This window comes from Capra hircus, chromosome 3 (genome assembly GCF_001704415.2).
Source record: "Capra hircus breed San Clemente chromosome 3, ASM170441v1, whole genome shotgun sequence".
Classification (NCBI taxonomy): domain Eukaryota; kingdom Metazoa; phylum Chordata; class Mammalia; order Artiodactyla; family Bovidae; genus Capra; species Capra hircus.
In genome coordinates, this window is record NC_030810.1 from 108,777,304 (window position 1) to 108,905,555 (window position 128,252).

The following is a 128,252-nucleotide window of genomic DNA, read 5'->3' on the forward strand; positions in this document are numbered from 1 at the left end:
GTCCATCACCAACTCCTGGAGTTCACTCAGACTCACATCCATCAAGTCCGTGATGTCATCCAGCCATCTCATCCTCAGTCGTCCCCTTCTCCTCCTGCCCCCAATCCCTCCCAGCATCAGAGTCTTTTCCAGTGAGTCAACTCTTCACATGAGGTGACCAGAGTACTGGAGTTTCAGCTTTAGCATCATTCCTTCCAAAGAACACCCAGGGCTGATCTCCTTCAAAATGGACTGGTTGGATCTCCTTGCAGTCCAAGGGACTCTCGAGAGTCTTCTCCAACACCACAGTTCAAAAGCATCAGTTCTTTGGCGCTCAGCCTTCTTCACAGTCCAACTCTCACATCCATACATGACCACAGGGAAAACCATAGCCTTGACTAGACGGACCTTAGTTGGCAAAGTAATGTCTCTGCTTTTGAATATGCTATCTAGGTTGGTCATAACTTTTCTTCTAAGGAGCAAGCGTCTTTTAATTTCATGGCTGCAATCACCATCTGCTATGATTTTGGAGCCCAAAGAAATGAAGTCTGACACTGTTCCCACTGTTCCCCCATCTATTTCCCATGAAGTGATGGGACCAGATGCCATGATTTTCATTTTCTGAATGTTGAGCTTTAAGCCAACTTTTTCACTCTCCTCTTTCACTTTCATCAAGAGGCTTTTTTGTTCCTTTTCACTTTCTGCCATAAGGGTGGTGTCATCTGCATATCTGCAGTTATTGATATTTCTCCCAGAAATCTTGATTCCAGCTTGCATTTCTTCTAGTCCAGCGTTTCTCATGATGTACCCTGCATAGAAGTTAAATAAGCAGGGTGACAGTATACAGCCTTGACATACTCCTTTTCCTATTTGAAACTAGTCTGTTGTTCCATGTCTAGTTCTCACTATTGCTTCTTGACCTGCATACAGATTTCTCAAGAGGCAGGTTACGTGGTCTGGTATTCCCATCTCTTTCAGAAATTCCAGTTTATTGTGATCCACACAGTCAAAGGCTTTGGCATAGTCAATAAAGCAGAAATAGATGTTTTTCTGGAACTCTCTTGCTTTTCCCATGATCCAGCGGATATTGGCCATTTGATCTCTGGTTCCTCTGCCTTTTCTAAAACCAGCTTGAACATCAGGGAGTTCACGATTCATGTATTGCTGAAGCCTGGTAAGAAATGTAAAAGTCTAATGGAAACTCTGATTTCATAAAACTGTTAGCAAAAAGCGTTAATTACAGGGAACTGGGTACACTGATGAATGTGACTGTAATTTTTTGGTTTTGTCTGAAGAATTACTGGTTTTTAATCTATGTTTTCCAGATATAGGGTGACTTTTCCCCTTAAGCTAATTATGATGTATAGCAACTTAGTAGATAATACTTTTGTAAGTAAAATTGAAACATTTATCTTCTTGCTGTATCTGATCTCTCCAGAAGTTGAAAACTCAGAGGTTCCAAACAGTCTTATCAAATAAATAAAGAAGGTCACTACTAGACTGGCGATATTTTGGGGACTTCAAAAGGAGAAATTTATCTAAATCTGTAAGGCAAAATCTGTGACAAGCCCTTGGTTTGTATTTCTTGGCCCTGAGAGGCCTTTTAAAAGTTCAATCTGAGATTCTTTATGAAAAATTCTAACACAGCCCGTTTAAAAGAACCTATATGATCAGTATAAGTAACCAGGCCAACCTTATTGAAATCAGACTTAATTTTCAAACAAATTAACCTAAATTTGGCTATATTTGGTAAAAATGAGGATGATTTCAGACAGAAAAGATAATGTTTCAATTTATATATAATTCTGATTCTGTTAATGGAGGTGTGTATTAACTAAAGTCCCAGACAGCCCCTTGTTTCCATGCTACATAATTGCAAAATTTAATTGAATTGTTAAAAGGATATTCTAAAGTTGTTTCTGAAGAATATAGTACCCTATGTTAGCATGAAACAGTTACAAACCCAGACCTTTGCTCCTAACTCCATAGAAATGGAATAATATCTGACAGTTCACCCCAACACAAAAATAGTCAAATTTCTGAAAACTAAAGCTAAGGGGGGTGGGGCGGGACTCGAAACCACTGAGAAAAATAAATGACAACCTACTTAGAGAGAAATATAATTTGAAGAACAAAGACGTTTCATTGGAAACAGAAGAAGGAATGTTGCAGAGAAATGAACATCTTTGCTAGCTAATGGGCAGCAAGCATTTTTAAAATTTCATAAAGTTCCTAATGGAAAAAACAAAACAAAAGAAATTTCCCAGAGTAATCATCTTCAGCTTAATATCACATAACTGGCCAAAAAGCAGCTGCAAATGATCTAACACTAATTATTTTATTTCAAGCTTTTACTTTTCAAGTTTTTAATTTACCTTTTATTGAAATAATGAGGAAACATTGATTTATAACATGTAAATTTCATGTGCACAGCATTATACGCTCACTTCAATATACACTATAGCATGGTAGCCATTAAAATTTTAGTTTCTGTCTATTATTACATAACTGGACCATTTACCCATTTCTCCCTCCTCCCAGTTGCTTCCCTTCTAATAACCACTGCCCTGTTTTGCATATCTATGTGTTTATTTTTGTTTGAGTTGGTTTTGTTCAAAGATTTGTTTGCTTGTTTGCTTTATATTCCACATTGCAAACTTTTAAAATGAGAAAGAATACCAACTCACAATTAAGACACAACTGAGGATATAATATAATGGGAAATATCAAGCCACCTATGCAAACAGCTGACTCATTTGAAAAGACCCTGATTTTGGGAAAAATTGAGGGCAGGAGGAGAAGTGAACGATAGAGAATGAGATGGTTGAATGGCATCAGTGACTCAGTGGACCTGGGTTTTGGTGAACTCTGGCAACTGGTGATGGATAGGGAAGCCTGGCGTGCTGCGGTTCATGGGGTCGCAAAGAGTCAGACATGACTGAAAGACTGAACTGAACGGAACTGAACTGACAGATATGCAAATGATACCACTGTACTGACAGAAAGTGAAGAGGAACTAAAGAGTCTCTTGATGAGGGTGAAAGAGGAGAGTGAAAAAGCTGGCTTAAACTCAGCATTCAAAAAACTAAAATCATGGCATCTGGTACCATCACTTCATGGCAAATAGACAGGGAAAAGTAGAAATAAGGATGGATTTATTTTCTTGGGCTCCAAAATCACTGCAGACAGTGACTATAGCCACAAGATTAAAAAACACTTGTTCCTAGGAAGAAAAGTTATGACAAAACTAGACAATGTATTAAAAAGCAGAGACATCATTTTGCTAACAGAGATCCATATAGCCAAAATTATGTTTTTTCAGTGGTCATATACATATGTAAGAGTTGAATAATGAAGAAGGCTGAGTGCTGAAGAACTGATATTTTTAAATTGTGGTGCTGGAGAAGAATCTTGGGAGTCCCTTGGACTATAAAGAGATCAAACCAATCAATCCTAAAGGAAATCAGCCCTTAATATTCATTAGTAAGATGGATGCTGACCAAGAACTTCCAGATGTTCAAGTTGGATTTAGAAAATGATTGAATTTTTTAGAAAAGGTTGGATTTAGGAAACAAGAAATCAAATTGCCAACATCCATTGGATCATAGAAAAAGAAAGAGAATTCCAGAAAAAAACATCTACTTCTAATTCACTGACTATGATAAAGTTTTTGACTGTGTGCATCACAACAAACTGTGGAAGATTCTTGAAGAGATGGGAATAACAGACCACCTTACCTACCTCCTAAGAAATCCGTATGCAGGTCAAGAAGCAACAGTTAGGACTGGACATAGAACAACAGACTGGTTCAAAATGGGAAAGGAGTATGTCAAGGCTATATATTCTCACCTTGCATATGTAACTTATATGCAGAGTACATTGTGTGAAATGCCAGACTGGATGAAGCTCAAGCTGAATAAGATTGCAAGGAGAAATATCAGTAACCTCAGATATGCAGATGATACCACCCTTATGGCAGAAAGTGAAGAGAAACTAAAGAGCCTCTTGATAAAAGTGAAAGGGGAGAGTGAAAAAGCTGACTTACAACTCAACATTCAAAAAACCATGATCATGGCATCTGGTCCTGTCACTTCATGCCTGATCAATGGAGAAACAATGGAAACAGTAGCAGACTTTATTTTCTTGGGCTTCCAAATCACTACAGATGGTGACTGCAGCCATGAAATTAAAAGACATTTTCTCTTGGAAGAAAAACTATGACAAACCTAGACAGCATACTAAAAAAACAGAGACATTACTTTGCTTAAAAGGTCCATCTAGTCAAAGCTATGGTTTTTTCCAGTAGTCATGTATGGATGTGAGAGTTGGACCATAAAGAAAGCTGAGGGCCAAATAATTGATGTTTTTGAACTGTGGTCTTGAAGAAGACTCTTGAGAGTCCCTTGGACAGCAAGGTGATCAAACCAGTCAATCCAGAAGGAAAGTAGTCCTAAATATTCATTTGAAGGACTGATGCTGAAGCTGAAGCTCCAATACTTTGTCCACTTGATGTAAAGAACTGACTCATTAGAAAAGACCCTGATGCTGGGAAAAATTGAAGATAGGAGGAGAAGGTGAGGACAGAAGATGAGATAGTTAGATAGCATCACTAACTCAATGGACATTAATTTGGGCAAACTCTAGGAGATAGTGAAGGACAGAGGGACCTGGATTTCCATTGGATTGGAAAGAGCTGGACCCAACTTAGTGACTGAACAACAATTTAAGATGTACAACTTGATGATTCGCTGTATGTATACATTGTGAAATAATCATTAAAATCAAACTTATTAACATATCCATCATTTCATGAAATTGCAATTTTTTGGTGCATGTGGTGAGAAAACTTATGATATACCCTGCTAACAAGTTTCATATATACAGTTCAGTATTTTCACCTATAGTCACCATTCGATACATTAGATCTCCAGAAATGATTCATCTTGTATAACTGAAACACCTTTGACCAAACATCTCCCCATTTCTCCCTCCCCACAGTGCCTGGTAACCACCATGCTATTCTGCTTCTATGAATTTGATTATTTTTGATTCCACATATAAATGAGATCATATTTTTTTCTGTGACTTAAAAGTCATAATAGCTACAATGAAAAAATTCATGAAATAGGCTCCAAGAGCATTGATGAAGAATGCTCTTGGAATTGATGAAGAAAAGATTAGTTAATTGGAAGGTAAATCAACAGAAGTAACTCAATCTGAAGAGGAAAATAATAGAGATGAACAATTTCTTTTTTTTTTTTTTTGACTTCTGAAGCTTTTTATTCTAGTCTTTCTCTTTTCTTTAATATAGTTACATCTCCTCTAACAGTGTACCTGCTATCTTTTAAAACAGGAGGAAAAAGAGTCAAAGAGCCATTCCATGCTAATCAACCTTCCCCCTGAATTAAAAAACACACAAAACAAAAACAGGTTAAAGGAAGCTGTCTCTTTCCCATGACAGCCCAGAATAAGCCAAATAAACCTTTAAAAGGGCTATGGGGGAAAGCTTGCCAGTCCTCCCGGGGCACCCTTTGCGGAGAGCTCAGATCTCTGGATCATGCTGGAGAAGGAAAGTGGCTCACAGGACGGTTTTGAGGAGAAGGGGGCTTGTAGCCCAGACACCCCTCTCCAGGGACATTTGCAGGGCTCCTCTGTACCCCAAATGGGCGATCCCTGGGCCAGCCCACAGGCAGCCTCTGGGGCCTGTACCCACCTGGTCACAGCCCGCATCCACCAGCTCCTGCAGCATCTGTCTGTTCACTTCTGTGGCGGCTGAGGTGCCCGACTCCTTAGCAAAGGGGAGCAAGGAGTATCTGATCTTCTGCAGGGCTTTCTGGGACGGCCCAAACTTCGGGGCACTCCTCATCTGCTGCTGCCAAGCAGTGTCCTTGCCCCCCAGGACCTTGCCCCTAGGACCTTGGCGTCCAGGGCGGCGTCACTGCCCGGCCCCACAGGCGGCTGCTTCAGCCCCTAAAGGATCTCCTGCAGCCGCTGCCGGCTGTTCCCCGAGTATGTGGTGGCAGGGAAGGTCTTCGGCCTCACGGTCAGCCCAGGTTCCTCTGACCATAAATAGAATCTTCTTAAAGCGTTTTATTGTTTAAGGGACAAGACCAACAGTATAAGTTACCTGTAAACACGCTTTCACAACAGTTTCCTTTTTTGAAAGTGCCCTTTCCTTCCAATTTTGTAGTTCCTGCAGAGAACCAAACATTTTCCAGGGTCTTCATTTTGAAGATCATCTCCACCTCGCGCCGTCTACGCGGTCCGCGGCCGCCTGGCCCGCGGCTCCGGGGCCTCGCTGGGGACGCCGGGCCCGGGGGCGGCCAGCGGGTGGGGACACGGGGCGCCGGCGGACTGGCGGGCGTGCAGCCCCATCTTCCGGCGCGAGCGAGATGACCAATTTCTTTGAAATTTTTGAGACTATCAATTGACCCAACATATGTGTAATTGGAATAATAGAAAGAAATAAAAAGATAAAAAGAAAGAATGTATTTAAATAAATGATAGCTAGAAACTTCTCAAATTTGGTAGAAGACAATGACTTACAATCTCCAGATGTTCAACAAACCATAAGTAAGAAAAGTAAGAAAAGCAGGAAAAGCCCACAGAAGCATATTGTAATTGTTGATAGCTGAAGGTAAAGAGAAAATATTGAAACAGGAGAAATTTGACATATTACATAGAGCAAAATATGCATTATTTGCAACATTTTCATCAGAAACTAGGGAAGACAGATACACTAAATGCCATGGGAAATGAAAAAAAAAATCTATTGATCAAAAATTATTTATCCAGTAAAGGAATTTTTGACAAATAAAGACAAAAAAAAAAAAGTCGTAAAGACCTGCATTTTCAGGTAAAAGCAGAGACAATTTGTTGCTGGCAAAGATGCAGTATAAGAGTCCTTCAGGCTCAAGAAAAATGAAACTCATCATAACTTGGATATACAGAAAAGAATGGAGTACTGAAAATGGTAAATGTATGGTTAAATACAAAGGATTATATACATTAATATAATTTTCCTTTTAATTTCCTTAACAAGGCATATGCATGTTTGAAAATTATAGCAATGGATTAATGGAATTAAATAAATGGAACTCTGTGTGTGCCGGTGTGTGTGTATGTTAGTAATTCAGTCATGTCCAACTCTTACGACCCCATAGACAATATCCTGTCTATCTCCTCTCTCCATGGAATTCTTCAGGCAAGAACACTGGAGTGGATGGACATTCCTTTCTCCAGGGGATCTTCCTGACCCAGGGATTGAACCCAGGCCTCCCGAATTACAGGCAAATTCTTTAACTTCTGAGCCACCAGGGAAGCCCAAATGGAATTGTGCCATTGCAAATTTACTATATTTTTCTTGAAGTTATTTGTTATTAAGTTTAAATAGATTAAGTTTTAAAATGCAGGCTATAATCTCTAGACTAACAAATAAAAATAGGAAGGAAAACTGCTATAAAGTCAATAGTTACACTAATGCCATCCTAGTTTTCACATTTCATCTTTTAGATCCTCCTCCAAGGAGCGGTGGCTGCGTGGGCACAGGAGGGCCTAGAAGAGCTATTCCAGGTTCAAGGTTAGGAGGGGTTGCAGTGGGAGATACCCCTCATCCAAGGTAAGGAGCAGAGGCTGCACTTTGCTGGAGCAGCCATGAAGAGATACCCCACATCCAAGGTAAGAGAAACCCAAGTAAGACGGTAGGTGTTGCAAGAGAGCATCACCGGGCAGACACACTGAAACCATAATCACAGAAAACTAGTCAATCTAATCACACTAGGACTACAGCCTTGTCTAACTCAATGAAACTAAGCCATGCCCATGGAGCCACCCAAGACGGGTGGGTCATGGTGGAGAGGTCTGACAGAATGTGGTCCACTGGAGAAGGGAATGGCAAACCACTTCAGACTTCTTGCCTTGAGAACGCCATGAACAGTATGAAAAGGCAAAATGATAGGATACTGAAAGAGGAATTCCACAGGCCAGTAGGGGCCCAATATGCTACCTGAGTTCGGTGGAGAAATAACTCCAGAAAGAATGAAGGGATGGAGCCAAAGCAAAAACAATACCCAGTTGTGGATGTGACTGGTGATAGAAGCAAGGCCCAATGCTGTGAAGAGCAATATTGCATAGAAATCTGGAATGTCAGGTACATGAATCAAGGCAAATTGGAAGTGGTCAAACAGGAGATGGCAAGAGAGAACGTCGACATTCTAGGAATCAGCAAACTAAAACGGACTGGAACGGGTGAATTTAATTCGGATGACCATTATACCTATTACTGAGGGCAGGAATCCCTTAGAAGAAATGGAGTAGCCAACATGGTCAACAAAAGGTTCCGAACTGCAATACTTGGATGCAATCTCAAAAACGACAGTATGATCTCTGTTCGTCTCCAAGGCAAACCATTCAATATCACAGTTATCCAAGTCTATGCCCCAACCAGTAATGCTGAAGAAGTTGAAGTTGAACAGTTCTATGAAGACCTACAAGACCTTCTAGAACTAACACTCCAAAAAGATATCCTTTTCATTATAGGGGACTGGAATGCAAAAGTAGGAAGTCAAGAAACACCTGGAGTAACAGGCAAATTTGGCCTTGGAATACAGAATGAAGCAGGGCAAAGACTAATAGAGTTTTGCCAAGAATGTGCACTGGTCATAGCAAACTCCCTCTTCCAACAACACAAGAGAAGACTCTACATATGGACATCATCAGATAGTCAACACCAAAATCAGATTGATTATATTCTTTGCAGCCAAAGATGAAGAAGCTCTATACTGGCAACAAAAACAAGACAAGGGGCTGACTGTGGTTCAGATCATGAACTCCTTATTGGGGAAAACCACTAGACCATTCAGGTATGACCTAAATCAAATCCCTTATATTTATACAGTGGAAGTGAGAAATAGATTGAAGGGACTAGATCTGACAGATAGAGTGCCTGATGAACTATGGAATGAGGTTTGTGACATTGTACAGGAGACAGGGATCAAGACCATTCCTATGGAAAAGAAATGCAGAAAAGCAAAATGGCTGTCTGAGGAGGCCTTACAAATAACTGTGAAAAGAAGAGAAGTGAAAAGCAAAGGAGAAAAGGAAAGATATACGCATCTGAATGCAGAGTTCCAAAGAATAGCAAGAAGAGATAAGAAAGCATTCTTTAGCGATCAATGCAAAGAAATAGAGGCAAACAACAGAATGGGAAAGACTAGAGATCTCTTCAAGAAAATTAGAGATACCAAAGGAACATTTCATGCAAAGATGGGCTTGATAAGGGACAGAAATGGTCTGGACCTAACAGAAGCAGAAGATATTAAAAAGAGGTGGCAAGACTATACAGAAGAGCTGTACAAAAAAGATCTTCATGACCAAGAAAATCACGCTGGTGTAATCACTCACCTAGAGCCAGGCATCCTGGAATATGAAGTCAAGTGGGCCTTAGAAAGCATCACTATGAACAAAGCTAGTGGAGGTGATGGAATTCCAGTTGAGCTAATTCAAATCCTGAAAGATGATGCTGTGAAAGTGCTGCACTCAATATGCCAACAAATTTGGAAAACTCAGCAGTGGCCACAGGACTGGAAAAGGTCAGTTTTCATTCCAATCCCAAAGAAAGGCAATGCCAAAGAAAGCTCAAACTACCACACAATTGCACTCATCTCACATGCTAGTAAAGTAATGCTCAAAATTCTCCAAGCCAGGTTTCAACAGTATGTGAACCGTGAACTTCCAGATGTTCAAGCTCGTTTTAGAAAATGCAGAGGAACCAGAGATCAAATTGCCAACATCTGCTGAATCATGGAAAAGGCAAGAGAGTTCCAGAAAAACATCTATTTCATCTTTATTGACTATGTCAAAGCCTTTGAATGTGTGGATCACAATAAACTGTGGAAAATTCTGAAAGAGATGGGAATACCAGACCACCTGACCTGCCTCTTGAGAAACCTATATGCAGGTCAGGAAGCAACAGTTAGAACTGGACATGGAACAACAGACTGGTTCCAAATAGGAAAAGGAGTACGTCAAGGCTGTATATTGTCACCCTGCTTATTTAACTTCTATGCAGAGTACATCATGAGAAACACTGGGCTGGAAGAAGCACAAGCTGGAATCAAGATTGCCAGAAGAAATATCAGTAACCTCAGATATGCAGATGACTCCACCCTTATGGCAGAAAGTGAAGAGGAACTAAAAATCCTCTTGATGAAAGTGAAAGTGCAGAGTGAAAAAGTTGGCTTAAAGCTCAACATTCAGAAAACAAAGATCATGTCATCTAGTCCCATCACTTCATGGGAAACAGATGGGGAAACAGTGGAAACAGTGTCAGACTTTAGTTTTTTGGGCTCCAAAATCACTGCAGATGATGACTGCAGCCATGAAATTAAAAGACACTTACTCCTTGGGAGGAAATTTATGACCAACTTAGATAGCATATTCAAAAGCATAGACATTACTTTGCTGACTAAGGTCCATCTAGTCAAGGCTATGGTTTTTCCAGTGGTCATGTATGGATGTGAGAGTTGGACTTTGAAGAGAGCTGAGCGCCAAAGAATTGATGCTTTTGAACTGTGGTGTTGGAGAAGACTCTTGAGAGTCCCTTGGACTGCAAGGAGATCCAACCAGTCCATTCTGAAGGAGAACAGCCCTGGGATTTCTTTGGAAGGAATGATGTGAAAGCTTAAACTCGAGTACTTTGGCCACCTCATGCGAAGAGTTGATTCATTGGAAAAGACTCTGATGCTGGGAGGGATTGGGAGCAGAAGGAGGAGGGGATGACAGAGGACGAGATGGCTAGATGGCATTACTGACTCAATGGATATGAGTTTGAGTGAACTCCGGAAGTTGGTGATGGACAGGGAGACCTGGCAATTCATGGATTGCAAAGAGTCGGACATGACTGAATGAGTGAACTGAACTGTTGTTTCATGTCCAGTCCTTACTGTTGCTTCCTGACCTGCATACAGGTTTCTGAAGAGGCAGGTCAGGTGATCTGGTATTCCCATCTCTTTCAGAATTTTATGTGACTTCAAATTTAAAGAACATCAGAAATGGTCATCTAAAACTTTTAAGACAACAGTAATGGAAGGTGAATACCTGTTTTCTTTCTATACTCCTTATAGTGTGAATTTAATAGCATATTAAGTTCTGTAATTTTGGGCTGGTCACTTAAACTCCTATCAGGCTCACTTTCTTCTTCAATTAAATGCAACTTTTGCCATTTCTTTCTAAGTCCTTCTAAGTTTTAAAATAGATTTAACCTATATCATGTTTAACATGTTATATCATGTTTAACACAAAATAGATGTACAAATTATTGTTTGAATCACAATCCTAGTATCCCTTTGTTCACATTTCCTTTTTCTGCTTTTCCCAGAAGAATATTTCTAGTTAATGACAAGCACAAATTGCTTGCTAAAACAGCACCCACTGGTACTGTGGAATCTTCAGAGAGAGAAGCTGTTTTCATGGAAACAGATTCACTCCTGGGAACAGGGGTTTGGAAGATTCCCTGATATCACTTGGGAACATCACTTTGGCTCAGAATAGGAGTTTCTAAGCTGGATCTCAGGTCCTTTCTCCTACAGACAGGTCTACTGGGGGTCAGATTAGTACATGGCTGCTTAAAGGCAGGAGTTGCCCTCACTGTCAGCTGCTTCAGGTGAGTAGGGAATCCTCCTTTGTCTAATCTCTTCGAGACAGTGGAGCCTGACAGCTGATCATTGGGCTGAAAGATGTGCAACTTGCCCTGATTTTTCCTTCAATGCTTTGCATAGACTCACATGAACAAGGGCTTGCAGGAGGGTTTTTATAGATATAAGAGATTATTGTTGAGAAAACTGTTTCTTATTTTGTATCATGTGACAGTGTCCCACAGTGACTAAGAAGAGTCATCATTGTGTGGGGGAAATAGTGTTTGATTAGAACACAAGGCGCTTTTTCTCTAGTCTTGGCTTATTATAACTTCAAGGAAGTCACTCCACCCTCTTGGCTCTGTCACAGTCTCTAAAATAAGGTCCATCAAGCTACCAAACTTCAAGTTCTAACAGGCAACATGATGTGTCCACATGTGTATTGTGTGGTATTGTGTGTATAATGTCGGTATCAATATATGTGTGGTGTGCATATCTACATATATATGTGCTGACTGAATATATGTTAATTTACAATGTGTGTTCATTTCCAATGTGTGTGCATGTTTGATATTAATGATAAATGTGCAGTGCATAGTTTTGAACATGTAAAATGTGCACAATTATGTGAGTGCTTTGCATGTGATATGCATGTATATAAATGTATGCATATATGTAGTCACATATGTGTGTGTATATTGTGTATCTTTGCATTCACATATGCACATCTATATATGTGAGAATAGATTCACAAAGTATCTTTCTGAAGTTTATTACTGTCTAAATCTTTTTAGTTACCACAGGTGCAAAAAAATCAGGATCCACCTCCTCTTGGCTTTAGAAGAAACTAGACATCTACTGGTAAAGTGGAAGGAATCAAGTCTATCAGGATGTCACTGAGGATGGAGCAGACCAATGCAACCTTCCAGAGGGGCTTTGTCCTCCTAGCCTTCTCCAGCTTTGGGGAGCTGCAACTCTTGCTCTTTCCATTGTTCCTCTCCTTGTATCTTGTCACCTTGACCAGCAATGTCTTCATTATTATAGTCATCAGGCTGGACAGCCATCTGCACACCCCCATGTACCTCTTCCTTTCCTTCTTAGCTTTCTCTGAGACCTGCTATACTTTGGGCATCATCCCTAGAATGCTTTCTGGCCTTGTCAGGGGTGGGCAGGGCATCTCCTATGTGGGCTGTGCTGTCCAAATGTTCTTCTCTGCTTCATGGGCCTGTAGCAACTGCTTTCTTCTGGCTGCCATGGGCTTTGACAGATATGTGGCCATCTGTGCCCCACTACACTATGCCAACCGCATGAATCTTACTCTCTGTGCCCAGCTTGTTGGCACCTCATTTCTGAGTGGATACCTCTTTGGTCTGGGAATGACACTGGTCATTTTCCACCTCCCATTCTGCAGCTCCCATGAGATCCAGCACTTTTTTTGTGACACCCCGCCAGTGCTGAGCCTGGCCTGTGGAGATACAGGCCTGAGTGAGCTGGGAATCCTGATCCTCAGCCTGCTGGTTCTCCTGCTCTCCTTCTGCCTCATCTCGACCTCTTACACCTACATCCTGGCAGCGATCCTGAGGATCTCCTCCACTGAGGGGCGGAAGAAGGCCTTCTCCACCTGTGCCTCGCACCTCACAGTGGTCATTGTTCACTACGGCTGTGCCTCCTTCATGTACTTGAGACCCAAAGCCAGTTACTCTCTTGAGCGGGATCAGCTTATTGCTGTCACCTATACTGTGGTGACTCCTCTCCTCAATCCCATCATTTATAGCCTAAGAAATAGGGCTGTGCAGACAGCCCTGAGAAATGCTTTCCAAGGGGGATTACTGGGTAAAGGATGAAGGCTACCCGATAGGACAGTCTCCTTTGTGTAGGCTGGACAAACACTAGAAACCGAGGCCAGTGAGCCACATGTTAGTCTTAGGCCAAACCTACCTATCCCAATTCCCTGAGAGAGCCCCATCCTGTCTCTTACAGGTTCCCCAGGGCTGCTGGGGAAATGCCGAGCTAGGGATTCCTGCTCTGGTTACTGTACTTAACTCACAACGAGCTGAGAGTCTGAATTTTCATTTCCAGCCTCCCATATGTCAGCAGTAGTTCCTGAAACTCAGTTCATTAAGAATTTTCTAACTGAGCTAAACAAGATGAAGGGAGTTTCAAGCATCCAAATTCAAAGCAGCTGGGGTCCTTCCAGGGATACTATAGAGAGTTCTAAAATCATTATATAATTAGACTACCCCACCAATAATGTTCTTCCAAGATCTGAAACTTAGTGACTATCAGGTTAGCAAATCAGTTTGAATGCTTTGCTAAATGAAAAGGTCAGTTTTTTGTGTGTGTCTCCCACTAGATGTCTTCAATCTTTTTATGTAGTTGTTGTTGTTGTTGTTTTTCATCTCTGGCTCATTATTTCTTTGCCCTCCTCTATTTAACTAGCTCTCCTAGTTGGTTGGATTCTATTTACTTCCTATTTTCCTTGGTAATTGCTATTCTTCTCTAAATGACCTCCTAATCTTGGGTATATGGACCTCTTCACTTGGGTCACTACTTAGCATGTATACTATCCTTTAAAATCTGTTCTGGAGCTCTCTATCCTGTTTATTTTACTTTCCAACCTCAATATGCATGGTACCAGACATTTCTAGGGATAAGTAAGTGAAAGTCACTCAGTCATGTCCAACTCTTTGCAACCCCATGGATTGTAGCCTGCCAGGCTCCTCTGTCCATGGAACTCTTCAGTCAAGAATACAGTGGGTAGCTGTTCCCTTTTCCAGGGGATCTTCCCAATCCAAGGATTAAACCCAGGCCTCCTGCATCACAAGACGATTCTGTAAAGGTGGAATTAATTCACACAGTTGTCAAGTAGGTGTTCAAATACAGGCTCTGCCACTTACAGTGTGACCCTGGGTAAGTTACTTAATCTTTCTAAGCTTCAAAATCCTCACCTGTCAAGCAGTTTTATTAATAACTTCATAGTTTTGCATTGCTGACTGCTGCTGCTACTGCTGCTAAGTCACTTCAGTCGTGTCCGACTCTGTGTGACCCCATAGATGGCAGCCCACCAGGCTCCCCTGTCCCTGGGATTCTCCAGGCAAGAACACTGGAGTGGGTTGCCATGTCCTTCTCCAATGCATGAAAGTGAAGAGTGAAAGTGAAGTCACTCAGTCGTGTCTGACTCTTAGCGACCCCATGGACTGCAGCCTACCAGGCTCCTCCACCCATGGGATTTTCCAGGCAAGAGTACTGAAGTGGGTCGCCACTAGAGTCATGAATATAAATTATTTAGTACAATACTAGATCATATTAATAATCATCTTCTAACAAATGTTAGCTGCTATAATTAATAATGTGCTAAGCAAATTGATACTGGCTTTTAATTTAGGGAGAGGTTATTCTCAATGGAAGAACATAGGAGGCTTCATGTCAAAGGTAATACTTGAACTCATTCCCAAAGAGTGAGCAAATTTTGAATGCAGCAAGTGGAAATAACTACATATATTCTAAGAAGATAGAAGTGAATAACTAAAGTCTTAGTGGCAAGACAATCCACTCCTGTTACAGAGTACAGTGAGTTGTCCCAAGGGACAAAAATATCTCACAAATGATGGGTGAAGTTAGCTAGGGTTAAGACTTCTTTGTGCATGGCATTGTGAATACCTTGCTTCAGACTTGATGCTTTGGGCAGTAAACTTTTGAGCAGAGAGTGGAGTTGAATCTGGAAAGTGATTTAAGAAGATTAATCCAGTAACAAAAAGTGAAGTGTGACCCCATGGACTATAGCCTACCAGGCTGCTCTGTGCATGGGATTTTCCAGGCAATTGTACTGAGGTAGGTTACCATTTCCTTCTCCAGGGGATCTTCCCAACCCAGGGATCGAACCTGGGTCTCCTGCATTGCAGGCAGATGCTTTACCAACTGAGCTGTCAGGGAAGCTCCAATCTAGTAACAGAGAAGATGATAAATCTCAGTAGGCAGAAAACAGAGGCAAGGAAATAAATAAGAAATCCATTGACATTGTTCTATAGGTGAAAGAATTTGAATAAAGATAGAAGCATTGGGAACTGACAGATATTGTAGACATAAGAGATTTTGAAAATGTAGGATTCATATGTTGCATCAGTAAGTTAGAAGTGAGACAAGACTTAGAGAGAAGAATGTATATTACGGGAATGTTTTGCAGATAGGGATCCATATTTTTCTATGCTCTAGATGAAAAAACGTCCTCTAGTGAGAATTCAGTGGAAATCAAATCTGGGAGAAAGAAAGCTAGTCCAAAAGAAGAGAACAAGTTGTAGAGAATTAGAGTGAAAGGCTTGAGTAGAAAGAACTTGAGTCAGGGAAGAAAAGCCATGTATGAACTCTAAACTCCTTTTCAGTGAGTCTGGAAGTAACCTCCTCATTGCACTGAGGCTGTTTGAGCAGATTCATTTCCAAAGTGTATGCAGTTCATCTAGAATAACATTCCCTAAATGTAAACTCAGCAGCAATGTGTAGAGATGTTCTAAAAATTGCTAAGTATTACTCTGAGGTCTGGGCTTTCCTGGTGACTCAGATCGTAAAGAATATACCTGCAATGCAAGAGACACAGGTTTGATCCTTGGAGAGGGGAATGGCTACCCACTTCTGTATTCTTGCCTGGAGAATTCCATGGACAGAGGAGCCTGGAAGACTGTAGTCCTTTGGGTTGCAAAGAGTCAGGAAAGACTGAACCACAAACACTTTCACTTTCACTCAAAGGTCCATCTACCTTCTAAATGTAGTAGTCTTAAGTATGAAAGGGTATAAAAATCACCTGAGGGATCATCCAGTATACATTCCTGGGAACCATCTCCATAGATCCTGACACAATTGCTCTGGGGTGGCAGGCAGAAATAATCTACAAAACTCTTTCGGTGATTCAAATTTCCTTTCTTGACTACAAATACAGCCATATGCTTAAACAAGTCTTCCTGCCAGGTACATGCACACATAGCAAAGCAGAAGTCCCCTTGATATGAACATGACCACATATGCTCTTAAAAAAAAAAAAAAAAAAAAAAAACTCATGTCTTTTTAAAGAGACAATTAATTCCATAAGTTTCTGGACTCATTTTGCTTGAGTTTAAAGCATAGTTTTGCCACTTCTTAAATGATCTAGAGGAAGTTTATTAATATTTCTTGGCCTCTATTATCAATGCAAAAATGGAATTTTAGCAGTATCTATTTTGTAGGGCTTTTGGTGATGATTAAGATAGAATATTTAGAACAGAGTCTGCCATACATGAAAGACCCAACATGACCATCTATTACTATTTGAAGTTTCTAGGCAGTATTGCTTTAGGCTGACACATTTATCACCTAGTTTATGCTGGCAGGAGTTAGTGCCAAGTATCTTGAATATCATGATATAACCAGACAAGAGTGAATGCTGTTACCTGGCACAGTGCCTGGCTGGAGAAGGTAGGAAGATGGACTTAGATCCATCTGAGAGGAATAGGTGCTGGAAAATGGGTCAGGCTCTAGGGAAAAAGAATCAGATGACTTCAAGGCAAAAATCTGGCATCAGGGAGGCCCATAAAATGTTAAAGAGAAAATTCAGTTAGGAGTGAATTTTGGGGACCCAACCAAGTGGTAGTAATCATGAAAGAAAAATCAAGAGTGTAGACTGTGTCTCAGAGGCAGGCTCCACTCTATAAATTATAAAAAAGAGAATTACCAAAAGTAGAGCAGGGATTCTAGATTAAGATAAGTAAACAGAAGATCTAGAAATGATGACTATATAATATGTGGAGCTTAACCCTGCGATCAAGAGGGAAATTTGATACAAGTTCTAATTTTTGTAATATTATAAGCTGAATATTTATATTTATAATTAAGTTATGCATGATAATTCCCATATTGTCATTTTTGGCTTGAGTGCACATGTGGTCAGAATCTGATTTCAGAAGATGCTGTGTGTAACTCTAACAGTACCATCTTTTTAAGGCATTTTTTTAATTGATTCTTTAGATAAATACTATCTTCTTTAGTCTCTATATTATTGCACAATGCTGGCTGGATGAAGCACAAGTTAGAATCCAGATTGCCGGGAGAAATATCAATAACCTCAGATATGAAGATGACACCACCCTTATGGCAGAAAGTGAAGAGGAACTAAAGAGCCTCTTGATGAAAGTGAAAGAAGAGAGTAAAAAAGCTGGCTTAAAACTCAGCATTCAAAAAACTAAGATCATGGCATCTGGTTCCATCACTTCATGGCAAATAGATGGGGAAACAGTGGAAACCATAGCAGACTTTATTTTCTTGGGCTTCCAAATCACTGCAGATGGTGACTGAAGCCATAAAAACCAATACAATATTGTAAAGTAATTAACCTCCAATTAAAATAAATAAATTTATATTAAAATAAATAAAATAAATAAAAGATATTTGCTCCTTGGAAGAAACGCTATGACCACCTAGATAGCATATTAAAAAGCAAAGACATTACTTTGGTAACTAAGGTCCATTTAGTCAAAGCTATGGTTTTTTCCATTAGTCATGTATGGATGTGAAAGTTGAACCATAAAGAAATCTGAGGGCCAAAGAATTGAAGCTTTTAAACTCTGGTATTGGAGAAGACCCTTGAGAGTCCCTTGGACTCCAAGGAGATTGAACCAGTCTGTCTAAAGGAAATCAATCCTGAATATTCATTGGAAGGACTGATGCTGAAGCTGAAACTACAATACTTTGGCCACCTGATGAGAAGAACCGACTCATTGGAAAAGACCCTGATGCTGGGAAAGATTGAAGGCAGGAGGAGAAGGGACAACAGAGGATGAGATGGTTGGATGGCATCAGTGACTCAATGGACATGAATTTGAGCAAACTCCAGGTGTTGGTGATGGACAGGGACACCTGGCATGCTGTAGTCCATGTGGTCACAAAAAGTTGGTCACACAAAAAGAGTTTGGTCACAAAAAGTTGAGTGCCTGAACTAACTTTTGTTGATTCTTTAGATAAATACTATTTTTTTTAGCCTCTATATTGTTAATCTCCTTTTCTGAGGTGTTACTAATGGTCCTTTGCCTTTAAAGACTCATCACATGCCTAACAATCTGATTTAGGACTTCCAAATTTTTGGCAGGGATCAAGGGGAGAATGGAACCATATGCACCTTTGCCTTTGGTTATTACAAACAAGCACTTTTTAAAAAGATTTTCCAGGCTCAATAAGTGTGATATTAAATGATAATTTTTGATGGCCTAATCAAGATTGTCGGGAGAAATATCAATAACTCAGATATGCAGATGACACCACCCTTATGGCAGAAAGTGAAGTGGAACTAAAAAGCCTCTTGATGCAAGTGAAAGAGGAGAGTGAAAAAGTTGGCTTGAAGCTCAACATTCAGAAAACAAAGATCATGGCATCTGGTCCCATCACTTCATGGGAAATAGAAGGAGAAACAGTGGAAACACTGTCAGACTTTTTTGGGGGGGCTCCAAAATCACTACAGATGGTGACTGCAGCCATGAAATTAAAAGACACTTACTCCTTGGAAGAAAAGTTATGGCCAACCTAGATAGCATATTCAAAAGCAGAGACATTGCCAACAAAGGTCCGTCCAGTCAAGGCTATGGTTTTTCCAGTAGTCATGTATGGATGTGAGAGTTGGACTATGAAGAAAGCTGAGTGCTGAAGAATTTATGCTTTTGAACTGTGGTGTTTGAGAAGACTCTTGAGAGTCCTTTGGACTGCAAGGAGGTCCAACCAGTCCATTCTAAAGGAGATCAGCCCTGGGATTTCTTTGGAAGGAATGATGCTAAAGCTGAAACTCCAGTACTTTGGCCACCTCATGCAAAGAGTTGACTCATTGGAAAGGACTCTGATGCTGGGAGGGATTGGAGGCAGGAGGAAAAGGGGATGACAGAGGATGAGACGGCTGGATGGCATCACTGATTAAATGGATGTGAGTCTGAGTGAACTCCGGGAGTTGGTGATGGACAGGAAGGCCTGGCGTGCTGTGATTCATGGATCGCAAAGAGTCGGACACGACTGAGCGACTGAACTGAACAGGCTATGAATTTTTTCAACTATTATGATATTTTTCAGCTCATAATTTGGTAACACAATTTAGACATTTATGAACATTTTTTGAAATGTTTTATTATTTTTCATAATATGTAATTATTTACGCAAAAATCAGAAAAAAAAACTATACATTATTAGCAGCAAAGATATCTTTTGAGTCTTAACTAGAATTTCTTTAAATGGCTCCTGTGACAGGATTTATCCGTTAGCAAGGACTAATATCTGTGCAAAGAATAAGACTGAGACGAAATGGTTATCAAATGACCATATACATGGACTGGGAGGCAGAAACTGTTTGTTCAGGATACACAAACAGCTAGGCTGTTTCATTTCATGCTGAGCAAAGAAATAAGTCTACTCACAAGCAAATGGCACGATACTTTTTTACAAGTCAGGACAGAATGTCAGCATTCGAACCAGTTCAGATCAAACCTGGCCTGAAAATCATTTGGAAATAGCACCACCTCTTGTGTATTTTTTCTTAATCTTATTAAAAAGAAAATTTCTACTAACTCTTACACTAATAGATAAAAGCAAATGAAAACAAAAATTCATTTTGAAAAATATTTGGCTGCATTGGGTCTTAGTTGTGGCATGTGGGATTTTTGTTGCATCATGCAGTATGCTTCTTTGTGGCATTCCAGCTCTCTAGCTATGGTGCAGGCTTAGTTACTCCAACGCATGTGGGATCCTAGTTCCCCCACCAGAGATGAACCCACATCGCCTGCATTGTGAGGAGAATTCTTAATCACTGAACTACCAGAGAAGTCCCAAAGATTATTTTTTATCACATTAAAATTTTGAAGAAAATTCAGGAACGTAGAGGACAAAAGGAAGATCTTCTATGCTCCTATTTGGCTGTTCCCAGAGTAATAACATTCATCTTAATGGGGAAGTATGAAAAATGGACCGATTAAGAAGAAAATGAGTGCTATGCTGGTCTTTCCTATATGGTTCCATTTTATAGATGAAAATATCAGGGTTTCCAGAATATCAAATATCTCCATTTTCCAATGCAGAATTTAATCAAATTTCAAGCTCAAGAAACACTTTGTAAATTATCTTGAATCTCATATATCTACTTTACCAAGGCCCTAATTTACAGTATATTTTGCTGCCTATATTTAGATGATAGTACAATTGAAATATAGAAACTTAACTGAATCAGGAACATTTTATTTCACATTGTCCTTTCAAAAGTAAGAACTGCAAAAAAAATGCTTTAAAAAAAGGAAATACTTTTTATTCTATAATCAGAACAAAATAAAGTAATATTACATAGAACCCAACAAATGAAAAATAGAAACTTTGTTTAACACCCTTCTTCAGTAATAGTTGCATATAAGATAAACCCATGGCCTCCTCTCCTCCAATGTCATTAATGCCTTTATCTCTCAAGCTCAAGATTTCTTTTTTCAGGTCCTACAATAAATGTAAAACACACACACACACACACACACACACAAAACTATCTTCCCATTTTCTGTATCTGCCTATCTCCTTCATCCCCCAATACTTCCCACAACATCAAGATTCTCTGACCCAGAAAAAGCTGCCTCTCAGTTGCCAAAGTAAGAACTGATGAAGCCAACGTAATCATAGCCAGCAGGTTGGCTTCGACCCCGGGGATCCACATATTGCTGCATACGTGAGGCACAGAATGACACTTGTTCTGGGGTTAGGGCCTGAAACATAAAAAAAAAAAAAAAAAAAAAAATTACCGTGATAGAAATTCAGAATAGCTGGCTCCTTTGGGCTTCTAATATGCCCTAAACTCAGAAAGTAGAGAGGTCTGGGCAAAAGCAGCAGGTCCTGGGCCTATCATGTGCTTTACTTACAGAAAGAAATCTATAATTTCTAACGAATAGGACCAACTCATCTTTTTAACTCAGTTCTTATCCAAAGAATCCCATTTCCTTCTGATTTCACTGTTTACCCCATTCTTTAAATTTGGCTTATTAAATAAACAGAATAAAGAAATAGTCTTAAAACCAAGTAGCATGTTTGGGATTGATGATGAAATAATTAGATATTGACTATAGGTTTTTGAGTTGGGTCAAAACAACATGAGGTAGTGACCAAAGCAAATGATAACCAGTGCATGACAATATCTGAGAAAACATGGGGAAGAGGAAAGTAGTTGCCTGTAGTAACTAGGGAGCCAGACCTGAGATGAACAAAATCTAGATGATGATGAGAGTGCAGTGAGAGTAGATACAAATGGGAATCTGACCTGCTTCATGTCCTCTTTCGTAATATAGGCTTTGCCCTCTGCCAGGGCTTGGAAAGAATCTTCTAGTTCATCACTGGATCTGATGTTCTCTGACTCCTTGTCAGTCAAGAAGTCGATGTACTCGTCTTTTGAGATATAGCCCTTTCTGTTGGAGAAATAGATCAGAAACTGTCCCCTCTCAAGACAGAGAGGAAGACAGGCCCCTTTCTCACTCTACTCAGTGTCTCAGAGACAGAGATAAGATGAACCCTCTAAGTACATGTTCCATCTCAGCTCTCTGAGACAATGGGATATGACCTTTATTTGATCCCCATCCTCATACCCTTAAGCCAAATAGACAGTTTCTTAAGTTCCAGTCACTGTTTCCACATGAGTAATTCAGCCTGACTTCCTAAGTAGAATTTGGGAATTTTCCACTAGCACTGTCTCTAAGTATCTCAAGCTCTTCAAACTGAGCTGAAGACCTCTATTACTGGTCTTGTTTGGTCTTTAGTATTCTAAAAGGATGCCAAAAGCTGCCCAGTTCACTTAGGGTAGTCTTTATCTTCCTACTCTCAAGATAAATTAATTTTATATTTCATAGATCATTTTACTTTCTGCTTTGCCCCCCTCACCCAAGACCTATTCCCTGCTATGGTCTGGGCTTTGATCTTCCTCCTACCTCCCTGGATCAACAGCATCCAGGAATTTCTCAAACTTGGGCTCAGGTTCACCCTCCTCCACCATGGGCAAGTAGTAATTGAGCCCTCTCAGGCAGGACCGGAAATCTTTGTGACTCAAGCGACCTGTCAAATTCTCATCAAAGTGCCTAAAGAACAAAAAATATTTAATCAGGTTCAGCAAGAATCAGATAAAACCACACCAAGGGAAAAAAAAAATAGTTATTTGGAACTTCATTCTGAATTGCCTGCAAAACAATCAGCTATGAAGCTATACGCACCTAAAGGTTGTTTCAAATTCTTGTCGTGTCTCTTCACTGAGACCAGTGATGTCTCTGAAAGAAAAACAAAAATTAACCCACGAAATAAAACAGAGAAATATAAATAGACATGCCATAATAGTCATAGAGGAATTTTACTATTAGGCTAGTCAAGTCACCTAGTTCAGGGGCTGGCAAACTGTGGTCCATGGGCAAGGTCCAGGAGGTCACTCACTTTTGTACAGTCAATGAACTGAGAATAGTTTTTACATGATTGAAAATAATAAAAAAGAATATTTCCTTAAACCGTAAAAATTGTGAAAAATTCAAATCTTAGCAACCATAAATAAAATTTCCCTGGAATATGTTTATGCTTATTCATTTATGAATTATCAATAGCTGTTTTCACAACAGCAGAACTGAGTAACAGCACAGCAGTTAAAAAAAAGGCTATATGGCTCACAAATTCTACAATATTATCAGGATCTTTACAGAAAAGTTTGTCTAAATAACTAATGCTGCCAAAATATTTTATTTAGAAAAAAATTATCTTCTGCTCTATACTTTGAATATTTCTTTCACTCCAGACATTTTAATGGGAATTTTACAAAAGGGAATGCTCTCTGAAGAGGTCATATAAGATGGTGCATAGACTCTGAGAAATGGAAGGTAAGTAGACCCAGGAGGATGATAGTACTGTCTTACAGTTTATAGTGGACTCATATTTTTGTTTTAAAAAACCATTCTCTGGGTCAGCAAAGAGAGAAAACTGGTTCTGGAGTTAATAAGTGCACTATCAGTGAAGCAGCCATTGTATCCAGCACCCCAAAAGTTTAGCCTTGGAACTAAGTTTCTAGTACCTAACACCACCCACATCCTTGCCTAGCCTTGACCACAAATTCTCAATACCTGGCTTGGATTTGTTGTTCTAAACTGTGTTGCCTTCGCATCCCAAGCTGGTAGAGCTGGTCCCACTGCTGAGCCAGCCCAATGGTGCTGTATTTAAGGTCCAGGACCAGAGCCTCTTCTAAGCTTTCTCCCAGGTCCTCAATCTTGGTCAGTTGATGCTTCTTTGCCTGGATTTCCTTTTGCTTCCTCTGGAAAAAGACAAAGAAGAGAAACAGTTACCTGGGGTACCAGGTCCAAATCTAGGAATAATATGGAAGGTAAGAAGCTGATAAGTTTATATTTCCCTTCATTGCTCCTTTTCAATTATCTTCAGGAATTTTCCTGTCCTTTGTAAAAATTGAACTACTCAAGAAAACCATCTCAATTCTCCATTCCTCATTTATAAAACGGTGGGAAGTTTAAGTGATATGACCTCTGTCATTCTGGTAACCTGTACTATATAAATCTAAGGGTTAGCAGTCATACACTGTAGACAGAGAAGGGTAGGACTTCTAGGATCCATGCATCATCAGCTCCCAGTGATCTGCATCATGAATGACTTGCATTATTGATTGCAGTTTATTTCTGAGGCCCACTTACACTTCCCAGTGTTCACACGTCAGTCTCCTTCACTGGCTTGGACAGACTTCTACAAGATACTTCTGTCAGGCACATTAAATGCCAAATATCGGCATTTAGGTCATGCTTTTCAACAGGGAAATATCTTTCCCAAGAAAGTGAAACATGAAATTGCTCAGTAGTGTCCAACTCTTTGCGACCCCATGGACAGTAGCCTACCAGGCTCCTTCAACCATGAGATTTTCCAGGCAAGAATACTGGAGTAGGTTGCCATTTCCTTCTCCAGGAGATCTTCCCGACCCTGGGATTGAACCCAGGTCTCCCACATTGTAGGCAAACACTTTATCGTCTGAGCCACCAGGGAAATCCTAAAGAAGGGAGAAGTGAATTGGTCATGATGATGGGGGTAGGTGTGAAAGGTGTGAAAATATATTAGATATTACAGTGGTTTGTGGGTCTCCAAAAATCAATCCTACCTGGCAACATCTTTTTAGCATTAAGTTCTCTCCTTGGGGATAAATTAGATTTAATTAATTAAATATTTTTTCTTGTCGGGAAGCAATAATAAAGATAAGGTGAAAGTTAAAAATACTATTCTAGCCACTTCTTCACCCAATTGTTGAGACAATTTATATTCAATTTTATTTTCTTACCACATCAAAACATAAATTTGTCAATGTTACAAGTTGTAGGCTATAAGCTTTTGTATTTGTTCCCTTACTTAATAACTACAGTAAATCTATATTATAGATATTATTGACTCCATTGTGTAGATACAGAAATTAAAATTGAGATTTAAGCAAACTGACATCCATGTGCATAAAGTGATGCCCAATGGTTAGAATGCAAATTGTTGGCAAGATTGACAACAGAGCCTTAGGCATTTGACTTTTGGGCCAGGGGATTTACCTAAAGGAATCACCGGTTTCCTTTAAGTAGTTCTTGAACTCCTGCAAATTCCAGCAATATTTAGAACTAATAAATAAACATTACTTACTTTATTTGCTTCCAGCTGGGATTCTAGTGTTCCTGTTTCTTTTAGCAAAGATCTATTTAAGAACCAGAGGAAAACATTACTTATAATATCACAAGTCAGTATGTTACACAAATAGACCAACCCAAATCTCCTATACTCCTATAAGTTCTTCCAAGATATGGCCTTTCTGAAATGAATTTTCACAATGCCAATTTTTCATGAAATTAGACCCTCTCTGTTGAGTTGGTAACCTTGCTGGACAGATGAAAAGCAAAGTAAGGTTCCTCTATGCTTACAAGAGAGCTTCCATACTCTCCTAGTTCTTATTTTCAAATATACCCTTAACCTAGTGTAAGCAAGACTCCACCAAGTGGGTGATAGGGCCAGAATGATATACATGGTTCTTCTTATCCCACGTTTTATTTAAGGGCCTTCTTACCCCACATATATTTAATTTATCAGATTTGCAGTGGGATGAAGATACTTTAATACTAAGGCCTCCTTAATTAATTCTTTCAGAATGATATAGCAAAACAAACAGGATAACATAAAATACTGACCCATCCAGAAAATAGTCCCTGGATATGTAGGTCCAGCACAGGAATCAGGAGAGAGAAAAGGAAAATAATGTTAACAAGGATTATTTCAATAATCTTCTTTCTTCAGATGTGTGATACATTCTAAATTCTTTATACCTAAAGGATGAATCCGTTCAACCCACTGTCCTCAAAGTGTCCCCCAATCTGAGAAACCCAGAGCCTTCTGTGCAACTCATTGCTTTAGGATGAAGAGCTCAGGGGTCAGGCGACATGCTCAGTATTGGGCCCCTGCTTCCAGAGATGAGAGACCAAAGCCAGAGGCAGAGGAGGGTGAGCTGTGTGTCCTTTGTCTTCAGTAAGATGTTTTTTTTTAAAGCCATGATACAGGATTTCTTCCTGTTCCTTCTTTGATTTATCCTTGTCACTGAGCTCATAGGAACAGAAGCATGAATTATCTAAACTGACACTTTAAACTCTCAAAACTCCACAATTCTGATACACCTGCTGAATACAGTCTACCAACTTTGACCACTTATTCATTTATTATACCCTTCAAATCTTTTTTCCAGGTCATTTGCCCCAGAAGATGTAACAAACGTTATCTTCATAGAGAATTTTGCATTTAATAAAAGCAATTAGCATATATTTATGTCACTTGATTCTTCTGACAGTTTTAGTGGTCAAGCAATATAATAGTTTCCTATGAAGTATTCACAGTATACTCTGGTTGTACCAATAAATACATATGTGACCTTGAGCAAGTCAATTTATCTACTGAACTTCTTTCCACATTTAGAAACAGAAGTAATAACATCAGTGTTGTACACTCTTCAAGGTTATTCTGAAAGTTAAGTGATATAATGGATTATAAAATTACAGTGTAAAGTGCAAAGGGGAAGGCAAATGTAAGTAAATGTTATTATTTTGGGCCTGTAACTATAGGCAAGAGGAAAGAAAGTGAGACTTTCAAATACTGAATAAAGAATGAGCAATGAGATGAAATTCTCATTTCTCAATTTTGCAATGCCTGATTTAGAATACAGTCAATTCCAGATAAAAAGCACAGACAGGATATGGCAATTTTAGGACAACAGAAGTACTCTAAGAATTACCCCTGCCCTCAGCTATGCATTCCATCCCCAGAGTGGAATGTGTGGCATAAGGGTCATGAGTTTGGGGGCATCACAGCACACCTGGTCTCCAAGATCCAGTTAAGGAAGGCACTGGCATTCTGTTCAAATTCCTGGCACATCTCAAAGTTCTTGATCTGTCTTGCCTCTTCCTTTTCCAACTCCTGCTCTCTTTCCTAAAATCCCAAATCACAGATAGTAGTGTGCACATTGAAGACTTTTTCTTGCAATAAAGTAACTGGTTCCTAGGCTCATCTGCACATCTCCCCTCTTCCAAATTTCACCTGCCTTCCAATGGCATTGCCTGTGTGCTCAAATTTCTTCCAGTCTACCTCTTCTCATCTTAGAAATATGAAAGAAGCTTATCCAGCTTTTCAGAAGTACTTGCAGATGTTACCAAGCCCAGTAAAAAACAAGCTAGTAATAAAGGCAAGTCTTTCCTCATCTCAGTATTTTCCCAGTTGAAATTTCATTTAAATGAAAAGATAATAGGAGTTTACATCTAAAATTGGTGAGTTTATAGTGAAATTTTTCTTTGCAAACTTGTATTTTCCATAGCTTCAGTAATGAGCATTACTATAGACAGACAAAAATTACACACAAGCACATTAAAAAGGCACTTTTGGAAGTTTGTATAAAATAGAAAATGCTTTTGAGCATATAGACCACAAAGATATATACAAGCCTCATGAACTTTTCATAACACATTTTTAGAGCCATCTTCTGGAGCTTATGTTTGCTTCTCTGAATCACCAGTTAACACTCAGACACTTGAGACTGTCTAAACTATAGGGCATAGGGCTCTGCCTATCATGAACGTATTTCCAATTTTTTTCTTAGATTGACTCAGTTCATGACTGCTGTCCCAATATAATTATTAACAGTGTTCCTTTCTCTCTCAAAGTCCCCAAATCCAGAAAATAAATCAAATGATCATGTTCACTATAGCTAAAGGAAGTATCTTCTCTGCCCCAACCTACCTTGATGATATCAAATAGGTGGTTCCAGACTCTCTCTAGCACCTCCACTGTTAACCAGGTATAGGGGCTAGAGAGCACATTTAGGGCCTTAATCTGCTGGTCTAGCTCTCGCAAATCATTGAAGTCTGCGCGGGCCTTTGTCAAGGAGGCCAAGAAGGCCTCATGGTCCTTCTGCAGCTTCCGGATTGCATCCAGGGAGACACAGCGTACGGGCTCTGACAGGTCTTCCTCCGCCTTCTCACACCAGTTGTTGAAAGCTGAGGCCTTGTGTGCAAATTCCATGAATAGAACCTCAGTCTATAAAGAAAAAAGACAATTCCATCTTTTCCAATAAAGTTCATCAGCAGAAAAGAAAACAGGATTAAAAAATGACTGTCTTCAAATATTTTCAGTACCAACACGCTAAGAGGGCAGAACTAAAACCAATGGAGACCATGCAATCGGATGGGTGGCCGTGTGAGTTCAAGGTGCAAGCCCTGATCCAAGCATTTTCTCTTTTCTTCCAACATTTACAAATGAAGTTGGGTAATTTCTAGGATTATTTTAACCATACGATTCCCAAAGTGACAAGGGTAGTTTTCAATGATAAGATTTCATGATTTCTTGTTCTGATGTCTGTGTTCCATGACTAATTGGCACGTAGTATAACATGCATGAATTAAGTTTAAGTGAATGAATGGATGGATAATTAGATTTAAAAAGATCATTTGTGGGATAGGCATTTCTTCTTTCTCTGATCTGCAGCCCTCAATGCTTTGATTTTTTTTGTGTGTATACTGAGTTGTCTTCCTACCTTCCTCTATACCTTGTTCAGAGCTCATCTCATGCCTAAATTCCCTGCTTAAATCCATTTCTTAGCCTCTAACCTATATCTTTAGCCATGCAATACTCTCTGGAGTATTCTGAATGACTGTGAATTTCTAAATAAGAGAAATAGTATGGATTTTTTCCAAACAGAAGGTAATAAAAAGTTTTAGACTTAAAACATATCATATATTTTGTGTCAGCCGATTGTACTTTCAAAGAGATTTTGTTATACAGATATGAGAATCAGTTTTCATCTCAAAATGGGTTAAGAGGAAAAAAACTGACCCAAATGGAAGGGAGATTGCAAAGGTATTGTATACCATTACGTTGTCACTGTCATTTCAGCAATCTATACACCCAAATAGACCAACACAGAAAAAAACTATTACTGCCCCTACCTTGGAAGGACATGGAAACCTATAAATAATGTCATATATTTTCATAATATTATGTATCAACTGAATATTTTACAGAGATTTTATAATCATAAAATAATATGTGATTGTCCATTAATTGCTTTAATTTTGCACTTAAGATTAGTTTCTGTAAGTTATATGTCCCTCAGTACAGTTAAAATTAAGAGTCTGACTTTTATTTGTGTTTCCTGATTCCTTTAACTCTCTGCTTAAACTTGTTGCCAGGTACAATATCTTATGGTTTAGAAGTACTCAGTATTTTCACTGACCATCTTGACTTCCTTTTACTATTAACAATTTTATCATCAACATCAAATATCTTAGCAGTCACCAAAAGAAAGAACATTTTAATAGCTATATCTATATAGAACATAGCGGTTTATATTGCATTTTCAGGTCCATTATCTCTTTTGATAGTAATCAAGATTCATCAAGATATGATGGTGATATCACCCTATTTTCTAAATAGAGAAATCATATCAAGATATGACAGCGATATCACTCTATTTTCTAAATAGAGAAATCAATGTTCAGAGGTGTTAAGCAACATATATAAGATCCGCAGCTAGAAAAGATGAGAACACAAATTTTACTTTTCTAATATTCCTTTTATTTGAGTTAGAAAAAAACACAAGAGCAATCTTGACTCCTATATGCCAGTATTAGTTCTGCCTTAAATTAAGATCTTCTAGTCCTTGTCTCATCTACTTGTTTCCAGTATATGTGTCTGACTTCCATCATAAGTCAGCTGAATCAATCAGTTAAAAAAAAAAATCAATCTAAAAATGAATTACTTCATGTTTATAAGAATGTCTTCCTGATTCTTTGCAATATACTCACTTAATTGTCTATAGTATTCAAACATGGTTTCCAGTATCTATTTCTGGATATAGATATTCAAGGTCAGGTGTTGGCACATCATTTTTTTTTTTTTTTTCACCTCCAGTAGGGGCCGTTGTTTCTCTAGCAATTCCTGTCTATGGACTTCAGAGGCTTGCAGCAGCTGTTCCCAGCGCCTCAGCAAGGCAGCATGGCGCTCCTTAATGGCTTTTGTCTGGCTGTGCTCAGCAGCCACAAGCTGATCCTTCAGGTCAGTTATCTCAGACAGTCTATCTTGCTGGAAGCTCTGCAGACTGGCATGCAGTGTGTCCTGAGAAAGACCCATAGAGAAGGTGTGAACAGAAAATAATGCAGATTCTAAGGGGTCACTCACACCTGGGTTCCACCACATTGGACCTATGCAAGAGTTTAGAGTAGTGGACAATTTTTCCAAAAAGGAAATTTGACTTAGAGACTTTCGTAAACATTTGGAGTTGGAATTATGATTAAATTCCAGTGTTTTAAAACTGGGTTTTTAGATTAGGTGCAAAATTAATATTAAGGGAGATTGGGAGCATGATGTGATATTTCAAATCTTCCAAATCAAAATGAAATCCTTCTTAAGGCTCACTTTCTAAGAATCTTTTATATCACTTATTAGATTTTGCATTCTAATTAGTATTAACAGACATGCGCTACTAGAAATTGTGAAAGTATGCAAACTAACAAAAGACCTTTTACAGGTGACAGTGTGTGTGTGTATGTGTAAATGATATCAAAATCACAAAATTCAGGATGTTCCAATTCGTTTTAACAGGGTGGTGTGTATTTGACAAATCCTCCCTTTGAGAACAATTTTAACCACTGGATAAAAGCACAAAAAATCAGCTGTTTAAAAGGGATCAGGATGCAACTCAAATAGCTATAACTTGAAGTATCAAAATTACAGGGAGAAGGGAATAGGAGCTAAATAAGAGTAATACTCTCTGTCACTTTTTCCTTTGAATTATAAACTGTGCAGGGTGAAGTTACAGAGAAAGCACCTGCTCAGAGCTTTTGATCATCACATTAGAGCTAAAAGGACAGAAACTAGAATTCTGGGAAACTGAAGCATTCACTATTTGAGGAAACCATGAAAAGGGAGCTACAGAAAAGGAGGCTCAATAATCTCCTCGTATGTCCAAATTAGGGCATTTACGGATTCCTGAATACAAGTTGTAGAAGTCAAGCAGAAAACAGTAGCTAAGAATCTAAAGTATAAACAATCTAAAGAAACTAAAATCTAAGAATTTTTTGCAGTCACACAGTGTTGAGATCAGGACACATCAAATAGGAGCAGACTTATTGAAAGAGGTTAAGTCTGTAAAGGTTCTATGTTTAAGAACAAACTGAAAAATGGCTAGTCTTCAGAAAAATTGAAATCATGTCTTTAATCATTAACCAAGAAAGTAGGGGTTGAATAGAGCATGAGATGGGAGAGAAGTATTAAATTATAGATTTAAATAAAAACTCATGAATTAATTACTTTAAATGTAAATGGATTCACTACTCCATGAAAATCATCAAAGTAGATAATAAATCAACACTCAACTATATGATATTTATAAAAGATACATCTAAGATGTATTGACACTCTACACTTCTATGTTCATTGCAGCATTATTTACAATAGTCAAGATATGGAAACAAACAGCCTGTTAAAAGAACAATGGATAAAGAAGATAGGTGATATACATATATGGAATACTATTCAGTCACGAGGAAGAAGGAACCCTGCTGTTTGCAACAACTTGGATGAAACTTGAGACCATTATGCTAAGTGCAATGTCAGACACAGAAAGACAAATACTTTATAATGTTATTTATATGTTGAATCTAAAAAAGCCAAACAGAATATATTGGAGGTGAGGGAAATGGGGAGAAATTGGTGAAAGGGCAAAAACTTCTATTTATAAGATTAACAAGTTCTGGAGATCTAATATACAGCATGGTAATTATAGTTAATATTCCTATATTATATACTTTAAAGTACATAAGTTTTAAAAGTCTTACCTGTTCTCACCTTAAAAAAAATGATTATTATGTCACAGAATGAAAGTGATAGTTAATGCTATAGTGATAATCATGTTGCAACTTATGAATGTACAAAATAAAAACTATAAAGACATAGAAATGTTTTTAAAAGAAATGGAAATAGATGTACATTGCAAACAGTAAACAAAAGAAAATTGGTGTATTATACTAATATGTGAAAAAAGAAACATTAATTTAATAAGTGTTTAAAAAGATGTATTAGAGAGAAACTTTTCATAATTAAAAGAATTAATTGATTTCATAATTCTAAATGTCAACACAACTTTTAATCTAGCTTTAAAATATATAAAACTGAAATATTTTTTAAAAAACATGAGCAATAGACTCTGATAGGTAATGCAAATCATTGCAAAATCACATTCTTTTCAATTGGACAAAGTCTATTCACCAAAACAGGTCATTTGTTGGATAGAAAGCAACCTCCTAAAGTAACATAGAGTGTGTTTTTAAAATAAAGTTGAATAAACTAGATATAAATGTCAAAAAAATATAATTAGAAAATTCCCAAGTGTTTAGAAATTGAACAATGCACTACAGAATGAATAATGAGTCAATTAAGAAATTATGCAAGAAATAACAGAATATTTTAAATTAGATGATAACAAAAATAACATGAAATCTGTGAAATGCAGCTAAGGATTTATTTAGAGGAAAATGTATAGTCTCAAATCAATATACTAGAAAAGAAGAATGGCTAAGTATTTAACAACATCAATATCTATCTTAATTTTTTTTAAATCAAGTAATCTCAAAGAAAGTTAAAAAATTATAAAGATAAAAAAGATATTAATGGAATATAGTACAAAGATAATACAGAGAAAAATTAAATGGTCAAGAGTTGGTTCTCTAATAAAAATGAGCACTTACTGGCAAGACTGTTGAAGGAATAAGAACTAGCAAGTTATCTCTATCACAAAGGGGACAATTTTACAGGTCCTATAGATAATAAAACCACAACATTTGGGAATGGAATAACCCTATATGTGAAGCTTCTGTGTGATGTGGGTCTTGGATTTCACGGGCATTTATGAACAAGGCAACCTGCTCTCACTTGTTTTGCCAGGAGAGTGGAGAGGGCAGTGAGGTCTGCATCATTGCTATTGGTCTTCAAGTTTGCTTCTTTCTCAGCTGAAAAACAAAGGTAATTCATAAGAAGAGAGAGTTGGTTTTATATCAGGCTTGGCAAAGAAGAAAGGCCTATTTACTATTGGCCACAAGAGAGCCTCTTGACTCTCCAAGTAGATGATTCATTAGAATATGGGAGTGGGAGCCAGTAAACTATTTTTCTAGATGTATACAGGATAAACTGACTGAAACAGAGCTAGAACCAAGAGAACTTATGGATGTTTAATTGAACAACAGAAATCTTCAGCTTAGACATAAATTATAAGTAAATCAAACACAGAGCTTATTTTCTAAAATGTTTGCCATGACTCTATATTTCTGAATATCACATGGAAATCACCAATTTCCAAAAAAAAGATGTTCTCTGGGATTATTAGTTATTCTCTCAGCATATGTCTCTATAAGTTTGTGTGTGTGCATGCGTGGGTATTTTTGCACACATGTGACTTTAACTGTAATTGTGTTCAGACAGGATAGGAGTGGGTGGTGAAGGGGCCATCTTTCTTCCCATGTTGAGCAACACAGCCTTGGGATCCATTCAATAAACTGAATTATCAGCATTTCCTCAAACCCAGAGGCCATTGTCCTCAAATGAGTGCATGCTAAGTCATTTCAGTTGTATCTGACTCTTTGCAACCCTATGGAATGTAGACTGCCAGGCTCCTCTGTCCATGGGATTCTTCAGACAAGAACACTGAAGTGGCTTGCCATGCTCTCCTCCAGGGGATCTTCCCAACCCAGGGATTGAACTTGCATCTCTTATGTCTCCTGCATTGGCAGGTGTGCTCTTTACCACTAGCACCACCTGGGAAGCCTCTGGTCCTCACACATCATACCTATCCAGGCCTCAACCACATCAGCCTTCCAGTTGAACTGCTGAAAGTCATAATCATCTTCCAGTTGTGACTTCCAAACAGCCAATGACTTGGCCAGAGAAGGAATCTTTTCATTTAGAGCCTGTATCTTGTTAGAAATCTTCTCTTTATGTTGACTTTCCCCCTGTATCACCGAGGTTGAAAGGAGGAGAGATAGATATATTGATGAATGTCCAGAGCCTGAAGAGTGAAATCCTTTGCACTAAAAACCTTTCATCTCTCTCCTTCCAAATATATAGCTACTCTTTTCTAAGTCCAGTGAAATTATTCTATTATTCATCTATAATAGAATATCTATTACCCAGATGATATTGTCCAGCATTTGGACAGTCTCCTGTTTGTCCATGTAAGTGTGATCTTCTTAGTTGGCATAAGCATCTCAAAGGTACAGAATCATCTGTTTAGGATTCTTTGTACAGCCTTTAGATTATTGAGGTTCTATTAAAACTAGCATTTAAACAAAAGAATGGTTCTCAAATTACAAAGAGATTTCATTGGAGGCCTCATATCTAGAGGTCAAAGAAATTTCTTCACATTCTTACAGTACTCTATGACCAAAGCAAGTCATGTGTACAATATTTTTAAATGTCATATTCTGCATAGAGTATGAGTCAATGAATGATTTTTAAATATCTAAAAAGTATACCTATAAGACCTTGAAAAAAAGCATCCAGAAAACAGCAATAAGTAAATAGATAATTGTTTGCTGAAACAGTAACAAAAAGGCAGCTTAGAAGAGATTACCAAGGTTGTGCATGATTTTAGCAATGTTCATGATTCCATATTTGTTCCAATCCCTTTTTGAAGATCCTTTTTTTGACTTGGAATCCCTGGAGTATATCTCACCTTACTCAGGATGTCTTCTCCTTGAGCACACACATTTTGCACTCGAATCTCATGGACAGCAAAGTCATTCTCCAAAGCTTCAAGCTTCTTTTGTAAGCTCTGTGTGAATGAGTCAGTGAGAATCAAAACTTCCAAAATTAGCAATCTATCCCACTCACATTCTGATTCCTTTTGATGCCATTCACCAGCAATGATTCAACTAAGCTGGCAGAGTATATGAGTGTTCACTTATTCCTGAATAGCTCCAGTAAATTTCTCTTCCCAAATTCCTCACTTCCCAGAAAGGCAGTCTTACCGAAGAGCCAAATGAATACATGTGACATTATTTATAACTAACCATGTAACTTGAGACTTCTGGATTTGGGAGTGAGTATTGATCAAGCTAATACAAAAGGATTTCTCCATGTTGAAATGTATGTATAATAATTCTTGGAAACATTCCATCTAGCAGAAAAATATTTAGTATCAAAAATATCCTATGCTAAGAACTAACCTGAAAGTTTCTTCTTCTACCAGAAGAAATATTCTAATTTTGCAGGTAAAAATGTTGACTACTTAAGAAAATATTCAAATTAAACAGAAGAAAATTGATCCATTCTGCCAGTTCCTCACCTGAGTAGCAGCCAAAGTGTCTCCAGAATCCCCTCGGGCAACCAGAGCTTCCTTTTCACTGATCCAAGCTTCCTCCTCCTCAGCATTCTCCATGAATTCCAAGTATTCTAGGGATTCTCCCAATTGAATCCCTCTGTAACAGGAAAGTAATCCCCACCCCAAATAAGAAAAAAAAAAAAAAAAACAGTGAGCAATGGAAGTATAGCAAAGTGGCACAATCTTATAAGATTTTAAGATTTTGGCTGTATGGGTGTAAGGGAGAAAAATACTCCATTATTTTATTACTAAGCATTGTACATAATGTTAAAACTGGGGAGATGCAGAAAGTAAAACAGACATGTGGGAGATAATGTGGTATAAAGGATAACATATGCAGGGCAACAATGATGAAAGACAGCTGCAAGTAATTGTAAGCACACCTCTAGAGAAACAGTATCATAAAGACATAGAAACAGTGTCATTTCCTCCTGGGGTACATAGAGGAAGCGTCATGCAAGACTTGGCATTTGAGCAGGGACTTAGAAGCTAGAAGAGATTGGTAGCTAGGGAGAGATGCTGAGCAGGCACTTAAGTATCTTCTCAATACCTACCCAATACCTGCAATCCAACAAGAGAATTCAGCCTCCTATCCTCAACTCACCGAGCCTTGGTCAACTCTTTGAGCTGGTCCCAGTGTTGAACAAGCAGATCAAGCCTGTCTTGGATCTCCTCTCGCCCCACAGTGGCCTTGTCTCCCAGTGTTTCAGCCATATCCAGCACATTCTGAACAACACACATCCTCCATGTCATATTTCCCCACAGCATCTCCCCATTTATCCACATTTCCTAGAAAAGTATCTAGCCCTTCCTACACTCTGGCTCATTTATAAACTGGATGTACTCAAGGCAGTCCTGACAATCCTGGGAGAATGAAGAAAGCTGCAGTAAGATCTAACATGCTAAACTTCATCAAGGATTCAGACAAATACCTTGGCATTTGCACTAGACTACTTTCCACGATCTGACTGATGGTCACAGGGTGACCCTGCTGCCAAGCCAACACTCAGGGTTGCCCTCTTTCCACATGGCTCAGCTCAGGTACAGCTTTTCCAGATGTCTCACCCTGCATCCTAATTGTCAAAAACTGTGCCCTGGACTGTCAAAGGTGCTCCTTCCAGGGAAGAACTGGGTTTCTGCAGAGATTCTTCTATTCATAGAAGGCACAATATGGAGGAGAATGCTTGTGAACTCTACAGCCAACTATGTGACCTTGGCACTCTGCCTTCACATTTTGTAGCCTCAACCTATTAGGTTAGTGCAAAAGTAATTTCTGTTTTTCACTGTTGAATTTTGCCATTTGATATTGGAATACATTCTTAAATAAATGTAGTTAAGTTATACATCACTTTAATACACAATTTTTGCTTTGTGATTTTTTTCTAATAAATTATTACTTGCTATTTATTTTACATGCATTTTAGACTATGGAAATTAAGTTAGACAAAAAGCAAATTTGAGCAATTTTCTTATTCGAGTTCGAAATGGGTCAAAAATCAGCAGACAACTTGCAACACGAACAATGCATTTGGCCCAGGAACTGCTAATGAACATACAGTGCAATGGGAGTTAAGTAGTTTTAAAAAGGAGGCTAGAGCCTTGAAGATGAGGAGCACAGTGGCTGGCTATCAGAAGTTGACAATGACTAACTGAGAGGATCATGGAAGTTGATCCTCTTACTACACAAGAAGTTGCCCAAGAATTCAACGTCAACCATTCTATGGTCATTTGACATTTGAAGCAAATTGGAAAAGTGAAAAAGCTTGATAAGCAAGTGCCTAATGAATTGACTGCAAAAAAAAAAAAAAAAAAAAGAATCATCATTTTGAAATGTCATCTTCTCTTATTCTATGCAACAACAATGAGCTATTTCTCAAATGGATTGTGATGTGTGATGAAAAGTGGATTTTATATGACAACCAACAATGACCAGCTCTGTGGTTGAACTGAGAAGAAGCTCCAAAGCACTTCCCACAGCCATATTTTAAGCCATGGTCACTGTTTGGTAGTCTGCTACTGTTCTGATCCACTACAGTTTTCTGAATCTCCGTGAAACCATTACATCTGAGAAGTATGCTCAACAAATCAATGAGATGCACTGGAAACAGCAATGCCTGCAGCTGGCACTGGTCAACAGAAAGGGCCCAGTTCTTCTCCTCAACAATGCCCAACCACATGTCACACAACCAACACTTCAAAATTTGGACTAAATGGGCTACAAATTTTGCCTTTGTAGCCCAATCATATCTGCTATATCTACCTGACTTCTTACCAACTGACTACCTACCACTCCTTCAAACACCTTAACAACTTTTTGCAGGGAAAATGCATCACAACCAGCAGGAGGAAGAAAATGCTTTCCAAGAGTTCACTGAATTCCAAAGCATGGGTTTTTATGCAACAGGAATATACAAAATTATTTCTTACTGGCAAAAATGTGTTGATTGTAATGTTTTCTATTTTGACTAATAAAGATGTGTTTGAGGCTAGTTATAAGGATTTAAAATTCAGGGTCTGAAACCATAAATCTTTTGCACCAACCTAATATTTATCCTAACATTCATCCTTCATTTATCCATAACATGAAGTGCTACTATTATATTATCTCTGTCTTTTCAGGTTTCATATTCCTACCTGGATGGCAGATTCATGTGCCACCAGCTCCCCTTCTAGGCGTCTGTGCTTCTTCAGCAAATTCTGAACCCCCTGCAGATCCCTCCCATAGTCCTGGGATCTCACTCGTACCAACTTCTCCCTGAGACCAAAGAAGAAAACTTTTAGACTTTAGACATCTGAGGACATCCTAAAAAGATGGTTTTCTAAGCATATGTGTTTGGCTGGGGGTATGGTGGGGGTAAATTCTGGAACACTCTGGTGTCAGTAATCACAAAGTTAGTAAGTGACAGAGCCTTTCAGCAAAATATTGGACTTAGAGCAACAGAAATTAAAACAATGTACTGGAACAGCCTTCTCATTCCTTTCTTTGCCTGTCTACATGTGTATCTTCTTCTCTTTTCTCAGGAACTCACTGTTATTTCTCTTTCAAAAAATGTGAAAAGCATATATGTCTGTATATATGTAATATGCTTATACGACCCTCTATTAATGTCAATAATTACATATATGGTATGCATGCCTGCTCAGTAGTGTCCAACTCTTTGTGACCCTGTGGACTGCAGCCTGCTAGGCTTCTCTGTGCATGGGATTCTCCAGGCAACATTACCAGAGTGGGTTGCCGTTTCCTTCTCTAGGGGATATTCCTGACCCAGGAATTGAACAGGGATCTCCTGCAACTCCCTTCATTGGCAGGTGGATTCTTTTATCACTGAGCCTCAGGGGAAGCCCATATCAATAATTAATTAAGGTAAAACAGACATAAAAACTGACATCACAGCAGTCATGGCAGTTGGATTTGCTCTGTGTATAAAATCATCGCTTTGAAGCATGGTGAAAGACTAGGTAGAAAATATCTTACTATTTCTTTTATTGGGATATAGTTTTACAATATCTTACTATTTCCAAAAAGTTAAAAATGTCCTGCTTGGTGCCCCACGTGCATTCCTTTCCTCTGATTCACTGATAATGAACAAGAATCAGCAGTTTTATGGAAAAGGAACATGATGAGACAGGGTAGAAATAAGACAAACTATTTGATTTGGTAAGATTTTCCCACCTCTATTTTTACAAACAGTAGAATCAGCAAGATCAGTGAAAAGAAATAGAGGGAAAAATAGAATGGGAAAGACTATAGAGATCTCTTCAAGAAAATTAGAGATACCAAGGGAACATTTCATGCAAAAATGGGATCAATAAAGGTCAGAAAGAGTATGGACCTAACAGAAGCAGAAGAGGTTAAGAAGAGGTGGCAAGAATACATGGAAGAACTGTACAAAAAAGATCTTCATGACCCAGATAATCACAATGGTGTGATCACTCACCTAGATGTCTAGAGCCAGATACCCTAAAATGTGAAGTCAAGTGGGCCTTAGAAAGCATCACTACAAACAAAGCTAGTGGAGGTGATGGAATTCCAGTTGAGCTATTTCAAATCCTGAAAGATGATGTTGTGAAAGTGCTGCACTCAATATGACAGCAAATTTGGAAAATTCAGCAGTAGCCACAGGACTGGAAAAGGTCAGTTTTCATTACAATCCCAAAGAAAGGCAATGCCAATGAATGCTCAAACTATCGCACAGTTGCACTCATCTCACATGCTAGTAAAGTAATGCTCCAAATTCTCCAAGCCAGACTTCAGCAATACATGAACCATGAACTTCCTGATGTTTAAGCTGGTTTTAGAAAAGGCAGAAGAACCAGAGATCAAATGGCCAACATCCGTTAGATCATCAAAACAGCAAGAGAGTTCCAGAAAAATATCTATTTCTGCTTTATTGACTACTCCAAAACCTTTGACTGTGTGGATCACAATAAACTGTGGAAAAATCTGAAAGAGATGGGAATACCAGACCATGTGACCTGCCTCTTGAGAAACCTGTATGCAGGTCAGGAAGCAACAGTTAGAACTGGACATGGAACAACAGACTGGTTCCAAATAGGAAAAGGAGTGAGTCAAGGCTGTTGTATTGTCACCCTGCTTATTTAACTTATATACAGAGTACATCATGAGAAACACTGGGCTGAATGAAGCACAAGCTGGAATCAAGATTGCCAGGAGAAATCTCAATAACCTCAGATATGCAGATGACAGCACCCCTATGGCAGAAAGTGAAGAAGAAGTACAGAGCCTCTTGATGAAAGTGAAAGAGGAGAGTGAAAAAGTTGGTTTAAAGCTCAACATTCAGGAAATTAAGATCATGGCATCTTGTCCCATCACTTCATGGGAAATAGATGGGGAATCAGTGGCAGACATTTTTTGAGCTCCAAAATCACTGCAAGTTAAATTAAACTGCAGCCATTAAATTAAAAGATACTTACTTCTTGGGAGGAAAGTTATGACCAACCTAGACAGCATATTAAAAAGCAGAGACATTACTTTTCCAGCAAAGGTCCATCTAGTCAAGGCTATGGTTTTTCCAGTAGTCATGTATGGATGTGAGAGTTGGACTGTGAAGAAAGCTGCGTGCCAAAGAATTGATGCTTTTGAACTGTAGTGCTGGAGAAGACTCTTGAGCATTCCTTGGACTGCAAGATGATCCAACCAGTCCATCCTAAAGGGAATCAGTCCTGAATATTCACTGAAAGGACTGATGTTGAAGCTGAAACTCCAATAGTTTGGCCACCTGATGTGAAGAACTGACTCATTGGAAAAGACCCTGATGCTGGGAAAGATTGAAAGCAGGAGGAGAAGGGGACGCCAGAGGATGAGATAGTCAGATGGCATCGCCGACTCACTGAACATGAGTTTGAGTAAATTCTAGGAGTCGGTGATGGACAGGGAGGCTTGGCATGCTGTGGTCCATGGGTCACAAAGAGGCAGACACGACTGAGCGACTGAACTGAACTGAAGAATCAGCGATAATACCATAGCAAGTGCTATGTAGGCTTCTCTGGTGGCTCAGTCGGTAAAGAATCTGCCTGCAATGGCAGAGACCCTGGAGATGGATATGATCCCCTGGAAGATCATATCCCCTGGATATGATCAATGGAAGATCCCCTGGAGAAGGGATAGGCTATCCACTCCAGCATTCTTGGGCTTCCCTGGTGGCTCAGATGGTAAAGAATCTGCCTGCAATGTGGGATACATGGTTTCTATCCCTGGGTTGGGAAGATCCCCTGGGGAGGGCATGCAATCCACTCCCATATTATTGCCTGGAGAATCCCCATGGGCAGAGGAGCCTGGCGGGCTACAGTCCACAGGGTCGTAAAGAGTCTGTCATGACTAAGCACAAAGCACAGGTACTATGTAACATTTTCTGCCAGTGTCAAGTTCAGTCGCATATTAGATAATGCAAGACACAGAAAGAATCACGATAATGACCTGTCCAATAAGCCGTAAATGCTCAGTTATCTAATTCAGAATGGGCATTACACATTCTATGAACTATCTGGTTTCCCAGGTGGCCATAGTGGTAAAAAACCCACCTGCCAATGCAGGAGACATAAGAGACATGGGTTTGATCCCTGGGTCAGGAAGATCCCCTGCAAAAGGAAATAGCAGACTCCGGCATTCTTGTCTGGAGAATCTCATGGTCAGAGGACTTAACACATATGAACTATCTAAAAACAAACATATGTGTGTTAGTCACTCAGTCGTGTCCTACTCTTTGCAATCCCATGGACTGTAGCCCACCAGGCTCCTCTGTCATGGAATTCTCTAGGCAAGAATACTGGAGTGGGTTGCCATTTCCTTCTCCAGAAGATCTTTCTGATCCAGGGATCAAACCCCAGTGTCCTGCATCGCAGGCAGATTCTTTACCATTTGAGCTATGGGAAGTCTAAAAAACAAACATATACAGCTCCTTAATTTTCTTCCCAGAATGTAGGTGAACTTCTCTTCACTCCCTCCATGTCTGTCTCCTTCTGTGTACACATAGTGAAAAAAACTGATAAAAATAAAACCAATGTTCATTTTACTTATTTCATTTCAGCATCAAGTAAGAACATGTTTGGTGGATTATCTATTTTCCTGGATTATCCATGCAATGTGAGCTGTCAGTACATACTCTATCCAGAACTCTTCATCATCTAGGTCCTGGAAGAACTGGAACAAGGCGTACGCCTCTTTCAGTTTCTCATGATGCTCAGCCGCCAGTTCCTTGACATTCAGGAAGCGCTCGTTGACATTATCCATTTTCTCCATGATCTGATCAGTATTGAAAGTCCCACTGGAGATCAGATCTTTAGCCAATGTGTTCAGGTCCTGGAGTGCATCCTAAAAAGCCCAAGTGTCATCAATGATTAGTGTAGTATAGGTATTAAGTAGACCTTTAAACACTGCTGGTTCAAGTTCAAAGACTGGGGAAAATAGATCATTTTTGAATATAATGAATTTGACCTTATGCTCTTTTAACTCAGTTTGGATAAGGGCAAGAATACGGACATTATAGATAGCATGGCTGCTTTGTTGGAACTATGTATTTGGCCTTCTGATGTTTTCCCTTGTGTTTTCTTCCTCTCCCCATATGGAAAATAAGACCTTGGTGAACAAGCACTGTGTTTCCCAACAGAGTATCTTTTACAGTGCTAAATATGACACAGACTGAGTGACTGAAATATTCAAGAAGATTCTCTTTTGGCAACATTCTCAGGCCAGTCACTTTCAGAACACAGCCAGCCTCTTCTGTGTCTATTTGCATTCCAAGTCTGCCCCCTAGTGATGTTCAAGAGAATATCATCAAGTCCTGAAACTAAGAAAACTTTGACATCATGTTCTTTCTGTGTCTGTGTTACCAAATAAAACTGATAATATAAAATCCATCAACGTGAAATTAACACCTCTCTGAATGTTTATCATAGCTCACAGGACACATCTCTGCTTGACATTAGGATACAACTGAAATGCTCCATAGAACTTTCACAATGTATGTATAGTTCAGCTGCCTTGCACATGTTCCCATCTGATTTTTTTTAGTAGTTCTGAAAAATAAACTTTTATTTTCTTTAAAATGCCAGATCAACTATTTCAGCTTTGGAAGAGAGTGAGTTTATATTCATAGTTAAAAGGTAAACAAGATCATTTTTAGGATCTACTTCTTGGAATCTGACTCCAGTATTCTTGCCTGGAGAATTCCATGGAGAAAAGAGCCTGGTAGGCTACAGTCCATGGGGTCATAAAGAGTTAGACATGACTGAGTGACTAACACTTTAACTTTCACATTTTATTGGAATATTAGAATCTATGATTTAATGATAATAAAGTTAACAACTCTGAAGGCTATAGATTTGACCTGATTATAATGACTGCTTGTTGAGAACACTAAGCTCAGGTTTGCAAAGCTGTTTTCTCAAATGGACTCCTGAGACAGGGAAGTGAAAAGTCAGCAACATTTCCGTTCTGGCCAGAAGAGTCCAATTCTAATATTACTTACCTGTCTGGCCAACATCTCTCTTTCCAGTAGCTGATGCTTCTTGAGCAAGTTTCCTGCTGAAGCCAGATCCCTGGCCTGATCCTTCATGGTCAGCAGTGTCTCTGCCTGGAAATGGAAAGGTAATCAATACAGTTGCCAGATGAAAACTGTCTTTAAAGAGAACAAGGTTCTCAACCATGTCCCCAAACTTTTCCCAAGAAAAGTCAAGGAAATTGCTCATGCAAAGTCTATTTATCTGCCAAGAATTTATTAAACTCCCATGCCCACACCATTTCCAGGTATAAATACCTCTGAGAGCCAGAACTCAAAGTCCCGGATGCCTGTGTTGAATCTCTGCTGGCGACTAGCTTCATCGAGCTTCTGTCCTTTGTCAGTTGTTCTTGCAAGCAAGTATTTCCAGTTTTTCTCCAACTCTTCTATTTGATCCTGTGTGTGTTAGTCACTAAGTCATGTCTGATTCTTTGCAGACCCCATGAACTGTGGCCCACCAGGCTCCTCTGTCCATGGGATTTCCCAGGCAACAATACTGGAGTAAATTGCCATGCCCTCCTCCAGGGGATCTTCCCAACCCCAGGGTTCAAATCCAGGTCTCCTGAATTGCTGACAGATTCTGTATCGTCTGGTCCACCAGGGAAGCCCTACTTGATCATACCTCCCTCTCTGGAATTTAGGGGTCATTATGGTATTTAGGGTCCTGTGACAACTTGAAAGGATGATGTAGGGAGGCTTTGGAGTTTGGGTCTAGCCAAAATCTTCCAGTAGTTGAAGGTCATATATTTTAAATCATAATTGTTAACACTGGTTTAAATCTGGGAAAGCAACAGTAGGTGTTTGCAGAAATTTTGAAGAGTTCTGGACTGATTACAGAAGCTGATTGCCTAAATGCCAAAGCTCTTGGTGGTAGGGACAGAAAATATAAGCAAGCATGATAACACATAGGAATTAAGTCTAAAGCTATCTTGGAGGTCAAGATGCTGAGTATGATGGGAGTGATAAGGTCTGAAAGTGCAAGTCTCTCAGCCGTGTCCAACTCTTTGTGACTCCAGTCCATGGAACTCTCCAGGCCAGAATACTGGAGTGAATAGCCTATCCCCTCTCCAGGGGATCTTCCCGACCCAGGGATCCAACCCAGGTGTCTCGCATTGCAGGTGGATTCTTTACCAGCTGAGCCACTAGAATACTGGAGTGGGTAGCCTATCCCTTCTCCAGAAGATTGTCCCAACCCAGAAATTGAACTGGGGTCTCGTGCATTGCAGATGGAGTCTTTACCAACTGAGCTATGAGGGAATCCCAAAGCAACATATTTTCCTCCCCTTTTATTAAAAAAAAAAAAAAAGAAAAAAAGGGAAGACCATTAAAAGAATAAATATATTCTATATTCCTACACATGGAAACACCAGAAGGATATAAAAGATTTCTCTTCCTATGATAGCCCAAAGCCCATCGTAAGCAGAACCCACCTTCACAGACTCTTCATTACCATCACATGCCCTCCGCTCAACCAGAGCGTACCCCAAGAAGATGACTCCTTCCACTTGCTCAGCTCGGCTATTGACCTCATCTTCAAAGGTCTTGTGCTTCAGATATTTTCTCTGAAGGGAAAGCAGAACCTAAATTACCATCTAATTTAGAAAGTAAGATGAGATAAATTCTGTTTAAAAGGAGAAATTAAGGATTCCTAATTCATTCTGAATTAATTATTGGGAAGCACTCCCTCCACGTTAGACTCAGAAATCCCTGAAGGCAAGGACGGCAGTCTGAACAGTAAGGAAGTTTTCCACATTAGAAAGTGATCGTTCATTCATCAATCTGAGTATGTTGAAGTTTTCCAAGATTCTTATTTTGAATTTACCTGGATATTGGTGGGATCTTTGTAGGATTCATCACAGGCTATGGGCAGCATCTCACTGATCCATTCTTCTTGGTCCTTGAGGTCATGGTAGAATTGTTTTAGGTCAGCATAGTCTCCAAGTTTCATCCGCTCAGCAATCAGTTGTTCTTTGAGAATATTCCATCTGAAAGTTGGGACTAGATTATTCTCTGCCCTCTATCTTTCCACCAAGCCTTGATGCCATATCCATGAATCTCCCTATTTGCTTATCTGCACTTTATCTTCTCATTCTCATTATTTATACACTTATATGTCATATATCAGAGAAGGCAATGGCACCCCACTCCAGTACTCTTGCCTGGAGAATCCCATGGACGGAGGAGCCTGGTATGGGCTTCCCAGTGGCACTAGTGGTAAAGAACCTGCCTACCAATGCAGGAGATGTAAGCGATGAGAGTTAGATACCTGGGTCAAGAAGATTCCCTAAAGGGGTCATGGCAACCCACACTCGTATTGTTGCCTGGAGAATCCCATGAACAGAGGAGCCTGGTGGGCTATAGACCACAGGGTTGTGAAGAGTCAGACATGACTGAAGCAGCTTAGAAGAGCACAGCACAGAAATGAAAACTCAAAGTATTATCAGCATCCTCAGTGCTAGCAAAGTAGTCACTTTTCTATATCTTCCCGAGTGAGTAAGTGAGTGAATGTCACTCAGTTGTATCCGACTCTATGCAACCCCATGGACTATACAGTCCATGGAATTCTCCAGGCCAGAATACTGGAGTGGGTAGCCTTTCTCTTCTCCAGGGTATCTTCTCCAGTGGGATCTAACCCAGATCTCCTGCACTGTAGGCAGATTTTTTTTTTTTTTTAACCAGCTGAGCCACAAGGAAAGCCCCTATATCTTCCTATAGCTCACAAAACAACTGCTCAATACTGACCTGTCTAGTATCCGTTGGTTCCGAGCAGCAATCTCTTCCTTGGCATAGTGGTCTTCAGCTATGAGTTGTTCAGCAAAAAGATCTAGTTCAGTGATTCTATTTTCCTAGATAAAGGAAAGAGAAAAAGCCTAGATACCCAAAAATTAGGCTCTTGGTGCAATCTCAGACTTCCTCCTAGAAAAGGAGAGATATATCCTTTGTGGCTTCACAAAGAGGAACAAAACCAAAGCCAAAAGGTAAATGCCTTATAGCGAGGTGGCTTTTAACTCAACAAGAAGAAAAACATCAATAGTGATATTGAGGTGGACTACATGTGTGGTGCTGATTTCTCTATAGAACAGACACTTCCCTTGGTCATTGTAGAAAGTGATTCCTGCACTGAATGGTGTGTTGGGTAGCATATAAAATAGCTTCTGCACCTTGGCTAAGACTAAGCCACTATGTTCCCCGCCTACCTCAGAGTTTATGTAAAAAGCAAATGGGAATTAAAATACATGCAAATCATAAAACCACATACATGTGCAGGATTTCTGTCATTATTACTAATAGTTATTATTGGAATTCTTGTATTAGCTGTTATTACCTGGTCAGTAATTGCTTTGTCCAAATCATCACGTTTCTTCATCAAGGCCTCCAGACTGTCTAAGGACCCCTTATCATCCGACCTTAGATAATTCTCACGTGCCACCATCCAGCTCTCAGCCTGATCACAGTTCCCTCGGAACAACTATGGGGGTTAAAATTAAATGTACATGGTATGTTCATTCCAGGAAGACAGAGGAAATGATCTCCCACCTCTCCCATGATACTGATAATAGGGACCCTGTGAAGGATGCCAATATTCTTTCAAGAAACATTCATACAATAAATCTTGGCCATATTGGACCTTTTACTCTTCTCTGAAAACGTGTTTTATGTTTTCATACAAGCTTTCCTCCATTCTTGCAGTACTATTCTCCATATCCTAGACATGGTGAATGGGCTTCCCATGTGGCACAGTAGTAAAGAATCCACCAGCCAGTGCAGGAGATGCAAAAGATGTGGGTTTCATCCCCGGGTCAAGAAGATCCCCTGGAGAAGGGAATGGCAACCTGCTCCGCTATGCTTGCCTCGACAATTCCATGGACAGAGGAGCCCGATGAGTTACAGTCCACGGGGTCAAAAAAGAGTTGGACACGCTGAGCTACTGAGCGTGCATACACACACACACACACACACACACACACACACACACACTTAGTAAAAACTGGCTGCTTTTCAGAACAGCATGTGACACTTGCACTGCCTTCCCTCAGGAGCGCTAATCACTCCCTCTGCTATAATCTCAAAACATTCACATATTTTATCAGTAATTATTTTATATATTAGAATGATCTGCCTCAGTTCAGTTCAGTCGCTCAGTCGTGTCCGACTCTGTGACCCCATGAATCACAGCACGCCAGGCCTCCCTGTCCATCACCAGCTCCTGTAGTTCACTCAAACTCATATGCATCGAGTCGGTGATGCCATCCAGCCATCTCATCCTCTGTCGTCCCCTTCTCCTCTTGCTCCCAACCCCTCCAAGCATCAGGGTTTTTTCCAATGATCTGCCTACAAGTCTAATTTCACTACTTTTAGAAAATAGACACTATCTTACTAATATTTGTGTTCCTAGGAGGTTCTCAATAAAAATCAATCAATAAAACTTTCAATCAATAAGTACATTTAAATATCAATAAATTATAACCACTTAATTTCAGGACCCCATGCCCTAGGACTGACCCCCATTTTGTTTAGCTTTTCATTAACAAGAATAAGGAGCAAAGAACACCACAATGATCAGAAAATGCAAAGCAGAAAATGCAATGTCAGATAATCAAGAGATACCTTTATGATTTTGGCATGGAATTCCAGTGAAATAAGCACCTGTATTAACTCTGTGCAACTGCATATAAGGAACAGACTCAGCTAAGCCTGTTTAACGATGGGGAATTTGCAGTACCTGCAACTCCAGACACTGATCTAGCATCTTTTTGCGTTGTTCCCAAGCACTCTCCAACTCATCTCTCTCTAGTCTAACAGCTTGAAGCTTTTCTTCAATTTCAGGGCTGGCCCGGTGCCCACTGATTGTAAGATCTGTACCAAAGTCTTCAAAGGCCTGAAAGGCGGGATCCTGGGCCTCCATGTCAGCACGATGCTCCTGTGGGAAAAAGGGATCAGAGACTGGTGAGTCCAGTGATATCTCACAAAAGTTGCAAAATGCAGGAAGGTTGTGAGGTTATGTGATCAGAGGCTAAGGCTTTTGTCACCATACCTGATGTCGCTCTATCATGATCTCTGTGCCAGTTAAATCTTCAGCCAGCTCCTTGGATGAGACCATGCCACCAATGCCACTAATCCAATTCTGTAAGTCCCTAGAGAAAGGGCATACTGAAATTGAATCAAGAAAACCTTGCAACTTGCTATAAAATTGTCTGTCCTTGGACTTTTTCTCCCCTAGAAAACATTTCCAGATCTATATATTCTTTCTGGTTTATAGCCTTCACAGATCTTAGCTTTGTTGTTTTCACTGTATAACTTAATAATAGCATTCTGTTGCCTTTGAAATTTTCTTCACACACTATCTCTTTCGATTCTTGCAATAATTTTGAGTAGGATTCTGGGAATTCTTTTCCTTTCACTTTGGAGATGAGGAAGTTGGCCTAAAGAATGTAAGTGATTTGCCTATGTGCTAAAACTGGAAACAGACAGATGGAGTAGAATCCAGACACTGGAATCCTGGACTGGTACATATTCCATTACTTTTTACACGTCCTAATCCTTTAAAATGGATTTTTGGGTTTAAAGATTTATCTTAGCATAGAATCTCAGGTGAGGCATGTGTTTCTTCTTACTCTTATTCCAAATCGAATCCAGTACATGCTTCTGCCCAAAACACACACACACACACACACACACACACACACACACACACACACACACACACACTATACTTCTATACTTACTCTCTGTTGCTGATTAAACCAGGGTCATTTCCCACTCTTTTAGAAGTCAATAAATTAGAAAAGGAGGGATAAAGTCTATCTGTCCCAAAAAGTAAATGTCATTGAGTTAAAAAGTTATATATGATGGTCAAATTCAGCATCTCATGAAGAGTGCCTTTGCTCTTGTTTACTAAATAGGAATCAGTAGCTCTAGGGCAGAAAGTCCTCTTCTTTGGCAAACTCATTTATTCACTTATTTAAACAACTAAGTTTTATTGTGAAAGAGACATATTTGTGCCTTCTAGGAGTTCACACTTTATACTGAGAGAAGAAAAAAAAAAAAAAAAAAGCAAGCAAAACATAGAGACTAGTATTTTTTTTTTCAAAAACCCTAAAAAGAAAGACTGTCCTGAAGAGATAAAATAAGGTGTTAGAGTTGCTCTGAGGGTGCTAATATTACTTCTGCAATGTTGAAGAATATTTCATAGGAAGGGAAAGAGTCAGCATTGAACATGGAATCTGAAATATAGGCAGAAGCTATATAAACAGAGATATATGGGCATATATATGCTTTGGAGGAGTGAGTATGGATTCTATTTATTTATACTATGTGAAACACTATAACTTTCCAGAGATGCTGAATTGGGGAGGGCATTGGCAAGAACACTTGCAGTCATTTGCCAAAGTCGCCCCCTTTTATCTTCAAAATTATTACATTGCAAGCTGGTACTTCCTGAACCCTCAATTCTAAATACAGACTGATAAGATGGGGCAGAATGTGCAAGCTGCTCCACAGATAAAGCGTGTATTTGCCAAAACATGATCATGTCTAAACTGTTTAGCAAAACAGTGAAACTTCTCCAACAGCTGAAAACAATTAAACTCCAATAAAAACTTAATTTAAAAAAGGATTTCAGCTTAGCATTTCTGAGTTTATCTCTTGCTACTTCTCCTCACCCTTGTGACATACAAAACTCAGGCTCTAGCTGTCTCCATGTCATAGGCATTCTATGCCTTCCCATTCGCATGCCTTTGTTTACATAGTTCCATCTATTTGTTGGGATGTGTGTTTGGGGCTGTTCTATGTTCTACCACGGTTATCTGTATTCTTCTTTGCTTTTCCAGTAGAATATCTCCCCATATTTTATGCATGTGTGTGCTCAGTCATGTCCGACTCTGTGTGACCCTATGGATTGCAGTCCTTCAGGCCCCTCTGTCCATGGGATTTTCCTAGCAAGAATACTGGAGTGGGTTACCATTTTCTCCTTCAGGGGATCTTCCTGACCCAGGGATCAAATCCATATCTCCTTTGTATCCTGCATTGGCAGGCAGATTCTTTCCACTAGTGCCTCTGGGAGCTCCCAATATCCTATAATTCCTCATATACCACTCTCTATATAGAATAGACTCCATAGAAGAATACTTTATTGGACTAGATAACCTCATATTCTTCCAAAATTCAATATTACATGGCTTGAAATATTGAACCTGAGAATTTTGTTCCATACTGAAGGTACAATCTGGACCAAGAGGTATCCTCTAAACCAGGTAATGAAGAACACCTGTACCCAGACAGCTCCTAGAAGCTCCATTTATGGGCCAGGCATGGACTCTGCCAATTCCACCTGGTGGAAGTCTGCCTCTGGAACCTTACCTGGCCTGGCTGAGGAACTGGTAGAATTTTAAGGCCTCCTGTAGGTTCTCCTTACGATCCTTTGTAAGCTCCTGCAAGTCATCCCAGGCGTCCTTCAGCTCCAACCGCTTGCTCTGCAGGTCATCAGTGGCATCTGGGTGGGATTCACTGAGTCGATCTGCTGTGTCCCTCAATACCTCCACCTAGGGGATCAACAGATCTGACAATCAGCTTGGTGTCACACCTGAATCCTAGCAAAAGAGTTTCAAGCCCGAGGGTGCTCTTTCCTCAAGTAGACATCAATGATGTCTTGCTACATTTTTAAATATAAATTTATTTATTTTAATTGGAGGTTAATTACTTTGCAATATAGTATTGGTTTTTATATGATAGTGGAAACCCTTTTGATGTATATGATAACACTCCAAAGTAGTCACTCTTGACATGACCATGCTTCTTTTTATGATTAGAAGGCTGCTTCTGGTGGTAAGTTCCAGGGAAGAGGCCTCAGGTATCATGTTGGGCTGTGAAGGTGGCAAGAAGAAGGCCCTGAAGCTGCCCAAAAAGCAAGTCAAGGAGATAGAAGAGGAAGATAAGGCACTCAAGTAGAAACAGAAGGAGGAGCAGAAGAAATTCGAGGAGCTAAGAAGAAAGGCTGCAGGGAAAGTGTCCCCTGGCCACAGGTGGAATTAAGAAATCTTACAAAAAGAAATCTGTTCCTTGTGCCTAAGTCAATGATAATCCTTAATTACACTCTAACTTAAAAATTTGTATTCTGGTGCCCAATATGCTACTGGAGATCAGTGGAGAAATAACTAAAGAAAGAATGAAAGGATGGAGCCAAAGCAAAAACAATATCAAGTTGTGGATATGACTAGTGATAGAAGCAAAGTCCAATGCTGTAAAGAGCAATATTGCATAGGAACCTGGAATGTCAGGTCCATGAATCAAGGCAAATAGGAAGTGGTCAAACAGGAGATAGCAAGAGAGAATGTCGACATTCTAGGAATCAGTGAACTAAAATGGACTGGAATTTAGCTCAGATGACCATTATATCTACTATTATGGGCAGGAATCCCTCAGAAGAAATGGAGTAGTCATCATGGTCAACAAAAGAGTCCGAAATGCAGTACTTGGATGCAATCTCAAAAACGACAGAATGATCTCTGTTCATCTCCAAGGCAAACCATTCAATATCACAGTTATCCAAGTCTATGCCCCAACCAGTAACGCTGAAGAAGCTGAAGTTGAACGGTTCTATTAAGACCTACAAGACCTTTTAGAACTAACACCCAAAAAGATGTCCTTTTCATTACAGGGGACTGGAATGCAAAAGTAGGAAGTCAAGAAACACCTGGAGTAACAGGAAAATTTGGACTAGGAATGCGGAATGAAGCAGGGCAAAGACTAATAGAGTTTTGCCAAGAGAATGCACTGGTCAGAGCAAACACCCTCTTCCAACAACACAAGAGAAGACTCTACACATGGACATCACCAGATAGTCAACACCAAAATCAAATTGATTATATTCTTTGCAGCCAAAGATGGAGAAGCTCTATACAGTCAACAAAAACAAGACCAGGAGCAGACTGTGGCTAAGACCATGGACTCCTTATTGCCAAATTCAGACTGAAACTGAAGGAAGTAGGGAAAACCACTAGACCATTCAGGTATGACCTAAATCAAATCCCTTATATTTATACAGTGGAAGTGAGAAATAGATTTAAGAGCCTAGATCTGATAGATAGAATGCCTGATGAACTATGGACAGAAGTTCGTGACATTGTACAGGAGACAGTGATCAAGACCATCCCCATGGAAAAGAAATGCAAAAAAGCAAACTGGCTCTCTGGGGAGGCCTTACAAATAGCTGTGAAAAGAAGAGAAGTGAAAAGCAGAGGAGAAAAGGAAATATATAAGCATCTGGATGCAGAGTTCCAAAGAATAGCAATGAGAGATAAGAAAGCCTTCTTCAGTGATCAATGCAAACAAATAGAGGAAAACAACAGAATGGGAAAGACTAGAGATCTCTTCAAGAAAATTAGAGATATCAAGGGAACATTTCATGCAAAGATGGGATCAATAACGGACAGAAATAGCATGGACCTAACAGAAAAAGAAGAGATTAAGAAGAGGTGGCAAGAATACACAGAAGAACTGTACAAAAAATATATTCATGACCAAGAAATTCACGATGGTGTGATCACTCATCTAGAGCCAGACATCCTGGAATGTGAAGTCAAGTGGGCCTTAGAAAGCATCACTATGAACAAAGCTAGTGGAGGTGATGGAATTCCAGTTGAGCTATTTCAAATCCTGAAAAATGATGCTGTGAAAGTGCTACACACAAACTGTCAGCAAATTTGGAAAACTCAACAGTGGCCACAGGACTGGAAAAGGTCAGTTCTCATTCCAGTCCCAAAGAAAGGCAATGCCAAAAAATGCTCAAACTCCCACACGATTGCACTCATCTCACATGCTAGTAAAGTAATGCTCAAAATTCTCCAAGCCAGGCTTCAGCAATAGGTGAACCGTGAACTTCCAGATGTTCAAGCTGGCTTTTGAAAAGGCAGAGGAACCAGAGATCAAATTGCCAACATCCGCTGGACCATCGAAAAAGCAAGAGAGTTCCAGAGAAACATCTATTTCTGCTTATTGACTATGACAAGGCCTTTGACTGTGTGGATCACAATAAACTGTGGAAAATTCTGAAAGAGATGGGAATACCAGATCACCTGACCTGCTTCTTGAGAAACCTATATGCAGGTCAGGAAGCAACAGTTAGAACTGGACATGGAGCAACAGACTGGTTCCAAATAGGAAAAGGAGTATGTCAAGGCTGTATATTGTCACCCTGTTTCTTTAACTTGTATGCAGAGTACATCATGAGAAACGCTGGACTGGAAGAAACACAAGCTGAAATCAAGATTGCCGGGAGAAATCTCAATAACCTCAGATATGCACATGACCCCACCCTTATGGCAGAAAGTGAAGAGGAATTAAAGAGCTTCTTGATGAAACTGAAAGTGGAGAGTGAAAAAGTTGGCTTAAAGCTCAACATTCAGAAAACAAAGATCATTGCCTCTGGTCCCATCACTTCATGGGAAATAGATGGGGAAACACTGGAAACAGTGTCAGACTTTATTATTATTATTTTTTTTTTGGCTCCAAAATCACTGCAGATGGTGACTGCAGCCATGAAATTAAAAGACGCTTACTCCTTGGAAGAAAAGTTATGACCAACCTTTATAGCATATTGAAAAGCAGAGACATTACTTTGCCAACAAACGTCCATCTAGTCAAGGCTATGGTTTTTCCAGTGGTCATGTATGGATGTGAGAGTTGGACTGTGAAGAAGGCTGAGCACTGAAGAATTGATGCTTTTGAACTGTGGTGTTGGAGAAGACTCTTGAGAGTCCCTTGGACTGCAAGGAGATCCAACCAGTCCATTCTGAAGGAGATCAGCCCTGGGATTTCTTTGGAAGGAATGATGCTAAAGCTGAAACTCCAGTACTTTGGCCACCTCATGTAAAGAGTTGATTCATTGGAAAAGACTCTGATGCTGGGAGGGATCGGGGGCAGGAAGAGAAGGGGACGACAAAGGATGAGATGACTGGATGGCATCACCAACTCAATGGATGTGAGTTTGAGTGAACTCCGGGAGATGATGATGGACAGGGAGGGCTGGCATGCTGCGATTCACGGGGTCACAAAGTGTCGGACTCAACTGAGCGACTGAACTGAACTGATTCTCTGACATAACATCTCTTTCAACCTATAGGAAGAATGAAGTATTGTCTTTGAATCTATCATACAGCCACTATGGAGAACAGTGTGGAGATTCTTTTAAAAATTGCAAATAGAACTGTCCTAGGACTCAGTAATCCCACTGCTGGGCATACACACCGAGGAGACCAGAATTGAAAGAGACACATATACCCCAATATTCATCGCAGCACTGTTTATAATAGCCAGGACATGGAAACAACCTAGTTGTCCATCAGCAGATGAATGGATAAGAAAGCTGTGGTACATATACACAATGGAGTATTACTCAGCCATTAAAAAGAATACATTTGAATCAGTTCTAATGAGATGGATGAAACTGGAGCCGATTATACAGAGTGAAGTAAGGCAGAAAGAAAAACATAAATATAGTATACTAACACATATATATGGAATTTAGAAAGATGATAATGATGACCCTGTATGCAAGACAGCAAAAGAGATACCGATGTGTAGAGCAGACTTTTGGACTCTGAGGAAGAAGGAGAGGGTGGGGTGATTTGGGAGAATGGCATTTAAACCTGTATACTATCATGTAAGAAACGAATCACCAGGCTATGTTCGATGCAGGATACAGGATGCTTGGGGCTTGTGCATGGGGATGATCCAGGGAGATGATATGGGGTGGGAGGTGGTGGTGGGGGGTTCATGTTTGGGAACTCATGTACACCCATGGCGGATTCATGTCAATGTATGGCAAAACCAATACAGTATTGTAAAGTAAAATAAAGTAAAAATAAAAATTAAAAAAATAAAATAAAAATAAACTTTGTATAAACAAATAAACAAGGCTATAGGGCAGGGTGGTAAGTGACTTGGCTGGTGGCAAGAGTCAATTAATATGAAGATTTTTTTTTAATATAGATACTTCTGTGCTTCTTTTTGCTTTTTATAGTAATGCAAGTTCTATGCTCCCCCTGATTTATTCCAGAGCATATCTGGCAAGCTTTAGAGTTCATTTTTTTGGCTAGAGTAGGATTAAGCTTCTTCAATCCCTTCTAAGGAAACTCTGCATCATACATGTAAGACTGGTCATACCAGGTATGATCATCTCCTATTTATCTTAGACTGCTGCTGCCGCTGCTGCTGCTAAGTTGCTTCAGTCGTGTCTGACTCTGTGCGACCCCATAGATGGCAGCCCATCAAGCTCCCCCATCCCTGGGATTCTCCAGGAAAGAATACTGGAGTGGGTTGCCATTTCCCTCTCCAATGCATGAAAGTGAAAAGTCAAAGTGAAGTCGCTCAGTCGTGTCCAACTCTTAGTGACCCCATGGACTGCTGCTCAACAGGCGCCTCCTTCCATGGGATTCTTAGACTACTGATCTCCGACTCACTGCTATACATTCTAGTCACTTGGAACTCACGAAGAGTTCTGGTCACTTGAAACTCACAAACTTACTTGGAACTCACAAACTCACAAACATTTACAATATATTTTCCCTCAATGCTATTTAATGCAGCCACTTAAGAAAACAGTATGGAGATTCCTCAGAAAACTAAAAATAGAATTGCCATATGATTCAGCAATCCCTCTCCTGGGCATATATTCAGACAAAATCAGAATTCAAAAAGATACACACACCCGAATATTCACAGTAGCACTCTTTACAATAGCCAAGACACAAAACAACCTAAATGTTCATTGACAGATAAATGGATAAAGAAGATATAATATGCATACAATGGACTATTACTCAGCCATAAAAAATAATGTCATTTGGAGCCACTAGTGATTATCATACTAAGTGAGGTATGTCAGAAAGAGAAAGACAAATATCAAATGATGTCACGTACATGTGGAATCTGAAATATGACGCAGATGAACCCATCTATAAAATGGAAACAGAGTCACAGACATAGAGAACAGATGTGTGGTTGCCAAGGGTGGGGTGTGGGGTTGCAGGAGGAATGCAGAGGGAGGTGGGTTTATTAGATGTAAGCTTTTATATACAGAATGGATAAACAGCAAAGTCCTACTGTATATCACAGAGAAGTATATTCAATATCCTATGATAAACCATAATAGAAAAGAAGATAAAAAAGGATACAAATGTGTATATATTTATTTAGACATATTTATAAAACTGAATCACTTTGCTGTACAGCAGTAATTAACACAACACTGAAAATCAACTGTACTTCACTTTTTAAAAAAAATTTAAAACCGTTTCCGTCCACATGAATTGCCCTGGGCATGCCCTTTTGGTAGACTAGCAATCAGGACAGGGTTAAAGAACAAGAATGCAGTAGGATAAAGAGAACTGAAATAAGAGACTGGATAATAAAACCAAAGGAGAGGGCCTTGATATGGGCAGATGTGAAGAGGAATCTGTTGGAAAAGCTTGAAGGCATATCTCACCTTTTCCCCCAGAGGTACAAGATCTCTTTCAAAGTTTTCATGCTGTCGCTGAAGAGCCTGCACACTGAACAAGTCTGAGCCAGGGTCAGCAGTATTGAGGGCCTGGCACTTCTTCTCAATCTGCTCCTTTGTGTCATCTGCTTCTCTGGTGCATGAGGGTAAAAAGTTTAAGAATAATAACACAAGCTAGGGGCAGACTAGCTGGGCTCACAAAGAAGTCATCACTACCAACATCATCATCCTTTTTTTAAGGATGTGTTAGAATTAAGTATTAGAACTTAGGCTCATTTAATCTTTACAACAATGACTTGAGGCCAAATTACTATTACCAGCCCCATTTAACATATGAGAAAACTAAAGCTTAAGAGGCTAAGTAGCAAAAAAAAAAAGAAAAGAAAAGAGGTTAGGTATTTTCTCAAGATTATACCCTTGCCACTAATTTAGGCAGACCCTAAATTTGAATCAAGTGGCCTGATGGCAAAGCCGCATGCTTAACTGTAGAATAACATGGAAAATCTTATGCCATTCTAAAGAACAAGACTTGTCTGCATCTCAGTTTTCCTTTTTCTGAATATTCAAAACTGCATTTTTACTCAGTAAAGGTGTTTGGTTGTCAGTTTGCTTACTTAGTTGTGCATGTGTTTCTTAGCATAGACAGAGATTTGGTAATCAGACATAAAGAAAAAAAAAAAAAAACCTGTTGAATCAACACTTAGAGTCAATGTGATGTTTGTTGCCCTCTGCTCTCTACTTCTAGTTCAGATGTGTCATTACTTAAACCTCTTGTTTCAACTTCAGTTTTCATTCACTATCATGAAAACATATATTAACTGCTGATTCGGTACCAGGGCCCAAGCCTAGGTATGAGAAAATTGAAGTTGGTTGTCTGGAGTAGCCTACTTGCCCAATGAGATATCTACCTACTACTGAAGCATCTGATTTCCTATTTTCTCCAGGAAGAAGGGTTAAACTAGTAGCTATGGTTCTACTATAGCAATTAGAACCAGTGGTCCTCAAGTTAGTTTTAGAGCAGCACTGCTTTTCAAGGTTAAAATTCTCACCTGTGAAACATCTCGACAGCATGGGCACTGCCCAGCAGCTGGCGCTGTTCCTCTGCCAGCCTCTGCAAAGACCCCCAGCGGGCATTCAACTCCTGAAAAAGGCAGACACAGACTTTAGCTAGGGATCTAACTCAGCTTAGTGGTGTCTGAAGATTAGGTGAGCATTAAATCCTGATCATTTTCATGTTATCTCCTTTAGAAATTACACAGGTTTCTTTCTTTCTTGGATAGTTTGAGCTTGGGCCTCAGCTATGCCAATGCAGTTAAAAAAGGGATCACATTCCTTTCCAAATTGATGTTCCAGGTGGGAACCAACAACCTTACAACATCAACTGATATTGGCTGTCCCAGAGACAACATTACAACCTCTGAAGAGTAAGTGTGACTTGACTTGGTAGCTAGAAGACATTGCCTTTTTCGATGAGCTCTGGGATTTTTGTCTGTGCTGAAATGATTAAATCAGGTAGTCTCTTAGAGCCCTATTTTCTGTGAAGAGTAAGAAAATTGTTTCTTCGCACATTCTTTCTCACTCTCACCCCACATCAGTTACCATAAAAGAAGGCAGGGCTTTTCCTCACTGTGTATGATAACTCAGATAACTGGGTTAGACATTCCATTAGTTCCAGACATATTTTATGGAACCACAGGTCCAAATTTGAATAAGGTCTCAAATGCCTTCTCTTCCGTCTCTACTACCTATATTCTTCTTTTACTAGGTTTTATCAGAGTCTATCTCATCCAGTACACTTTATTGATTAACCACTTCCCACTATCATAGCTCCTTTACCTGCATTGCCTTTGTATTCAAGTATTTGAGCACTGAATTTCTCATGGTGATGGGGTGGGGGATGTGTGGCAATTTAAGGATTTTTTAATTGATTAAAATGCATATAACTTACCAGCTGAACAACAACAAGATGGATAAACAGCTAGACTATCTGGACTATTTCCTTTGACCTTTCCTACAGCTATCTCTCTACTGCAATTACCTTCTTCATGTTCTAGCTAATCTGCAGAATATGAAGTTAAGTATTTTTAAGTGAGATGAAGACTCCCCAAACTCAGCCTGGTAATGAGAAGGAAGAAGGAGCCACAGTTACCTGCTGTATTTGAGATCCTTCTGGTGTCAGAAGCCCTTCAAATTGAAGATCATCAGCCACCTTGTTGATATCCCTCAGTCGAGGCTCATTTGTCTTCAAATCCTAGGTGGGAAAATGTACCAAAGCAGTTTAAATTCCCTCCTCAAAAATCTTTCACTCTTGCCTGCTCATCTTTGCCCTGACTTGACTACAGATTAAAACATATTGCTAACCATACTTGTAATAAACCACAAACTGCCCTCCTCCAATCTGCCACAAAGAAGAGGACCTTTAAATTCCCTGATACTCAGTGGCTATTAAAAATATTATTTATATGAAATATAGAGATCTCTTTCTTTACATTTCTTAAAAATCTCTCCCTGATTAAATTATACTATTAGAGGGATCTATACCTGAGCCATGTAATAGTTTTTGCTACCAATACAGATTTCTCTACTTTCTGAAAAATTTCATTGTCTGGGTTATGATTTGCTTACATTAAGATATGCTGTAAGAAACAGCTCTAGGGAACTCATCACTATGTCTATAGTGACAATATTGTTCACTTCATGATACAATGGCCTTTCAATGAGTTTTCTCATGTAAGTCTTATTCTTAGTTTTATTTTTTAAATTGTACCCATGTTTACCTTTCCCTTTCTCTTACTTCTCTCTCTCTCTATATATAGAGAGACTATTTCCTTTGACCTTTCCCATAACTAGCTCCATACTGCCATTACCTTCTGCATATATATGTATATATATATATATATAGCTTTGTACAGCTCTGAATTCCATGTGTAAGGAAAGTATCATATAGAAGAGAAAGGAAAGAAGGGAGAAGTTTATACTAATTGCTAGTTAACATAATAGAAGAGATCTAAGAGAATAAAGGAGATTGAAAAGGTTTTAGGAAGGCAGAAAATTAGAAATTGTCTGGCTATAAAGTCAGATTGTTCTTCCCACCTTTCCATTCAAACTTCTGCCCCGTAATTAGACCTTACAAGGTCTAAATAGTAGAGTCTTACAACATCCTATCTCAACCTGAGCATCAGTATCACAGGCCAGTACAGGACAAATTGTAAAGATTCAGGAAGACCAGTACTTCCAATAGGATGGAGGAGTGACAGGGACTGCAGGCTACAAAATCAAGGTAACTAGTTTCCTCTGCATTTTCTTTCCACTTGTAATACCTAGAGGAATATTTTAAATATGGAACTCTCTAGCTTTGGGGAGGATATTTAGCAAATATGAAATTAAGGGATTACTTAGGAGGGGATATGAGGTAAAAGGAAAAGATGAAAATCCTCAGAAAGCTATCTAGAGGAGACAGCTCTTTCTTACCATTTGGAACTCATCAAACTTTTTCTGTAACTCCCAAACATCATCTAATTCCACCCCGGTGTTTTCTGCCTTCTTCTCTTGGATCCAGTCCAGCATGTCTCCTGCCTCAAAGGCCAGCAAAAACTCATTGTAACGTTGCAACAGACGACGTCTGCGCTCATCTGCCCGAAGCAGGAGGGAGTGATACCTGAGTGGAGAAATAAAGAGAATGGAAAATGTGGGGAAAAGAGACAGAGCAAGCACAGAAGAATATTGGTAAGAAAGGGAGAGAATAAAAGGGACAAAAAGGAAAGGGAAGAAAAATCAAAAGAAGAACAATAAAGAGGAGGAAATAAAGATGGAAGAAAAATAGCATTGAGAGCAGAGAGATAAAAGCTTTGTATTTAAAAACAATCAAAATGCCAGTGTCCCAATAGTGTGACTGACAATACCCCTTCGTCTTTTTATAGAAGTGAAAAGTTCACATTCATATTGACAATTGGATAGGAAATAGCCTTGTATAGTAACACACACAAAGTGCACGTGGGAGTCAGAAGACCTTTTGACAAACTTGAAAGAGTGACAGAGTGCCAGGCAGAGAGTCAGAATATGTGACCCTAATATTGTGTGACAATCGGAGATGTTTGGCCAAACACTGTCCAGTTCTCCAGCCTCCAGAACTTACTGGTTCTCAATCTGTTCCTGGCGCTGGATGATGTTGCCTGGTTCTTCTCGCTTCCTTTGTGGGAGCATAGGAAACTCATCACTGGCTAGTTTCCTCACGTAGACAGCTGGCACAAAGCCCTGGTGATCATCAGTTTCTACTTTCCACCAGTCCTAAAGGAAGAAGTCCTTTAGGATTAGAAATCCTTTAGGATTTAGAAATCCCCACTCCTTCCTTAAAAGCCACATTTAGAAGTTTTAATCCTCATAACTGAGCCTCTAGGCAAAGAGACAAGCTGATGACCAGAAGAAATAAACAACTGCTTATAAATTTTATATATTACAAAGAAGATAAATCAGGAGTTGCAGGAATTGCAGAGATGAGTCTCTGAAATCAAGGAATCGGATATTTGATGTTAGATCCTTAACTTTGAGGAAGTTTTCAAAACCCAATGGTCATTCTCTTCATAATAGGATATTTTGTCTACTAAAAATTCATTTAAAAAACCTACAGGGACAAAATTAAACCGGGCTTCTTCTGGGTGGAGCATCTATGTATGAGAATATTGTATAAGAACTTCTCCCCATCCTTCTCCTAGAGCCCCTAAAAATTGTGCACTGCTTGAAATTCACCTTTGAGAATGCTTCATGCTTAAGTATCACCCTGAACGTCACAGTCTTTTTAGGAATGTTACTATACTAACCACTCTGGAGTTAATATCCTCAGAGAATAATGTAGTGAAATAAGGAAGACTGAGCAAAAAGAAAAGAGGACTGGAACACAGCTTATTTGATAATGACAATCTTGCTTCCCCCCAAATCTACTTATCCTCGGAGTGAAAAATACTGAGCTCTCTTTTGTTTCTTCTCAATTTATGGAAATTAATGAAATATTAAAATATTTTAAAAGTTCCTTGAACTCTTACTTTTTTATTGAAATGTAATTGGTTTACAATTTTGTGACAATCTCTGCTGTACAGCAAAGTGACTCAGTTATACACATATATACCTTCTTTTAAAAAATATTTTTTCCATTATGTTTTACCACAGGATATTGAATATAGTTCCCTGTGCTGTGCATTAGAACCTTGGATATTTACATGAGCTCTTATGATAAATGTATTTTAAATATTAGATAATATTTTGTTACTATTCTCACAGTCATGAAGGCTAAAGAAAAACCAAGTTGACAAAAGACCTCCTTGACCAGGCTCCTCTTAATCTCAGCCAATTTTTTCCATTACTAGGAACCCTGGCAAAGAATAGGAACAAGCAGAGACAAAGAGACAAGTTTTAATCCTGTAAACATACTATAGAGTTGTCACTCACAGCTTATAAGTCTTTGGGCTAGTTACTTAAGCTCCTTGAGGCCTCACTTTGTTGTGTGAAATTGGTATTTTGTAATCTCAAAAGATATGCACAGGATCCTAAGCAATATCTGGAGGGATGATACTACTCAATAAATTATGGTTATTTGAGAGAGAAAGAGCAATAGAAAAATACTGACTGCTTAAAATATACCCATATCTGGCAAGGTTGGGAGAGTCAACTGCAAGAGCCACCTTGTTTATGGGAGAAAAGCAGAAAGAAAAGTCACCTTGCTGATAGAACTGAGCAGTGTTAAGACATCATCTTTCTTCATGGTGACTTCTCGGGAGTAGCGGGCCTGGAAGTCATATAAGGCCACAACCCTCTCTTCTGGAGCAGCCACCTCCACAGGTGCAGCTTGTTGTTCCTGAACAAAAATAGGAAGAAGAACATTCTAGTCACCGATAGGAAAGATCTTTCTGTACAGCCTACCCACAGTGGGCTATTCCTGCACCTGAAGGAGAGAGGAGCTCCTGGTTACAACCTCTTACCTGGATGCCAGTAACAGAGCTATTGCAATATGATATCTTTAGAAATACCATTTCATCTTAGCACTTCTCAGGGGACACCAGACTGGGAAATATGTGTATAGAGTGAGCAAGTAAGAATTTAATTTGTCAGAAACATATTAAATGCTCTAAGTCACCAGTCTTCAGCAGACAGTAAAGGACTGTATGCATCCGTGTTTCAGAAAACTAAGAAAGTGAAAGATCCACTATCTCTCATCACCTTCTCCATTCCCTAGGTCTTTAAGGTATTTTGTAGACCAAATGTGGACTTTTTTTTTTTTTTAGAGATAAATCACCTACAGCACAGGGAGGGCCTAGAATTTTAATATTTGAGAAAATAAACCTGGATCAAATATCTTGTTTCTCTCTTTAGCAAGAAACCTGCCCTCCAATATACAGTCTTTTCTGATTTTCATTTCCCCCAGATATCTTATCTCTGAGAGAATGAACAAATACAATCACCCTTCGTAAGTAATGACCCACGTCGTTTTAGATGGGATGTGAAGATATACCTCCCCTTATATATCCCTCTGATTTTGTATCCTTCAAGTACTATTTCCTCTTAACTTACAATTCATAAATCCACCTGTTTTTATGTAGGCACCTGCTGTGCAGAGCTTGAGGAAGGCACAGCACTAAAACTCTGTAAATACTTATTAACATAGTAAGCCTGGCAACCCACTCCAGAGTCTTGCCTGGAGAATCCCATGGAGGGAGGAGCCTGGTAAGCTACAGTCCATGGGGTCGCAAAGAGTCAGACACAACTGAGAGACTTCACTTTCTTTCTTTCTAAGCCTATGTATTTTCTACTTGCAGTGTATGGATTCAGAGTCCCTCATAAGAAAGAATTTCTTGAATGTGAAAGTGTGTCTCTTTTCTTTCTACTCTGCTCAGGAGACATCCATATCATTTAGTTGATTTCTGCTTCCATCACTCTTTCAGACACTTATTTTCACCTTGCAGTCTTGCCATTATCACAATACTCTTGATTATTTTGTGCTTCAAAGCATTTGCTCTTATAGCTTATTCACTAGAAGAACCCATCTTCTCCTTACCTGCATAGTAAACCACCCTTACAAAATGAATTCAGATAAACTGGCTTGCCTCAGCTATGTAGATTTTCCTATCCTCCAGCATTCTAATATCAAGAGAATGAAACACTTTTTCTTCAAGATTGTTTTTCCCATTCATGTATCTATTGTATGCTATTTGTTAAAATTCATGACCTAATAGACTGTAACTTTCCTTCAAGTCAGAATTATTCTTTTATTCGTGCTTGTACATGGTAGACATTTAATACATGTTGGTATAAAAAATAACTAAGAAAGGAAGGAACATAAAAAGGAGAGATATGAATAAAAGAAGTAAAAGAAAGGAAAATGGAAATATAAAAAGGAACAAAAATATACCAATGAACAAATTATAATACTTATTGAGAAATTCTTTCGCTCTGAATCTCTGTAGATGCTGCATAGATGCTACAGTGCCCACCTAAAGATCACAAGACAGTATTTTCTTCTGCAATTGCTTCCTAGACTATGTAAAGAAAAAACTGGTGATAATTCCTTTTCCTCTGCCATGGAGAATGTGATTCTTGTTATACTTAAGTCCTTCTTACCTGGCAGGCTTCTGCCTGATCCCGAAGAGCTTGTATACTGTTTCCAAAAGCCTTCAGATCCACTAGAAAGGCCTCATGCTTCTTTAAAAGAGCCTGAATTTGTTGATGGGAAAATCATCAGAAGCAGATATAGGAAGAACACTGAACTTATTTTATGATATACTTATTGTCCTAATTCCTAGTAAAAGTTACTAAATTTGCAAGATGTCTGGTCATGCCTTTTGGGGGTTAGATAATCTCTAAGAAATATGGACTTCTATGGGATTAGGAAACTGTGGCATATCTTTTGGGATTTTTGTTAATTCAGGTTATCCCAGCAGAGGAAGCCCAAAAGTTATCACTCTGGAAACCCCAAATGATCTAAGAAAACCTAATGCTATCACACAATCTAATTAGGTACACATTTGGTACCAGTTTGGTGAGTATTAGGCAATATCTTTCCCTATGCCCTCCTTACCCCAGCTGCTTCTTCATCTGCCCCGTAGTTAGTGTTGTCTACTATAGGTTCCTTCTCTCTAATCCATGCTTCTGCTTCATGCAGATCAACCAGGTACTGCTGGAATTGGACATTGGCTTCAAGATCATTCTGCCGTCTAGTAGCTCGAGCCTGGAGAGATTCCATATTCTTATTCAAACTCTTGACCCTAGAGGCCACATCTTCTGCAGCAAAATGTCCTATGAGGTAGTTATAGAAAAGGAGAGTTTTACCCTCATTAATGACCACTATACTTTAATCTTTTTGGTAATCTGGGAGAGAGAAAAGGAGCCATGAGGATTATGCTGCATGAAGAAATATGACAGTTTACCTAAATTCCTAGGAATTGAAATGTTATATGTGAGATTAAGCATTCAGTTCAGTTCAGTTCAGTTCAGTTCAGTTGCTCAGTCATGTCTGACTCTTTGCAACCCCATGAATTGCAGCACGCCAGGCCTCCCTGTCCATCACCATGTCCTGGAGTTCACTCAGACTCACGTCCATCGAGTCAGTGATGCCATCCAGCCATCTCATCCTCTGTCGTCCCCTTCTCCTCCTGCCCTCAATCCCTCCCAGCATCAGAGTATTTTCCAATGAGTCAACTCTTCTCATGAGGTGGCCAAAGTACTGGAGTTTCAGCTTTAGCATCATTCCTTCCAAATAAATCCCAAGGCTGATCTCCTTCAGAATGGACTGGTTGGATCTCCTTGCAGTCCAAGGGACTCTCAAGAGTCTTCTCCAACACCACAGTTCAAAAGCATCAATTCTTCAGCCCTCAGCCTTCTTCACAGTCCAACTCTCACATCCATACATGACCACAGGGAAAACCATAGCCTTGACCAGACAGACCTTAGTCGGCAAAGTAATGTCTCTGCTTTTGAATATACTATCTAGGTTGGCCATAACTTTTCTTCCAAGGAGTAAGCGTCTGTTAATTTCATGGCTGCAGTCACCATCTGCAGTGATTTTGGAGCCCCCAAAAATAAAGTCTGACACTGTTTCCACTGTTTCCCCATCTATTTCCCATGAAGTGATGGGACCAGATTAAGCATTGGTAGATGTTAATGAGGAATAGAGTGTGTGTTTGAGGTGGTGAATTGGAAGGTACAATCTCTGACATAGGGAATGAAAACAAAATACCTATATGTGGGTACTGTTAAGAGCACTAAAAACATGCATTCTCTAGCCTAAATAGAAAAATCAGCTAATTTTCATTTCTCTTGTTTTGTTTTTTTTTTTTTTAATAGCTATGAATCAAAATTTTTCCTTAGATCATGTTAAGTACATTTTCAGAATTTGGTGAACACACCCACAGATAGATCAAGAAAACTCAGTGAAGTTTTGGCAAAAATCAACCAGCAGATTTTCATTTCTGCCCATAAAGGATTTATTACTACAAGAATTATTCTCCTATCCTAAACAACCAGAAAACAGGACAGACTGTAAGATACAATGATTTTCAGACAATAGACAAAAGAGTGTGACTCCTGAGAGAAGGGAAAGAAATGAGCTATGCCTTCATGAATGCCATAGCTCAGGCCTGGGGCAGTGTATACACTGTAGTGTTAAAAGGATTAGCACTATAGAACTATAGCACAGGAGCAGTCAAGAGGAGCTAACCCTGCCTCAGGCAAGGGGCAGAGGCTGGGAGGAGCAACCCCACGTCCAAGGAGCCATGGCTGTGTGGGCACCGGAGGGCCTAGAGGAGCTATTCAAGGTGGCAAGGAGATATCCCTCGTTCAAGGTAAGGAGCAGCGGCTGTGCTTTGCTGGAGCAGCAGTGAGAGGTACCCCACATCCAAGGAAAGAGAAACCCAAGTAAGACAATAAGTGTTGCAAGAGGGCATCAGAGGGCAGACACACTGAACCATAATCACAGAAAACTAGTCAATCTAATCACACTAGGACCACAGCCTTGTCTAACTCAATGAAACTAAGCCATGCCCTGTGGGGCTACCTAAGACGGGCGGGCATGGTGGAGAGGTCTCACACAATGTGGTCCACTGGAGAAGGGAATGGCAAACCACTTCAGTATTCTTGCCTTGAGAACCCCATGAAGAGTACGAAAAGGCAAAATGATGGGATACATAAAAAGGAACTCCTCAGGTCAGTAGGTGCCCAATATGCTACTGGAGTTCAGTGGAGATATAACTCCAGAAAGAATGAAGGGATGGAGCCAAAGCAAAAACAATACCCAGCTGTGGATGTGACTAGTGATAGAAGCAAGGTCCGATGCTGTAAAGAGCAATATTGCATAGGAACCTGGAATGTCAGGTCCATGAATCAAGACAAATTGGCAGCGATCAAACAGGAGATGGCAAGAGTGAATGTCGACATTCCAGGAATCAGCGAACTAAGACGGATTGGAATGGGTGAATTTAACTCAGAGACCATTATATCTACTACTATGGGCAGGAATCCCTCAGAAGAAATGGAGTAGCCATCATGGTCAACAAAAGAGTGCAAAATGCAGTACTTGGATGCAATCTCAAAAACAGAATGATCTCTGTTCGTTCCCAAGGCAAGCCATTCAATATCACAGTAATCCAAGTCTATGCCGCAATGAGTAATGCTAAAGAAGCTGAAGTTGAATGGTTCTATGAAGACCTACAAGACCTTTTAGAACTAACACCCAAAAAAGATGTCCTTTTCATTATAGGGGACTGGAATGCAAAAGTAGGAAATCAAGAAACACCTGGAGTAACAGGCAAATTTGGACTAGGAATGCTGAATGAAGCAGGGCAAAGACTAATAGAGTTTTGCCAAGAAAATGCACTGGTCATAGCAAACACCCTCTTCCAACAACACAAGAGAAGAATCTACACATGGACATCATCAGATGGTCAACACTGAAATCAAATTGATTATATTCTTTCCAGCCAAAGATGGAGACGTTCTATAGAGTAAACAAAAACAAGACCGGAAGCTGACTGTGGCTCAGATCATGAACTCCTTATTGCCAAATTCAGACTGAAATTGAAGAATGTAGGGAAAATAACTAGACCATTCAGGTATGACCTAAATCAAATTCTTTATGATTATACAGTGGAAGTGAGAAATAAATTGAAGGGACTAGATCTGACAGATAGAGTGCCTGATGAACTATGGACGGAGGTTTGTGACATTGTACAGGAGACAGGGATCAAGATTATCCCCATGGAAAAGAAATGCAAAAAGGCAAAATGGCTGTCTGAGGAGGGCTTACAAATAGCTGTGAAAAGAAGAGAAGTGAAAAGCAAAGGAGAAAAGGAAAGATATAAGCCTCTGAATGCAGAGTTCCAAAGAATAGCAAGGAGAGAAAAGAGAGCCTTCCTCAGCGATCAATGCAAAGAAATAGAGGCAAACAACAGAATGGGAAAGACTAGAGATCTCTTCAAGAAAATTAGAGATACCAAGGGAACATTTCATGCAAAGATGGGCTTGATAAAGGACAGAAATGGTATGGAACTAAGAGAAGCAGAAGATATTAAGAAGAGGTGCAAAGAATACACAGAAGAACTCTACAAAAAAGAACTTCATGACCCAGATAATCATGATAGTGTTTTCACTCATCTAGAGCCAGACATCCTGGAATGTGAAGTCAAGTGGGCTTTAGAAAGCATCACTATGAACAAGCTAGTGGAGGTGATGGAATTCCAGTTGAGCTATTTCAAATCCTGAAAAATGATGCTGTGAAAATGCTGCACTCAATATGCCAGCAAATTTGGAAAACTCAGAAGTGGCCACAGGACTGGAAAAGGTCAATTTTCATTCCAATCTCAAAGAAAGGCAATGCCAAAGAATGCTCAAACTCCCACACAATTGCACTCATCTCACATGCTAGTAAAGTAATGCTCAAAATTCTCCAAGCCAGGCTTCAACAATAGGTGAACCATGAACTTCCAGATGTTCAAGCTGGTTTTAGAAAAGGTAGAAGAAGCAGAGATCAAATTGTCAACATATGCTGGATCATGGAAAAAGCAAGAGAGTTCCAGAAAAAACATCTATTTCTGCTTTATTGACTATGCCAAAGCCTTTGACTGTGTGGATTACAATAAACTGTGGAAAATTCTGAAAGAGATGGGAATACCAGACCACCTGACCTGCCTCTTGAGAAACCTACATGCGGGTCAGAAAGCAACAGTTAGAACTGGACATGGAACAACAGACTGATTCCAAATAGGAAAAGGAGTACGTCAAGGCTGTATATTGTCACCCTGCTTATTTAACTTCTATGCAGAGTACATCATGAGAAACGCTGGACTGGAAGAAGCACAAACTGTAATCAAGATTGCCAGGAGAAATATCAATAACCTCAGATATGCAGATGACACCACCCTTATGGCAGAAAGTGAAGAGGAACTAAAAAGCCTCATGATGAAAGTGAAAGAGGAGAGTGAAAAAGTTGACTTAAAGCTCAACATTCAGAAAACGAAGATCACGGCATCTGCTCCCATCACTTCATGGGAAATAGATGGGAAAACTGTGGAAACAGTGTCAGACTTTATTTTGGGGGCTCCAAAATCACTGCAGATGGTGACTGCTGCGATGAAATTAAAAGACACTTACTCCTTATAGAAAACTTATGACCAACCTTGATAGCATATTTAAAAGCAGAGACATTACTTTGTCAACAAAGGTCCGTCTAGTCAAGCCTATGGTTTTTCCAGTGATCATGTATGGAAGTGAGAGTTGGACTATTGAGAAAGCTGAGTGCTGAAGAATTGATGCTTTTGAACTGTGGTGTTGTGAAGACTCTTGAGAGACCCTTGGACTGCAAGGAGATCCAACCAGTCCATTCTGAAGATCAGTCCTGGGTGTTCTTTGAAGGAGTGATGCTAAAGCTGAAACTCTAGTACTCTGGCCACCTCATACGAAGAGTTGACTCACTGGAAAAGACTCTGATGCTGGGAGTGAATGGGGGCAGGAGGAGAAGGGAACAATAGAGGATGAGATGGCTGGATGGCATCACTTACTCGATGGACATGAGTTTGAGTGAACTCTGGGAGTTGGTGATGGACAGAGAGGCCTGACATGCTGCAATTCATGGGGTTGCAAAGAGTCTGACATGACTGAGCGACTGAACTGAACTGAACTGAATTGAATCCTCTAAATTAGCTCCAGAATAAAAGATTCCCTGGGAGAACAAGAAGAAAGTAGATCCAAGAAGCTCTGGATCTTTGTTTCTGCTGCAGAAACAAAGATAACTACACCAAGTTGGCAAAAGTCATTGATAAAAAGCTTTAAACAATCAGAGGAAAGAAGATATTACATACAAAAGAGCAAAGACAGGGATGAGAGCAGGCATCTCACCAGAAACTATGCATGTCAGAAGATGTGTAGCAGCATTTAAAATACTTAAAGACACGTTCAGACAATAATTTTATATCCAGTGAAAATGTGTTTCAAAAATGAAGGCAAAAGTAAGTCTTTTAGATCAAAGAAAGAGACAAGAGAATCTATTATTAGCAGGACTTCACTAGAGGGAATGTTAGAGAAACTTCACCTAAAAGGAAAATTATACAGGTAAAAGCATTAATGTAGACAATGGAATGAAGCCCTAAAGTTGGAAAAACTTCTTCCCATAAATTTGACAAATTTGACGTAAATTTGAGTCATACATGCCTTCCTCTATCATTTTGTTTCCCTTCTCTGTAATCATTTGGATGCGTGGTTCATGGCTGGCAATATTAGCCTGGATGACATGGTGTCTGTTCAGAAGATTCTTGGAGGCAATCAGGTCTTTACCTAGAGATAAAAATAATTTCAAGGTCATTGTTGCACTACACAGAATAAGAAAATGTTATTCTACTTCCTTTCAACTCTTGGACCTACAAGTTCTTCCCATTGAATTCATTAAGCAGGCTTCCTAAAATTTACATTGTCTGAATTAATCATCTCTGCTTGGCTTCGTTCTTCCCCTTGCCTTTTTGTACTAAGAATTTTCAATTTATTATTCTACAAAAAATGAGGAATACATCACTCTTCTCTTTGGATGATAGGTAGAAAGGCAAGTAACACTTCAGCTCAAACTTTCAATATATCATGCAACCAATTTCTTTCAGCACATAGTAGTATAAAAAACAGGCTCTTCCACTTACTAATTTCTATGGGTACTAGTAAGTTATTAAATCCTATAAACTAATAATAACTGTTCTCCAATAACTTCATCCTCCCTGTCTCCCACCCAAGCTTCACCTCTCTTTCCTCCAAAATTTTCCTCTGCATACTTCACACTAAATGTCTGCAAATCTCTATGCTCATCTCTCCTGCAAAGATATCTTTCTTTTCTCTTCTAGGAAGTTTTCCCAGACTAGTTCCTCCTGTCATCATGATCCAGTCTCTCACAGATGTAACCAATATATGTAAATCAAGTTTACATTATATCTGTGTACACTTTTTTCCCTATTTCAATGCAAGTGTCCTGGCTTTAACAATGGTAAACCAATAGCTTCCAAGGGAAACAAAATGTACTATATCTGCTATTTCATTCCTTTTATCTTTGTAATAGCTGATATATTAATATATCCTTGTGAAAACTCCCCTTATAAAAGGGAACTACTGACAATGTAGACAGAAACACTTGGTACCTCAAACATTAACCATGACCACTCAGCCAAGGACCTTAACAATAACTTAAGTTAGAGCAAGTAGCAAAAAGCTCTTCCCAGAGGCCTTAAATCTGTGGCACTCTTCATGTTTGGTTTTAGGAGGTAAACTTCTCATATAAATTTTTCTGAAATCTTTTATTTTTTTCTTTGAAAGCTTGAAAATTTTTCAAGTGTCTAAGGGGAAAGAGCTGAGCATAAACTTAGTAATTGTGCCCCCGATCTTTCAAACCATCTGTAGACCTTGGTCTTCTTCTTCTGGCTCTGCCTGCTGGTGCTATATGACTTACTAACCAAGGTAGGTGGAAGCCACTGAGGGTTCTGTTTCTTGGATCCAGGCCTCCTCATCCTCTATATCTCTTTGGATCTCGTACAGGTGGAAAAGGTCAATGAGCTTATTCTTCCGGTAGGCCAGTCGCTCCTTCAGGGCTTCAAACTGGGATACCAGGTACTCTTGCCTTTCCCGTATGTTCCCAGCATCGGGATGGATGATTTCTTCAAAATATGTCACCAGGTCTGTGAGGGTGTCCACCTGATCCTAAGGGAGAAATAGAATGGGGGTCAGAAAATCCCACCATTTAGTAAGAAAAGGATGAGAGTGTGGTATCTGGTATCTGGGGTAGGGGAGGGAGGGGGTTGATGTTGGGCAAGAAGTGATAAGGAGAATCAGCTCCCATATGTGCTTGTGTTTAAACTTCTATATCAAATCAGTGAAATAGAGTGGGGGAGGTTCCTACACTAAGAACCAATTCATCATGCCAAAAGCTATTTATAGGAAAATAGTTCTGAAATAACATGTTGTTGTTTAAACCAAGTCTGGCTCTTTTGCAATACCATGGACTCTAGCCCACCAGGCTTCTCTAATCCATGGAATTTTTCAGGCAAGAATATTGGAATGGATGTCATTTCCTTCTCCAGGGGATCCTCCCCACCCGGGGATCAAACCCATATCTCCTGCATTGGCAGGTGGATTCTTTACCACTGAGCCACTGGGAAGCCCCGAAGTCATGTGCTAGAAAGGACAAAATATTTATAGAGGGCACCAGAGAAATCAGGGAAACCAGAACTACAAAGCCTTCTTTGATTGGGAGTGTTGCTAAGTCGAGGCCCCAAAGAGGATAGCAGGAGGCTTTTTCTATCTCAGTCCCCCTTCCAATTCCTTTCTTGTCCTTTATAATGAGTTATTATTGTTTGTTGCAGAGCAGGATGAAATGTGGCTCTGCAAAACAAGTGTCAGAACCCCAAAAAGAGAAATTCAAAGGCCTTTCTTTGGCTACTGGTTATAGGAATCTAAGGAAATAACTGTTCCCATTTGCCTTATGTATGAGAAAGGAGAAAAACAGAAGCAGAAGTTTGAAGAATCTTCCTAGAAATAAAATTTTAATCATATTACTGCACAGTAAAATAGATACAAGAGATTCATTTCATCTTTATAAATGAGATCGACTATGACTGTCTAGCAGTAGCACAGTACACAGAAGTTTTGTTTTTCTGCTTGTTTATTTTGTTGTTGGGATGGGCAGTTGATGATAAAAGAAGTTCTTCTAAAAGACGTATGTACAGCAGGCATTGGTTTTACTTATCCTAGTTTGCCATTCTGTGCTCAACCTACACAGGGTTTGATCTATCTCTTCTCTATTTGGAACAAACCATTGATCAATAGCTTCTTAAAGTGTATACTCACTTCTCAATAAAGAATTAAAGACTCCATAGAGAGTTAAAATTGAAATCTTCTACTAGCCAACTGTTCTCATCTCTTAGGACAGTTTAACTTTGAAAAACATCATTGTATAATAGAGTGATTTTAAAACATGATAATTGTCATTACGATTATGGTACCACTGTACTATTTGAAAGCTAAGGGAGTGAATGATGCCTCAGACTAAAGAGATAGACTTGGCTGAGAGTCAGTTGCTATTTTATCCAGCTCTCCACTTGTTTTAACAGTTTCTTCATCTATACAATAAAGACTTTTTTATCTTTGTGACTTTTTTTTCTTTTCTTTAATATTGTATTTTTGAAAATCCAGCCTCTACTCTAGATTTTTAATCTTTGTCTTTTGGTATTTGTTATCAATTTTATACCCTTAAGAACCCAATCTTCAGTGCCCATTTTTACTTGGGCATGAGATTACTGGCTTGACTGCTCTCTCCCCCTTTGGACTCTCCTTTTTCTCCACCAGGTTGCCTCTATCTCCTCCATTCCCCTTCTCTTCTCTACCTAACTCTGTGAAGCTCTTTGTTCCAGATGGTGGAGAACACTTAGGGGACTGATTACTGACTGGATCTGTTTCTCTCCTTTTGATTCCTCACTTTATCCTCCTGGCCACTGCTGTCTCCTTCCTCCCTCTTCTCTTCTCTGTATAACTCAGTGAACATCTCTGAGCAGTCCAGACTGTGGAGCACACATAAGGAAGTGATTACTGGCTAGCTTGCTCTCTCCTCTTTGATTCCACCTCATTCAGGTCGCCTCTAACTCCCTCCTCCCTCTTCTCTTCTCCATGTAACTCCGTGAAACTCTCTGGGTGTCCCTCACGGTGGAGAAACGTTTCATCTTTAACCTAGATGTTTTATCAATGATGCTGTATAAATGGAGAAGTCTTAAGGCTACTGTAAAAATAAGGCTGAAAACCAGAAGCAGGAGGCTTAAAGCCAAATCTTGAGAACACCAGAGAACTCCTGACTCCAGGGAACATTAATCAACAGGAGCTCATCAAATGCCTCCATACCTACACTGAAACCAAGCACCACCCAAAGGCCAACAAATTCTCCAGCAACACAGGAACACAGCCCCAAGCTTCAATATACAGGCTGCCCAAAGTCACTCCAAACCCATTGACATCTCATAATTCATTACTGGACACTTCATTGCACCCCAGAGAGAAGAAATCCAGCTCCACCCACCAAAACACCAACACAAGCTTCCCTAACCAGGAAACCTTGACAAGCCACCCGTACAACCCCATCCACAGTGAGGAAATTCCACAATAAAGAGAACTCCACAAACTGCCAGAACACAGAAAGGCCACCCCAAACACAGCAATATAAACAAGATGAAGATACAGAGGACTACCCAGCAGGTAAAGGAACAGGATAAATGCCCACCAAACCAAACAAAAAAGGAAGAGATAGGGAATCTATCTGATAAAGAATTCCAAATAATGATAGTGAAAATGATTCAAAATCTTGAAAACAAAATAGAATCACAGATAAATAGCCTGGAGACAAGGACTGAGAATAACCTTGATGGTTATTGCTGAATAACCATCAAATCACAGAAGAAATAAAAAAAGAAATCAAAATATGCATAGAAACAAATGAAAATGAAAACATTACACCCAAAACCTGTGGGATACTGTAAAAGTAGTGCTAAGGGAAAACTTCATAGCAATACAGGCATATCTCAAGAAACAAGAAAAAAGTCAAATAAATAACCTAACTCTACACCTAAAGCAACTAGAAAAGGAAGAAATGAAGAACCCCAGGGTTAGTAGAAGGAAAGAAATCTTAAAAATTAGGGCAGAAATAAATGCAAAAGAAACAAAAGTGACCATAGCAACAATCAACAAAGCCAAAAGCTGGTTCTTTGAAAGCATAAATAAAACTGACAAACCATTAACGAGACTCATCAAGAAACAAAGGGAGAAAAATCAAATCAATAAAATTAGAAATGAAAATGGAGAGATCACAACGGACAACACGAAAATACAAAGGATCATAAGAGACTACTATCAGCAATTATATGCCAATAAAATGGACAATGTGGAAGAAATGGGCAAATTCTTAGAAAAGTACAACTTTCCAAAACTGAACCAGGAAGAAATAGAAAATCTTAACAGACCCATCACAAGCACGGAAATTGAAACTGTAATCAGAAATCTTCCAGCAAACAAAAGCCCAGGTCCAGATGGCTTCACAGCTGAGTTCTACCAAAAATTTAGAGAAGCGCTAACACCTATCCTACTGAAATTCTTTCTGAAATTTTCAGGGGAAGGTAAACTTCCAAACTCATTCTATGAGGCCACCATCACTCTAATACCAAAACCTGACAAAGATGCCACAAAAAAAGAAAACTACAGGCCAATATCACTGATGAACATAGATGCAAAAATCCTTAACAAAATTCTAGCAATCAGAATCCAACAACACATTAAAAAGATCATACACCATGACCAAGTGGACTTTATCCCAGGGATGCAAGGATTTTTCAATATCCACAAATCATTCAATTAACAAACTGAAAAATAAAAGCCATATGATTATCTCGATAGATGCAGAGAAAGCCGTTGACAAAATTCAACATCCGTTTATGATAAAAAAAAAAACTCTCCAGAAAGCAGGAATAGAAGGACCATACCTCAACATAATAAAAGCTATATATGACAAACCCATGGCAAGCATTATCCTCAATGGTGAAAAATTGAAAGCATTTCCCCTAAAGTCAGGAACAAGACAAGTGTGTCCACTTTCACCACTACTATTCAACATAGTTTTGGAAGTCTTGGCCACAGCAATCAGAGAAGAAAAAGAAATAAAAGGAATCCAAACTGGAAAAGAAGAAGAAAAATTCTCACTGTTTGCAGATGACATGATCCTCTACATAGAAAACCCTAAAGATTCCACCAGAAAATTACTAGAGCTAATCAATGAATATAGTAAAACTGCAGGATATAAAATCAACACACAGAAATCCCTTGCATTCCTATACACTAATAATGAGAAAATAAAAAGAGAAATTAAGGAAACAATTCCATTCACCATTGCAATGAAAAGAATAAAATACTTAGGAATATATCTACCTAAAGAAACAAAAGACCTATATATAGAAAACTATAAAACACTGGTGAAAGAAATCAAAGAGGACACTAATAGATGGAGAAATATACCATGTTCATGGATCAGAAGAATCAATATAGTGAATAGGAGTATACTACCCAAAGCAATCTACAGATTCAATGCAATCCCTATCAAGCTACCAGCGGTATTTTTCACCGAGCTAGAACAAATAATTTCACAACTTGTATGGAAATACAAAAAGCTCAAATAGCCAAAGCAGTCTTGAGAAAGAACTCCTAGAGGAAGACATAGGCAAAACACTGTCTGACATAAATCACAGCAGGATCCTCTATGCTCCCCCCCCCCAAAAAAATGGAAATAAAAGCAAAAAAAACAAATGGGGCCTAATTAAAATTAAAAGCTTCTGCACAACAAAGGAAACTCTAAGAAAGGTGAAAAGACAGCCTTCAGAATGGGAGAAGATAAAGGCAAATAAAGGAACTGACAAAGAAATAATCTTAAAAATATACAAGCAACACCTGCAGCTCAATTCCAGAAAAATAAACGACCCAATCAAAAAATGGGCCAAAGAACTACAGACATTTCTCCAAAGAAGACATACAGATAGCTAACAAACACAAGGAAAGTTGCTCAACATCACTCATTATCAGAGAAATGCAAATCAAAACCACAATGAGGTACCATTTCACGCCAGTCAGAATGGCTGCAATCCAAAAGTCTACAAGCAATAAATGCTGGAGAGGGTGTGGAGAAAAGGGAATCCTCTTACACTGTTGGTGGGAATGCAAACTAGTACAGCCACTATGGAGAACAGTGTGGAGAGTCCTTCAAAAAAAAACTGGAAATAGAACTGCCTTATGACACAGCAATCCCACTACTGGGCATACACACTGAGGAAACCAGAATTGAAAGAGTCACGTGTATGCCAATGTTCATCACAGCACTGTTTTTAATAACCAGGACATGGAAGCAACCTAGATGTGCATCAGCAGACGAATGGATAAAAAAGCTGTGGTACATATACACAATGGAGTATTACTCAGCCATTAAAAAGAATACATTTGAATCAGTTCTAATGAGGTGGATGAAACTGGAGCCTATTATACAGGGTGAAGTATGCCAGAAAGAAAAACACCAATACGGTATACTAATGCATATATATGGAATTTACAAAGATGATAACAATAACCCTGTATGTGAGACAGCAAAAGAGACACAGATGTATAGAAAAGTCTTTTGGACTCTGTGGGAGAGGGAGAGGGTGGGATGATTTGGGAGAATGGCATTGAAACATGTATAATATCATATGTTAAACGAATCGCCAGTCCAGGTTCAATGTAGGATACAGGATGCTTGGGGCTGGTACATTGGGATGACCCAGAGGGAGGGAGATGGGAGGGGGGTTCAGGATGGGGAACACGTGTACACCCGTGGGGGATTCATGTTGATATATGGCAAAACCAATACAAAATTGTAAAGTAATTAGTCTCCAATTAACATAAATAATTTTATATTAAAAAAATATTCTGGTGTGATTTCAGTGGGTAACTTTGAAACCAACAGCCTAGACATCTGTTTCATAGTCCTGGCCCTGCTGTTAATTTTCTCTGTGACATTGGAAAGTCACTTCATTTCTCTGTGTTTCAATTTTCTTAAGAAAAAAAAAAAAAAAAAGGTGCTACTAAAAATATTTCAAGTTTTGAATTGTAGGATGCCAGAATAGAAAGACACATTTTATCCAAACTTTTAGTTTATAGGTAGTAAACAGAGGTGCAAACACGTGAAAAAGATACACCATAGAACTAGGAAGTGATAAGGCTATATAAAATCCAGTTTTCTGGATTGAGAGTACAACGTCATATTTAGAAGAGTCAATAAAGTCTTATATCAGCCATGGGGTTCTGACAAAAGACACCAGGTACCAAGAAGAATAGCTGGAAAAAGGAGATACTGGAAAGAGATAGTTGACCAACTAAAGGTTCTGAATTTTTACCTTTGGCTTTGTTGGGTAATTAGAATAGGAAAAAGGAGTCCAAAATGAAAGTGAAGAAAAACAAAGAAAGGACAAAGCCCATGAAAATGAAACAAAAGAAAATCTGTGCACCGGAGTGAGAACCTCAGGTGAAACAAACACGCGCCCTTCTTGGCTAGCCCAATTTGCACAGGGCAGGCTCAGCAGGGAGGAGACAGAACATATAAAAAGAGGAAGCCAAGAAGGATTGAGGCCTCTCCTTTGGGGTTGGCCCACCCTCACGCCTCAAGAGTATACTATCCTCTGCTTGCTGAATAAAACTGCACTGTAACCAAGCTGTCACACTGGGGCACCATTTCAAATCTTTGCTGTTGCGAGTCAGAACCAAGAAAATTACGCACTCTCCCAGTATATCATCCAAGTCATGGTACCAGATATGTTGGGGGAGTGTGTAAATTTCTTCAGTTCTATCTTATGGGAGCAAAGATTTGAAATGGTGGACCAGTGTGACAGCTTGCTTACAGCTCAGTTTTATTTGGCAAGCAGAGGATAGTACACCCTTGAGGCTTGAGGGCAGGCTGACCCCAAAGGAGAGGCCTCAATCCATCTTGGCTTCCTCTTTTTATACTTTTTGTCTCCTCCTCAATGAGCCTGCCCTATGCAAATTGGGCTAGCCAAGAAAGGGTGTGTTTGTTTCACCTGACATTCTCACTCTGGTCTGCAGATATTCTTTTGCTCCATTTTCATGGGCTTTTTCTGTTCTTTGTTTTTCTTCACTTTCATTTTGGACTTCTTTTTCCTATTCTAAATACCTAACAGCTTCCTGTTCTGTCTCACTCTTTTTTTAAAACAATAAATATGATAAATGTGCTCAGAATGTATATAGGTAACTTGGCTCACAATTGGTTAAAAAGCTAGCAACAAACCTGACGAGCAGCCACAGCAGACTCCAGGAGGCCATGTTTCCTGAGCAGATTCTGGACATCTGCTAGGCCTTTCCCATAATCCTGAGATCTAGCCTGCCATTCCACTTCATCCAGCCATTGCATCAGGTCTTCTGCATTATTTTCAAATTGCAGCTGCTTATTTGCTTCATACAACTGGATCCCTAGGAAAAGACATCAAGCATAAGACAAGTATCATAACTAATCTTCATTATATGCTATTAAAAGTTATACCAACTTAAGGAATAATATAATGTTTGGATAGTCCAATGGGAAAAATATAACTGTCTAACATGTGATTACATAAGAAATTGCCATTAATTTGTAGAATTCAGATAGGATTTGCTTTTGAAGACAGTAGTGTTCTCAAAACAGATATAAACAATATGTTAATTTCTTGTTGAGGTGTGGGCCTATGTTAGATTTTTAACTATCTTGTCACTTGTTATTCTCCATCGAGACCTCCCTTTCAAAGGGATTTAAGCATAAACATGTCATTTTCCAAGAAAAGAATAAAACTTGGGGTTAGCTCAGTTTGAAATTTTGAAGTATCTTTTCCTAAATATCTTCCTCAGAACTTTGCTAGCCATCAGCCACCTCTGCCTTAGTGCTTGTTCTTTATCACAAACCACATCCTACAAGTGTCTCTTCCAGAAAATATCTTGATTATCCACTGTTCTCAGCTAAATTCTTTATCATATGATCTTATATCAATCATTTGCATTATTTCTGTGAAACAATTACTAGGACATGAAGTAACAGCAACTTCTTGCTACAGTCAAGTTGATTTTTTTTCCTAAACCAAAAATCAGGATATCCAACAAAATCAGTATGATGTATCTTTTCTATAATCAGGACAGAGGCATGTCTATAGATAATGTTTATAACTAATGGACTATTGACAGAAAAAGCATCATTATTTGTGTTAATTATGATGATTGATTTGTTTTCCAAAGTAAGAGGTGAAGTTAAATTTAAGTAGAGGCTAGTCAAGCAGACATGGGAATTTTTTAAGAGCTTACAACAGAACCTAAATATGCCCAGATAGGTGAAAAAAGCAAGCCATCCAGCCTTTTCATAAGAATAAAATATCATGGGAACCTCACATGTGGCCCCAACCATATTTTAATGCCTAATTAAATAACCTGAGTCAGAATACATTGCTTCATTTATAGAACAAAAAGATGTATAATCGAATTTATGGACACTCATTTTAGATGTATAGTCAATATTGAATTCACAGTATCTGAATATTTATTCAACAGGAAGAAAAAAGAGGGAGAAAAGTGAAAAGAAAACAAATATAATTTCAGTTGAAAATACCTACATATCTGAAGAAAAGAATTGTTTTAATATATAGAAGAATTGTGTTAATACATAATAATTGTGTGTGATAAGTTTAGGTTAGATTTTATAAATTTCTTGACCAATAGACGAAGACACAGGGAAGCAAATGAGTAACATCCCTCCCTTCTCACAGAGGCCACCAGGTAAATTCAAGGTGGTAAAGATGAAGATGGGTTTCAGAAGTTAGGAATTCATTTCTTAAAAAAACTCTGCTTCTAACCTTTCTGCTCTGTAGCCTCCTGCAGTTCAGTCCAGAGGCTGTCAACTTCCCTCAAACGATCAGCCACCTTGTCGGAGGCATAATGATTGCTGTCAATCATCTCCTGGCCAGTTTTCTGTATATTATTAAGCCGGATCTTATTAGCTGCCAATTCTTCTTCAAAGACTTTCTGCTTTTGAACCTGGCTCTTCAAGTTCAGTATTTCCTGAGAGAAAATTAAAACAATGAAAGAAAACAATTCTTTGAAAAATGAGGGGCAGATATTTTGAGGACAGGAATTTTTTTTTCACTATAAATCTAAGTGAACTAAGAAGAGGATATAAGGAAGAACTGTTCTAGTCCAAGTATAGAGCCAGAGGATGCTCAGGAACCTATGACCAATTACTCCTTTCATACAAATGGCAGACATGGCTAATCACCCCTGAACTTATTTCTACTGAGTCTGGATATGGTCTGAAGATTACTTTAAATATGGCACCCTATGTAAGGATTATCAATCGATCACAGCTGGCATGAAAGATGGAGATTATTTTCCATTCCTGCCTTTAGCTGAGAAGACCTGTTTACCCTACATACACTGGAACCATAACTCCTCTAGAGAACACAAGCACATAGTGCTGAGTTTTACAGAATGAAAGTTACAAATTAGATGCTCAAAGTTCTATCAAAAGAATATTAGAACAAGAGCATCAGAGGTATACATTTAAGACTAAATGATATTTAGAAAGTAAATACAGTGAATAGATATTGGACTTCAAGAGACTGATTCCAGTCCTGACTGTAAATGCAAAAATTTGTGAGTGTGTGTGTGTGTGTGTGTGTGCAAAATAGTTTAACAGTTTATCATGCTCAGTCACTCAGTCATGTTCAACTCTCTGTGAACCCATGGACTGTAGCCAGGTAGGCCCCTCTGTCCATGGAATTTTCCAGGCAGGAATACCGGAGCAGGTTGCCACTTCCTACTCCAGGGGATCATCCCAACACAGGGATCTAACCCACCTCTCTTTCCATCTCTCACATTGGCAGGCAGATTCTTTACCATAGTGCCATAAGGGAAGCCTATTGATAATTTATATTGTGAGTGAAAACTATGTGTTTTATATAATATCGAAATTAAAAAAAAATGTATGTGTGACTCAAAGATAATTCAGGAATTTTTCAAAGTCACACAAACTAAAACAGGACAGGGAGTGAATTCAAGCCCAGTATTTACTTTCCCCCAAGAGAATTCATGTGTCTAACTCTATGTTGCTGCTGCTACTGTTACTGCTAAGTCGCTTGTAAAACAGAGCTAAATAATCGGTTAACCTTGGGCAACTCACTACACAATTCAGATCCTGGTTTCTTCATCTGTAAAATAAGGAATTGTTCCTTTCCAGCTACAAAGCAGTAAGTCTATATTGAATCAAACCATTAGGTTAATTCTGAGTTCCTGGTAGCCTGAATGAATGACTAGACCCAACATTTACCTACTATAAGGATGCATAGGGCAGCAGAAAGGGGGATATGCAACTAAATAAGGGGAATCTCTGCTTTCCCCTGCTCTGTTAAGGACCGCTGGAAATTGTGCCAGGGAAAAGGGGTGATGGGCAACAGGGTATTGGAAAATTGGAAATTACAAGTACAGTCCTGGAGGAATCATCGCCCTTCTCTGAGACTCTGTCTCTCCATCTATAAAATGAGGCTCACCAGCTGAACACTACTGTCTTTTCAGGTCCAAGATTCTAGTTTCATGAAATTAAGTACCAGTGAGTATGTCCAGGGTCTGCAACCCTGCCTACCTTGTAATCTTCATCATCTGCCAACTTTTTCTTTTTGTTGATCCAGTTCTTTAGGTCATCTGAGTCCTGATACAGCTGCTGCAGAAGGAATGAGTCCTCCAGCAATCTGCGTCTAGTGGCAGCCCTTTTTCGTAGACCATCCCGTCGGGCCAACAGCTGTAAAAAACATAAACAAACTCACTGTCAGAAAAATAAAATATGGATGCCTGAGATCTACTGCCTACCGTGGTTAACAGTGCTCCAACATTTTCCCTGACCCGGGTGCACAAGCAGGCAGATGCACATACTTGATCCCGGATAGCAGCGATGTTCTCTGAATCATAATGATTATCATCAATCAGTTTGGTTGCAGTCTTGTCTATGGTCTGGGGGAAAAAAAAAAAAAGTTTTTCTCTCATTGGCACTGAGTAAGTGGCCACAGTTTGGCTAGCTGTTTAAAGAGGAAGCATGACAATGTGGGAAGAGGATAAGATTCAGGGTCAGAAGATCTGGGTCCTACTTCTGATTTCTGTTATAAATTGTATTTCAGAATATAAATCTCAGAGAGGTTAATTATTTTCTCTATGCCACAGTAGTTTCTTCTTAATCTAGGTTACAGTGAATGAATCCTGTTTTCACTATGAGGTGAATATTTGATCTATTTTTAAATTTTTAAGAAGCATTGTTGATACAGCCTTGTTCAATGGCCAGTCTTTATCTATCTATCTATTCACTCATCCATCCATCATATACCATATGTACTTTTTAATAATTCTTCTTATCTCTAGCTATATGGGGAATGGAGTCAAATTATACATGTGAATTTTGACTCATTCATAAACTCTCAAAATTGCTCAGGATGAATTAATCGATTGGGAATAGGAAAATTATGTGAAATTACAGTGTTTAATAAACAATAACTTATTTTACATTGTTATCTTTTACCAATGAAAATCAATCTGATAAGCATATGAACTGGGAAGGGACCATAACAAGCTCTGAATTGACCCAAGATTAACAAGAAAAATTTGGAGTTTTGTGGTTATTGTTGTGCTGGTGGTATACATGCACATGTGCAAGTTTTGGCTAACCCCAGCACAGTCCTAGGAGATAGCCAAAGACATATAGTATATATGCATTGGACAAATAAAGTCTCCCTTACACTTCTCTGAGACTCGCTTATGTATTGACAAGTTTCTGGGACACTGTAACTTAAGGTTCACAAGAAAATTATAGCAGCATTAAATTCAAAATGTATAGATGAAGATATACAGGAAAAAATAGATACTGCCAAGATTTCTAGATATTATTAAAGAAAGCTAAATGGAGATATTACTGGAGAGGAAAAGACTAAAAAATGTAAATAATATATTCAAACTTTTAAATTATGATTCATATTGGATATGGATCCCATAGTTTCTATTTGTACTGTAGAAAAAAATAAGACAATCAGGCACTGTGTCAGAGAATATAAATTGCTCAAAATTTTTAAAAACTTTCTAAAAGAATCACAATATTTTAAAGGAACTATCCTACAATTAAATTAATTAAAAAAATAAATTTACCTAATTCTGAAAAAATTAGAAAATAAATACTTTCTAAATATGCTTTGTGGAATAAGAAATGTGTTGATAAAAATGGGTATGATTATTTTTCTGGATGTTTTCTCTTTTTAAAACAACTCTCATATCTGATAGTTATGAGTGATTCTAAAGATTGGTAATCTATGAGATGTGTGTAACACAGGGAGTTTAACCTGGTGCTCTGTGACAATCTAGAGGTATGGGATTGGGTGGGGGGTGTGAAGGAGGTTCAAGAGGGAGGGAATATATATACGGCTGATTCACATTGTTGTAAGGCAGAAACCAGCACAAGACTGTAAAGCAATTATCCTCCAATTAAAGATTTAAAAAAAAAAAGAAGCCAGTGCCCAAATCAGGGCCCATTTCTTACTGTGATCTTCTCCTCCTGGGCAGTAAAAGCTTCCTCAAAGTCATCATGCTTCTGACGAAGGGCTTCTACACTGCCCAAGGAATTTCCGAGGTCCTCATTTTCCAGGAAGGCCTGTAGAAGACAGAAAGATATATCCCAGCTGTGCCTCACTAGTGAGAATCATTCCCTTTGGAATATCTCTGAGAAAAGGAATAAGAAAGGAGGTGAGGGGGATGGAAAAGCAAGATGGGAATTAACACAAGGTAGGAGAGGAGAAGGCAATGTCAACCCACTCTGTACTCTTGCCTGGAAAATCTCATGGACGGAGGAGCCTGGTAGGCTGCAGTCCATGAGGTTGCAAAGAGTCGGACACAACTGAGCGACTTCACTTTCACTTTTCACTTTAATGCATTGAAGAAGGAAATGGCAACCCACTCCAGTGTTCTTGCCTGGAGAATCCCAGGGATAGTGGAGCCTGATGGACTGTCATCTATGGGGTTGCACAGAGTCAGACACGACTAAAGTGACTTAGCAGCAGCAGCAGGAGAGGAGATAGAGATTAACCTCAAAGAGCAGAACCTCAGCTTCAGAATTCCCTTCCCAACCTTCTCATCCAAATTTATCACCTTCATCTCAGTGTGTGAACCAACCAATCTAAGCATGATTCAGTGTTCTCAAATCCTCAAGAGGACCAGTCACCTTCACCAGAAAATCTCTGGTTAGTCCTGCCTGACTCATCACATTTTTCTTTTGCTGATCCCTTAACAATTGGATATTCATTTTGCCACATGTTCAGAGAAGTTTAAAAACTCTGTGCTTTGTATTTAAATATTTTTACTGTGCATTTGTCCATGAGGGAATTTCAAGAGCCTTACAGAGAGGGTCGATCTTTTCTCTTCCTTGTGGCTCACCCTCTAGTTCCCACATGAACTGAAGTGGTGGTGAGGATGCTGATAGTAGTGAAGGAGGAGCAGGAGAAATGGCTTCTGGACACTTGCTGAGCCCCTGTGTTACCTCTTGTCTGCTCATCCAGCTGTCTACTTGCTCACTGTCACGGTAGAAGAGGTGCAGGTTCAAGCACTGCTCATACTGCTGCTGACGCTTCTCCCACAGCTCCAGCAGAGCCACCCAGTTGGAGGTAAGTACTGACATCTATGGAAAGGAAGAGGTAAAAGACCAGGAAGATATTAAGTGAATTTATTTTATTCTACTGTCACTGAGCATCTAATAAATGCAAGGCCCTTTGAAGGAAAAAAAAATGAATAGAAAAACAAGCTTTTCTTTTAAGGCTCCTCAGTTCAGTTCAGTTCACTCTCTCAGTCGTGTCTGACTCTTTGCGACCCCATGAACTGCAGCTCACCAGGCCTCCCTGTCCATCACTACAACTAAGTAAATCCCTATAGTATAGAAAAAATGGGAGAAATACCATAGTAGAGGTATACCACACTTACTATGTATAAATAAAGAGGAAAAGATTAATTGATTCAAAGACACAGGGAGTAGAAGCATAGAAACTATTGTATCAAACCAAGATTTACAGGGTAGAGAGGTGGAGATCAGGATTGTAGGAAGACATAATACCACAAGTAAGTAATTATTCCAGGTTATCATTGGATTATACCAAGTGCTCCAGAGAAAACTGCAGTGTCTAAAAAAGGTGGACATTTCATGAAATTCAAGTTCACAGGGCACTTAAATGATCAGATTGAGAAGCCTGCATTCTATTTCAAATGCAAATGAGAACCATCAAGGAAAAAGGGACATTCTCAAACTCATGAAAGCCTTTGTTTCTGCCCAAGCATCTGTCCGAGAAACCCCAGCTTATTAAAACTGCTGTGTTAATTCCATCAAAAAGATGGTACAAATTCTCAGAATTCAGGATAAAAGGTACATTTCAAGGTTTTAGAGTTCCATTCTTCCTTTGGCAGAAAATTGTTAAAAATTCATATTATAATTCTCCCATAGGGTTCTTGATGATGAGTTGAAAATATAGAGATCTCGGTTTTCATCATATAGTGCTGGTGGCTGTGCTTGGAAGCTAATGAGATGCAGAGAACCTGCAAATCTTATTTCAATTATCATCCCAGAAATTCCTATGACTCTGTGACTAGAGCAAAATGTCTCAGGGATCAGGAGGTTTAGGTGAGCCTTTGGGATCTAGAAGATTATGATGATGGCAGTGTGTAAAGCTTTCCTGTTGCTTAATGAAGATTTCAGAAGCACAGATATAGGAAAATCAGTCTGATTTGAGGTTATACAGAGGAGAGAAGGAAAGGAGCCATGTACCAGGAACCATAGTAGGTACCTTAGGGAACTCAAAGATGAATAAAGAGCAGTCCTCAAAGAATTCATCGTCTAGAGACTAGCATGGGAAAGTGACACCACAAAGCACATGTGACAAGGCAAGATGGCAGGGAGGTTTCTTGGATCAAGTGGTGAAGAATCTGCCTGGACTGTAGGAGACCTGGTTTCAATCCCCAGGTCGGGAAGATCTCCTGGAGAAGGGAATGGCTATCTACTCCAGTATTCTTGCCTGGAGAGTTACATGGACAGAGGAGCCTGGCGGGCTACAGTCCATGGGGTCACAAAGAGTCAGACACTACTGAGCAACTAATGCTTTCACTTTCAAATGATGAAATTAGTTAGATCGACTAATGTCTCAGAGATGAGGAAGCACACATCAAGTTCTGAGAATTCCAAAAGCCTCACTCTAGCTAGAGGAACATATGAAGGAAGCAATGTGAAGTCTGGATCTATGTTAAGATATTTATATGTCTTCTGTCCTTTTTCCATTCAGAGATTGCCAATCAGTAAGAGATTAAGTGAAGGTTATGTATCAAAATTTCACAAAATCTGTTAAACTGGATTACCTTTTCCAGAACTTCATCAGATGCTTCATGATTGGCATCCAGCAGGGTTCGACCAGTCTCATCAGCAGATTGAAATCGGTCATCGTAAGAGTCAATCTCATGCTGTGACCACAAGACAAAAAAGTGTTAAAATGAAGCAAGAAATCTTCTGGTATTGTCATCACCTCCCTCCTCCTCCTACTGGGGAGGCCTTCCTCTCTACCTTATGCTGCTGATGCCTGTCCAGTAGGGCTTCCCCACCAGTCACATCTTTGGGCAGCTCGTCAGCATTGATCAGAGCAGTCTTTTCCTCCATCCAACCTAAGAGCTCATCATAGTCGGATAAGAACCGCTGGTACCTGGAGAAAAGGTAAAGGAAAAGACAGAAAGGAGGAACCAGATGCAAATGGACATTGAACAAAGAGTCAGAATTGGGTTGGGCTAAGATGTACAACGTGCTTTTTGCATTAAACCTACCCCTTCATTCCTCTGATGTACTTCCCTATTCCTTTAGCAATGCTGGCTATAAATCCTTCACTCTAGATTGTATAATTCCTAGGGTGAATGAGTCTTTGTGTGATGAAGCACTTGGGCATGACATCTCCAGCATCACAGTCACACTCCAGAAACACTTGAAGTAAAGCACTATTTAGTAAAGTACTATAAGGCCAAATAAATAATCACATAACATAAACAACAGGAAGCGCTTTATGACAAGGGGCAGCTAGAGTTAGGATTAGGAGCCCTCATGTATTTTAATTCACTCTTTGCCATATCAGTGAAGATAAAAGTCACCAAAAAAATTACCTGTTCAAAAAATCAAAGCCTCACCATTTCATTTTCAATCATATCAATATGATAAAGACTATTTTCTGGTGATTTAACAACTAATCATAAAAATTAAGTACAGAAATGATGTTTAAGTTTTTTTTTTTTTTTTAATAAGCTGACCTACATTCAGGAAACAATTCTAGATTTATTTTCTGTTCTCCAGCTTGGAAATTAATTCCAATTCCTTAGCTAGGGCCAGGATTTTGACATGTTTCTTCAATTACTTTTTCAGCTTCATGGGCCACTTCATAGCTTCTTACAACTACACAAACAGAGGAAGATAGAAAGGGTATAGGTGAAAGGAGATGTCATCCTGAGGATTATATCATCCTGCAAAGGACTTCTGGAAAACTAAAATTTCTTTTGCCTCTACTGAGCAGGCAGGAGGGCTGGGTCATTCATTATTTTATTCCTTTTACTCTTTTATTTCTGTTTTAATATTGCACTTTGACCCTGTAGAGGTAGTTAACATAATAGCGAAGAAGGCTTTCTCACCCATAAGAAGCCTGCAGCTTTTCATATCTGCTGGTAGCCAAGTTGCGAATATGTTCCCAGTTGGAGACCAGATCCTCTTTCATCTGCTGGATTTCAGCTGCATCTGAAGGATGGGAAAGCTTCAACTTGTCTGCTTTGGCACATAACTCCTTCACCTTTGGGATGAAAAAGAAACCTAATGTATGAAGGTGGGTCAACAGTATGGTGCTCGATGGTGACTTTATAGTACCTACATATGTCTAATGATATGCTGTACATCTGAAACTTACTATATAATTTTAGAAAAATGAAAAAAAGAAACTTAGTGGGAAATCCAAGTATTCTGATCCTCCTGACAAAGTTTTATGGGAGGGATGTAACATAATAATTATATGAGTAAGAATAACATATTAGTGCATTTATATGGATATATCTATATTAATATATTCATGTAATTATATTAACAATAATAATTTACTGACTGCTTTTTGTCTCTTGTTGTGCTAAGCATGTCACATGCATTTTCTTGTTTTATAGTCTCCGTTTAATAAGACGGTGAGGCAGAAACTATTCTTGTTCCCCTTGTATGTGAAAACTGAGAGGCTAAGTATTTTATCTGCCCGAGGTCATTCAATGAATCATTATCAGAAGCAATATTTAGACATATATCTGTCCTTCATTATCCTCTATACTGTTTTCATAAATATTACCATAGGAATCAGAGAGATATTTCTGCTAAGGAAAACTTTTTGCCAAGAAAATTCCAGTAATGCCTGGCCAGTGTGAGACAATTCCTGAGGAGCAGGGTTACTAGGGAAAATTCCATGTTACCATCAGTCCTTTCACTACACTGAATTATAACCAGGTGTTGTCTAAGATGAGATTTCATTATCATTATTCATTAAGTCATGGTATTGTATCACTCACAATTAGAAAACAAAAAAGACCAAAGGGGAAAAAGGAGGAAGGAAAAAAGAAGTAGACTGGTGAAATATTTTTCAGAAACTGGACCGAGGGATAGAACTATGATTAAAGCAGGGTAACTAGGGAGCTTCTTGTGGGCTGACTCCACTGTAAAAGCTGAGGAGTAATTAGTTTAAGTTATGGTTAAAGTTGTGAGGGTAAGAAGTAAGAATTGGAAGCATTAAAGAATATAGGCTTACTCCAAGTTCTAGTGTGACTATGCCTACCGTAGGTACAGGAATTGAGGTCTTTCAGCTTCCAGAAGAAAACCCAAAGGTGGGCTGAGTAGAGTGTTTTAGCGTCTATGTTTATTACAAAAGGAGAAGAAGAAATTTTCTCCCTTTTTTACTGAGTAAAGGACAAAGAAACAAGTTTCATCTCCAACAGGAGAAGGTGTGGTTAGGCAGGAAACCATTCATGAAGCTATTTATTTTGGTTTTAAATTATGAAATGTATTACAAAAAGCATAAGTGTATATGTATAATATATATGTGTATTTAAATAAAAATAATTTAAACAAAATGCTAGCTATCCAAGAATCATGTACAAGTTATAAACTAGAATAAAGAGGTATATTCATGTGGCACAAAATTTCTCTTTCATTGAAATAATGAATTTACTGTGTTCTATGGAGACAAGTGGAGATGGAAATGGCAACCCACTCCAGTACTCTTGCCTGGAAAATCCCATGGACAGAGGAGCCTGGTGGGCTATAGTTCATAGGATCACAAAGAGTTAGACACGACTGAGCGACTTTACTTACTTATGGAGACAAGATGAACGTCAGATGGCTCTTTTAACTCAAGGATGTTAGCTCTTTCTCCCACAGGCTTACCTTGTCATTCATAACTGCGAGGTTCCTCTCAAGTGTCTTATGACTGTGAAACAGTGCCTCAGAACTCACAAGGTCTTTGCCATAGTCCTCAGACGTGACTTGAGCCTCCTTCTCCTTAATCCACTGGATGGCTTCAGTCACATCCCTGCCAGACAACCCCATGAGCTCCAGCAAAGGAAGAAGGCAGGCATTCCAGGGCAAACAGCACCCAGCAGGACCAGCCTCACTCACCCTGTCAAAAATTATCCTATCTTCCCACACACTAGCAAAAAATAGCATAAAGAATTTCTGTTTTGGAGCTTCCCTGGTGATCCATTGGTTAAGAATTCACCTGCCAACACAGGGGACATGGGTTCAATCCCTCGTCCAGGAAGATCCCACATGCAGAGACAGTTAGGCCTGTGCACCACAGCTACTGAAGCTCATGCACCTAGAGTCTGTGCTTCACAAGAGAAGCCACCACAATGAGACTCCCGCCCACCACACTGAAGAGTAAAGTCAGGCTCACCTCAGGTAGAGAAAGCCCGCCCACAGCAACCAAGACCCAGTACAACCAAAAATAGAATAAATGCACAAAGATTTTTAAAAAGAGTTCCTACATTAATGGTTTCCATTGAGATGTAGAGACCTGGGCATCCTGTCAACTGAGCCTCCAGATGTACTTCTGGGTTAGCCCTTCACAAACGTCCTTCTTTGCAACCTCACCCTCCATTCTCTTTCTGTTTTTGCCCCTGCAGATCTTCCATCACTAATTCACTAGTGCTAATTTTATTACTTTGAGCTCCATTTAACACACTTGGCTATTGACTGGATCACAATTTTAACTACTCTGTTCCTTGTTGTTTTAAAGGCAAGATCATGATTTTCTTTGATTCAAGGTATTGGCCACTAATTGCTAACAGTAGACAAAGGCTAACCCAAATACCCAGCCTGGTGCTATTGCAGTTTCCTACAATTCAGTGGCCAGATTCCTACCTTTTGAACCTCTGGAGGTCTGCAGCACTGGACAGCATTTTCCGTCGTTGGAGAGCCAGACCATGGAGGCGCTCCCAGGCTGCATTCACCTCCTTCTGCTTTGACTCAATCGAGGGCAGCTCAGGATGCTTTTCCTGTGGGAGTAAGTCAGTGTTGGACTAATGCAGAAAAAACTTTTAAACACCTCTTATTTCACACTGGTCCATACTTTGTCAGAAGCAGAGGATAGCCATTTAGCCAGACACTGCACTTCACCTTAGCCCTGGTCCCTTTTACTTGATCCACATCACCAAAATCTAGAAAACCAAACTACCAGTTGCATCTTCTGTCCACAGCTCAAGACTAGTCTACTAACATAGGTTGCCCAACCTCATTATTTTCAGAACTCCATCATGTTGATGGCTGCTAGCTTCTCTCAAGACCCTGGAAACCAAGGAAGAGAAAATTCCTTTTGTGAGGTCTGACTTAATTTTTGAAATCTCAAATACTGTGAGTTTTGGCTATTTTGAGGCCCTGACACCTTGAGAATATAGTTGGAGCTATTTCCCTCTTCTCAGAAGTAGATAGACATGCAGATAAATTTAATTTTACAGTTCATACAATTTTGCAGACTATCTGAAGCAATGAGATTTATGTTTATCAGATAAAGCTAGCTAATATCAGCCCATTTTGATACTTGGAAATTTTGAGTAGTTGCCGTATACCAGGTCTCCCGACCCCTCCTATCCCTGTTTATTCCTACCTCCATTTCTATTTTGCAGCCTCTTCAGACAGAATTTTCTTTTCCTTCCTTCTTTACAAGTAGAAATAATATTTTATAAGTCCCAGTACTTAGGCCTCAAGAAGTCTTTCAGCTTCTGTTCTTACCTTCTTGGAACATATCAAAAAGTATGATCTACTGAAAGATGAGAGAGCATATGGAGAAAGCCTGCACTATCCTTGCCAAATCCTTAGACATGGGAGGAAGGTTGTTTTAGATCCTGTACACCAACTGAGTCACTGCATAACTGCAGTTACTTAAGAATATCAGGTGAGATCAGGAGAATGGCCCAGCTGAGCAGCTGAATCAGTGAATCTGACTCACTTAACCACGGAAAAATAAGATGTTTTCTGTTTTAAGTTTTGTAGTGGTTTGGTAGATAGTAACAGATAACTGGAAATAGAAAATCTGCACAATAAGAAAAATGCAGTCATGTTAGAGGGAGAAATTTAGAGACTGTTGGAAATGAGGCCTGGAAAAAATTGAGAAATAGTTTATTTTCCCTACTCTAGTACCTCTTACTCCTGAAATCTTGATTCTATTTACACATAAATATCATTCCCATTTTATAGCTGCAGTGATAATAAAACTTTAAATGGAAGAGCATGATAGCCAACTATTGCAGTTTCTGTTCAATTCCTTCACATACATACAAAATCAGACTGACTTCCCAGGTCTTACATATGTTAAGGGTATTTAGTCACACACTGAGTATTTGTATGCTCAGAAATTAAAAGCTTATTTAAGCACTTTCTTAAGTAAATGAAGGTAAATCTGCCTCTTTTTCCTTCCCCCTCAAAGCACAGAAAATTTTGTTTAATGATATCATATATATTATGAGAAGCCACGATTATTATATATTCTTTGTTACTTTACTCTGGTGCTTTATAAACTTAAAAAATCTATGTACTGCACAGTGCAAGAGTAACCTCATTGTGGACTGAATTTCTTTACATAAACCCATGTACACTCACTCACTCACACCTCTATTTCTGTAGACTGGCAAGGGATGAATTCAGAAATGAGAGAAAGCTACTCTGGGCATGTTACTCCAGGGACAGGCATACCTCTGTTTTCTCACAATGTCCTATATATCCTTCTTGTCCCTTCTACAAATGGCCAGGCAATCTTCTTGAAGATCAGAACCCTTTTCCTGGATTGGCTCTGTTATTCCCCACCTCACCTCTGCACGTTCATTGGCATATCGGTTCACTTCATTCACTCTCTCCTTTTGAACTGCCAGATCTGCTAGGAACTCTTCAAACTTCTTATGTAGAACCTCTGTGCGCTCCCAGTCATCACCCAGCTCCACTGATGTCACCAGAGCCTCCTGTAGACACAGTAAGGTCTATTAGGTCACCAGCAAATATTTAGGGATTCCCGCAGTACAAATGGCCAAAAGCCTTGCTTATATTTACATTCCCAGGATAACTCAGAAGGAGATACTGGTGGAACCTGGGAGAACCCCTTCAAGAAAGAGTCAGAGCAAGGGTATATTTCCTGAGGTGGCACTGTGACTCAGGGAACAGTGGTCTTTGGGGTAATTCTTTGGGAAGACCAGGGACATTGTCAGAAAATGCCCCTGGAAGAACCTTTCTGTGGTTTGGAACATGAGAGGTAAATTCATCCTGGTTCTGCTCAATTCAACATCCTGAGTATTTACAAAAGTATTGTGCTGAATGCTTGCCTGTATAAATTTTCAGTCCTAACCATAGGGTTATTCTTCAAATAATAGGAGATAGAAACCTCTCTAGTTATAGGTACTAAGACACAAAGGATTAAGGGGAAAACTGGCAATTCTCTCGGTTGGAACCAGCGTAGGATTGAAAACCTGGAAGGAGTGAAGGCTCATGGAAGGTAGAAGGGGAGCAATCCTAGATGATCTTTCAGTACACTTTTTTTTTTTTTTTTATGTCTTGCCTTCTTCATGTTCAGATTCATACATTTAGACTTATCTTCCTATAATGTTGCCTACTTCCAGAATACCTCTAAATCTTTGCTAACATTCCTCCTTCTTCCAAGGAACTAAGCCCAGGAACAGATACCCTGACTTTTTTTCAAAAAGTGAAAGTGAAAGTTGCTCAGTTGTGTTGCATATTGCTTCTTGTGACCGCATGGACTGTAGCCTGCCAGGCTCCTCTGTCCATGGAATTCTCCAGACAAGAACACTGGAGTGGTAGCCATCTCCTTCTCCAGGGGATCTCCCCAACCTAGGGATGGAACCCAGGTCTCCCACATTGCAGGCAGATTTTTACCATCTGAGCCACCAGGGAAGTCTGCATTAAGTTGCTATGGGATGTCTAGGCCAGAGGGGTGGAAAATCCTATATACAGGCTGTTTAATGCTATACCTTGTCTCCAATCCACTCCAAGATATCAGCACACTCCTGGAAGTACTGTTGGAGTTTCAGGGCCCGCAGCAGGAGGGCACCCTTCTCCCGGGTCAGCTCCAGCAGCAGGTCCCACAGGCGGTTCAATTCCTCCAGAAGGCCCTTTGGGAGAGGTAAAACCACTCAGGCACATTACCTGCTGTGGAGCAGTAGTTATAGACTCAGAGACCTGTGCAGAGAGGGATCTGGATAAAAATCCCTCATCCCATTAACTCGTGCATTAATTGCTTGAAAATATTTAAAAGAGGCTGAAGCAACTTAGCAGCAGCAGCAGCAGCAGCAGAGCACGTATGGGAATAGCCGTTAAATCATATGATCTTCCATAAAGAAAAATAAATAATAACATTTGGGTGTTTTAGAGGATGAAATGATTACAAATGATAAGACAGGATGGAATAAAAGTTCATTTAAAAACAGGTGCTCATTTGAATTGGACCTTGAGAGATAGAGAGAATTTTGATAGGCAGAAGATACAGAGAGGGTGTTCAAAGTATTGACAAAGGCACAGAAAAAGTTAGCATGCACTGTTTGTCAGAAGAGATAAGAACAACAAGTTTTTCTGACTTACAGAGGAAATAGGATCACCAAAGCAATAACAGAACTTGAGACTATATAGTTGAGGGCTCTAATGTTAGGTTAGCTTAGAAGACCAGGTTTTACTTATATTGTAAAATTAAAGGTATAATTTATGTTGTGTCTTCAAGAATCTTGTATTTTCCAACTACTTCATGGTTCTAAGGTAACATGTAGCATATAGATCACATTTATCTATGGATCCTGCAGTGCTACAAGATTACTATAATCTCAGAAATTCTGATAGATGAGAAGATGTTTCAGATATTTCTCAACTATTTTAATTAATGTAAGGGACTGATTTTTGTGCAATTTTACCAAATCATTTTTATTTAATAACAGGTAAATTTTGAGTTATTCTTGTTACAGAATCTTCTTTCTAATAAGGTTTATTCTTGTTAAAGTCTGTATCACCTGACCATGTTTTGTTGACAGTAAAAGGAGCTAGAATTTGAATGCTAGATATGAAAATATAAGCCCCAACTTATAAATATGTAACACATATTTCTTTTGACAATTTTAGGAACAGTTAAACAGTAAAAAAAAAAAAATTCACTTAATACAAAAAGAACCTGAACTGACTCTATCAACCCAAACATTTTAGGGGAATATATGAATTAACTCAGAAAAAATGCTGATAAATTAATAATGGGTTTCATGGTGGTGCTGCTCTTCGATCTTCAGGGTTCAAGGGTTTGGAGAACTACAATAGTAGTCACAGCATGTGAGCTCTGAGGAGAAAGAGGCATCATAGACAAAGGGAGAAAAATTTCAGAGACAATTCAAAGAAAGAGTATCCCTTGTTTAGAGAGTTTAAGCACCAAGGACTCTGAGCTTAGAAGAATTAGTCAGAAAGGACATTTGGGAAAGCCAATTCATCTGGGTTAAGGTGGGTTTGATCCTGAGCCAACCCATCCTGTGGTGGCTTAAGGAGGAAGGTGATTCAATGAGAGCTTTGTGTCATAGCTCTTCTCCCCAATCCTAGGAACACTAGCATATCCCATCATTTTTTCCTTCCACAATCCAAGTAAAATATAAGAGGCAGAACCATGGTTCCAAGTCAGTTATATCAAGGCTTACACCTGTTATAATCAATGAAAACTCTGATAACATAATCAACAATTAGAAGCATCTCTCATAGAGCCCTACCATTTATTTACCTTGGTGTCCTCATGGGCAAAATGCCCCTCAGGAAATCGAGTTTCCCTGGTTTCTTCCAGATCAGGAAGGACCCTTGATTTTGCTTGCACCTCTGCTTCAAAGGCTTCATGCTTCTGATATTTCCCCTGAAGATTAGAAATTAGAGTTTATGGCTTCATGGAGCCTGGTCTCCTGGACCATAAAAGAGTTCTTTTATTCCTCTGCTTTCTTGCAGGCAGAACTACCAGTTTCCCAGCATAGATTAAATGATAACCTGTGACCATAGCTAGAGGAGTCCTATTCTAAAAGAAGTGGTTGTGGCAGAATCAATGCATATAGGTTTTTAAAGATTCCCAGACCCAATGTCCTAGACCACAGAAGAAGGTCTTTTCAGTCCTTACTGCTTTTGGGAAATATCCAATAAATACTATGTTAAAGTCTTAATTGCCTTCTGTGGAAATGAAATAATGTAACACAGACTTGTTCCTTTTAAGAAAAGAGGAAGTAAATCCTACTGAAAGTAGTGAACAATGAGGAAAATTATCATGGCAACAGTGACTTTTATTTTAACTGGGAAGTTTTTGCATGCTAAATTATGCTGTTGTTGTTATATATAGATTGATCCCTTTAGTAGGTAACATTTTGTTCTTGTTCTAGGTGCTTCCTTTCTGATATCCATTGTGCATTTTAGGCATACAAGCCTTTCTTCTGATCCTGACTATGCCTTATTCTATAATACAAGTAGTAGGGGGAGCTTCCACCAAACCTCTCTATCTGAGATCTCTCATTTAGACTTAACAAGAGTCATGAACAGCCAACTGGGAAAAACCCTGGTTAAATCATATCTTTCTGAGGAGAGCAAAGAGAAGTTGGTTCAGAAGTACTGATGTCTCTTTACTTCAATTCCATCCTTAATATCACAAATATTGAAATTTCATAATGCATCATAAATTCTTTGAATTCTCAGTGTTTTGCCCATGGTTTAAGTTCAGAGCAATATTACATTTATAAAGTATTATCTAGAATTATCTAGTATTATCCTGTGTAAATAAGACATTGAGGCTTAAGGAGTTGAAGACATGGACTATTTAGAAACAGAATTACAGTTTCCAAAGTCTAATCTTCTATTACAGCATCCCTGTAGAGTTTACCAGCTGTACACCTACATTATAAAAATGTTTCCCTCCCTAGAGATTTTAGAGTCTCCTCTGGGGAAGTCAGTGAAACTGAAGAACCTGTATGTTCGTTGGGTCTTCATAGCTTTTATCAGTTGCAATCTTGATTTTCTCTGAGATCCATTTCTCATGGTCATCAGCATCTCGTATGAAAACCTGGTAGTGATAGGAATCTTCAAGTTTCTGACCCCTCTCAGCAACCCGTTCCTTGAACCTCTGGTACCGAGTCAACACCTCCTGACGCCTCTCCTGGATCTCTTCTGCTGTTTCCAGCACCTTTGGCCCATCACTCTCCATAGCCTGGAAGTTAAAAAGTTTACTTAATGCTGGTTCTCAAGTCTCTAGTATACTGTTTTTTTTTTTTCCCCTCTATCTCTAATATTCTGTCTTTTTAAATGTCTCAAGGCATTTACTCATGTTGGACTTAGGTTCAGATATCTTTATACCTATAAGTCTCTTTTTAGAAAGGCTGTAGTACGTTTATATAATTTTAACCATATGCAGCTACAACTTAGGCTAATAATTCTTGGTCATTCAGAATACTTTTCCAACTTTTCACATAAACATCTGCCCATGTTAATAAACTTAATTAACAATAAAGTTCTATAACATGCATTATTAGACAGCTGAAAACAAGTTTAAATTAGCAAAATCACATTTTCGGATGCATAAAAAGAAATACAATTTTACTGCTTTCAAAAGCTTAAAAGGTGTTAACATGTACTGATCATGACAAATCTAATTTAACAAATAAATAAAAATGGCTTGCAATTAATTTTGACAAATGATATACCCCAAAGTCCAAAAAAAAAATTTATGTAAAAATAAAACTAATACATTATTTACTTCATTAGTTCCTTTATTCATAAACAATATAAATCAAAAATTTAGCACATTTACAATCTAATTACCACAAATTTCAAATTATTAACATCTTGGTAACTGATTTTTGTGATATAAAACATTGTATTATCAAATAAAATCACATATTATTTTCCAATAATAGTGGGATCCAATTTATTTGTGACAACATCCAGCAAAATCTCCATAGGATACATCTTCATTTATCTGGATATAAGGACAGTTTTTCCTAGTTTACCTCAGTGAAAACATTCAATATAAGATTTAGACTTTAGTCTCCTTCTATATGTAATTGTTATTCTGTGGGTGGCCTTTACTAGTTTGGTTACAGAATTAAATCCTTCTATGGAGACTCAAACATTGATCATGTGTTATTTTGCTCCAAGTTATCAGGTTGTTCTCCATGTGAACCCGTGTAAACATGTTATTGCTGGATTTTGGTGCTGTATAGCCACAAGCTCAAGGTCAGTTTAAAGTGATACATTCATAAAAAAGAGAATCAAAATTAAGCCTCTTCACTTCTTAAGAATCAAGAAATAATTCTTGCTGATCCTGTCAAAGATAGCTCAGAAAGTTCAAAGGAGACCGCTTTCTTAATTATATTGGTGACAAATTGTCCGATAAAGAATTCTGTACTCACCGTTTCCTTGGCAAAGTGTTATGCTTTTCCTAAAGGTCAAGAACTTGCCAAAATGAAATTTGTCCAAAAGAGAGAGAGAGAGAAAGAAAGAGAAACAATTCACATGTAATTGTTTAGTGTAACTTAGATAGAGATGGTTACATATGTGGCAAGACAAAGAAAAAAAAAAAAAAAGCCTCTTGCTTGGGCCAGAATCCCGCCAACTACAATCTACCCTATCTTCAGGAGACAGATTGAGCTGAGGCAGCTGCTAACTTTCACAGATGCTGGGTGACTCAGCACTTTGAGGGGACTGTGGTGCTCAAAGCTCTTCAACAGGACTTTATTTTAAAAAATGAAAGCAAATTATTAGAGAAAACAGAAAAAAACTGTTATAGATGTAACATAGGGCAATGTTAGGATTATGTTTTGTTTCTTCAGTTAGCTTTAAATTTTACTTCTGAGAATTATAAGTCAGGAAGGAATTCTGGGTTGCCCATTCTTCATACTCCGTACAGAATTACAAGAACTCAAGGCATACATAGGTTCTTGTTCCAACCTGTCTCTCAGAAATACAAATCATCAACTCCATTAAAACTCAGCTGCAGATTTTTAACAGTCTTTAAGCAACAAGACATCCTAATTCTTGCTGTAGAGACTTTGTTAAAATAGGGAGAAATTTTTATTCCTGGTCTCACAGATTGTTCCTTTTATTTAAATGATTAAGGGTAAGGCTAAATCAGATTTTTAAAAACCCAAAACAAGTAAGATACATGCTTGCTTATTAGCATTTTGTGAAACAAAAATTAGGATACCTCATCACTTTGTCAACAAAGGTCTGTATAGTCAAAGTCAATATATGAGAGACATTGTGGAGGTTAAGAATCATTTTCAATCTTTAAAATTTTATGTAGCCCTTTATATAAATGAGTGCTGAGAGATTACAGGGAAAACTAAGTTCATTACAGACAGCTTCATTAAAGAGAAGTCTTATACTCAGTTTTACAGGGTGGGAGTACATTTGAGAACTGTTGTATTTGATCTTGGTTATCAGCTCTGGGCAGAACTGTACTTCTCACACTCATTTAATCAGCACTGCCCAGCTTTCCTGCGTCTCTTCTCAGTTATCAGATCTTCATTTCCTGGACTCAAAAATTCCAAGAGATATTTTATATACCCAAATTCTAAACTGTCCCCAATTTGCAACACTAAAATTCACATGCTTACTGTGGAATTTTAGAGTTCAAGTTTCTCAACTCATTTAACAACAAGGAAAAACACACTAATTTTAATGTAAAAAAAAATGTTTTCCTGTGGAGTAGAGGTCATCATTATTTTATTTTTAAGACTCTATTTTTGCTTCTCCAGAATGAGTTCTCATTTTAAGAAGCCTCCAATGTTTGTCTCCTAAATTTAAAATATTAAATCTTGTCATTCAAAAAAAAAAAAAAGAAGAAAGAAAGAAAGAAAGAAAGACCTCTTTTCAGTGAACAATATTCACTTTAACTCTTATTACCTCAGATTCTCAAAAGTTGTGCTGTGCTGTGCTTAGTTGCTCAGCCGAGTCTGATTCTATATGACCCCTTGGACCATAGCCTGCCAGGTTCCTACGCCATGAGGATGCTCTAGGCAAGAATACTGGAGTGAATTGCCATGTTCTCCTCCAGGGGATCTTCCCAACCCAGGGATTGAACCCAGGTCTCCTGCATTGCAGATGTTCACCATCTGAGCCACCAGGGAAGCCCATGAATACAGGAGTGGGTAGCCCATCCCTTTTCCAGGGGATCTTCCCAACCCAGGAATCAAACTAGGGTCTCTTGCATTGGCAGCCAGATTCTTTATCACTAGCACCACCTGGGAAGCCCCTTATTTAATATAATCTTCCCCAAATATCAGATAATAAATAGGTTAATGAGGTGAAACACAGTGTAAGAGAACTCACTGCTCAATCCTCAGTAATGTGAATTAAAAAAAAAAAAAAAAAGTCATGTAAGAAGTTCCACCAGCAGGTCAGCACAGTGATCTACCCTCTGAATGATGTCCTTACTTTTGACCATCAGACTCTGATGTCTGCTGTTTCCTTTCCTTTAGCTTTTCTCTCAATTTGAAATTGTTTTTATTCAACACACTGGAATAGCATGCACACATACACAGTTTAGCTAGTAAAATTACATTTGCAATTTGGAGTGAGAGTGTGTTTAATCTTAGAAGGTTTTTAAGCAGAGTAGTAAAGCAATAATATCTAAGTTTTAAGAAATAATGTAGTCAGTTGCAAGAGCAGACTGAGGGTGAGAAAGTGTGAAAGTTTCAGCTATATAAATTTTTTAGAGATAATGATAAATGGCAATGGCATAAATGCAATTTATATAATATATATAAACATCATTTATAAAAGACATTATAAGTGATAAATGATGATACAACAATAATAATCATAATATAATTTATAGATAATTTATAAATTATAATGATAAATAAGTGATAATGATAAAGATAAATGGCAAGAATAAAATCTGTGGGACTAGGAAAGTAGTAGATGGTAAATCTCCCTGAAGTGTGGGAGACTCGGGTTCAATCCTTTGGTCGGGAAGATCCCCTAGAGTAGAAAATGGAAACTTACTCCAGTATGATTGACTGGAGAATTCTGTGGACAGAGGAGCCTGACATGCTACAGCCCACGGGGTGGCAAAGAGTCCTCAGATACAACTTAGTGACTAACACTTTCATTTTCTTTTTCAGGAAAGTGATAAACAAAGTTTATATTTTAAGGCACGACAAGGAAATTTCAACATAAAATTCTCTCTGTGTGTCCATTTGGGCATTCTGTCTCTCTCCCTAATGTGCAGTGTGCACTTGGATTACACATCAAAGAGAACTTCGCAAAAATGGGAGTGTCTGCTGAGCAGTAAAGATCACTTTTTTTCCTCTCTTCTTACCCTAGCAATGTAACTCCTTTTAAAATAAATATTTTTATTTCCCAACTCTACGAAGAGTCATAATGACTTGATGCTTGCTTTGTAAATGCTTACCTAGACTATATATCCTTGTTGAACTTTATGTCATACATCAGTATGTCATTTGATGCATGATCCTTTGTCTTGAAGATGTATCTGACTGTGCCTCTGACCTCTAACAGGTGGAACTGTTCTCAGAGCTTTCTGAAAGTCTGTCTCCCTGGTTATAATGCTCAGTTTGGCTCAAATAAAATTCTCTTTATTCTTCTAAACTGGATTGTTGATTGAACTTTAATTGAGAAATAGATTATATAATACAAAATCTTCAAAAAGGGAAAACAGATAAGAAAACTGCATAATCCTTTCATATTCTGGAATTTTTGTCTATCAATTCTGGAACAATAATTGCACTTAGAAAATTATAGTTAAATAATTAGTCAATCAATCTGTAATTTCATTCCTCATGTTTTATGAAAAACATTAAAAGTAGAACATTAAAGACACACTATTTAATCACAGGAACACTTCTTGTTTCCTTTTTTTCTCTTTTTCCTTGTTTTCTTATGCCAAGTGTATTTTCTGATGACATTCCTTTACTAGGACCTCTCCAGATACAAACTGTGTCTTTTCTCTCATGGTCTCTCTCTCTATCTGAGTTCTTTTAGATAGCATTAGCCTCTTCTTGTAAGACCTTTCCCTTAACTTTTGTCTTTGCATCTGATTCTTGAGTATCATAGGATTTAGGGGTGAGGATGAGGGCATGGCTGTGGCACATTAGTGGGGAAGTAAGGCTGACAACCACAGGATTCCTGTAGGTGGGCTACGGAAAAGTGAAAATCTATTAACATTTTCACAGTCATCACCTTTATTATTGCATCACCACTGAGGTGTGGGCCCTGGAGAAAATCACCTTTTATGAAGCATGTATCAAGAGAAGGATTCACAAGAGAAAGAGCCCTCAAACAAAGTAAGATTTTTGAAAAATAGAGTCTAGCATCCTGAAACCCAAAGGAGAAGAGGTCAAAAGGGAAGCACTGTTGTCCAATATGGTTGATCAATTGGCCAGAACAATCTGAATGCAGCATGCTGATGCTGGTTTATTCACTAAACAGATATTTATTGATATTTCTGCTTCATTAATAAGTACTTTACATGTTATTACAATGAAACCAATGATTACATTTTTCAATGTCTCATGAAAAAATATTGATTAGCTAATTAATAGATTACTTATATTACTTTACTTTTCTTAGAGTCAAGGTTTTTGTTAGTTCATTTATTGCATTTAAAATTTTCTTCAGTGAACTTCTTGGCCTGAGATTCTTTGCCATGATCCTTAACTACCACAGAATTGCAACCAACTCCTTTATGGGGCTTCTCTCTATGTCAGTTTTAAAGAGGCCTATCCATTCTCTTCATTTCTAGTGGTCATCAATATTAATGAAGTTAATTTGGTGTTCAACAAATCAACCTCCACTAACTTGGTACATCGGCTCATTATAGTTAGATGCAGGCCTTAGTCCCTGTTATTGACCCAGACATGGAATTAATATTGTATGGTACTGCCAAGATAAAAATCATACAAGGGATTCATAATTGGACCTACTGAAAAACATCTAGACTGCTATTTATCAACACATGAACACTTGATTAGAAATTAGGATTATTCTTCAAGTATATTCATTATAAATACCATAGAGAAAACTTAGTCTTATGAAGATGGTTGGTCAGTTACCATATCTTATAATCATGTGTCTTGACTATTAAAATTAAATTTTTACCCTAATTATTTCCACAAGTTAAATTTATCTTGGAGAAATCGAGTAGCGGAAAACCGAATCAACAAAGTCTGATTCAAAATGTGTCAAATTGAATAAAGGTTGAAAAAAATCTATTGAATTCAGTTATTAGTGAATTTTCTTTATTGGTGACCTTTGGGAGACCAGTTTCAACCAAAGACTGACAGAAAAAGACAGCTGGAAGAGAGTTGAGGATAAAAAGACTCTGACAATTATATAGGCTCCCAAACACTAGTTCTTATTTGAGGTCCCTGGTCTTATGAAAAAAAGATGTTAGCTTGACTCATGCGCTTTTTTATGGCTTCCTTTATCTCTTTATTCCTCAGGCTATAGATAATGGGGTTGAAAAATGGGGACACAACTGCAAAGGCCAGAGCAATGGCTGTATCCCAGAATAAGGAGTAGGTGGCAGAGAAGCGTAGGTACATGAGAGCCACACTGCCAAAGAAGAGTAGAAATACAGTGAGGTGGGAGATGCATGTGGAAAAGGCCTTGCGACGGCCCTCAGTGGAACGAATACGTAGAATTACAGCCACGATACCAATGTAGGACATGAAGATGAGCATCACAGCTGTAATAATCTCCACTGCATGGACAACATCCACTACCTGAATCATGAGGATGGCTTGTGTGTCTGTGCAGGCCAGGCGTAGTACTGGGAGGAAGTCACAGAAGATATGCTCTAGGTGATTAGAGCCACAAAATGGCAGTGTGGAGATCCAGGCAATCTCAGGAAGGGGTGTGGCAAAACCACAAACACAGCAACCTAAAGTCAGCCAGGCACATAGCTTTGAGGTCATGATAGTAGGGTAATGAAGAGGGCTGCAGATGGCCAGGTAGCAGTCAAAGGCCATAGCTGTCAAGAGACAAACCTCACTGATGCCTGTGGAATGGAAGAAATACATCTGCAGGAGACAACCATTTAGGGAAATGCTCTTCTCACGAAGCAGGCAAGAGAGCATCTTTGGTATGGTAGCTGTGGTATACCAGATCTCCAGGAAAGAAAGGGCACTGATAAAGAAGTACATGGGAGTGTGGAGATGAATATTCAGCTGGACCACTGTGATGATGACCACATTTCCAACAACAATGAATGCATAAATGAAGAGCAGTATAACAAAACAGATGACAGAATCTCTCCAGGAATAAGGGAAAGTGGAGAAGATAAACTCGTGAGCAGTGGTTTGATTGGCATTCTCCATCTCCAGTTGAGAAATGAGGTTTTCAAATCCTATTGCACTCAAACTTTCTAGGCGATGTCTACTACTCATCATAGGGTAAGTACACTTACACTATGCCACCATCTGGATAAATCCTTGACTTGGGAGTGTAGAAGAAGAAGGAATACTCTATATTCCATAGATGCTTATAACTAAAACTGGAGTATGGAAAAAAATTCAATCAGAAAGCACAGCCAATAGATTAGATTAATAATTCTCAAAATTTATCAAGCATCATGATCACTTGGAGGGCTTGTTAAAACATAGCTTACTGGTCTTCATCCTGAGAAACGTCAACGAAAAGGCAGTCACCTACAAGCCAAGAAGAAAGGTCTTGAAAGGAATCAACTCTTCCAAAATCTTGATGTCAGATTTCCTAGCTTTCAGAACTGTGAGAAAATAAACTCTTGTTGTTCAAGTCACTTAGTCTGATACTTTGTTATAAAAGCTTTAGTAAATAATATACCATACTTATACTCAGCACTCAACCAGTTTCTCTTGCTGACTTTCTTATTTCTTGGTTCTTCTAGATACCAACTTTATGCATTTTTGCATCTATTGTCTTCTTATGTCTCAAACTTAATTAATCATTGAAGTCTGCTTAACTTTTTTTCTGTTGTATTACCAATACATTTATTTCTTTTATCTTATCCCTAATTTGATGCTTAGTAATAATGCCTACACTATTGTAATAGATTACCAAAGGTTTCTATTTCCAGTGTGAGTATTTTTATACAAGCCTCTATTTCCTCAAGACTGATCTTGCTATAACATCAGTTTACTCATGTTACTCCCCTTCCATACCTACACTTAAATTTTACATTCTCACCATGTTCTTCCTCTAAATTGTTTTTTCTTTAAAAAGAAAAAAATCTCAGCTCATGTAGGATAACATTTTTATAATCACTGCAAAATGAAAAAATCAGCTTCATTTTTGTCTGTCATTGATTAATAATCTTATGGTACATTAGGAAAGGGCACTTTATTAATGTTCTCTTATTTATATTATCTATAGATATATTTTTTCATTCATTATGTGACTGAAAATGAACATGTTAACTGCTCAGACATGTCTGACTCTTTGTGATCCCTTGGACTGTAGCCTGCCAAGTTCCTCTCTCCATGGAATTCTCCAAGCAAGAATACTGGAGCCACTTCCTTTTCCAGGAGATCTTCCCTACCAAGGATTGAATCCAGGTGTCTGTATTACAGGCAGATTCTTTAACGTCTGAGCCCCAGGATGCCCACTTATGTGACTAAGGCCATAAAGCTCCCAACTACATCATCTGTCTCTCTAGTATTGTACTGAAATGACATTTTTTGTTATTTCAGCAGAAAACAAAGCCATTTTGTCTACTGTTACTATGAAAAATTGTTCATTTCCAATCTGATTTATTAAACCTGCTGTTAATCCAAACATGTCACTTTCAGTTTCTGGTCTCTGAGCATTCCTGAAAGAAATCTCCCCTGCATGAAATATACTCTTGTTCTTTACAAGCTCTACCTTCTCTTTAAACTAGCCAAATTCTATTGGGTTGACCAAAAAAGTCATTCAGATTTTTCCAGAAGATGTTATGGGAAAAACCCAAATGAACTTTTTGGCTAGCCCAATACATGTGTCTTGCAATTTTAACAAGATAATTCCACACGTAATATAAATTGCTCTATTTCCTGTAATATTTGTATGTCTATGTATCATTTCCTTTTACATTTTTTCAAGTGTTCTTGATTTTTCATATGCGTATCTGATCTTTCCCATAAGACTTGATGCCCCCAGTAGTAGTCCCTACATATTGTGATTATTGCCTTTAAGACAGGGTCCTACAAACTGAACCAGTCTACTCATTCAAGAAAGAGCCTCTATGCAGACCCCGACTCTGAGCAGAACTAATTGCTCATTCTGCTGAAAAGATGTGGCTAAGTAGAAGAAAGATAAGAGAGATGGAAATCAAAAGGAAAAACTTAGATTTCTCCCAGTGAACACTTCTCTATCTTTTCCAAATCTCAGTAAAGTCTAGTAAAATTGTCAATGATATTAATGCCTCACAATAAACTGGAAATCTCACTTGATTCCTGAAACATTTCAAATCAATCACAATGCTCATTTGTTGTTTTAAAGCCATCTGATAAGCTTTGGCCCCACTTGCATCCCTCCTATTTCTTGGGAAATTTAGCAACTGAAACATTTATGCTTTGTACTAACTTGCTTATAACAGGGCTTCCTTGGTAGTTCAGACAGTAAAGAATCTGCTTGCTATTCAGGAGAAGTTCCTGATTCCTCCTTGCCCAGGCTTACCAATAGTTATTCACAGTTTCTACATGCACACTAGGGCTGTCTATTGTCCTGTGTAAGTGTTTTCCTTTCCCTAGATATCTCCCAACTCCCCCAAATTAGCTGATTTACTGACCTTGCTGCTGTTGGGTTCCGAACTTGGAATAAACATGGATGAAGACTATCTTTCCCTACCTTAATGTGGTCAACCATATAGAGCTACTGAGCCAAGCTTCCTTTGCTCTTCTGCTACGTTTCTAACCTGAGTCTTCCACCTAAACTATATTTCCTTGATCAGTCAGTGATAAAGAGATCTGACTCTCCCTGTGGAGCTCTCTCCTTCTACCCTGCCCCTTTGCGTGCCCCGTGTGTCTTCCTAAGCCTAGCTAGAACAGGAAGATGGACTCTCCTGAGAATACTACACAAGCGATTTAAAATAAGTAGGAAAACAATCCTTCTTATAATAGTTCCAATTAGGAAAAAGTTCAAGCTGGTAATTAGGAGAAGCCCAATTTGAGGTGACTCAAATCCAGGACAAATGAGACAATCCAGGAGTCTGAGATATTGCAACAAGTGTGTTTCTGTTTATTTGTTTACTTTCTTTTTTATGGTACTTCTGATCGGATTAACTTTTAAATAAATCAAAAGCTGAAATTCCAAGAGTCACATTTGAAGAATGTTAATGCAGATGGTAGGGTAGAAGGATGTGCGCTCATATTCTCCTGCAAGAACTCCAAAACTGCAACTCTCTGCTGAACAGCCATTGACTGGGGAATGTTGGGTCTCACCAATAAAAGATACCCCATGTCCAGGGGCAAAGGAGGAATCCCAGCAAGATGGTAGGAGGGGTGAAATCGAGTTTAGAATCAAATCCCTTACCCACCAGAGATGCTCAGAGGGCTCAAACAAACCTTGTGTGTACCAGGACCAAGTTATCCCACAGATACTGAGCCAGAACTGTGTTTGAGTGTCTCCTGCGAAGGTGCAGGTCAGCAGGGGCCTACCACAGGGACAAGGGCTCTAGGTGCAGCAGACCTGGGTATGGCATAAACCCTCTTGGAGGAGTTCACCATTAACCCCACCTTAGAGCTGCCAGAACTTACACAGGAGTGGAGAAACAGACTCTTGGGGGAGGGCACAAGTAGAACCTTCTGTGCACCAGGACCCAGGAGAAAGGAGCAGTGACCCCACAGGAGACTAACCCAGACTTGCCTGTGAGTGTCCAGGAGTCCCCACTGGAGGCATGGGTCAGGGTTGGCCTGCTGCAGGGTCGGGGGCACTGAGTGCAACAGTGCATGCATGGGACCTTTTTAAGGAGATCACCATTATTGTCATTGCCTCCACCATAATTTGGATCAAACAACAGGGAGGGAACACAGCCCTGCCCATCAACAGGAAATTGGATTAAAGAGCATGACCCCAACCATCAGAACAAGACCAGAAGAGTTTCCACCTCAATCAGTCTCTCCCATCAGGAAGCTTCCATAAGCCTCTTATCCTTCTTCATCAGAGGGCAGACAGAATGAAAACCACAATAACAGAAAACTAACCACACTGATCACATGGACCACAGCCTTGTCTAACTCAATGAAATTATGAGCCAGGTCATGTAGGGCCACCCAAGATGGACCAGTGATTGTGGACAGTTCTGACAAAACATGGTCCACTGGTGAAGGGAATGGCAAACCACTTCAGTATTCTTGCCTTGAGAACCCCATGAACAGGATGAAAAGGCAAAAAGATGGGACACTGAAAGATGAACTCCCCAGGTCAGTAGGTGCTCAATACACTATGTGAGATCAGTGGAGAAATAACTCCAAAAAGAATGAAGAGGCAGAGTTGAAGCAGAGACAACACCCAGTTGTGGATGTAATGTGATGAAAGTAAAGCCCAATGCTGTAAAGAGCAATATTGCATAGCTGCTGCTGCTAAGTCACTTCATTTGTGTCTGACTCTGTGCAACCCCATAGATGAAAGGCCACCAGGCTCCCCCATCCCTGAGATTCTCCAGGCAAGAACACTGGAGTGGGTTGCCATTTCCTTCTCCAATGTATGAAAGTGAAAAGTGAAAGTGAAGTCACTCAGTCATGTCCAACACTCAGCTACCCCATGGAGTGCAGCCTTCCAGGCTCCTCTGTCCATGAGAGTTTACAGGTGAGAGTACTGGAGTAGGTTGCCATTGCCTTCTCTGAATATTACATAGGAACCTGGAATATTAGGTCCATGAATCAAAGCAAATTGGAAGTGGTCAAACCGGTGATGGCAAGAGTGAACATTGACATTTTAAGAATCAGTGAATTAAAATGGATTGGGATGGGTGAATTTAATTCAGATGGCCATTATATCTACTACTGTGGACAGGAATCCCTTAGAAGAAATGGAGTAGCCATGATGGTCAACAAAAGAGTCCAAAATGCAGTACTTGAATGTAATCTCAAAAATGACAGAATGATCTCTGTTTGTTTCCAAGGAAAACCATTCAATATCAAAGTGATCCAAGCCTATGCTCCAACCAGTAATGCTGAAGAAGTTGATAAGTTGAATGGTTCTATGAAGACCTGCAACACCTTCTAGGACTAACAACCTAAAAAAGATGTCCTTTTCATTATAGTGGACTGGAATGCAAAAGTAGGAAATCAAGAGCTACCTGGAGTAACAGGCAAATTTGGCCTTGGAGTACAAAATGAAGCACGTCAATGGCTAACAGAGTTGTGCCAAGAGAACACACTGGTCATAGCAAACACCCTATTGCAACAACACAAGAGAAGACTCTATACATAGACATCACCAGATGGTCAATACCAAAATCAGATTGATTATATTCTTTGCAGCCAAAGATGGAGAACCTCTATACAGGCAGCAAAAACAAGACCAGGAGCTGACTGTGGCTCAGATCATGAACTCCTTATTCCCAATTTCAGATTTAAATTAAAGAAAGTAGGACAAACCACTAGACCATTCAGGTATGGCCTAAATCAAATCCCTTAAGATTATACAGTAGAAGTGACAAATAGATTCAAGGGATTAGAACTAATAGACAGAGTGCCTGAAGAACTATGGACTGATGTTCATGACATTCTATAAGAAACAAGGATCAAGACCATCCACAAGAAGAAGAAATGCCAAAAGGCAAAATGGTTGTCTGAGGAAGCCTTACAAATACCTGAGAAAAGAAGAGAAGCTAAAGGCAAAGGGTAAAAGGAAAGATACACCCATTTGAATACAGAGTTCCAAAGAATAGCAAGGAGAGATAAGAAATCTTCCTCAGGGATCAACACAAAAAAATAGAGGAAAAGAATAGAATGGAAAATACTAATGATCTCTTCAAGAAAATTAGAGACACCAAGGGAATATTTCTGGGCTCAATAAATGGCAGAAATGGTATGGACCTTATAGGAGCAGAAGATATTAAGAAGAGGTGGCAAGAATACACAGAAGATCCTATACAAATAAGATCTTCATGACCCAGATAACCACGACGGTGTGATCACTCATCTAGAGCCAGACATCCTGGAGTGCAAAGTCAAGTGGGCCTTAGGAAGCATCACTACAAACAAAGCTAGTGGCGGTGATGGAATTCCAGTTGAGCCATTTCAAATCCTAAAAGATGATGTGCTGTGAAAGTGTTGCACTCAATATGCCAGCAAATTTGGAAAATGCAGCAATGGCCACAGGACTGGAAAAGATCAGTCTTCATTGCAATCCCAAAGAAAAGCAATGTCAAAGAATGTCCAAACTGCTAGACAATTGCACTCATCTCACACACTAGCAAAGTAATGCTCAAAATACTCCAAGCCAGGCTTCAGCAATACGTGAACTGTGAACTTCCAGATGTTCAAGCTGGTTTTAGAAAAGGCAGAGGAACCACAGATCAAATTGTCAACATCTGTTGGATCAGCAAAAAAGCAAGAGTTCCAGAAAAACATCTACTTTTGCTTTATTGACTATGCCAAAGCCTTTGACTGTGTGGATCACAGCAAACTGTAGAAAATTCATTAAGAGATTGGAATACCAGACCACCTTACTGCCTCCTGAGATATCTGTACGCAGGTCAAGAAGCAGCAGTTAGAACTGGACATGGAACAACAGACTGGTTCCAAATTGGGAAAGGAGTATGTCAAGGCTGTATATTGTCACTCTGCTTATTCAACTTATATGCAGAGTACATCATGCAAAATGCCAGTCTGGATGAAGCATAAGCTGGAATCTGAAAACCAAGATCATGGCGTCCAGTCCCATCACTTCATGGTAAATAGATGGGGAATCAATGGAAACTGTGACAGACTTTATTTTGGGAGGTCCAAAATCACTTCAGATGGTTACTGCAGCAATGAAATTAAAAGATGGTTACTTCTTGGAAGAAAAGCTATGGCCAATGTAGACAGCATATTAAAAAGCAGAAACATTACCAACAAAGGTCCATGTAGTCAAAACTATGGTTTTTCCAGTAGTCATGTATGGATGTGAGAGTTGGACTATAAAGAAAGCTGAGCGCTGAACAATTGATGCTTTTGAACTGTGGTATTGGAGAAGACTGGAGAGTTTCTTGAACTGCAAGGAGATCCAAACAGTCCATCCTAAAGGAAATCAGTCCTGAATATTCATTGGAAGGACTGATGCTGAAGCTGAAACTCAGAAGAAGTTTGAATCTGTGAAGAACAGATTCATTTTAAAAGACTCATTTGCTGGGAAGGATTGAAGGCGGGAGGTGAAGGGAATGACAGAGGATGAGATGTTTGGATGGCATCACTGACTCGATAGACATGAGTTTGAGTAAGCTCCAGAAGTTGGTGATTGGCAGGGAAGCCTGGTGTGCTGCAGTCCACTGGCTTGCAAATAGTTGGACAGGACTGAGTGACTGAATTGATCTGAACTGAATGCAGTAGAGGAGAGGAGATTGATAAAACAAGAAAATAAGGGATATAGTCATATCCTATTTCTTACCTGTTTCTAAGTCAGTCAGCCAAATTTAGGAAAATCACTTGCCCTTCCATATGCTCCACCTTTAGTTCCATATTGAAATTTATAGCCAGTGCTTTGGTTAATTATGTAGATTTAATTGTTTAATGTTACCGTTATTAAGATTGTTTTCATTTTTGTCCAATTACTCACTAAAATTTCTGAGAATGAAAAAGATTAACAAAATGCAATCCATTTCCTTCATTTCTTTAAATGTAATGACTTTTCTTACTCAAAATAAACTAAATAAATATGCTGTAAGAAGTGGTACTGTAATTTCAAACAATGACACATTCACCAATTTTCCTAATACAGCAATTTCTAGTTAAAGAATATCACATAGAATTAATATGAATTTTGTACTATGTCTGGACTAACCCAAAACATTTTGCTCATGTACATATGACAAATAACAAGAATAAAAGTTGACTTGTTTTCTATTTGTTAAAATTCTTCTTTCTGTTACCAATACCTCTTTGTTTTTTCCACATAGTTTAAAGAGGTTTTTAGCTTTTATCTTACATTGAAAGATAAAATTTCATAAAGATTTAATTTCATAACTTGTTTTTCAAGCACATGTCAGGTGCAAGATGCCTGTAAGCTGCACACACAATGTTCTTAAATGGTAAGAAGGAGAATGTAGCTTCCAAAGAATGACTGCCTTGCATCTTTTTACATTCCGCTACTTAGCCCCTGCTTTATTTCTAAATGATCTCAAATCCCTTTGATGCGTAAAAGTTCCTTGACATACAAACTTATAGGCAGTGTGGTTAAATAATTGCATATTTGATGTAGGTAATCTTTCTGGAGATTATAGAATTATATTAAAAGATTATTACCAATACAGTGTTAAAATACTTGTAACCCAAAAGAATATCTTAAGATTCAGATAAGAAGCATTAGTTATTAATTTCTGCAATCTCAGGAAGGTACAATGTTAGACAAAGCCTACACACGGCAGTATATGTAACTTATTAAGTGTTTCAGACATTGATATTAAAATAATAATCATTTATCCTCACACTTAGAAATCTGCTAGTCAGTTGCAATAGGGAGAGCTATGCTCAACTTCAGACTCTGAGCTCTGGGTTGTGGACTTCAAACACCAGGCTTCAGGCAAGTTACAGTTCAGGTCAGCTCCATGTGTTTCTCATTCTCTGAACCACTGACTCTCAGAGACGTGGTTTCATGTGAGTCCAGTGCTGAAAGGGGAGCAGTTATCTGAAGTAAACCTGACTGTAAAAGTACATATTCAGTATCTATAATATTCATTGCTTTCCCAAGAGTCAATTAAAGGAAAAGCCCAAACCAAATCTGTGGGGCAGGAAGGTAAATGGTACTTACCATGAATCCATTCATTGCAAAATTATGGATTTATAAATCTGTTATAGGGATGTGAAGAATTGGGATGAATGACTCCTTTTTATAGTTGTACTGCTATTTCAGCCTGCCAGTGATAGGATTGATATTTTTCACAGAATAACTAGACTTTTATTTGATCTACACCTCAGTTGCCATACTACTGAAGTTGTAACAAAAGTGCTACACTAAGGCATTATTTGTGTAACCATTTACAAAATCAATATTTTTACTAAACGCTATGAACATTCTTTCACATCTGCTTTTAATAATGCAACTTCTTGAAATTTATCTTGAAACAGAAGTTTTTGAAATTGAAAAGGACTTTATGTAAGAAAATTATAATTGCCATATTTATAAGAATGTGTGTATGCATGTTTAGTCATGTCTGACTCTTCATAGCTCTTTGAACTGTAGCTCACCAGGCTCTTCTGTACATGGGAGTTTTCAGGCAAGAATATTGGAGTGGGTTTACATTTCTTCCTCCAGGGGATCTTCCCCACCCAGGGATGGAACCTGAGTCTCCTGCATTGCAGTGGGATCCTTTATTATCTGAGCCACCAGTGGTAATAGTTAAAAAACAATATAGAGAAGCAAACAATAGAGAAACAAAATGGAAAAATAATTTGCATGTTCAATCAATGAAGCAGTTTACCATAATTAAACTGATGATTATAAATACATAGTGGAAATAATAAATTTTAGTACATAATTCTAATATATTTATTGTCAGATTGCATGTATTATACTAAAAATTACACTGACTCTAGAGAGTCAGAAGTAGGATTGATATTGCTGTCATTTCTGTAAATCCTCAGAAGACTTTCTTTACCAGTCTGTTCACCAGGTCATGGGGAATAAAACTAGGCTAATTGTATTATTCTTTGAAATTCTAGTCTCTTTGGGCTTAATATTTTGTGAAGAAGTTCCATTTGTATACAGGACTGCAGTCTAAATTACTTACCAGATATATTAAACACCTTTTGGGGAGCAAAGTAGCTTCTTAATAGCATCTTTCGTATCCTTATTTCTCAAGCTATATATAATGGGATTGAAAAAGGGAGCAAGCACAGAGAATGTTAGCGCAATGGTGGTGTCCCAGAATGGTGTAGCAAAGAATCTAAGATACATGCGAGCCACACTGCCAAAAAGCAGCAGGAAGATGGAAATGTGTGCTGCACACATAGAAAAGGCCTTTTTACAACCCTCAGCTGAAGGGATACCCAGGATAACAATGATAATTCTGATGTAAGAAAGAGAAATAATCAGACCTGTTATTAGCAAGAGCATGAATCACATCTTGCACCAAGATCACAAAGGTATTTGTGCAATCTACATTTAATAAAGGTGTGAAATCACAGAGCAGAAGATCTGATGGGTTTAGTTGGGACCACAGAAAGGTAGGGTAGAAATCCACACAATCTCAGGTAGAAGGATGAGGAAAGCAAATAAGCAAGAGCCTGCAGAGAGCTGAGCACGTAGTCGGGGAGTCATGATGGTTAGGTAGTGGAGTGGGTTGAGATGGCAACATATCTGTCAATGGCCATCACAGTGAGCAAGGCTCCTTTGGTGTTTCCAAATGGATGGAAGAAGTGCATCTGGAAGAGGCAGCCAGTGAAAGAGATGGTCTTTTGACTGCTGATCAGATTGGAGAGCATCTTAGAAATAGCAGCTGTGGTATACCACATCTCAAGAAATGTGAAGATACTGATGGGATTATACATGGGGTTGTGGAGAGAGGTATCAGTCTTACAGCAAAGATCAATAGATTCCTGACTATAATAAAGGTGTAGATGAACTCTTGCCTGGAAAATCCCATGGATGGAGGAGTCTGGTAGGCTGCAGTCCACGGGGTCGCTAAGAGTTGGACACGACTGGCCGACTTCACTTTCACTTCTCACTTGCACGCATTGGAGAAGGAAATGGCAGCCCATTCCAGTGTTCTTGCCTGGAGAATCCCAGGGTCGGGGGAGCCTGGTGGGCTGCCATCTATGGGGTTGCACAGAGTCGGACACGACTGAAGCGACTTAGCAGCAGCAGCAGCAGAGGAAGAGTAAAGGAACAAAGTACAGGAGGCCACGATCTTGGAATCAGGGGAACTCAGTGAAGATAAATTCAGTCACTGCTGATAGATTTCCATCTTCCATGTCCCCAGAAGAGCTATCAGTGAATGAGGAAGATGGTACACCCAACTAATAGAGAAGGAAATCAATGCAGTGTAAATGTAAACGGTATCTTGGTTACCTGGTATTTTTGTGCTTTGCCTTTTTCCAGATTCAAAATAACTGACAACTTGTCAATATCACTAATCTTTTTATTTGAGAGATAATACAAAATGATGATTAGTAACATGGGTTCAAATCAGACATTCTGAGCCTGAATTCTCATTGTCACTTGAGCAAATAAGCAAGTTATATAATCTCTCTCTGAACCTCAGAATCTTCTGGGAAAAATATTAGTGCAAAATTATGAGTATTGAAAGAATTAATGTATCAGAGTATTAATATTGCTCAATATTTGTTAGTTATTTCCTACTTTGAACAGCTCTGAAAGAATAGTAACAATATCTCATTTAACTCCTCAATCATTTGCTATGTGACTGCTTTCTCTCTCCTATACAGAAGCCATTTTGTCCCATGTATCACTGATATGTTAACTGCAAAACAATGGAAAAGTTTCAGTCTTTATAACTTCACTTTGGCATTAGAAACTGCTGATCACTACTACTTGAAGACTGTCTCCCTAGGTTCTCATGAAACCACCCTCTCCAAGTTTACCTTCTTCCTGAATAGAAGCTTCCTCTTAGGTGTTTTGTTATAAGACTTTCTTATTTTATGTGTTACAAACTCACCTTCTTGGCCCATTCTCTAAGTGACTGTGTGTTCCAGTTTCCTGCTGTGGTCCCTAAAATCATGTCCTGCCTTATTGTTGATGAACGCATGCCCTCCATAGTTTTTCAGTTCTTCCAAGTCTGTATTGCCAGCAGACGTATGTTTCCTGAACCTTAAATCTGCACACGCAGTCTTCCCCATCTGCCACTCTCTCATGCTGCACTGTGACAGTTTTCAGAGTTCACCCTGATTTCTCCTGGATCGTTGCTTTTGTGAATGTTAACCCTCTTCCTAGAAGACCTGCTTACTCTTCTTCACTTAACTAACTCCTAGACTTTCCTCAAGTTTCAGCACAGGCATTGATCCCTATCAGAAGCCCTGCAACAGGTACTGTGGTTTCCTCTCCCTCCCTACATTTATACACACACACACATTTATTCTCATATATATCCTACAGAGGGTTTCTACCATCATCCTTACTATGTTTTTATTATAACTTGTTATTTGTTTAACTTCACAAGATTGTAAGCTTCTATCAGAGCGGGATCAACATTTTGTGTTTCATAACCCTACCATGCATTGATCGCTTGAAAATGGCCATTTTTAATGAATAAGTTTGGATTAGGCTTAGAAAAGTATTGTTGCTGTTTTTCAGTTGCTATGCCATGTCCACATCTTTGCAACCCCATGGACTGCAGCACACCAGGCTTCCATGTCCACTACCTTCCAGAGTTTACTCAAATTCATGCCCATTGACTCGGTGATGTCAACCAGTCATCTTATCCTGTGCTGCCCCTTTCTCCTCCTGCCCTCAATCTTTCCCAGCATCATATTAAAGCTAGAAAAATCTAGAAATAAGACTGGTAGGAAGGAAACTTGTAAGCATTTATGTCTTGGACAGTTGTAAAGTCTGAATAACTAGATATTATTTCCGACTTTAAGTGTGAAAAGCCCAGAACCCCAAAGATGGAGCATTCACATAAATTCTATTCCAATGCCAAAATTTAAGCCTGCCCCAAACTTCATTATTTAAATCTTTAGAGTGTGTCTCATTCCGAACATAAGAAATGAATAGTTTCTACCCAAACCTCAGTGACCCTCAACTCACCTCTGCCAAATGCAGTAGGGGGTCTTCCTTTTTCCTGGGTCTCCGCATTCTTAAATGTTCTTTCAACTTCTCTGGAAAGGATTATTATAACGATCCAAAGAAAAATACTAAAGGGGAAATGAGTTCCACTGAGACTTCTTCTCTTGGTAATAAATAGAAAGCACTCTTTCTTTTTCCCATGGGATCAGTATCAGAATGTGATTGCACTTTTTTCTCACCATATTTTCAGATCAAAGGAGAATCAGTGCTCCAAGGAAGACTTCAAGTTCTGGTGACCATTGTTACCTCTTTTCTTGTCATCATTGCGGATTAACCAGTCAGCCTCCATTTAGGTGTGGAATTGGAAGTATACTGTATAAAGGTACAGTACCTTTAATTGGACCTCATCCTTTCAAAAACACAAGAAATAGGACGATGTCAAAAGAGCCTTACTGATGTTAATTATTGTGAACAAATTAATTAATAGAAAATAGATCAATTTTCATGAAAATATGTAAGTTAGAAGTATGCCATACTAAAGAAGATGGAAGAGTGCCAAGTTTTATCCAACAATATACACAGAGTTTTCCTTCAAATTGTTTTTGTTAATTCTGCTGAACTCTTTATACTTCCCCCTTTTCAGCACAAAATATATTAAAGATTTCTATGTGCTTCTTGTATACTACTTCCTTCCACTCCTTTCTTGCTGCTGCTGCTGCTGCTGCTAAGTCGCTTCACTCGTGTCCGACTCTGTGCGACCCCATAGAGGGAACCCCACCAGGCTCTTCCGTCCCTGGGATTCTCCAGGCAAGAACATTGGAGTGGGTTGCCATTTCCTGCTCCAATGCATGAAAGTGAAAAGTGAAAAGGAAGTCGCTCAGTCGTGTCCGACTCTTAGCGACCCCATGGACTGCAGCCTACCAGACTCCTCTGTCCATGGGATTTTCCAGGCAAGAGTACTTAAATTCACATAATTCCTTCTCACCTCATGGCTATAAAGAAATAGCTACAGAGTAGTTAGTCCATATTTATCATACTGTGAATGCTCACCAATTGTTTTCATGGCTCAATATAAATGAGGCAAAAGCTTAGATATTTAATATTAACTTGCAGCATATCTGTAAATACTATTGATAAATTTAGGTAAGTGTACAACTCGTATGTGTGTGCAAGCAGACAAGAGCAGGATATCATGTGATAATACAACTTATTCAAATGTTTTGGTTTTTTTGGACAACATATTATTAAAGTTCAATGTTAATTTTGTGGATATTCACAAGCGCTCTAATTCAGAAAAAAAATTTTAATGATAAATAATTCATGTAAAAAGTGCACAAATTATAAATACATATTTCAATAAATTTTTACTTTGTGAAAATACTTGTCTAACTCTACACAAATCAAGTATTAATTCTATGTTATCACTTATGTCCAGTTTGTTAATCTGTTTTTAAAGCTTCCACATGATTGTGAATTTCTCCATTGCTAATTTTGATTCTGTCAATTTTTGTCTTATAAATTGTAAGCCTACATTTTTTTGAAACATAGATAATACAATGTATTCCATTTTAGTTAGAAACATTTATTTTTTTCTGGTTTTGTTTTCAGATAACTTCTTTTATCATAACTACTGTAGAAATTTTACAGTTTCCTCAGGGTATTAGTCTCTTTATTTCAAGAATTTCAGTTTCATTAATATTTCATTTCTAGAATTTAGTTTCCATGTAATCTATTTTGCAGAACATTGTACACTTCTTCTTTAAATTTTATATTTTCTCAAGTTAAAACTCTAGATTAGTTTTCTAGTGTTCAATTTTTTAATTTCTTCCATTGAATATTATTACTGAACATAATCTAGTTAGTTTTTATCACTAATAGCACCATAACAAACTAGCACAGGCCATACATTAAAAGACCTTTATAATTTCTTTATAGATTTAAATTTGGAATATTTAATTTTTTTTTAAATTCTTTCTTAGGGCATCTTATGGTTAAATATTTGCTATTATTAACAGAATATGCCCATTTTTAATGTATATTAACCTCTCTCCAACCATCACCTCGTACCTGAAAATGCAGATTCCAAAGTAGTGTTCTCATAAATACACACATATCAATAAATGCCACACACTATTACAAACACAGAGACATATACACAGTGTGGTGCTAGGGAGTGAAATGGGGACATACGTGCCTTTAAAATAAACGAAGTACAAAGATGTCAAAAACTGATTGCTTACATTTCCAAAATTATTTTTCTCAACTAATCAAGAAGCAGAGCTTCAGATGCTAATCTCCTGTGGTCAAGTGCACAAAAGTTTTGTGTGATATAGAATGAATCATATTTTCTGAATTCTAAGGCTTTATGAAATTTTCTGGCTAGAAATGTACTGTATTTTGCAAATAAACTTTCCTTGGTTTTCTCCATTTAGTTTGTTTAAGAACCTTTTGGAAAATATAAATTTTCTAGATTGGAGCACACAGAGGAACTAAGAGAGTGGTATATTCAGACAGGGCTTGGAAGATCCATGACCCACTCTGCCTCCTTGTACTACTTTGCTCTATACAGCTTTTCTATTTGTTTTCTTTAAAGATGTATCCTTTATAGCAAGCTAGTAGATGAAAAAATGTAAAAGTATCCTAGGGCTCATATTCAGTGAACAAAGATTAGAAAAACACAGCCAATATCATGTTATGCCCTGATCCAAAAAATCATCCATCCAAAGAACCAACAAAATATGGTGAACTCATTGCCTTAGGGTACAAAGACTGTCTCCCAAATGGTAATAAGGAAGCAGGAAAAGTCTATTTGCCTTGTTTTTAAGATATAAACAAATAGAGTGAAGCCCAGCACTGTAGTTATGGCTTATTCTCCTTAGGTTACAAAGGACATAAGCCACAAAAACCAGTATAGCGTAGCATGGGGTCCAGACAGCAGTAACTGAATATGCTCATGACAGCAACATTAATGTTTCAGATTGGTCAGTTCACTGAAAGTCTCATTAATTTTGTAATAACTGATATAGTTCCAGGAGTAAAAGTATTGGTAATTCTGACACACAGTCAGTGCAAAGCACTATATCAAGATTTGCTTTAAGAATTATATGTGAATATAATTTCCCTTTATATCACAGATATATGCTGCAGGATTTGACTCATCAAAAAACATCTTTCTGGGGAAGAAGAGTGGCATATTGAAGGAGTCAGATGGGCAGATGAATGGCTTGACCACTAATGGCTGTTTTGTTATGCATTCACATAATGGGTTCACAGAAGACTCTAGCACTGAAATATGGAGAGAAGTATCAATGTGTTGAAATGTATTCAGCTTTGTATAAAACCAAACTAGCTCAGCAGAGAGGAAAAATGGTGGAAATGGAAATCAATAAGCTATAAGATGTCTTGTTAATTCAACTCCGCAGTATAACATTGTTATGGCATACTCCAGAAGGCCTATTCTGCCTCCTGTAGTGAAAAATTCAGTTTTAAGGCAGAAAATCAATTCAGTGTTACCTCAGAACCCTATAGAATTCAAAACATTAGCATTTCCTAGTATGAAGAGGAAAGACATCAATGAAAACAGCCATGGGTATTTCTCAATTGTAGCCATGTGTGTTTTTACCATAATGGGGGAAACAGAAAAACATGAGGGAAAAGATTATAAATGCACATGTAAGTCTGTTGGTGTCTACATCCTTCTGTGGCTTGGATTTGAAGCTAGATTTTGTGTGGATCCTGGTCCTCCAACTTTTGTATGTAGCACCTGTGATTATAGGAGTTCAGAAAAAATAACCTCCAATGGTCCCCAGATCCCACTTCTTGGTTCTCATGTTTCTTATGCAGCCTGGCCCTTTTGAGTCTATTGATTGGTTGGAGAACATTGACATTATTCCCCAAGGACCTTTAACAGACAGTTTTCCAATATGTTAGGTTTCCAATCTGTTATCTACATCACATTTTCTCTGACTCTAGCTATTTGCATCAGGAAGAATAATTTGTAAAATTTTATAATAGATGGTAGCAATTTCCAAGCAAAAATATGAGAAACTCAGCAAAGAATTTTTGAAAGTACCAGACTTCTGAATTCTGAGTTTTGAAAATGTATTTTGACAAGAAAAGGCAAAATTAAATGGAAAAGTTAACCTGATGCCTTAATTTTAGTAATTGTACATTCTTCATTTTGAAAAATTGCTTTTTTTAAACTGAGGGTGCTACTGGTTCAAGCTGATTAGTTTGCAGTTTATTGTAAGCATTGTAAAATATAATATGTCTTAACTTTTTTCCCATTAATATTTATATTTATTGTGGAAGATGCCTTAGAAATGTCTTGATAGAGTAGCATAATCATGGTGTCACATCCTTGGTGCATTCACAAACAGTGGTTTAGTAAGCACAGTTCAAGGATTTGCCATGCTAGGAAGAAGGACTAGAGAACTTCTCTCTTCACCTCCATCAAATAATGGGATTTAGTAGATTAGAATACATTGAAGCCAAATTTGTATTAACTACCATTGTGCATAATGTGTTTGTTTTTAACCATTGAAAATAATCAGGAAATATTTTTCCTTGATATTTCTACTAAATTTCTACTAAAATATAAATTTAAAGTTAAGAAATATTTTATATGCCCCTTTGAATATGCAGTTATCTAATTTTCTTCCATGAAAACTGTTTCTAGAATCAGCATCATTTGGCAGATTTACTTTTCAGACGTAATCTATGTTTCATCTGCTCACTATTTTTAGGAATAAAATTATTTCTATAAGAAAAGCATAAATTTACAAAAAAGGAGAGTGACAATTTGCTTTTAAAAAAGAAATACGTCATTAATTAGCCTATATTTGTCCTTATCCAGGTGTTAGGAAATTTAGATAAAAAGGATTGAATGGCAGCAGTGCCTTCTTTGGTTAACCTAGCAGACTAGCTTTAACTGTGGGCTTGAATCCTGAAGAGAGTTGTCATGGCAACTCTAGTAAATGGTGGCAAACGGGCATCAATGGAAGCAGTGTGGAAGGACATACTTTCACAGTCTATTTGTTTTCTAATGTCAATGAGTTCATTGCTTTCAGAGCAAGAAAAAATTATTCTCCCTGCTCTTTTATAAAATGTGTCTTTTCTTAAATTCCTCTATTCACAGATTATATAGTATTCTTGGAAAATCTGAGAAAATCAATTACTTTTTTAAAAAAATAATTTTGTTTACGTGCTGTGCTGGGACTTCATTGCTGAGTGGACTCTAGTTTCAGTGAGCTGGGGCTACTCTCTAGTTGCAGTGTGTGGGTTTCTCATTGCTTCTCTTGCTTCAGAGCATGGAATCTAGAGCAAGCAGTCTTCAGTAGCTGTAGTGCATGGGCTCAGTAGTTGCAACTCTACAATTCTATGATTCTACACTCTAGTTTTCTTATGCACATGTCTAACAATATTGAGAATTTAGTCTTACTAAATATATATGCTTATTGTAATAAAGAAGAGTTAATTATATAACTAAAAATTAAAGTGTAATTTACTTCTGCAAGTACTATTTTTGCTTTTTCTTAGCTATCTGCTTCTGGACAAACCTAATCAGGTAATGGGACTATCAGACCACCTAACTTGCCTCCTGAGAAATCTGTATGCAGGTCAAGAAGCAAGCTAGAACTGGACATGAAACAACAGACTGGCTCCAAATTGGGAAAGGAGTACGTCAAGGCTGTATATTGCCACCCTGCTTATTTAACTTATAGGCATTGTACATCATGTGAAATGCTGGGCTGGATGAAGCATAAGCTGAAATATCAATAACCTCAGATATGCAGATGACACCAATTTTATGGCAGAAAGTGAAGAACAATTAAAGCACCTCTTGATGAAAGTGAAAGAGGGGAGTGAAAAAGTTGGCTTAAAACTCAACATTCAGAAAACTAACATCATGGCATCTGGTCCCATCACTTCATGGCAAATAGATAGGGAAACAATGGAAACAGTGGCAGACTTTATTTCTTTGGGCTCCAAAATCACTGCAGATGGTGAACACAGCCATGAAATTAAAAGACACTTGCTCCTTGGAAGAAAAGCTCTGACCAACATAGACAGCATATTTAATAGCAGAGACATTACTTTGCCAACAAAGGTTCATCTAGTCAAAGCTATGGTTTTTCCAGTAGTGATGTATGGATGTGAGAGTTGGACTATAAAGAAAGCTGAGCACCAGAGAATTGATGCTTTTGAGCTGTGGTGTTGGAAAAGACTCTTGAGAGTCTCTTGAACTGCAAGGAGATCCAACCAGTCCATCCTAAAGGGAATCAGTCCTGAATATTCATTGAAAGGACTGATGCTGAAGCTGAAACTTCAATACTTTGGCCATCTGATGTGGAGAACTGACCCACTGGAAAACACTCTGATGCTGGCAAAGACAGAAGGTGGGAGGAGAAGGGGACAACAGAGGATGAGATGGTTGGATGGCATCACAGATGCAATGGACTTGAGTTTGAGTAGGCTCCAGGAGTTGGTGATGGACAAAGAATCCTAGCATGCTGCAGTCCATGAGGTCGCAAAGAGTCAGACACAACTGAGTGACTGAACCGAACTGATCTGAATCAGGTAATCCATAATTCATAATTATATAGAAAATATTCCCAAGGTATATTTCCTGAATAAACACATAATGAAGCACTTGGCCAGCTTCTGAAGTGTGATTCTAACCCTCTAACGTGGTGAGAAATTTTTCCTTTAACTGTAATTTTTCAGAAGAAAGAAGAAAATCTTTAAGCTCCATAATAAATTTCTTGATGAAATACCCATCAAATTTCATAGAAATGGCAGAACATAAATGTGTTTTTCCAATACAATAATAATAAAATAAAGTAATCAGGATAGCAGACAGATGGCTCAATGTGACAAAAAACTAGAGAGAGAATAATTTCATATTTTAATCTGTTAGAGAAATATTAAAAGGGTGAAAAGCAATCTGTGGCTCAGAATTAACCTCCAGATGTGTTCAACACTATTTGAATACAGAAGAGTTTTCTCTTTTTTTAATATAAATTTATTTATTTTAATTGGAGGTTTTGGAGGGAGGGGGTTCAGGATGGGGAACAGAAGAGTTTTCTAATTGCATCCTTCATGTCCTTTTGCTCAGACTATAGATGATAGGATTGAAGATTAGGGGAAGAGTAAACATCAGTGCAATGGTTGTGTCCAAAACGAGTGAATAAGTGGCATTGAAACGTAAGTACATGAGGGACATGCTACCAAAAGATATCAGGAAAACTGAGATGGCCTGGATAGGTACAAAAAGCCTTCTGTTGACTTTCAGTAGAAGGAATCTTCAGGATCATGATGATAATTCTTATATAGGACAGGGCAATGATTAAGACAGTAATGATGATGGCCGCAGCAAGGATCACATTCTCAATTAGAATCATGGATGTGTCTGTGCAAGCCAGGCTCAGAACTGGGACCAAGTCACAGAAGATTTGATGGATTTGACTGGAACCACAGAATGGCTATGTTGAAATCATTACAATCTGAGGAAGCAGGATGAGGAAGCCAAAGCTGCAGGAGCCTGCAGAAAGCTGAGCACAAAGACGGGGAGTCATGATCATTTGATAGCGAAGAGGGTTGCAGATTGCAACATATCTGTCAATGGCCATGGTGATTAGCAAGATTCCCTCTGAATTTCCAAGTGAATGGAAGAAATACATCTGCAAGAGGCAGCCAGTAATAGAGATCGTCTTTTATTTCACTGATGAGATTGGAGATCATGTTGGGAATGATGGCTGTGGTATACCAGATTCCAGAAAGGAAAAGATACTGATGAAATTATATATGGGATTGTGAAGTCAAGTATCCAGCCTGACTGCAAAAAGATCAATAGATTTCCCATGACAATAAAAATACAGATGAAAAGTAAAGGAAAGAAGTACAGAAGCCTACCTTCCTGGATCTGAGGAAAGTCAGTGATGACAAATTTAGTCGCTGCTGATAGGTCCATATCCCCAGCAGAACTACCTGTGAATAAAGGAAAGGGTATACACCACCTCAAGGAGATCAAACCAGTCAGTCCTAAAGGAAATCAGCCCTGAAGGACTGATGCTGAAGCTGAAGCTCCAATACTTTGGCCACCTGATGCAAAGAGTCAACTCATTGGAAAAGACCCTGATGCTAGGAAAGACTGAAGGCCAGAGGAGAAGGGGACTACAGAGGATGAGATGGTTGGATGGCATCACCAACTCAATGGACATGGGTTTGAGCAAACTCAGAGAGATGGTGAAGGACAAGGAAGTCTGGCATGCTGCAGTCCATGAGGTTGCAAAGACTTGGACACAACTTAGCGACAGACCAGTGAACAACATACCAGCTCACAAGGAAGAATATTTAGTGTATTGCTAAATAACTTGAATGAACAAGAAGAAATAATTTGAAAGTTTTGTTTTTCCCCTAATTTCATACTTTATAAAAAGTGACCAACATTTTATATTTTTTCTCACCTACTCCTCCAGAGTCACCATTGCAGAAATATGTTTTCCCAAATGCTTTCAGTGGTAAAAAAATTTTTTTTAAAAAAGTTACAAGTATTTTTAGCTTCAGTTCAGCTCAGTCGCTCAGTCATGTCAAACTCTTTGCAACCCCATGAATCACAGCATGCAAGGCCTCCCTGTCCATCACCAACTCCCAGAGTTTACTCAAACTCATGTCCATTGAGTCGGTGATGCCATCCAGCCATCTCATCCTCTGTCATCCCCTTCTCCTCCTGCCCACAATCCCTCCCAGCATCAGGGTCTTTTCCAGTGAGCCAACTCTTCGCATGAGGTGGCCAAAGTATTGGAGTTTCAGCTTCAACATCAGTCCTTCCAATGTACACCCAGGACTGGTCTTTTAGAATGGACTGGTGGATCTCCTTGCAGTCCAAGGGACTCTCAAGAGTCTTCTCCAACACCACAGTTCAAAAGCATCAATTCTTCGGCACTCAGCTTTCTTCACAGTCCAACTCTCACATCCATACATGACCAGTGGAAAAACCATAGCCTTGACTAGACGGACATTTGTTGGCAGAGTAATGTCTCTGCTTTTTACTATGCTATCTAGGTTGGTCATAACTTTCCTTCCAAGGTGTAAGCGTCTTTTAATTTCATGGCTGCAGTCACCATCTGCAGTGATTTTGGAGCCCCCCAAAATACAGTATGACATTATTTCCACTGTTTCCCCATCTATTTCCCATGAGGTGATGGAACCAGATGCCATGATCTTAGTTTTCTGAATGTTGAGCTTTAAGCCAACTTTTTCACTCTCCTCTTTCACTTTCATCAACAGGCTTTTTAGTTCCTCTTCACTTTCTGCCAAAAGGGTTAACTTGTAATATAAGTGTTTGTATTTAAAAGTTATGCACAGGGACTTCCCTGGTGGTCAGGTGGAAAAGACTTCACTTTCCAATGCAGGGGCTGTGAGTTCTATCCCTGGTCAAGGCACTAGGATCCCACATGCCTCACAGTCAAGACATAGAACAGAAACAATGTTTTAATGAATTTAATAAGGACTTTAAAAAGTAAAACAAAAACTATGTGCATGTACTCTATTATGATGGACAGGGCATGACAACCAACTCCAGCATTCTTGCCTGGGGAATCTCATGGACAGAGAAGCCTGGGGAGCTACATATAGCCCACAGGGTCTCAAAGATTCATACATGACTGAGCGACTAACACACACACATGCACACATTATTTAACAATACATAATATCTTAAAGTAAGAAGCATTAGTAAAAATAAACATAACAGAAGTACGATTATTTTATTTTTCCACCCTTGGGCCATCTTGCACATTCCTCTTTGGAGATCTCTGTTCTAGGGCATGTAGACCAGGAGTCTACATTGAAATCTCAGTTAAGTTTGTTATTATCTATGTGTCTTTTGGCAAGTTGTTTAACCCATCTGTCTCAAGTACTCATCTGCAAAATGAGATTAATAATAATACACATTCACAGATATACTGTAGGATTAAGTTAATGTCTATAAAAGACTTAAAACAGTGCTTAACAGGCAGCCTAGTGAAAGGGTAATAAAGTCCATTCACCACACCTCTCATTTTCCTTTAACATTCTGCTTTCTGCTTCCTCCCCTACTAATCCATGAAGCTCATCTGACTGTGTTAAGTAACACCCTCTCTGCTAATTACTAATAGAAACTAGCTCATAAGTTTCCGAGAATGGTTAAACATAATAAAAATGATAGTATAGCATAATATGATTTATATTATATTGTGAATTCTATAATAGTGCATTGATTGTTCAATCACTCAGACATGTCTGACTCCTTGTGACCCCATGGACTGTAGCCCCGCCGGCTACTTGGGATTTCCTAGGCAAGAATACTGGAGGATTTGTCATTTCTTCCTCCAGGGGTTCTTCCCAAACCTGGGATCAAACTCGCATTTCTTCAGTCTTCTGCATTGGCAGGCCGATTCTTTACCACTGTTGTTGTTGCTGCTGCTGCTGCTGCTAAGTCAAGTCAGTCATGCTCAACTCTGTGAAACCCCATAGATACCAGCCCACCAAGCTCCCCTGTCCCTGGGATTCTCCAGGCAAGAATACTGGAGTGGGTTGCCATTTCCTTCTCCAATGTATGAAAGTGAAAAGTGAAAGTGAAGTTGTTCAGTTG

General features: G+C 38.9%; 3 protein-coding genes and 3 pseudogenes across 4 annotated transcripts; 2 read left to right on the plus strand and 4 right to left on the minus strand.

The window, feature by feature from the left end:
- On the plus strand, positions 12,515–13,456 carry LOC102174258 (olfactory receptor 10Z1). The gene has a single exon (XM_005677269.2). It carries the CDS (start codon positions 12,515–12,517, stop codon positions 13,454–13,456), a length of 942 nt encoding a protein of 313 aa, XP_005677326.2.
- SPTA1 (spectrin alpha, erythrocytic 1) lies at positions 20,883–97,952 on the minus strand. 2 transcript variants are annotated; one of them, XM_018046348.1, is made up of 51 exons: positions 97,716–97,952; positions 96,501–96,626; positions 94,729–94,869; positions 93,562–93,708; positions 91,619–91,752; positions 90,644–90,788; positions 88,867–89,021; positions 87,764–87,899; positions 87,562–87,663; positions 85,706–85,843; positions 84,713–84,823; positions 83,068–83,145; positions 82,781–82,936; positions 81,000–81,204; positions 79,415–79,596; positions 72,015–72,258; positions 70,738–70,860; positions 65,117–65,334; positions 64,660–64,752; positions 62,762–62,899; positions 61,187–61,338; positions 60,523–60,709; positions 59,201–59,302; positions 58,101–58,192; positions 57,040–57,184; positions 50,916–51,097; positions 48,592–48,691; positions 48,280–48,477; positions 46,882–47,025; positions 46,299–46,402; positions 45,379–45,541; positions 44,987–45,118; positions 43,815–43,952; positions 43,527–43,631; positions 42,162–42,370; positions 38,173–38,293; positions 36,143–36,264; positions 35,503–35,635; positions 34,892–34,989; positions 34,006–34,178; positions 33,096–33,172; positions 30,072–30,281; positions 27,909–28,205; positions 26,992–27,104; positions 25,820–25,837; positions 25,281–25,332; positions 23,726–23,913; positions 22,838–22,891; positions 22,559–22,705; positions 21,898–22,042; positions 20,883–21,349 (listed from the first exon to the last, which is right to left on the minus strand). In XM_018046348.1, the coding sequence occupies exons 1-51, from the start codon at positions 97,950–97,952 to the stop codon at positions 21,224–21,226; spliced, it is 7,236 nt and encodes a 2,411-aa protein (XP_017901837.1). In that variant the 3' UTR covers positions 20,883–21,223. The 2 variants fall into 2 exon arrangements, with proteins under 2 accessions (XP_017901837.1, XP_017901838.1); XM_018046349.1 differs by having other exon boundaries at positions 34,006–34,168; positions 34,891–34,989.
- Positions 104,131–105,090, minus strand: LOC102173704 (olfactory receptor 6K2). Its single transcript, XM_005677267.2, has one exon. The coding sequence runs from the start codon at positions 105,088–105,090 to the stop codon at positions 104,146–104,148; it is 945 nt and encodes a 314-aa protein (XP_005677324.2). The 3' UTR covers positions 104,131–104,145.
- LOC102187441 lies at positions 114,671–115,517 on the minus strand (annotated as a pseudogene).
- Positions 120,306–121,546, plus strand: LOC102187176 (annotated as a pseudogene).
- LOC102186919 lies at positions 124,678–125,588 on the minus strand (annotated as a pseudogene).

Excerpts from the sequence above, each read along its gene's own strand:
- LOC102174258 (XM_005677269.2), top strand. The coding sequence starts at position 12,515 with ATGGAGCAGACCAATGCAACCTTCCAGAGGGGCTTTGTCCTCCTAGCC.
- SPTA1 (XM_018046348.1), bottom strand. The coding sequence starts at position 97,952 with ATGGAGAGTGATGGGCCAAAGGTGCTGGAAACAGCAGAAGAGATCCAG. Across the intron at positions 60,710-61,186 it reads CAGGAACAGATTGAGAACCA|GTATCACTCCCTCCTGCTTC; the intron begins GTAAGTTCTGGA and ends TTCTCCACTCAG. Across the intron at positions 51,098-57,039 it reads TTGTACCTCTGGGGGAAAAG|GTGGAGGTATTGAGGGACAC; the intron begins GTGAGATATGCC and ends TTGATCCCCTAG.
- LOC102173704 (XM_005677267.2), bottom strand. The coding sequence starts at position 105,090 with ATGGAGAATGCCAATCAAACCACTGCTCACGAGTTTATCTTCTCCACT.